We start from the raw sequence: 141,838 nt of genomic DNA, 5'->3' as shown, positions 1-141,838 counted from the left end.
ACATGTGAAAGAATACAAATGTGAGGGTGTGGAGTTGGAGAGGTTGAATTAGGCATAGGCTCCCAGCCTCTGTCTTGTAAACTGTGTGGAGGTTGAGTTACAGCTGTGATCTAGAGACAAATATCTGTCAGCTGTAACAGAACAATTTGAGGGTTGCTGCATTAGTGAGGTGAATGCTGTTTGCTTTGTTCCTGCCTGTTGACATTTTTCTCCTTAGGGTGATTCTGGTGGGCCACTGGTGCATGCGAACTCCAGAGGAATCTGGTATCTTGTGGGAATAGTGAGCTGGGGAGACGAATGTGGCAAGCCAAATAAACCAGGAGTGTACACACGAGTGACTTATTATCGAAACTGGATCCACTCCAAAACGGGCATCTGAAACCTGCAGCAGGTTAACTTTTGTGGGCTGTGTACAGCTATTCCTCTGACATGTTCTGCTCTGTGGTTACCCTCTAAACAGCTGCTGGCTTAGCTTGTGGTCATGTATCAAGTGCCAGCAAGCTCAGAGTAGTCTAGGACTTGAAATTGGTTTGGCCTACAGCCAGACAGAAATGGACTTGATCCATGTGACAGCTGTTTGCTCAGGAAGTAGTCTGTCAAAGGAACAACTGCCTTCATCTAGATGCAATATACTGACCCTTTTTTCTCTGTGGCCACGATACTCTGTGGCCAAATGTCTTGGCCCCAACTTACCCAGGCAAAGCGTTTGAGCCCAAATTATCATTTATCGGCATCCAAGACAAGTTATAACTAAAACATGGCCTGTCCATTTCCTGTGTGCTCCCAAGGCCCCATCTAGCTGTAGACCAGCTGCAACCCAGCCCCTGATTCCAGGGCTGCTGTGCTTCTGAATTCTTGAACTTTTTCCTGCATCCTTCCAGGGAGTGTACTCTAAAGAAGAATGGGGGATGACTTAGAGAAGTCCTGGTTCCTAATCATGTCGGACTGTTACTTAGATGAACGGAGAATTTTTTCTTGCTGTGTTTTCCTGAAAAAGGAATCAAGTGGATAACACTGGCTTGTGTCTGCCTTCTTTGGACAAGTGTATGTATGCTCACTCATCGCTCCATGTGAACGACCACTACCACAGCGTTTGCAGTAACAGTGATTGCTGGACTTAAGACCAAAAACCACTTTACATTCATACCAGTCTTTTGTCATATCAGAGTATTTGGCTGAATTAATTTCCATTTTTAACTTTCCGAATTGTATTGCTCTGAATAAAAGTCTTTGGCTTTTTGTGCAGGATGGAGGATTGTAACAATCTCAGTATGACCATTGCCAAAAATACCTTCTCAAACTGCTTATTCTTGTGAATGCTGTTCTCAAGTCTTTATAATTTAAGGGCACCTTCAGCTGCATCCTAAAAAAAATAAAAAAAGCTTTTGTGTTAGGGTGGAAATACCTGCCTCTTTCAGAGCAGGGCAGAGCTTCTGACTGACCCAGTGATCTTACGTAAAGATCTCTGTTCTGTCAGGTAATAAGAATTGTCTGTGTTTCATTGCTAGCCCATAGTTAACTCAAGCACACAAACTTCATATTCTCTCTGACTTTGTGTTTTCAGGAGCCAATGTTTCTGTCTTCCAGGTAGGTATCAAATACTACACCCCAGGAGCAGAACAGAACACACCTATTCCTGGTGAGGATGCTTTCCTTGGTGTGTCTGCAGACTCTTTCCAACACTTTGTGGATGCTGATCCTGACAATAGCAAGTGCTGTCGTCTTAGTTGCAAGATAATGAGCTACTCGGTTGCTCCTTTTGCCTCTATGGTCAGAAGAGAATGAACCCTGCAAAGGAGATACCAGCCACAGTGACAAGACTCAGAGCTGGTCTAGCATGGCAAGCAAGCAAAAATCTTATGCCAGGCTAAAAAAGTCAAGCCAGCAGTCTTTTGGCATGTTTATAGTTAGATCTGGGGGAAGCAGGCCCTCAGTGATTACAGTCTTAGGATCAGAGTATTGTCCAAATTGAGTACAAATCAGCTGACATAGGCAATGGCAGTTTAAGGATTCTTTTCTGGACTATGCAACTTGCTGCAAATGCTCCCAAACAGAGCAGCAGTCCATTGAGTGAGAAGTATTTTCATTATTCATCCTGTGATCTGGCTGCTTGCCAGGACAGAGAACCATGCTTTTCTAGAGCTTCACTGGAAGTACTGGAATATTTGGATGTCCAGAGAAGGTTTGCATGAAAGACAAGGGTCTGCAGCTGTTTTGAGTTCTGTACTTGTGTATATGTGGAAATCTGGCACTTAAAAAAATTTCCCTCAGGGAGCTTTTCTTGGTAAACATTGTGAGCTTCAGAAGCAAAACTTAGTGGCTTAATTTCTACATAGGGATTAAAAAGTGTCAAGACTGGTTCCGTAGGTTGGAGCTCAACAAATCTAATTTTAGTCCCTTAAGCCCAACATAGCCAAAATGAAGTATATGGCTTGTAGAGGAAGCTTAAAAATTATGTATGACAAGTATATATGAATTTTTTTTTCTTGCTGGTAGTGATTGTCTTACTAGGACAGTCAATAATATTTGATCTTCATGAAGAAAAGCATAATTACAAGATACCATGGATTTCCAATTCCCAAAGCACTTCAGACTTGGGTTTTCAAAGGGCATAATGGTTTCCCCATCCTGCTGGATTTAATTGTAAATTGGAAACTTTAGCATGTTCATAGTTAGATCTGGGGGATCTATTTTTAGGCTTGCAGATCTCAGCTATCTCACTGGTTCCACAAAACAGGTAAACAGATGTCCAAAAGAATTATTTTGCATCTGTGAACTTTCCAGTTGTGTTTATTTTGGGTACAAAATTAGAAATCCTTAAGCATGTTGCTCTGTATCAAGGGCTGCAGTAAATAATAATTCTCCAAAGTGGTGCACACAAGGCTAAAAAAGTGAACTGATCATTTGCTTAAGGAGCTACCAGTTCTGAGCATCTACTTGGAGAGATACAGTACTAGATCCACCTTAATGCTGAGTGCCAGCACAGTGTGGCCAGGAGGAGGGGGCTGAAGAGGGCTTGACATCTACATGATGTATGTTTTGGGAGCCTTTATTTTGAAGCCTTGTGTAGTTTTCCTGATAGCATCTGGAGCAAGTCTTCTGATTCTGTTTCTTCTGGAAGCAATGTAGCTTGCATTGAGGCCTCTTGGTGATGCAAAGCAGCATAAATGGGGACTGTCAAGAAGAGCACTCCCCTCATCCACTGGGAATATTGGTGTGGATGGATGTGATGGGTTTGAATCCCTTACTCATTGCAAAACTAGACTGATGTCAGCATTGTCTGGCTTTTCCTGAGGGAAGTTACTGAAACCTGAAGCAATGTAGGCAGCCAAAATATTTTGTTTTGTTTAGGTGGCTTAGCAGATCTGTATGTCTTTAGGTGAGACTGTAGCGTAGTTTGTGAAGCCACAAGCTTCATCTTCTCTCAGCCATGTTTTCAAAGGAGTTATCTCAAGGCAGAATGGGATGTATTGAACTATACAATCACACATTACACAGGAATTTAATTTATATGTAAATCTAATAAAACATGTTAAAAAATTGCCTTCTGTTTAATGTACTTGTTAATTTCCTGTGTCACAGTAAGAAACTGATGGGTACTTTGTTTTAGAATGTGTTACACTGATCCTATGCCATGTGTTTATGTACTGGCCTTCATGTAGTTGTAACCACTTGGTTTCATTGTCTTGTTAGAAGAACATAACTGGAAGAAGAGCATAATTGTTAGATGAGCAAAATGCCATCCAGCCTTGGACAGAATTTACCCACCCAGCCAGAGGTTACACAAATTTGTGTGCAGGCAAACAGGTCTTGTGTCAGCCACTAGAGGGTGAATCGTATTGTGTAAGAGCCTTTATCTTAGGGCTAAGTTTTATTTTTCATTTAACTCATTCTTAAATGATGCTTCCTTTGACAAATATTTTGTTTGCTATTCATTGCTGGTGGCTTTTTCTCAGACGTAAGTAAATTCTTTCCATAAAGACAGAGAAAAGGCTTTTGGGAACTTGTTATCCAAAAATGCAATTATTTTCTTTTATGTAAGCTTGAATAGGTCCAAGAAATAGGTGGCATGTCTCTGATTCTCTTGATTAGCTACTGCATTCCTTCCTTCCTCCCTCCAGTAAACCTGAAAGGTTGTACTTGCTATGGCTCCTGTGCTTTCCATCTTCCAGCTGTGCCACTGGGCAGTCCCTTCCTTGAGGAAGGACTTGCCATCAGCCTAGCATCCAGAGCTTGTTTTAGCCACAGGTCATTCTTTGTAAGTGAATAGTCAGCTGCCTGAAGTTATCACACATCTCTGACCTTCCCCAGAATCCTGGGATCACCTGTGGTTTGTAGCCTTTGGACTTGTGACCCAGACAATCTGGCACTGTTCTCCAGGCCGGCAGAAATGATTTGCATACCAAGGGGAGCTGTTACTGGCATCATCACTTTTCCAGTGGACAGATTAGATGGAGAGACTGTACTAGGAAATAGTGTCTCCCATGCTAGAGGGTGGTGAGAACATAAAAGCTTTTTTTACTGTGAGAGTGGTTAAACACTGAAAGGTCATCAGGAGAAGTTATGCAGTCTTCATCCTTGGAGATACGCAAAGCCCAGCCGAATGTGATCCTGACCACCCTGGTCTGGTTGCCCTTGTTTTGAGTAGGGATTTTGGGCTAGACCATCTCCAGAGTTCCCTTCCCACCTCAGCTACTCTCTGATGCTGTTCTCCCAAAGTGCCTAGCAGCTTCAGAGGAAGACCCATGGCCGTGGCTATGCAGTGGGTACTGGCTCAGATGAGCTGACGGCTTCTCAGCTGATTCGGTGACAGGTGCATGCTCTGGCAGACAGCCTAAGGAAGACTGACACGTGGTTGTCTTCATGCTTGACCCTTAGATGCAGTACCCAGTGCTGTTGTCCCAAGCATGCCTGGCACTGTTGCCATTGATTGAGTAATCAATGAAAATAGCAGGGCACGGAAGGGAAAACAATCCTTTCTGCGCCACCTAGGTGGGAAGCAGGTTACCCAAGAGTGAGCTCTGAGCTCAGCCAGAAGGTCTCACAGGGAAGCAGCGAACCAAGTGGGACCCTCGTTTGGTTCAGAGTAGTCCTGCCTGAAGCATGCTGCATTTTACTGTCAGAGTGACTTAGCTCCTGAACTGTGCCTGAAAGGACAGCCAGAGTTGAAACAGCTGCAGGGTGGGAGTCTTGGGCTTGATTTTCATAATGTCTAATTTAGTCTCTGAAGCCTTGAATGTTAACACTGGGTCTGATATATCAGGCTTACAAGAATCACATTTAGGATCTTGCGTGCTGCTGCAGAGCAAAGTGGAACAGATAATAGCTGTGGCAGAAAGCATCTCAAAGAGCCAAACTTCATTTGGCTTCCACCAGGCAAGTTAGCTGCTAACAAATGATATTAAATCAAACCCAAGGTAAGTGTTTTCTGGGGACACAGAGATGTAGGAAAGGTTTTGTTTTGAATGCGTTGTCTTCCGCAGAGCTTGCTGTTAATGCTCCCAGGATGTCTCTCTGTCACTTCTGATGTGCGAACATTGCTGCTGTTCTTTTGTTTAATTTGTACTGTGCCTGTAAAGGATTTATTTTTATCTTAATGTGCCTTATTTCTTTGTTGGCCTAGTCCAATTTACATAAAGATCTCCTGTCTCTGTAGAGATGCTGTGTATCTTGACTGGGAGCCAAGGGTTTGTGTAGTGGATGTAGAGAGTGGCTTGTTAGCCTGATTGCTGGGTAACACCTGGAAGAAAATGCAGGCTGGCCTGTTTAACTGTACCAAGTAGCAGCTCTGGCTGAACAGCTGCAGAGAACAGGTACATCTGTGCTACCTTTTTGCCTCGAATGGGGTGACGGGCTATGAATTCTTCTTTAATGACTCTGGCCAGTGGGGGACTTCTGTTGTCTAAGGGCGTTGTCAGTATTCTGGGCTGGCCTATCCGGCTGCAACTCGGGTGTAGCAGTTTCTGTTATAAGGGCCTGCAAAGAGGGACTATTTGGAAACCAACCAGGGCAGGATCTAGCATACTTCAGCTTGAGGCCATTGTTATTTTCTCCGAGAGCCTCTGCACATTCAGTATCTCAAAGCTGCAGGGGCATGTAATAAAATATGGCCCTGAGTGACTTTTTCAGGGCTCAAGATAGAGGACTTGGCTTCTCTCCCAGCCCTGACATTGGCTCTGGAGAACTGTTCTATCCTTTTAGTGGATTTTCTGGTTTTGTTTGTCTACTTATCAGTTATTAAGAGCCATGGCTGGGAATTTCATATGGCAAAGGAAAGCATGGGATAATAAACTAGTGACATTTTTTGTCAAAAGGGTGAAGTTGTATAACATCTCCACAGCTGAAGTTAAAAAGTGTGAAGAAATGCAGATCATCTAGAGCTTCCACTGAGTTTTGAAGGCCAAATGCAAGATGCTTTTGTGTTTTTCAGGACTGGGAAGCCTGAAGCCATAACTGACCTATCAAGGTGTGCTGATGGAAAGTGAGTGCACTTGTCCTAGAGAAGGATTTTGTCGCAGTATACCAGTTTGGTCTTATCAGATGCTCACAGAGTCACAGAGTAATTTAGATTGGAAGGGATGTACGGAGGTCATCTTATCAAACCCCTTGCTCAAAGCAGGTCTAATTAGTTCAGGTTGTTTAAGGCTGTGCTCTTTAACAGTGCTTCTGTCAGTTCTGTTAAATATCTTTGGCAAGAACATTGGCTTCTCAGTTTAAAAGTAATGACTGACTGCTGTGTTTGGTCTAAAATTTGTGGCCCAGGTTGGGCAACTGATAGACAATTATGTAAAACATCTTTGCTTGTAAATTCCAAAGATGTTATTGCTGTGGGGCTAGCCAATGGTCTTCTCTAAAGGTGTTCTTCATCTCTACAGCCAGGGAGCCTATGTAAGTATGCAAACATAAACCAAGGTAGCCTATTATTACCATTCTTAAGCAAGGAGTCTGTATGACCAGCTGGGCTGACTGCAGGGTTAAATGGAAAGAATGGTCATTACATCTTCTTACACTTTCTTTCACAAAATCCTGGGGACCCACGTTCTTGGATTTCCACCACACACTTTGATAGCTAGTTTCCATACTGCTTCCCTAGTGTTAAACAAAAAGATTAGTAACTGCCTTAGCTTACCGAATAACCCCGTAATACCAAGGACTTTGCAACTTGCTAATTTATTGTGTTGAAAATTGTTCCGTAATGATTGTCTTTTCTTGGCCTGTCTGTACCATTGTTCCTGGGGGACAGGTACGTGTAAACTGATTTTGCATAATCTGACACAGAGAAGTGTCATTTCCTTATTTTCCACTGTCTTCCAGGATAGTTCACTTCAATGGTTAACTAATTTGAAAACAAAAGCAACTTACTTCAATTTTTGTTAGGAGGATCACAAAAAAATCTTGATTGTAAGGAAATAAAATCATATTACTTCAGAGCATAAACAGAGATATTACAAAAACAACAGGAAGACCTGTCCTAGTGTGCTCTGAAAGTTACCAGAAGCTTGTTAGTTTACTGTCCAAGCCCCTTCCTTTAGTGCTACTTACTAAGACCCTTTGAAATCTTGTTATAGAGCCCAAGATCTCAGGTAACTTTTGTCTCAAACTCTAGCTGCCTGCTAAAACCTAATTCTGCTGGAATATGTTTTTTACCTGACCCAGGAGGGTAGAGCTGGCCTTTGAACTTCTGAGCACATCAGAGAAAATTCTGTACAACTTACAGGGTAAACACTTCAAGGGTTGCCTTTTCCCAGTGAGCTTGGCCTGGGTACTTAGGGCATCTGATTAGCAGTCTCTAATAACTAATGAAGAAGTTAATGTAGTAACCCACTAACAGTGCTGCCAACTTTTATCTCTGTGGGCAGACCACTATGCATAGCCTCAGCCTAACCATTATGGGCAGAAATGCTATGTCCTTCTTTGCATTACATCCCAAACTTAATTAAGCTTTTTCTATTCTAGGAGTGTGTTTTGTAAGGATGACAGATTTTGTGATCACAATATTAAAAACCAAATAAAAAAACTGAGGAATTCTAAGGTATTTCTTGACTCCTGGATTGAATTGGTTTGTAATCGATCTCCGGCACTGCATTGAGTGCTGGAGTTCCTGTGGGTGTGAGTGTGTTTCTGGGTGGAGCAGGGATTTCTGTTGTGCACAAACTTAATTTTGAGTTTTACTAATCTTGAAAAAGAAGATGACAGGGCTGAGGGGGGAAGGGGAGGGGGGTGCCCAGGGAGGATATTAGTACTCAAGAGGTAACTGTGTATTCAATCAGTAAACCCCCAGTAAGGCAGGTAACGGCAACAGAAGCCAAAAAAAAAAAAAAAAAAAAAAAAAAAAAGGCAGCAATTGACTTGATCAAAGCAAAGGAAGAAATCAATGTTAGAGAAATAGATGCCATGCAGCAGTGCTCAGCTTTTCCCACTGTCCTAACAATGGGATGTCCAGACACTTGCTTCTGTAATTGCATTGAAATGCCTGTGAATAGGCATCATTAGTGAGAGAAGGAAAAGGACTTGGTATAATTAGGTGAAATTTTCTTTTTGCTGTTTTTTGGGGTTTTTTTTTTTGGGGGGGGGTTGTTACCCTCTGTTGCTGAGGTTCTTTCTGGAAGATAACATGTGTTCCCATAAAGTTGTGAAATCTTGAGACTGCACTGGAAAACCAAATGCTTCAAACTTTTTGGCAAAAAAATCCAAGCATATCAAAGACTAGAGACCAGAAGTTTGGTTTCTGGTAATTTTCCTTTTTTGCCTTGGGTTTTGAGATGCAAGTACACAATTTCTCACTAGAGAATAGCCATTTTCCCCTTTTCAGTTGGCTCTGAAGAATCACGTTTGTGCTGGGAGAAGGGAATTCCAAGGAGGTTGGTGGCCCTTTTCACAGAGTAAGCATTTTCCACAGGCGGGGTTACGCTAGCCATTAAATGACTAACGTGTAATTAGGAGGCTGGATACTTATAGTTGTCATGTCCCTGATGCCAAGAGACTTCAGGACAGCTGTGGAGCAGTGAGCACCGAGGGAGATCAGGCTTGGCTGACCAAGCAATTTATATCTGTATTTGTTTTTGTGTTCGGCCTTTCTGTCAGCTATCTCGGGAGGCAAGCGACTTAGCATTGCGGACAGTGTGGTGCCTCTCCCATGTGAGTTTTACAGTAAGTGTATGGTAGAAGGTGCTGCTGCTGAGGAGAAGGCCTGCTGCAGGGATACAAGCTGGACAGAAAGGGAGTGCTGGAAAAGGGAAATCTCACGTACTTCCTGTTCTGCTGTGGTGAAGAACAAGTCTTCTTGCCTGTGCCAATTTATCTGCTCTGTCCATCTCTGCCTGGGGAGCTCTTTGATGCAGAGCTGATCCGACGGTTACGGTCTCCTTATCAACTCCATGCTTACCTCTGTTTGTTTTTATTCTGAAGTTCGCTCCCCCGTTTTGCAATAACCCACAGGGTGCTGGGTGTTGCGCCAGCTGTGCCTCAATGAAGGATCTTCATTCAACACCTTTCCCTTCCCGTCACACCAGTCAATGCAACTCCTGTGTTTTCCAGCAGCATTCACTACGCAGTCCAGACTTTAGTCAAGCCTTGGTTGGCGGTCAGAAAGGCTACCAGACCTACCGGGACCTACCATGGGATCTTCAAAAGTAGGTGGCATTTTTTAACTCTGTGAGTCTGATTTGGAGGTGTTATGGTAGTAAAGGATACTGTTTATGGGACAGTTTTAGGACTTCAAGGACATATGTAGATCCAGAAGAGAAATCTTCTCTTGCCTGACCTTGGACCCCATTGCTCTATCCCTGCTCTTTTTGTCCTTTTAAATCTAGGGTACATCATGGATCGGTCTGAAATGTGCAGCCTGAAAAGGGGCAATAGACAGGAGGGAAGTTGCAGGCTGAAAGGGAGGGTTTGGAGACTGTGGTCTGGATGAAAAGAATAACACGTGGCTTGAGTGAGAAATGCAGAAGGAAATCCTTTCCTAGCATGGCCAGGAGCACAAAGATTTTCTTTCTCTTTAGAAATGATATGATGTCTTAGGTTGACACCTTTCCTTCCTGTGATTGTCTTGTCCTGCCCCCAGCAGGCTTTTATTGCAGCAGTGGAGAATCCAGGAAGCTCTTTTGTGTCAAAATCAAATGTTAATAACACAATTTTTGTAAACCATGGATTTTAGTCAGGTCTAGTTGCAATATTATTTCCCCCAAACCCTGCAAAAAGTCCCAGTTAAATCGGTGATGGCAGCATAACTACGTAAGGAGAACACTACAGAGAAGCCATGATTCCTAGGGAGTAATGGCAAGATGTTTTGTGTCTGAAAGCATTTTTGTGCAGTCAGAGATGCTGAATATACTTAGCTTCGTTTTACTGTAACAGTATTTGAGATGGTGCTGCAAAGTTCAGGGTATTTTTACAAAAATAAGTCTCCTAGCTGCTGTGATAGTCTACTATATTCTCTTGAGTCAGAGCAGGGATCTGGTCATAAATGTACAGCAAGCCTCCTGGAATTTGTAATTTCTGTTTGATGCTCTGGCTCCTGGCTTCATGTGGCAATAAGAGATGCTCAGTCTTCCTTGAATGTGTTTTTTATCGTTGCCTCAGCAATTGATGAAGCTAAAAAGTAAGACCTCAGAAAAATCCAAAAGAATCTGAAATATTTTTTTTTAATACCCTAATGATTTGACTGGATGGCTAAATTTTTATGTGTAATTGCTAAATACTACAATCTTAGTCTCCTCTCTGGCATTGCTTTGGGTAGATGGCTGTGGATGATTGCAAGATATTACTTATTTTTTCCATCCTCAGTATTTCTAGAAGTTGGGTATTTTTTAATAATTGCTGGACATGCTGAAATAGAAACATTGTTTCTAAATTGATAAAACTTACTCTTTATTCCCACATTTCATGAGGACAATGTCATTTTTAGTCAATACAGTGTTGACTTTGTCAGGAGAAGACTGAGTTCAGTTTTTGGTTCTGTGCTTCTTTAGTGGTACCCTGTTCAATACCCGAAGAGTCTCTGCCCTGTTTAATATCCTTACCTTAAAAGCTACGCTGCTCTGTCAGGTGACGGATAAATCCCCATCAGTTGTGAATACCAGTTTGCATGTGTTACATAAAGAGGGAAAACTTAGTTTTTGAGAGTTCTCTGCCTAGCAGAATTGAAAAGCCATTCCTTTTTCTTCTTAGAGGTAAATCTAGTTAACACGTCTTGTTGATATCAATAGTGGTCTAAATAATAAGCGTGCTAGAGGATAGTTAAATAGCATCTGAGATGAGTTTAGTTGCCTTCTAGTTAGGAAAGGATTTAGTTGTTTAAATAGTTGTTTAGGTTATTATAAAATCTAAGGTACGTTAGGGGAAATCTGTGTTGGATAATTAAATATTTACACATTTCTGAAAGGATGGGGACTTCCTGGTCTTAATCAAAGGCCCTGCGTAACCTGTTAAATGTCCGGAGCTCTTTGCTGGGCAGGCATGTAGATCTGAACGTGGAGCTGTAAGCCTTGCTGTTTGAGCTCATCATGCTGTGCCTCAGTCTCTTGCAGGAGTGGGGCTTCAGTATTAGGTTTTTCCAGTTCTAGGATGCCTTTTTTCACAACATTTCAAGCTAAGTTGAAACTATGGAATGTGTGCTCCATAAAATCCTTCAGGAAGCAAAGCCGCTAAGGAAAACTGGGTGGAGTAGACAGCTTTGCTAGTCTTGTCCCTCCTCTGTTGTGCTGTGTCCTGCAGTCTGGGAAGCAAATGCAGTGTCCTACCCACAACTTCCTTGTGAAGATCTTGTGCCCTGGCAGGGTGGGCTACAGAGTAGCTGGTGGTGCATATGCGAGTCTAAAAGTGAATATGTAGGTGGAAATGCAGTGCCACTTGCACCAATTTGTCATGCGGTAGGTGGGCAAAATGAGTGTAGATTACAGACTGCTGAGGTGTATCAGGAAATGGATGCCAGCCCTGGTGCAAGGACACTCGTGTCCCATTGGCATTAGTGGGAGTTAACCTTCATTACTGCAGGAGGCAGATGTGGTTCCTGCATGGTACCAAACAGAAACCTGTTCTGCTCAGTTTGTCCCAGAGCAGATCCTGATTCCAGGAAACCCTAGTGAAATACTTTTGATTCTGGTATACACCACACCTCATTTGACTCGTATGGATTGGTACCATTTGTGTTTCCGTGTCACCTTCACTCAGTTTCTGACCATTTTAGACAGGAAAATCAGAATAAGAAAGGATCTCCTCCTAAGCCGTAAAATCTGGTTGTCTTCACTGACTGAGTGAGCTCCAGTGTAAACGCAGCAGCTTTTATGGACTTTGCTATCCTGTTGGATGGTGTTGCAGAAATGCCTGTCTTTATTATTCACAGACAGTTTTATGATTGGGCTTTTTGTGTCAGCTTAAGTTTTGAAAATCAAATAATTCTGTTTCCATCACGTACTCCTTCTATGTCTATATTTCTGGTTACTTAGAGGTCTTCATTCTGAATGAACAAAGCTTGGGATGGCTTAATTTTACATGCTTCTGATACAAGACAATCTGAAAACTTCATGTTTTAGTGGTAACGGGGAGACAGATTTTATACAGAAATTAAAATGGGAATTGTCCAGTTTCTCTGCCATTGGAAAATTGCCTGGGGTTTCAGAGTCTCAGCTGAACCTCTTGTCTGAGGAACCTTCTCTAATTTCAGCAGCATTTCTCCCATGAAGAAATTTGTCCATCGCTGTTCAGTGAAAATACATTGCTAGATTACAGCATCTCAATATTTATCTACCCAACCTAGCAACTGTTTATTATGTATAAAATACATAAAAACTTATTATCCAGCCAGAAATGTAAACTGCTAAGGCTGATAGTATTTTTTATCGATTTTTTTTCTCAAAGCACCTCAAGACAGAAGTACTGCATGCATTCTAAAATCATGGAAAAAAATTGTTTGTCTAAGCATGTCTCTGTTACAGGACTAAAAACATTTAATAATAATAAGGACATTTAATAGCCCACAAGAGATCATCTCTAGGTGACTGTTTTGGGTTTGGCTGTCATGCTGTCCTGTCAGCACCTTTCTTGACCAGACACTGTCAGTACGTGCATGCCAAAGCAGAGCCTGTGTTCTGTTTCATGGTTCATGCTGACTTAGCTACACACTGTCTGTGATATGAAGCTCAGTGCAGGTGATGGAAGAGTTCCCACAGGTGTCAGAGTGTGTTTTCTGCCCTGGTGAGGAAGACCTTTGAGGCTTTTCCTCTGAAGGTGGTGTGACTCGTAGAAGGCAGTTTTAATTCTGCTTCTTTGCAAGAAGTGAATCAAAATTCCAATAGGTAAAAGACACTCTTATTTATTTTGTAAACTAACAGTTTCAGGCTGCAGTGAGGCAAGTGCATGCATGATTTATTTAATGTGAAGTTTATGATCTGTTTATTGAATGGCACCCTTAAAAAAAAGTTTGGGTATTAGGTAAGATTTTTAATTTTTCTTTGAGACTGGCTTTTTTTCCCCCAGTGCTCCTCTGCTACTAAAAGCCAATAGACGTAACTAACCATGTCCTCCTTATTTCTACCTTGTAAAATGCTTAAGGGGAGGGATCTTTCTGGCTTTGTGTTTATTGATGTGAGCTGCTTCTTGAGGAATTGTTCCTGGCAGGCTTCTTTGTGCTCATGATGGAGGGGGGAACCCAAGTACAGAATGTAGGGCTCCAAATCACCTAGCACCACTCAGGAAAGGTCTCAGAGGGTATTTCTAGGAAAATTCCAGCTGAATGCCAATTGAAAAAGCAAAGACAGTGTTAGAAATTATTAGGAAAGAAAGAGAGGACAACCAAGTAAAATTGTTGTCAGTGTGGGCAATTTGTATCAGTTTTTGTCATTTCTCTTTGTCAGCAAATATTTCAGTCCTCTTCCTAATCAGACAAATCTTACTCTGGGACTTGACAGTCTTCTGTAGAAAGATGAAATCCAGTCCCTGATTGCAGTGTATTTAAAATTACTGCACAGGCATGGTTGTCTGGGAAAGAGCAGAGCCTCTGGGGTAGAGGGGAGGACCACTTAGGGTGTAGGCAGAAGGGACCCTGACAGAAAGCCCGCTGAAGTCAGTGGAAGGCTTTCAGCTAGTATTTTGTTCAGGCTTAAAATCTCCATTTCTGCTCTGGACGATTTCAGTGACCCTGTCACCTGGAGTGTTTTTAATCCTGCTATGCCTTTCTTGGTTACTCTCCCGGTTCCCTCTCTGTTGAGCAGATAGTTCCCAAGGAGTTTTAAGGGACTGCTGGACTCTTTTATCTGTGACAGTAAATTCCCACTGTTGAACTTGTATCAGCTCTCTGCAGAGTATTTCAGGCTCTGGTGGGTCATCATGTGGATCAAAGCTGTTTCAATTCTGGGATAGTTACTCCTCTTGTGTGTATTGAATCCCTGGAAGTACTGTCCAGCTTTACACAATGGGATGTGTTATTAGATGAAATAATTGATCTTTGAGGAATGAACCTTAGGAGACAGAGCAAAGCAGCAGCAAAGCTCAAAGTTAATGGGAATGGAAAAGGTTCAGCCCAGCAATCTGTGTTTTTATCTCACAGGTATTTTTGAAAACCTGGATTTGAAATGATCCTGGTGTGCTCAGTTTGCACATCTATTCAAATGGAGAAGTATCCAGGTGGAACAACCTAACCAAGGACATTTTACTCAAAAATACCTTATGTTTTTAAAACCAATTTTTGTTTTAAAAATTAATTAGGAGAGGAGAGTGAACCTTAACAGTCATTCTGTGCTATTATTTATAAGGAAGGGGGACAGTTATTCAGAAAAAACAGAAGGAAAAAAAAAAGACATCCCACGTCCCAAAACAGTCCCACCCCTCTCTCCTTAAGTGACTTTCTAACAGATACTTCTCAAACAGTTTATTGTCTGGGGAAATTCAGTTTAAAAGCTGATGTCTGCTTTGTACCTCTTTGAGACGATGCTTTCAAACAGGTTTCATGAATTAAGTGAAAGTCATGTGTGTGAGTAAAATTACATGTGTGAGTAACTATTGTGGACTGGGCGTTCTGTTTGCTAAATGGTAATATGAAACTTGAAAGAGAAGAAATAAAGAATAAGAATTATTAAAAAAATGTTATATACTATGTACAAAAGAATTCTGAAAAGGTTTCAGTTTATATGGTACTTTATATTTAACTGTATCCTGGCCACGTTACTTCTGATCTGAAACCGCTCTTTCACTGATATGATAGGTAGTAATTTCTTCACACTCACTGACTGCGGTGTAAAAGGTGGCATTCAGCCTTTCAAATGGGCTTCTCCGACCCAGCATTTTGGTCTCGGGCTGTGCCAGCCCAGGTTCATTATAGCTGAAAGACCTTCTAAGTGTTTTTCCTTCTGTGTAGATTAATTGAGACAACTGCTTTTTAAATGAGAGTATCTACAAGAATGAATGCGAGTAGGTTGTGTCAAGTTAAGTGTGTGTGTGTTTTGTTGGTTTTTCATGCAGCTTAGTCTCACTTCAAATGTAAGAGAAACATTTACAAAACGTACAAGACATGCAAAGGACTGCTAGTTGGAGTGGCAGAAAACCCACCCCAACAGACCCACATGACAAATTAAAGCTGAACTCGCCACTGACTTTATGGTTTCAGCTAACAGTTACTATTTAGAAATAGTCTTCTTAATGAGGCAGAGTCCTGACTCATTATAGCTGCATCTTTTTCATTTCTCCAGTTAAAGTTTTAAGGCAACTTCCTACAGTAGTCTCAGAAATAGCTTTGGAGCTGCTAACCTCTTAACAGGACTGTTTAATTCCTATCTTCTTCTTTTTTTTTTTTTTTTTTTTTTTCCCCTCCTCTTTCCTGCTGTGGATTCACAGATGCATTTTGAAGCAAACCAGAGGAGATGAGAGATTAATAGTTTAGAGGATAACAGGAGTGAAGGAGACACTAGCTAGGAGATCCAGTACAAGTCAGAACAGGTATGAGTGACAAATGAGTATTCCCATTTTCACTCAATCAAATGTCACGATATTTAGCCTGAGTCAGTTGTTTTCCAAGCTGAAATAATAAGGCCATAACTGTACGGCATTACAATGACATTAGAATGAAATATCAGAACCTGCTTCAATATTTATGTACTGTGCACAGTGTGCTTGCTGTCTTATTCCTGCACACAGCTGCAAATTATTTTAAACTTATTTTAATGTATTTAAACTTATGGCTCATGAGGTAGGTGTTCTGGAAGTGAGCTGTATGTACTTTGTTGTGAATGTGGGAACTCACTGAGATGCCTCATACCCTCAGGAGGAGATCCTGGGAACCTGCTTTGCTGGGGGAGGCTGTACCTTAACCTGAAGGTGTGCATATCTGCACAAATGAGATAGCTGGTTCTAGAATGAAAGACTCTTTGCCACAAATTCTGGCTTCCTGTTCTGTATTTTGTAATGGCTGATAACATAATAGAAAAGTGGCTTTGAGGATCTTCAGATGTCTTTGAGTGTATAGGTAGAGTTAGAATTTGCTGTGAGTAACGTTTTTCAGGCAGGTTTTTGTCTAACTATAAATACTGACCTGCAGACTACTGACTTTCCTTGAGTTAATGTGGATTAGCACCTGTGTAATTAAGAGCATGGCAGAGAGAAGTACTGGTGAGACTTCCTACTCATGTCCCCTGGTCCACTCACATGTCCTTGCCCTTGCCCTGTCATTTCATCCCTTCAGAAAATACTACTTAAAGCAGTGCTTGTCTTTTGCTTTTAGACTTAGCCTGAGTAAAACAGGAAGCATAGGCTGGCTGGCTGAAATCTGTTTCTTGTCCAGCTCTGGTTTGCAGACAGAAATGGATGGAGCAGCTTGGAAAATGTGTAGATATGTACTACACAAAGCATGGGATGCTTTTTCCCAATTTTATTGCACAAAGCATTTTTGGGAGCAAAGGTGCTAGAGTGTCTGTGATGACTGATTTTTTTAACCAATTGAAAACTGCCTGTGCTGCTGTATAAAAATTCACCCAGCTAAAAAATAAGTTTTATTCTTGCAGATTTCCAGTCAGAGGTCATGTAAGAAAGTGCATAGTGGGACTCCTACTTAATTTGGCATATCCCAACATCTATTTCAAAATAGTCTTGAGTCATGGTTTCATTTTCAAGGGTGTTGGGTGAGAAGTCAATTAATACAGCTGGGAAGAATCAGCTGATGTTGAGAGAGAAAACTTTAGCTTCATTTTTTGGGAGGGATAATTAGAAAAGTGTCTCTCATTAATCTTATCCCTTTGTTCTTCCTTTCCCCCAGAATTCATCAGCCAGCCATCAAAATAAGACATCTTGAGCCCTGGAAAATAGCTCTAATTGTTATTGGAACAGCAGCGGCAGCAGCTATCACCATCGGTCTCTTAGTTTATTTTCTGGCATATGGTAAGTTTCACATAACAAATCACTGTTCCTATGTTTAGTGTATTTTCTTTGTGCTTGTTGTGCTGCACAATGCTGGGAGTTTGCTTTTTATCAGTCCGTTTAAAGCTCTTTTGGGGAAAACCCACTGGCTTTTCTAGAGCTCTTTTGTTCCTCATTTAGCATCTTTGCTGATCTCTTAGCAACGTTTCCCGCAGGGAGGTTTATGGCTGTGGTTTCTGTTGGCTTTCACTTGCTTTCATTCCTTTCACATCTTCCTCATGATTTACATCTGTGATGAGGTCAACACAGCTTTCTGGTCTCCCTTACACGAGTGACAGAACCTTCTGCTTGTCTCGACTTGTGATGTTTCACTGTTCCCTTGCCTTGACCACCAGCAATCACCTGCCAGGGCTCGGCGTTGAGTGGGCACACAGGCCAGGAAGGAAGGTGGCTGACCAGTAGGATGCAGCTCGTGATCCTGTGCGAGCCCAAAGTGCTATTGGCCAGCATTGTAACTGTTGGGGAAACTGAGCTTTTTGTCACTACTTGGCTTAGATCACCTAACTCAATTGAGTTCTTGCTCCTGGGTTTCTAGCTTTTGGAAGCTGTATTTGAATGGGTTGGATACGGGTGAAGGATCATCCACCCCCTAGACATCTAGATATCAGTCAGCTCTAGGTGTATATCAAAAGTTCATTCGTCTTCGTGCTTTCAGTATTACCTGTTTCTCTTATTTCTCTTACAGATCAGAAGCTGTTCTATTACAGTGCCAACGTAAAAATCACCAACATCCAGTACAGTAATGAATTGTCCAGACAGTCCTCGGGAAGGTTTAGAGACCTGAGTGAGAGGGTTGAGAGACTGGTAAGTTTTGACCATTGTGCCTTGCTGTTAAGGATTGTGTGATAGAAGAGTCATTAATGTGAGCAGCACACTTTTAGACCACAGGTGACTGGTGTACCCTGATCCCCTATGGTTAGCAGACCTGGGAAATGGGGAGTCACGATCATACCTGGCAGATGTCTTGCACGTGCCAGTCTGCTTGTTCTAGCTTGTCACCTCTCTTTGTCCCTGCAGTGGCGAAGCAGACATCGACAATAATCTCAGCTTTCTCCTATATCACTAGTCAGTTGTGTGTGTCTTCTCTTTCCCTGCCCTGAGCCTGATTTTATGATTTATGCCCCACTGTCTCTAAGGAAAGCATTCTTGTACACCCTCTCGTTTATGGGGTGGGGAACTCTACCTGGCAGGCTGTTGCCGTGTGTTGACAAAACAATACACAAGCCCTTTTCCTGCACCTTTGGTATGTTTTGTTGGGAAACACTCCTACAAATAGCAGAGGCTGCTGAGTGGCTCTCAGTCATACAGTAGCTATGGAAATAAATAGACACACTGCAATTTCCTTTCTTGTTTTCTCTTTGAGACACTTCCCCACAGATGATAATTACAGAGTTCAGCTCTTTACAGCAATAAGCATGTGATTGTACTTGTATCTTTTTGTGCTTCATTCATCAGAGTTTGATGTGTATCTCTTACCTCCTGTTTAGCAACCTTGCACAGATACTCAGTTAATAGGACAATCAATGCTTTGCTCCCCACTGTGATTTAATTTAGGGCCGTGCCATTTGTCCACAACAAAATGTGAGCTGTGGTGAATATTGTTCTGGAGAAGCAGGGTGCTATATAGGGATTTGGCAGTGCTAGCATCTCTTTCTGGCTTCACTGCTGAGGACCTTGGAGATCTTAGTATTTTATTTTTTTTTTCTATACTTGTTTCCTTTCTGCCCTCTTTACCTACTGGGGACCTTACCATATTTCCCAAGATTTGCTCCTGGTGCATATCTGTATGTATAGAGTCTTACATAAGGTGCATTTACTTAGGTGCTACTACTTGACAACTATTACTTAATAATTGCAGGCTTTAAACCTTGTGATATAGGACCTTGGAGAGGGAATGTTCTACCTGACCAAGAAGACATTGTGTATTGCTGAGACAGGAGGAAGGCAAGGGCTGGGGAGAAGTCTGAGGTATAACGCTTCATTGAGTAAAGTTGTATCCCTTTCTTCCACTCGCTCCCTCTTCATTTTTTAAAAGTGTGGCTCCTTTGGCAAGAAATTTGGTTTTAGCTAAGAAGTTCTTTCAGACAGTGTCCAATGCTGTCAGATTTCCTCTGAGCATGGCTATTAATTTAGATGCTTGAACGGAAGCCAATGCTTTAGAAACCCTGTCTCCTCTATGGGTGCTAAGCACTTCTGACAGTAGTGACAGTAAATACCAGCGTTGGTTGAGCAGTGAGAACCATTATTTCGGAGCAGTTAATTGTACTTGATAAGTAACACCATAACAAACATACAGAGAACTGTGTTACCTTTCCTTTGTTCCTGTGACTTTTCTTAAAAGCTGTCTTTAATTCAGCCATTAACTGCTACCTCTCACTCAAATTTTGTGAGTTCTTTGCTGTAATTTTAAGTCAGCTGATATAAATGGTCCGTGCCATAAACTTTGACTTTCTGCGGGTTTAGTTCCAGGTGTTCCATCTCATAAGGATGTATGAGATTGAGAATTGTCCATAAGCTTATTTAAAGTGACTCTATACACTAATGACTAACAGTATGTTCTTTGTAAATCTGATTGTCTACAGGCAAAACTCAGCTTGTAGTGATAAAAATCAAAGCAATCTTTCTAGAGACAGAATTATCCTCTTGACTTCTTGACAGCTGTCTCAGAACATCTGCATTTTTATTTTTAGAGTTTTCACACCATCTCTTTTAATAGAGGAGAAAAGAGTTGAGTTTTTAATCACATTTTCTGCTTGGTCTGGATTTACCAAAATCCTCTGTAGTCTTTCCCCAGCTGTTGTATAGGGTTTTGGATGTCCAAGCCTTCCCATTGTCATAGTAGTAACAATACCTTAAGCTCATATTGTGAAACAGTGAGTCAGTGTCAGTGCAGATAAATGCAATGTCTTTCACAATACTTGGTGCAAAGTGAACAGAAGTGAATCATCTCTGATAATCAGAAGCATTCAAATTACTTGAGTTAGTGCAACTCCCTGCCAAGTGCTCCCTTCTCTGATCCCTCCCTGATGAAGCCTCCTTTGTTTCTCCCCAGAACAACCCTGAAAGGACCTCTTTTCAGAGCTGATGTTTCATCAGGAAAAAAGTTTTTGCTCCCACAGAGAAGTCATCTCATGTCCTCCTTAGAACTGGCAGAAGATGTCCTGATGTTTGCTTTGGTTTCAGAGTTGAGTAGTAACACCCATCTTGTGAACAACATTCCTGACTCTCTTATCTCATTGAAGGTGGGAGGGAATGCAGGGAGATCGTGCCAGAGAGCTGATGAAGCTGGTGCACCAGTCAACATCTCAGGGCTGACTGGAAAGTCTGGAAAATGTCTTGTGGGGTGGAGCTGGGGGGACTGAGATAGATGATGAAAGGTCTTTTCTCCTTGCCTTGCTTCCTGCGAGTGTCTGTGAGGGTTCCCTTTGTGCTCTCTTGAAAAAGCAGACCTGATTGAATGCCTCTGTGGAAAGAGATGTTCAGCTCACCAGAGCCCCCTCATTTTTCTGGCGAGACCCTGTTCTTCTCTTGTTCAACTAAAATGGACCATGCCAGGCTGTCCCCTCTTGCACTGGATTAAAAGGGCACAGTCACAGCCTTAATGGCTTCTTCTTCAGGGAGCCTCTCTTTTATAGTGGGTTCATATAATGCTTGGCTGATCTGCACAACTTTTACTGACTAGTTTTCTGCAACTCCTACACCAGACTTGATATTTTTTTTGTTTTGGTTGGGGTTTTTTTTCCCCCAAAAAATGTATTAATTCTTTTGGATTTCCCAGGAATCTTGGAGGCTCTAACTACCTTCTTACTACAGCATTCCAGGAAAGATTTCCAAGGCCTTGCTTTAAACTTTGCTTCTTCAGCCCCTCTGGCACCCCAAAGCGTGGAAGGAGCTGAGACAGCTGGGTCTAGATAGACCTGAGTGACTAAAATGATCTCAGTTGCCTGCTCTGGGCAGTAGCACTAATTGCCCTGTGTGCAGGAGGAGGGTGGAAGGGCTTTGTGTCTAGTGTGGAAAGTCATCTTTGACTTCAAGGGGAGGAGGTATGCATTCAAGAGAGCTTGAAATGAGTACTTCATCAAGTCCATCTTAAAGAGAATTGTCTCAGCTTCAAGGCTGGCAAGCGTCGAGCTGTGGGAATAGTGGATACCAAGTAGCTGCAGCATGTGACCCCTTCAGTACGTGTCTGGTTGCTCAACAGAAACAGACACCAGCCTTTACTCTGTCCACCAGTGATTTGCAAACGTACCTTTCTGCTCTTTTTACCACACCACAATAACTTTCTGATACTTTCTCCTACATGTTGCGAGCTTTCCCCTCTTCAAGGACAGCTTATGCCACCCTCCTCCTTTCCCAGGCACCTAGTATCTCCCTGTCTCCTCCTCTGGCCAGAGCTGTTCCCAGCCCTGCTCTTGGGCTGCTTCTCCCTGTCCTAGTCCACGTGTCTTTGTGGACTCTTGCGTTAGACACTGTACCCTCCTCTGCTTCTGGGGCTGTGCCCCATCCATTATCCCCTACTCTCTCCTGCTCCCGTGTGACGGTAAGCCAGGCTGTGGGTTGGGTGGATGGATGCTTCTCAGGTAATGAGTGTAGCATGGCTCCCTCCTTCGCTAATTGGGTGGCTGGGGGAGAGGCGAGATGTTTGTTTTCCCTCCATGGGTGTCTTGAGCCATGGAATGGACTGGGCATGGATTTCCCCTGTCATCTCACTATCTGCAAGGCATCTGGGCTCTCCCCCGTCCTTCCACCATCTGAAACCAACACAAAACTATCTGGCTGGATCTGGGCAGAGTGTTTGGGGGTTCTACTAAGAGGCTACCTGGGTACATCCCCTGGGTAACTACTGCCTATCCCAGTATTTCTATTGAAGAGATGGAATGTCATCAAGTAATCCTTGCCTCAGGACTCAGTACTGTGTGTCAAGACTTCTCTTTTAGAAACAGACATCTTGCTCCAGTGACTTTGAATAATAAGAGAATTTTCTGTGTCCTTAAGTACAGATGTTGGGGAAAGTTTTTAATGAATACAGCTCTTGAAGTCTTTCCTGTCTGATAGAATTGAATTAGTGTTGGTTTAATTTAGAAATAGTTTCTCTACTGAGTATTGCAGAAGCAGTTGTGATACCACAGGAAAATACTGCAGAATGGTTCTGATGACTGTTTCTGTTCTTAGTCAGTTTAAGGACTTATTGCTGAGTCCCTGTACTGGAGCTGTTAATGAAGTAGGCAGTTTTGTCCCTTGGGAGATGATGATTTTAAAGGTTGTTAACACATTTCTCTCACTGCGAGGGGGGAGAAGCAGAAAGGCAAGCAGGTGCCATGCATGTCCCTCCCCACACACACCTCCTGTTCTCTGTGCTGCTAAGGTAAGTGAGGGTCCCAAGGACTGTCAAGTGCAGTATTTGGCACTCAGTACTTCTCTGCAGCTCTGCACCGTCCCTGCCGCTTTGTGGCTCACCAACAGGGCTTGTTAGCTGTATCCAATGCCTCTGCTTAGGTGCCTTCTGTGCCACCACCTTGAAGGACACCAGTGGGGTGCAATGGGATCTCACTTTGCCCTGCATTCTCAGTGGTGCAGATTTGCAGCTGCTTCAGCACAATTCAGTTATGAACAAGGCGCCCTGCAGTTTCCCAGCTGCTGGGCGCTGGTGTCTCCTCTGTGCAGACAGGGAGCTGAGCTGGAGAGAGGTGAAAGGCCAAATCAATAAAGCCAATTTAGCAGCTAAAAAGAGATCCCTAGAGACAGGAAAGAATTTTTTAAGTGCCTGTGGTAATCAGGAAAGGACCCACTTAGTTCCTCTGGCACACTCAGGTTTTATCCATCCTCATCGCTTCAGTTACTTTGTGTTTGTTCTCTCTTAACGCTCATGTAGACACTTGTGCTTCCATGGGAAGCAGAGCTTTAACACCTGATAACCTTGTTTGGTGGATGAGTTAACCTTCAACAGGATGCTTGTAACTGAAGCACTGCTTTCTACCCAGTGATACGCTTGCAGTGATCCCTGTATCAGTAAGTACCTCGTATCATTTGAGTTGTGAATAGCTTACTGCCACATCTTCGAGGCCAAAGCGTGAAGTACTGGCTAAGGTTTCCATCTGAGCTGAACTCAAAGGAAGCCTAGCTGAAGACTGGCAGCAGTGAGTGAGTAGATGAGACCGCTGTTTTATGACACTTGGCCTCTTTAGGGTCAGACATGACTCAGGTCTTCCTGGGAAACAGAACTGTGCATGTGTGTGTTTGGGAGAGAGAGTGAGGTGAAATACAAAATCACTTCAGAGCAAAGAGCTATCTGCAAAGCTGGCTTGAACTATACATGAGGTATGTTTGTCGCACTTTCCATGTGGGTGTTAAGGTAAAACTCAGAAGCATGTGGCTTGCTTGATGAGTGCCTTATGGTCCTTGGGTCAGGAGGTTTGTTTTGTAGGAGAGGATCCCCAAGGCAGCAGGTTTTTGAAACACTCCTAAAGACTATTTTCTCTGGGAGACCAGACTGTGAGGACTAATTTAGAGATGAAAACTGAATATGCCCCAAGTAATGGGAGTGTGCTAAAGATCAAGGGTGTCTTATGTGACTTTTTTTTTTTTAAAGCAAGTTGAAAAGTACAAATATCTACAAGTATCATGTAGCTTCATTTACTGTATGTGTGCTGTTCCCTCCCACCCCCCATAAAATACCTCTTCTCTCAACCCCTGAAATAAAAGAAAATGGAAGATAAATTGGACAGATCACAGAAAGAAAAATTACAGTACCTGCAGCAGCCCAATATTTATTTCCAAGGACTTTTCAGAGTCTTGTAGCACCCAGACCAAACTGATGAAGAAAGTTCCTGGTTGTAATAAGCTTCAAGAGATATTTGGTAGTGTTTTCAGATACAGATACCAAAGTTTATAACCTAAGTCCTTGTTGTGGTTTAACCCCAGCCAGCAACTAAGCACCACACAGCTGCTTGCTCACTCCCCTGTGTCAGGACTGAGGATAGAATCAGAAGAAAATTCATGGGTTAGGACAAAGAAAGTATAATAATTAAAGCAAAAGCCATGTGCGCAAGCAAAGCAAACCAAGGAATTCATTCACCACTTCCTATCAGCAGGCAGGTGCTCAGACATCTCCGGGAAGGCAGGGCTCCATCATGCACAAGTTACTTGGGAAGACAAATGCTATCATTCTGAACGTCTCCCCCTTCCTCCTTCCCTCAGCTTTTTGTTGCTAAGTGTGACACCATATGTATATCCCTTTGGTCAGTTGGGGCCAGCTGTCCCAGCTGTGTCCCCTCCCAGGTTCTTGCGCACCCCCAGCCTGCTTGCTGCTGGGGTGAGAAGCAGAAAAGGCCTTGGCTCTGTGCAAGCGCTGCTCGGTAATACTGAAAACATCTCTGTACTATCAATGCTCTTTCCAGCACAAATCCAAAACATGGCCCCATACCAGCTACTATGAAGAAAATTAACACTGCCCTGGCCAAAACCAGCACAACCCTTATTTAAACCGGAGGATTCCTAGGCTCTGTATGTGCTCCCTCAAGTGCTTGCTCAGTACCGATATGAGGTGAAAGAGCAGAACTTTCATTGAAATTTTTTCTTGTTCTTTACTGAAGGCGGTTTTATTTATAATAGTACAAAAGCCAGAGAAATGAAGCCTTTTAAACAAAGATATTTAGAGACTTTTAAATAATATTCTCCCTTTTCTCTTGTTCTGCAAAATAATATTGTAAAATGAAAAAAAACCCCACATCTTTTATCAATGTAAAGAAAAGACTTTAGGATTAAGGAGCATTTTGAAAAAAAAATCCTCAAATAAGTGTAAGCATTTGACAACTTCTGCTTTAAAATCTTTGTTTTAAGGGAATGGTTCTCACGATAGGAAGCATTGTCTCTGGACGGGTATGGTACAATGAGGGTGCCCTCTATGGGTGACTGGGACTAGAAACAAAGCAGAAAGCATCTTTCCACGGTAATTCAGCCAACTGGGAAACAGGGCAGCGTAACAGTGGCCAAGATGACAGTGTGGTGACTTATTTGGCTCTGGAATTAGAGCTCGACAACGCGCTCGACAACGCACTCGACTGTCAGTATGTATATATACAGGTGTGGCCTTAAAGATATACGTGAAATGCTGTACACAGAGAGAGGAAATAATTGCAGAAAGCACTTGCATCGCACTTGTGATGCTTTTTTCAGAAATTCCTTTTGAAATCAAAAGAAGAAAAAGGCCACTGGCATAGTCATATACTGCATTGATTTAAAAACTGAGGTATGTTCTTGTTTTGACTTTTGTTTCCAGTTTTTTCCTGTTTCCACAAGTCACAGTAGCACAGGGAACTAAAAATATATTCAGGAGAATACAAAGTACTTCTAAATGCTAGTGCAAGTCGATGCATTGTAGTGCTGTCAGTGTGCTCTACCTAAATAGTATGCATTTCCAGGATGAAATTGTTAGTAATCAACAATGTGCCTAATATCTGACTTTTTTCTCTAACTTAAATTCAATGATCCTTCAACAACATTGATTCTTTGACTTATTAATTCAATGTAATTTTCTCAAGTATAAGCTGATGTTTCTTTTTTATTTTTTCTTGATTCATCATGGCAGAAGGTCTAATAAGCACATACAAAGCCAGAAAAATCATAAGATGACACAACCCCTACCCCCAAATAAGTGACTGTAATCCAGATCCAGTGTGTGGCAAGAAAAGCTATAAAATGTGCACAAAGAAAATGGATGCCTGAGCTGGAAAAAGGAATTCACAATGAAATAAAGGGCAGTTATAGATATCGTATGTGATTAAGGGTAGAATCTTATCTTAATTATAGACCCACAATCCAGAATTACTGCGTTGTTTACAGGTAGTTAAATCAATGAAGTGATTCAAGATGTGAACTGGTGTCACTGAGATCAAAATCTAGCTGGTCAAGAGAGTGGCTGTTTAAAACATGGTGTTGTCAAAAGGAAGAATCAAAATTCAGTACTGAACTTGTGTGGCTGATGGCATTTGGACACTTATAACCTGAATACATCACCATTGATCTTCCTTAGATTTCATAAAGCTATTCTTTTCTTAAGAGCTATTCTCTCCTGTATTTCAGCTCCTTACCTTTAAGTATTGCTTAAGAATAAGAAGCACAGAGTAATTTTCCTGGGAAAAGCATACTTTTTTTTTGGAAAATAAAATACACAAAAGCCTTTCTCTGGATATTAGCCCAGGTGATTTTTCTCTGTAAACTTGATTTTCTCTCCAAAAGTTAGAAAATCTCCCTAAGCAGACAAAATTTCAATGGTAGTGTGAAAGTTTTAGGAAGCTAATTATGGACAATTTAAAGCAGGGAGTAGGAATGGGAATACTTAGGTGACCTTAATTCCAGCTGTCACTATTACATGGCTATAATGAAACTCATGCCATTACATGTCTTTGAAATTGGTTGCACTAGGCATAAGTGTAGTACTTTAAATCCTGACATTATCCCATGTATTAGTCCTCTTAATTTCTTTTATGCGAAAGAGCAATCTTTTTAGGAACTACTGTACAAAGTCAGTTATTTCGCTTTTGCAGCCAGCACCTCCAAGAACCACCCAGCTGAGCTCCTTATGTTAGTGCAAAGTCAGATAGTGCTTACTCACCTCCCAGCTGTAGCAGTCCAGTTAGTTTAAACTCTGTGAAGTTTGTGATACCATTTGGGATCACACTGCTCTTGCCTGCTGTGACACATGCAGTCTTTGGGTATTTGTGGTTTCTGATGGGAAAGTTTCTGATCTTCTGGTTTGCTGGAGGCCCATGGATCATTACACTCACTTTTCTTCAGGTCCATTTTCTTCACCTTGGGCAAGCACCATGACTATAGGGCTCTTGCTGCTGTGAGTAATTGTTATCTCTGTTTCTAAGGGGAGCATGATGTTAACATCCTGGTTTGTGACCATGCCAGGTTCACTTTTTGTTGTCCCTGTCTTTATCCTGCCCTCTCTCCCTCTAACCCCTAACTAACCCCTCAGCTGAAACCTGGGGAGTAGATATCCCAGGTTCTCAAGGGAGCTGCTACTGGATTTGCATTATGGTCAGCTCTGGGAGTCTCAGCAGGTTGAGCTGCAAATTGGCCAGCAAGTTGGGTGCTAGGTACAGAATTAACACAATTCTGTTAGTAGTAATTCATTTGATACGATTACTGCAAAACTGGAGAGAGTTGCTAACCCAGGTGGCATGTTCCAACTAATATTTAGTCAAAAAGCTTTAAAAAATCACTAATGATAGGCTTTAGAGCCAAAGGAGCTAGTGAGGCAAGAAGAAGAATGTAGTATGAGGATAGCTGCTGAAGGACTAAACTGGCAGGAGTCAAAAGAGCAATAGTATTGAGCAACAAGAGGATTTGTGCTCCTAAACCTACTGAATGCTTTTGAACATCCCACGCAAGTAATGCAGTAAGTTCAGCAAATATTCCAGAAGAACATTCTGTCAAACTAGATTTAAGATAACCTTTTTGATAAATCGTGTTACCCTGCATGGAGTGGCAAAGCAGTGCATGGTGGGAGAAAGCAAGGGCTGACACAGGCAACCCAGCTACACATCTGGGCAAGCGTAGCTCATGTCAGCCCCATCCTACATCGGAGCAATGCACCTGTTGCATGTGACCTACTTCCAGAGCTTGGGGGTTTTTTGGGTCCCAGGGAAGCAAGGCATATTGGGTCATTCTGAAATTATGAATATTTTAGTAGGTTGTGTCACGGGTCATGTAGGAAGGCCAATGAGAAGACAAACAGTAAAAATATGAGACAGAACATTAATCTTTGAAAGTTATTATCTGAAGGCATCTTGCTACATCTTTTTCTCTTACATAAACTCCATATGAATATAAAGATTACTGGTAATAATCCAGGTTACCAAAGTCATTGTCGAAGGAAAGAGGAGATTTAGGACAGATTCATATCTACCAAACAAATTCATCAGCAGGTGAGAGATAGGGGCTGCAGTGCAGAAGTTTGCCTAGCAAGTCTTCACTGATAAGATACAGCAGATTACAAAAGTAAAAAATACTAGGTCAAGTTTGAAGGCATTAAAGGCCCTGCAAGGATCACAGGAAACAAAACCACTCTCCTGTTGTTGTTTTGTCTATTGATAATAGTAAGGCAGATAATAGTAAGTTATTGACAGCGTGCAACAGAAAGAGAAAAGTGGCTACTTTCTCATTCAGATATAAAATCCTGAAAGAGAATGGAAGACAGAAATCCAGTAGTTTTGGTATGATTTTAAATCATATGCTTACTGTTATCTCCATAAAAATAACTAACATCCCTTTTGGATCAAATTTTCTGAAAACAATTTCTTTTGCTGATAGTTCAGTTGCATTTGCACTCTTTAGATTATTTTTAAAAGAAGCATTGTGTTTTGTCAGATGACACTGGAAATACTTGTCTTTGCTGCAGCGTGTGGTGTTCTTTATCAGACTGTACAGAATATCTAAGAAGTGGTCCAGGGTGAGGAGAAAAGGAGAAAGCTGAACATGTTGGGAGTACAGACAAATAACCACATGAGCTGCTCAGGCTGTAGCAAAGACAGAAGAGAATGGGTGACAGAATTAAGGATCCCTGTATATGGTACAGAAATGCAGATGGAAAGTGTAGCAAAACCACTGGCAATCTCTGAGCTGAGACAGTGCAGATAGCTTGAAAACACAGCTGCTAGGAGGAGATAAAGGATTGACGAATGTCATATTAACCTAAGTCTCCCTTGCAAGGGATTGTGAATTCTTGCCCTCTTCAGTCCCAAACTTAAAGTCAGCTTGCTTTTGCTTTACTTCTTAGCAATGTAGAAGCTTGAGGTGTACCTCAGCCCAGCTCAAGGCTCTCTTTTATTTGCAAAGTACTCTGCAAAGAAGTCCCTGTCCCGAAGATCTCAAAAGTTCTCAGCGGCAGTGCAACGAAAGCCAGCACATGCCATTGCATGCCACAAATCTGGCAGTGCTGCTTAACTACATGCTTCTACTTACACAATCATCAGTGAAGCAGTTAACACTGTGACAAACTCTATGAGCAAACGTTACCATTAAAAAGAAAAACAAAAGAAACCCACCAAAGCCAAAAAACACCCAACTTTTTGTCTGAGGACAAATATTTCCAATAAACAAGGAAGGTGGTGGTGGAACAGGCTGCAGAGTTATAGGAAACAAAATGCTTTATTCCTGATTTCTAACTGTATGCCTTGTAAAATGCAGTGGTAGCAGCTGGCAATCTGCAAAGTGACAGGATAAAGCCCATTCTGCATATATACAGTAGCTTGTTGCAGTTGATATATTTCTATTCCATAGAATTTTGTCTGTTCCAAAGGCCTAAGTAATTCCAGGTAACTGCCAGTAACAGCAAGGTAAAATGCATCACCATTAAAACTTTTCTTTTTCCTTACTAATGTATGCTTAAAATAATAAAATGTGCAGTTCTCATCTTGAAATTATTTCTGTTTCAGTAACAATGGGTAATGACATGAGGCTTCACCTTATGACAGGCTGGAAAGAGGGGCTTTGTGTTCTTTGGGAGGAATCACCCCCAGATTTCATTCCTACATGTTTGCTTCTGTATCTGAAAGATTTCAATGTACTAGATGCTTGAGAATCTTTTTTTTTTTTTTTTTCTTTCCTTTGGAAGACAGAAAATCTGGAGACGGCTAAATCAGACAGCCTTTATGGACTGAAAACTGCAAAAAAAGGCAACTTGCAGGATTTTGTAGAGCATTTCTATGTAGTTTTTCCTGTCATGTGTTTGATGTTTACAGGATGCATTCATTTTACTAGGTCTTGCTGATAGGAGGAACTGCATAACTCACTAGTGAGTTTGCCATTTCTCAATACTTCAGTGATCCTGAGTGATTCCTGGCAGAATTTCATGCCATGTTATATCACACTGTGCTGTCTCAGACTCATCATGCAATCCTGAGACAACATTCAGCCTAAAGCAGGATGTGGTTAAGCAGGCATTAGCAAAGATGCCATTTGGGGATTGATTCCATATGAGTCCTAGATTTCTGATGAGAGTTGCTTGACAATTCCCTCAACACGTGGCAAATCACAAGGGTGTCTGAGGTGTTATAATTTGAAATCACTAGTAGTTTTGCTATAAATTTCTGTAGAACAAGGATAAGTGCCGTATCAGAAAGGACACTTAAAACAGGAGGTGCAGTGCAGTGCAGAGCACAGCACGCTATACCCTTTCTGTAGGCCATCTTTAGGAGGCTGTGCTTTGGAGGATTGCAGCAGTGTGTTTCAAGGATGCTTATAAATATCCCTCATTACACCTGGGAGTGGACAGGACAGCGCTATAGTGGCACACTGATGTAGTCATAGGACATTTAGAAAAATGAGTTAATTTTTTATGATGTGCCTTAGGCCAACTAGGAAACAGTTTAGGAGAGTTCTGTGGCAAATGTTATCCAGAGGCTGGGCTGGATTACATTTCTTGGCTCTGTAGCTGTGAGTTTATAACTGAATGCTTTTTTCTGAATGCTCCATCGAGCAATATATCAGTTTCCCTCCTTTTTTGTTGTTATCTTATATTTTTCTTTTTTCAACAGATCGACAAGACATTTTACAATTCCATTTTAAGGAAAAAATACATCCGTTCACGCTTAATCAGAGTGAGGTATGTGAGATTATAATAAATGCACACAGCTCAGATGAAATGTACACCAAGCCCAGCTAGAGCGCCATTTGATCTGATTCAGTAAAGTGTATTTTGTGTAAAACTGGAGCATAATCCCCACCTGACCATAATCTTATTGTGAACCATGACCTTCTTTGGATCTTGATGCAGAAGATAAACTTCAGTTAGCCCAAATTCTATACAAGTTTGCGTTCAGATCTGGAGCAAGCTTTAGCTAATAAAGCAGATATAATTTGAGTTATCTAAAAAAAAAAACACCCAACCTTTTTCAAAACTATTTCCTTCACTGTAATGCAGATGTCATTTTACTTCTAGTATTGCTACTGTGCTTGTAAAGTAAAACTGAATCATGGCTGTGCTCATTCAGAAGATCCCACTTGTCACTGTTGCACCTCTAAGAATGGGCACAAGTAGGTGCCTAGGGAACAGTAGCAGCACAAGAGATGTGTATGATAACTGCTTCTTGGTATGCTCCCTACCTCCAGCTGTTTACCACTTGGGATTTCCTGGAGCGGTTGCAGCAGCCTCCAGCGGAGTTATTTTCCAAGGACTTGTCCAGTCTCCCCTGGACTCCTGAAATTCATGCACCTCAGTCCTTTAGTGTAGGGAGTTACTTGTGAAGAGCCACCTTCTTTGGATTATTGAATGGACCCTAGTTCTTGTGCTGGAAGAGGTGGTGAAAAGTTGACCTCTATCCCTCCTTTGCATGCAATTAGAGGTGTCAGACACTCCCATCTTATCCCTTTTCTCTCCTGTACTGCATGAGTGCTGCTCTTTTTTTCAGTTGCAAGTCCCAGCCTGCTCAGGCATTCTTTGCAGAAACTTCCTTGTCACATTGTCACCCTGTTTCATGTCTCTTTTGGGTCTGTTGTCCTTGCTGTTTGAGATGAAGGGGTCAGACTTGTGGTTGGGATTATCATTGAGCAAATTTTTTCCCCTCTTTTATTCTCTGTTCATTTGCCAGTAATACTTAAAGTTTGATTTTTGACCACCATTGAGTGCTGAAAATTACTTTTTTTATAGAAGTGTCTGTTGTAACACTAAGGTCTTGTTCCTAAGTGACAGAGCCCATAGCGTTGTAAGTAAATCTTGAAAGTCTTAATAATCATGTGCTAAAGCTGCAAAACTAATGATAGCAACCTCAAGATCTTATTCTTGTGAATGTATTTCTTGTTCTTCTACAGTTTGTGACATCCTGCCTCCTGCTCTGCTTTAGCTTAATCCCATTTACAAGTAGTTATTTGAATGTAGCTTTAGGAATACTTTTTTTGATACTGACTGGAGCGTTGTAGGTGTAGATAAGGTGATTTAAGGATCTGAGGGGCCGATCATTACTTCTTGTTCCCAAGGACAGACTGAGGTATTTGCTGTGATGTTTGCAGCATTGAATGCAAGATTTGTATGCACCGAAGCTTGTTTGCTTTTTCAAATATACAAGTTTTATGCTTCTTTCAATGCTCAGGCTGCAAACTCTTTTAAGCAGGGTCGATGTTGTGAATTTGCTTGGAAAGTACTGTGCATATTTTTTGGCTCAATATAAACAATTATTTACTATTAATGCACTTGAATACATTAGTATTAATGCCCACTGCTTAATAAGAAAGACAAAACAAATCTCGACTAGAGTCTTTGGTTCTGGACCTTTTCTATATAGTGAGTGATTCAAGGTGGGCTGTACTTACCTGAGGGTTTCAAGAGGTGTGGTGTGCTTGCAAGAGTTGAGATGTTAATTCCAGTGTGGCACAGCACAGGAAGAGGAGTGGGGGGAGAGGTGAGGGAACACCTCAGAAATGCAGAGCAACACCCACAGATGGATCAGATAATATCTGGAAAATAAACAGAGTAGCAATCATGCTGAAGTTGGCACAGAGGGAAAAAACAGCCTGTTGGAAACTTTACGTCTAGCTACTCAGTCTTAATTATGAGATCCTTCAGGCAAGGAACGTGTCTTTCCGCTCAGCTACGAAACACTCAGCATGCCTTGGTGTGCTCATAACGCATGGCTTTTTATTTGCCCTCCACTGATGATAGCAGGAATGTCTCTTTCATACTGGTGCATGTCCCTTTCGAAGATCAGAGCCTGATGGCATGAGTCCTGTGTAAGCTACTTGCCTCCTATTTTTAATTTTCTTATTTTTCCTCTATATAATTAAAAAATTCCGAAGACAGTGAGATATAACTGGAAGATCTTCTCTTTTCCTTTCCTATCAGGATGATGCTTAAGACAGAGCAACCTGCTTTTATCTCCTCCCTGTATGAAGTAACTGTGATTCCAACTGTTGTGGGTTGTGCCAGTGTTTCTTGGCTCAGGTAGGAGGAGGCACAGGAGAGAAGGTTCTCAGTTCTCTTATCTTCCCTCTGTAATGACCAGGGATAAGCCATCTGCAAGCACAGAGCAAGATTTACTATGCCAGGTTAGCCACTTCTGTAGTTGTAGGTGTTTGCCATTTAGCATTCAGTCTCTTGCACTGTGATGCTTTCAGGAAAAATAAATACTACTACGTGTAACTTCAGCCTGTTAGAAGATTTTTCTTCCTTTTCTTTCCTCTGATCTTACATCAGAACTGTGGAATTTTATGTCCCAGACTGGCTGCTGCTTGTACTTTTCAGTGGGATGTTAAAGGCCCCTTTTGTGGTCCATCTCTTGGACTGTGATAAGTAGATTGTGGATATGCTGCCGAGTTTCATTTATTGTTGCATAATGTGAGGTTATTAGTCACATTCTCCCAAGAGGTTGCAGTGGTGGAATTGGGTTGTGTGGTCTCTCCCCTTTGCTCAAGTACCTTTTTGATGATGATTGGAATTTTTTATTCTTTGTATGTACAGGGCCCTGAAAAGGTCTCTATCTAGATCAGGGGTCCTCAAACGTTTTAAACAGGGGGCCGGCATGCGGATGAAGTGGCAGGCAGTCATCTGCGGCTGCTTGGTTTCCCTCCCCAGACCCCCGGCGGGGGGGGGGGCGGGGGGGTTCTGTAAATACCGGGGGCCGGATTGAGGACCCTGGGGGGCTGTATCCGGCCCGCGGGCCGTAGTTTGAGGACCCCTGCTCTAGATACCATTAACCATCTGCCTGTTTCTAAAGTGCTGTATATCTAGTTTTTCATTGCATTCAGAGCAGTTCATTCCCTCCTGTTCTTGTGTCCCAAGCATGTCATCAGTGACTGCTTTTTAGACTCCATTATAATACTGGTCTGCCCATTTGTTCACAGAAAGCACCATGCCTTCCTCTGGCCCAAGACGTGTTTAATCACTCAGCATTTGCTTGGATTTCTTTTGGCAATTCCTTCTCTCAAATATGTACAAAATGTTCAAAAATGTATCTAATCCTTTATGTTACATAGTCCTTGCTAGAGGAGCTAAGATAGAAACTAAGAAATGCAGAAATGGGCTGAAGGTAACCAGGCTGTTTCGTTGGTTTGTAGCCCAGATGCTGATGGTGTGATGGCAGAGGCTTTGCTCACATTCTGGTTCTCCTCCACGGATTCTAGAGAAGCATTGCGAGAAAGAATTGAAAGGATCTTACGGAGGGGCCTGAAAAAATACACAGGGCCCCTGCGAATAAATGTCAGATCTTCTGTCATCTCAAGTAAGTATATTACATCTCTCTTAAAGGTAGTTTTTGTCTTTTTCTGATTGATGGGACTTGGTTTTTCCCTTCTTATGATGGCTGTAACTGAATGATGGTCTCTCCTGCTCATTAAGTTAGAACAAAATCAGTGGCAATGTGTAAACCCCACCTAAGTCTTTTAAATATGTCTTAAGTATGGCTGAACAGGAGCAGTTGCTCTGTGGCCTCACAGTACAGCCTTAGCCTCCCTCCAAACTACAGTAGTAACCTTATGCTACTATCAGGATAAAGAGTAGGAGCCTCACTACAGTGATTCAATATACAGTGACACAAATATATTCCCTAGATGTTTGCTTCTCTGAGGAACCTGAAAGTACAGAAATGATGCTTGAATGACAGCGGGAAAACAGCCAATGCACTGAAAAAATAATATTTGGTGGGATGATCAAAATGCTTGAAAATTCCCCAGGGAAAAGGGGAAAGCAAGGGAAAAAGTTCTTACTTACGTGACTTCTCAGCTTGGGGTTCCAGCCCCTTCTTTGCAAAGCAGACCTGCATATGCAGGATATGAAAATTAACAGCACTATCTTTTTGATTTAGTGAATTACCAAACAGGCACTGAAAGGTGAATTTTCCTCCTTTTCTACGTTTGTGATCTGTTTAGAGAATTTTTGTGCAGGCTTAGGCTCTTGTCTCTGATTTGGCTTCAGTCATAGATATTCAGCATTTTGTCTGGGTGTCAGACTTTTCAAGAATGTTTTGCTAGTTGAAAGGAAGAGGCAGTTACTTGCTCTGTTTTGTTTTTTTTTTTTTGCAAACCTTCCGCTTACTCCTAAGCACAAGGGTGATGGTACAGCATATGGGTGGGTACTTGCTGGTTGCTGTTCCACACAACTACTCAAGCCAGCAGAGATCTGCAGAGGCCAGACAGCTGTGTTGAAAGAACAGGAAGCCTGGGCCAGATTCCATGCTGGATGGATCCAGACCTCATCCCACTCAGAAATGACCAGGAGCAACCTCTTGTTCTGCCTTGTGGTGCTTGAACTGGGCACACTGCATTGCAACAATGCAGTGAAACTCAAAATATGAGCTTTCACACACCCATTGTTTCTTGATGGGCCAACCAGTCTTCCCCATTGGAATGGCTCAGGGTGACAGGTGACATCCCTTTGGGCAAAGAATCACCATTGCTCGGTGGTGTTTTTCATATGCCAGTAGTTCCTGTTCAGCAAAGTGCATATGTCATTTTTTCCAGATGGAAATAGTATGTGGGCATCAACTAGAGAAATCCAAAGAATTTTGGGGGTTTCTTTTTAAAGACATTCAGGTCATGATTTAATGAATTTTGAAGCTTCAGTTTACTTTGGTGCCTTACATAAAGGATAAAATTGGAAGCCATATAAAAATGCTTGTTAGAAAAGGACTGTGATCTTCTCATTGAGTTACCTGATTAGCTGCTTTTATTTGGTCTGGTAAATGTATGGTAAAACTCTGTTTTAGTTGACCTTGAACTGCACCAGGACTGTTACTGTAATGCACTAGTTGCTAGCTTTAAAAAAAAAAAAAAAATAAAAAAATCAGTGATATAATTGGTCACAATTTTTTCATTAAATATTTGGTCTCAGTAAAAGATGACATCTCTGTGTTACTTTATCGAAGTTGCATGATAAACTTGGTGTTGCTTTCCTTGGCTCTCCCAGCCTAACCATAAAACACTGACTACACAGGTCTACTACTTACTACAGGACTAGCATTGTGCAACCATTAGAAGTGACACAAAGGAGCATAAACAATACCTTGCCATTTCTAGGAGACAACAATAAAAGGTTCCATTTAGATCTTTCTTTGCAAATAGGATTTCAGCAGTGCTATGATGCTTAGGCAAGCTCCCGTTGGTGCTGCTATTTAAGAAAACTAGGTTGACTCAAGTGAAGAGTGTAGAACAGAGCACTCCTGTGCTTTTAGAGGAGATGCTGGTCTCAATTTATAAAGCTCGTCTTCCTCACATCCAGGAGAAGTGACAATTTTCAACAGATCCTGGAAGTCCAGAGAAGTTTCTAGGTTTTGCATTTCCCACTTGTCTCTCGTACTGGAATAGCCTATCCAACATTAGTGTTTAAACCAAGGAAAGCTACGAAGCACTAGATTTTTCCCATGCTCTGCAGCACCTTTCTAAATCTTGCTTCATTGTAGCTTTGATGGTTTTGCCAGCTGGAAACCTTGTTTATCTGGAGGCAAACTGAGAACATTTTTATAATGGCTTGTAAAATCATTAACCTGTTCATTGTAATCACCTTATTGAAAGATTCTAATCTGGGGGCACTGTATAGCTTAGTTTAGCTAATAAGTAAGCATAGCTAACTAGTTGAACAAATCCAAGTCATGTGCTTACTTACATTTACTTATTTGCATGTTAGCAGGGTCTGATAAGGAGAATCTCCTTAAGTCTTCCTCCCTGGATGTAATCATCTTGTTCAACACCATGTCTCGGCTTGCACTTCACTCAAAAGTATTTGCTTTGAGGATCAGCTCCAACAAATTCCTGCAAATTGGGTGCAACACTTAGAATCTTCAGCTGCAGTTTAGGGCAGCAGTACAAAACCAAGTAGTCTGCCAGGTCAGGGGTAGAACTTGCTTTGCCTCTTCATTCTGAGGATAGGGGATAAAATATTAACTAACAATGTTTCATTGCTTCAATTTGTTTTTGGTTTTGGTGGTTGGTTTGTTTTTTTTTTTTTTCCCCAAAAAGAGAAGCTTGATCATACAGGTGTGAAAAAATAGCAAGTGTGCAAAACTCAAAGGAAAACAAAATAATACAGTCTTTGCTTTGTATCATTGCTAAACAGTAGATGTTCTTTACATAGGGCTGTAAAAATACATTTGTATCGGGGTATCTTCAGATGTGTTATTACTGAAGTCTCTGCTTTCTTATTTAGTTAGACTTCATAGTCCCCTGGTCAAGGACAGTGGAATCTTCAGGCATCTGCTATAGCTTTGATTGAAAATAGGAATGATAGAGGTCTCTGCACTTGTGTACAAATGCCACTGAAAGCCCAAATATTTTTTGTGGAGAATCAAGCAAACTAAGTCCTGTTTTCTCTGAACAGCAGTGCAAGGGCCAGCAAAATGAGATATCAAAGTTGTGTGACTTGGAAACACCCACGTTAGGACTTGCTCTTCTACTGGCACTGAAAGAAGAAGGTGTCACAGTTTGTCCTTTGTGTAGTTCTGGCACCGAAGAGATCTACAAGGCTGAATTTTTTTCCGCAGGGGTTCTTGGTTAGAAACACAGTCACCTCACAGCCTGGATCCCTATTAAGCAAAGTGTAGAGCAGCTTGCCAGACTATTTGCCTTTATCAGGTAAGTTGGAAGTTTCCCAAAATGTATTTTTGGGAATATACTTCTGCTGTCAGAAAGAAACTGGTTGCAAGATTACTGGCACTGTTCAAAGTGAGTAGGAAGTACTCCCACCTGTTGCACTGCCAAGGGTTTTGACCATGAGCAATGAGTCAACAAGTCAACTGTTACTGTTTCTATTTATCTGGCATCTGGGTCTTGCTAAAGCTCTTACAAGTACAAAGTACAGAACCTGGGAGACACATTCTTGTTTCTTTATCGAGTCTCCTGTGGGAGACTTGTAGATGAATGTCTGACCTGGATGACTGAGGAACGTTTCATCTGGAATAAATGTACTTAGCAGTCTGGGGTTTTTTGTACTTTACCAGCTACAACAGCAGCTTGGGGGAGTGGAACAGGACATGCATCTGTACATTGGGAAATACACTAGAGATCTGAGGTTCCTCCACTTTGAGGACATTAGTTTGGCACAAGATGGTACATTTCAGCATTTGCAACAGTCTAGAGAGCTGACTGAAATGGGAGGAACTGAAATGTATTTTTAAATTAATATTTTGCAAGGACATGCTTGTGACGAAGGAATTAAGCAGGAAATCATTCTGGCCTGACTTCTTAGATGACCCAGATAAGTTGATTTAATTAATTTCATCACTCAATTCTTGTTTTTCCCTTTCTCTGCCTTGTCTGCAGAGGCTGCAAGTGATTTGGGCTGCCCCTACTGTAGTAACACCTTGATTGCAGGTCATGAGTGTAGGTCAGGAGGAAAATAAAAACTGTGTCAGCTAGGATACATGCTGCACAACTGGTACATAGTTCCTCACACAGAGCCCTCTTTGGGCTGCAGGATGCCCAGATGGAGTTGCTGTAAGTATGCAGTGGAGTCTGCATCTCTGCCTGTCCTCATGGACAGAATTAAGATGTGGTTGATGGTGGAGGGTGAAGTCAGGGATGTGAGGACAGGTCCAGTGGACATAAGTAGGCAGGGAAGGGCTGGGCAACAGGGGCAATTAGAGGTACAAAGCCTTTGTCTTGTCTCTACCAGGTTACTCTCCCCTGCTGAAGGAATGAGAATTGCATCACCTGTATCTAAGCCATGTTTTGCTACTCCTTTCTACAAGGGTACATAACTCTAGGGAGGTAATTCCTGTTGGGAGAGCGGTGAGAATGTTGGAAGGTTAGTGGAGAGACATTTTGGGTTGTGTGTACTACATAACGACACAAGAGCATAACTTTCCTGCTGAGCCCAAAGCTCATGTTCTGCCATCTTTCAGGAAACTCCTGCATTTCCTTTTGGCTACAGTTTACGGAACATGACTGAGTCTGCTCTTTGCTGCTCTCATTCCCATATCACCCCAGTACCTCAGGCCTTCATGGTCTTTAATGTAATAAGAGTATCAGAGTAGAGCCGTTATCCCCACCTCTGCCTGCACTGCAGGACAGATACACTCTGTGACATTCCTCTCAGGTGTCCAGACTGGTGACCTACTGGAACTTGCCAGAGATCCTTGTTTTGCCTGCATGCATTGTTGTTACCCTAAATAACACTGAACTAGGTGAGCCCCCTGTTTTCTGATGCAGCTGAGAATTTTGTAATTCTCTCTCTTTTTGAGCAAGTTGTTATTAAAATGTTAAAAAAAGGCAGTGGGAAAAATGCTTCCTCTGCTCCCTGGTGCATTTCACAAAGCTGTGCTTCAAATGCATATCCAAGAATGTATTATTAATACTGAAGCACATACTTTTCCAATTTTTTTTAATGTTTAAATCATCTCCTCCCTTAATACCCCTTTTAAGATAATGTCTATTGTGCTTTCTCTCAGTGGAAAAAAAACCCTTATACAAGCATGCTGTGGGAACTTGATATAATAGAAGATAGAACATGCAGTTTGTTTTTGAAGCTAGCAGTTATATTATGACATATAGAAAATCAAGGGTGGAACCCTTTAGAGAAAATTGAGTTTCTTGTGGGAATCAACACCTGCAAAAAACTACGTAATTGGGTAAAGCTGTATCAGATTTTTAAAATGGATTTCTCATCGTTAATTTTTGCAGCCATCTCTGGCCCTTTCCACACTGAAAATGCATAATATCCCCTAATAATGCACTTGCTTGCTTTGCTTGTACTACTTCAATATGATGTCTGGTCCATTTATGTCACTGAGAGTTCTACCTGTTAATTTCTTTTTAATATACACACTGATCTCTGTGGCTAAAATGAAATGAGGTGGTGGATGCAAGATTAGTTCTTCTGATACAGTGGCACTGATATTATTTAGAGACATGGCAAAGCAAACACATTTTTTCTGTAGGAATCTCTGAATCCCTCAGAGGTAAGTGGTCACATTCACTCTGCAGTTAACTGTGAACCTACAAATGTTCAGATGGTTGCCAAATAGATCCATGGGCTTTGGGCACTGGACTCCCTTAGAAATCCTGGCCTTAACTGGCTCTTGCATATAAACAACTACCAAAACAGATGCTTTCCTGCTCTTGCTTACTCTTCCTTTCTTTCCACATTTCCTCAAACATGTGTTGAGGAGTAAAAAAATTTAGATAGATTGTCAATCTTAAATAGTAACTGCAAGTCACTATTCTCATTAGTCAGAAATTAAGACCCATGATTTAAGTATGTTTTAAGGATACTCCATTTTCCAAATATACAAAATAACTTTATTAGCAAAAATGCTTGTCCAGTTGGAGAACAGAGCCTTCTTCTGAAAGATGGAGTCCCTAAACCTCGATTGCTGTGATTTTAATTTAAATATTAGTTTTCTCTTTTAAGTTAGGTGAACTTCAATTAAATAGCAACTTTCATTTTACAGGTAGGCAACACATGTTCAAGTTGAACTTGTTCTTGTTTACAGTGGAAGCCTGAACACTGTTTTCCTAAATGTGGCACAAACAACTATTTTTGCAGCTGTATGTGGCTGGGACAAGATATGACAATTTAATTGTTACTAATTGATGCTTTTTCTTGGTAGTGCAAACAACTAGGGCAACTAGTAAATGAGCAGGGCAGCGAAATTGTCTCTCGTGCCTTTCAAGAGATTGCTTCAAGGCAGGGCTTGCAACATGTTGGCTGGCACAATGTGAACAGCTATGCTATTGACCAGGCCAAAATGTCAAGCTAGTAAGAAACGAAGGGAAGCCCCTAACGAGGTAAACCAGTAAGCAGCCTGATTTTCAGCAGTACCGTGTAACCCAAAGTGCTTCCTCTTTTTGATGGGATCTACTGTGGGCTCAGCTTATCTGAAAATAGTGTCAGTTAGTTCAGGTTTACAAACACGTGTGCTCTGGATTTGGGATCTTGGTTTTGAGTCCTGGTTATTGTGCACTTAATCTCACCTGTCTTGATCTGCATGATGGGTTCCCGGGTCTGTTGCCAGACAGACCTGCTTTCTGTTCTTAAAAATTCCCTTTATTTTGAAGTTTTCTCCATTGCTGTCATTTTTTTCTTTAGTACTTGTGTTTCAGCTCACAGTGTGGAACACATGGTCAGGGCACCGTATCTGGCAGATCTTAAAGCAAAGCAGTGCCCCTACCCTGGTGAATACAACACTGAATTTATTGACAGGTGTCACTGACCTTTTTCCTTCAGCAGTGGGTGGGTGGGAGAGTACATCGGCTGCATAGTCATGATATTTTATAAAATATGCTAAAATTCAAAGCTGTATAGACATACTATTGAGGACTTGCAGTGTGGGTGCAGAAGACTTGTTTCTCCATGTATATGCAGGTTGGTTCAACTGGAAGCAATGGATAAAATTTTGCCCACTTGGGGTTTGTACTTTTTTTCTAGGTGCCTTGTAAAAAGGCAAACAGAGATATAGACAGGTGCCTTGCAGAACAGCTGTGTGACTCACAGCAAAACTCAGTGCAGTGAGAACATGCCAACTGAATTGCTTCCGGCACTGTGCTTGAACAAGTTGGTTGCTCCTTTTGTCTTCTCAATGAGCTTTGCAACATAATGTAAGTGTTAATAATTGACTGCAGGCTTTATAATTAGGCATTATGAGGTAAATGTCTCTCCACCCAGAGAGGAGCTAAAAAAACATTATTATCAATATTGCACTTGAAGGCAAAAGGTGCTTTTTAATTGTTATTTATGTTTGTTGGTTTCTTACCAGTTTCCAGCTACAAAATGTTAGAGTGACTCCAATGGTGAGCTAGTTGTATGAAATTCTAGGAAAACATTGGATGCTCATCATAGTTGAAATAAACAAGCAGGGCCAGATTTTTCAAATACTTCTTGCCGATACAAAGATATAGGTAAAGAAGCCAAATTCTTAGCACAGCTCAGCACACATTTTTTTCCCCCTCCCTTCGTAACTTAGCAAACAGTGATGTTTACACCACCTCTGCTGGCCTAGCTTTTACTGTCTGGTATTACTACATTTTGATGTAAGGGATCTTGGCAGCAACCTGCTGTATTATCCATGGAAACTCACAGAATATAACTGACATTCCTCAAATGCAGAAGTACCTGTACTTTAGGGTTTTCCTCCTTCTTTCATAGGAATTGAGAAAGTACAAGTGAGCATTTTTACTGAAAGGAGACCTTGCAAGCTGTTCCTCAGCAGTAAAACGATTATCTTTATTATGTGAACAGTTCCTGTTTATAGCGAATAAGACTGTGTTGCTGTATAAATGTCCAACTATAACTCAGGTTTCATTCTTACAAAGTGATGCAGTGACTACAAGCACATACAGCAGCCCTAGCACTGCCTTTGCTCTGTACATCCCCTGAAGTCAAGCTGTACGTACACAGGAGTTCTGTTTGTTTCATTTTTCTGTCATAATCTGCTTAATATCATATTAAGAAAATGAATGAGTACATGTCTAGTAATAGTGGATTGCAAACATGCAATTCACCCTGCATACCAGGAGGAGTGTCAATCTCACAAGAAAAATGCAAGTGATACAAATACAACAGGTGACAAGGATGAGCCAGAGCCCTTCGCATTCAAGAGACTCCTCCTGTTTTAGTGTGGTTTTGATCCAAAACTAGGGTATTATTCTGTGTAGCTGCAAAGGGAAAAGAGAAATTAAATAAGTGGGTAAGGACAAGAGTCTGCTGAGAAAGGCTATGTAGCTGCAAAATGTGAAGTTGTGGATGCTGTACAAGAATCACTACATAATTTAAAAATTGTATTGAAAGTGTGATAATTATTTTTTGTGATTATTTTTTAGATTTTTTTTGACTGCTGGCAACTAAAATGATAGCTCTGGTGAAAATAGCATTCTGGAAGAAGGGGAACAGGCTTATACCATGAGCCAGTGCTTGCTACTGTCAGCATGAGCATACTGTATTGTCCATAAACATACAACATGCATATTAAAGGAGGGAATGTATTGCTGGAACCCGCTGTGCCGTGCAATAAATTGCTATTAACTATCTATTTTAGTATTTATAGTGTACGAGACACTCTGTTACTCAATAAGATAGAGTGAACCACGGTTATTCTAATCTGACATTGCTGCAGTAAAGTCTGTGCTTTCTGATCTGGAAGAGAGCACAGAGTGAGTACCAGATCTCACTCTGCTGTAAAATGTAGCCAGTTTATTGTTTACAAAAAAGGAACTTAAAAACTTTCCACTCTAAAATTTCCCCCCCAACAAAATTGTGGATGTTCAGTAATACAAGACTTGTTTTGTCTGTACTACCCTCCAGAAACATCAGGGTTCAGCAGCATGGAGGAGACCCTGTGCCTGGTCCTCGGAGGATATTGGCTGGCCGAAGAGCAATAAGCAGCATGGCAGAGAGGTGTGCAATAGCCAGCACAAGAACATGACCATGCATGAGCTACGCTGGTTTCTCTAGCAGGCCCCTCAGCCATACCTCCTGCAGTGCCCTGGGCTCAAATAGCTGTTGGGTGGGACAACCATGCAGATGGGAAACCTTTTGTCTCTCCTGGCCTTACCCTGACTGTTTGTTTGTTTCAGATATGGACACAAAAAGAGCAGAAGCCCTCTTCAATGACAGTAAGTGAAGGCTTTTTAAACCTAGGAAATCTCTGTTTGTTTTAATTAGCATTAATAGGCTCTGAGCACTTTTCCTGGCCCTTAGAAGCCTTTTTTCTCATCCTTCTGTCTAATGAATGTGACCTTGTACTTCACACAGATGAGCCACGTGTTTATGGAGATCCTGCTCAGTCACAAGGAAGCCTTTTTTGTTAGTGTCTTCTGGGATACTTGTGAAGACTAGCTTGAAAATAGCGGTAATGGGGTTAAAATCAGTTCTAGAAAAAGTCTACACCCACTACTGAGTTTCCCGTTCAGTTTTTTGCAGTGAGAAATTCCTTCTGTAAATTATTATTATTATTATTATTATTATTATTATTATCAGCAATTCTATGAGAAAGAAAGGAGCAAGTGCTGAGGGCTCTATAGAAATCCCTAGAGTTGGGCAGAGAGGAGACTCGCAGGTCCTGCTATGTAAGTGCCTATAGCGTGCTTCTGCCTCCAGCAGTCCTGGTGTGGAAGGTGGAGGGTGCATCTTAAATGTCGTCTAAGAAGCTGAGGACTTAGAGAGGGCAGAGCACTGTAGTGTTCAGGACACACTTACTTACTACCCTGATGGAGCTGCTGTTGGTACCAGTGGGAGCTTTTACACTGCATCAGCTTCATCGTGCATTTGGACATGCAGAGGCTAAGCCATTGTTTCTAGATGAAAGCTAAGACATTTCACGGGACTCCTAGGTGTACGTAGTAAAACTGAGTGAGCAAGGAGGAGTTCCAATAAATAAAGGAACTTAATTGCTTGGTCTAGTTGACTGCTAGTTGACCAGACAGCTAGCTGAAAGGTGTACTATAATGTGCTAAAGGCAGGAGAGTCCTTATCATGGATTTGAGTGCATTTTATATTTGAGCAGATTATAGATAGAAGAAATCTCTATTATAAATTGATTAAAACATATGCTTAAATAGAATATTCTGTCAAGTCTAATCCTGTCTGCACAGGGCAGACATCCTGTCCTCTGTATCCCTGTAGTGAAGCATTAGAACTGCATCTTGAAGCAGTGACTGCAGAATCTGTTTCATATATGCTTGTCTTGGACACTGGATTCTTGTACTTGGATATGTGCGGATGTGCAACAGTTCATCTCCACCTTGCTACCTGTTATTTTCCTATACACACGTTAAGTGATGAGATTTACACCTGAACATGCACCAGCATGTTATTCAACTGGTGCTTTAAGGCTGGCAGCCTAGCAGAGACCTGTAACACAGCCTGTGAGAAGTGTCCCAAAAGCTGGTAGAATTACGCACATGCAGAAGTTTGGAGTAATGTCTTTCTGTGTGCTCACAGACATTAGGAAGATGTCATTTTCCTCAGGATGCATTGGAAGGAAGGAAGGAAGGACCATAAGGAAATGCATAGATATCAGCCTGTGATTACAATGAAAATATTCTCGATTTTGGAATGGCTGGTAGCACAAAATTGTTCCTTCTGGAAATATAAGGCAATGTGATTAGTCTCCTCAAGGTATTGCTGTGGGGGTTAGGTTGAGGTAGTTTGGGTTAGAGATTTCCTCCTTTCAGAGGAGGAAGTCAGCTTATTTGGAGATTTAACAATCATTACAAAAATCTTTGCTTATGAGTTGGGTTTCTTTTAACTCTGGGAAGGTTTGGTCCATTCCTTAGCAGCAGGCCGTCAAGTAATAGAAGATTAAATATCATCAGGTTTTGGGTCCGTTTTAGGTGCTGATGTTCTGGGGCACTGATGGAACTGTGAGTTTTCCCCCAGTTTTGAACATTGACTGTTCAGGTGGTTGATAGGATTGTGCAATTTTAGGACCAGTAGTCGAGGATTACCAATAGCTTTCCAGAGGGAAACATACTAGTGCAGACAATATTATTAATTAGTGTATATTCTCCAGTTTTCCTTTCACACAGAAAGTTTTGGACAAGTAGATTTAGATTAGGCTGATTTCCATCATTGTGGCTTTAAATCTCAGAACAGGGCAGACTCTGCACTGAGCAATTGAGCTTCTCAATATTGTATGACTTTTTTTTGTCTTCTATTTTCAAATTTATGAACAGCTTTCAATCTGCTGTTATTGCTGCTGCTTTTGACTGTGAGGTACTGTTCACATAACCTTGTGCAGACCCCAGCAGAAAGGGGCAGAGGCTACACTGGGTGGCTCTAGTGTTTTGCATCTGAGGACTTCAAGGGCCCTGAGGCTGGCAGCTCTTCAGTGACATACTATTGATTTCTGCTTTGTCCCCCTCTGGGTCACTGTCTGTGTGAGACAGGCAGTGCAATGGTTTGGATTGTGTTGTCACTATGTAAATAATTTTTAGCTCTGTCTCTTTTTCAATGAATTGGGATAGTCCTGTCTCAACTTTCCTAATGTCTAGCTGAAATCAGGGCCTGGATGAAAACTAGTGGGTCTTGGTCCAGGTAAGATGGATTTGGTGCTGTTTGCATGAGAGAAGACAGCTGAAGCAGCTCTGTCCATTGAGGAAGCTTCTAAAGCTACAGGGGAGCTTCAGCTACTCTTGAATATCCTGAGTTTAGTGGCTGAAATCATGGATATTTTCATTTCTCTGGGGGGTTGGAGGATAATACTTTTTGTCATGGATGCTCACCATGCTGGAGTTATCCATGCCTTTGTCATTTCCAGCTTGGGTTAGTGTGATCTCTTTGCCTGAAGTTTCGCTCCAGGTTCACTTGCATTTGTACAACGCACAGTTGCCTGTTTTCAGGTGACATCTTGCTGATGTTACCTGCATGCATGCATGCATGGTAAAAACCCATGGCTTTGATCATTCCCATCTTAGATTTTGCCTTGTTTGTGTTTTTTCCTAATGACAAATTACCTGGGACATCAAAGTTGACAATCCCTGTATTAGGAAAATGTCCTGGGTGTGTGGTGAAGGTTTTGATTCCCAATTTGGGCTGATCACACAGCTAAACCTGAATGGCTGGCCATCATGGCTTTCCATAATAGTCAGTTGTTCATTCAGGCTTCTAACAGAATGGGTTGTGCATGAAGATCTCTGATTTGGGTGGCTGGTGGAAGGTATGATTTCTTATTGATGTTAATACTGTTAGAAAACTGATGTGGTGTGTAATTTTACATATGTTTTCCACAGCCATATTTACTAAACAGAAAACTAGCTAATACACTCTTTCTCCTTTGACAGTTTGTGGGTTACGGCAGAATAGATCAGTCAAGTCAATGGCGAAATCATCATCATTGCGAATAGTTGGTGGACTCTCTTCTGCAGAGACTGGGGACTGGCCGTGGCAAGCTAGTTTGCAATACAATAATGTCCATCGCTGTGGTGCAACACTCATCAGCAATACGTGGCTTGTATCTGCAGCTCACTGCTTCAGAGAGTAAGTTCTCATCTTAGAATCTGCAGCAGAATGTGTCTCATGTGTATCAAGTTATGTGGCTTTCCGGATTTGTATCGCTCCCCTGACTCTTTCCAGGGGAACAATTTTCTGCCTTGGAGGACAAAAGCCAGGGTTAAGCTGACCTGTCACTTGAATGTTTCAAAGAGAAATTAAAGACTGACTCTTTGCAGCAGAACAAGCAATTGTATGAGTGGAAATCAATAGTCATTTGGCATGTTGAGCAAAGAAGTGCAGAAAAGGTAATGTGACTGAAACGGCAGAGTATTTGTTTCCTGTTGCACTAAATGTTTCTAAAGGTGCTCCTTCATGTTACAATTAGGTTGCTGCCACTGCAGGCTGCTACCAGAAGCATAATCCCACATACCTACCGTTCCATTCAGCCATGCACTCCCAGCACTTTTTTATTTCAAGCATGGCAATTGTGAAGCTACAGGGCATGTAAGATGAAACAGCTGATTGAACAGATTATTAAAATGCAAAAAGACTAATGGAGATGATGAGTTTTCTAGCAGCGGAGCTTTTTGGTTTGATTACACTGTGGCCATACAATGGCCAGATCAGGGGCAAGGAGCAGGGGAGGAGTATGAGACCATGGTTGAGGAGGGAATGCAGCATTTCCCTCTTCTATCAGCAGCCCACAATTACATGGGACACAGTGTTATGGAAAGTGATGGATGCCTTAAGAATCTAATAGGGAGCTGGCTTGAAGGAGCTTTACAATAAAGGTGCTTACCAAGTTTAAAGTTTTGAACACTTATATTTACAGCTAAATACTTACAGCCCTCTTACCTGTTCCAGTATGAGTCACCCTCAGAAGTGGACTGCTACTTTTGGAGCTCTTTTGAAGCCACCAAGCTTGAAACGATCAGTCAAGACTATTATCATTCATGAAAAGTACCGGTACCCAGAACATGATTATGACATCGCACTTGTACAGCTCTCTAAACGAGTTGAGTTTACAAGTAGCATACACCGTGTTTGTCTGCCTGAGCCATCCGAGACTTTTCCGTACAATATTTATGCTGTCATCACTGGCTGGGGAGCACTTACCAATGATGGTGAGTCCTGAGTCTACCAGGTGACCTGTATGTTACATAAACAGTGGCTCTGATCTGCTACTGAATTGATATCACTTCTGTAGCCATATGTTGTATGGCAGCAAGCCTAATGCATTGTCTATAAGCAATAGGTCTGTTTAATCATAAGCAGCCATTTCTTGTTCTAAAATTAGACTGGACAGACAGAGCTACAATCCACTGAAGCAGAAAACAGGAAGACTGTTCCCTTTTTCCAGCCTTTTCATGTCATATTGTAAATTCTTAAGACAGACAGTCCAGCCATGCATGTGTTTATATAGCACCTAAAAAAATATTCTCCCAGCCCTAACCAGAAGCTACAGATAACTCTGTGGCCTTTCAGATAAATGTGCAGAGTGAGCTGCAGATGGTGACTTACCCAAGTTTGCACTCTTATCAGGCCATGCTAAGAGCAGATTTAGCAATGAACCAAGATGTCTTCATTTTGTATCATCTGCTCAAATGCTAGGTAATTTGTGTTCCACGGTATTATATGGAACATGTATAAAACATATGGGTTTACACTTAAGGCACTACATCCCATGCAATCGTTACTTCTGTCTTAATGGTACAGTTCCTAAGTGAGACTATGAGTACGTGTTTTCCTCAAGGGCCTAATCTAGACAGATCAATAAGAAAAAACCTCCACGTTAAACCAAGTCAAGCTGGTCCTCCATAAAGAGAACCTTAAATATTTTACCTGTATCCTATTTCTGTTGATACCCAAGCTGTATTTTCCCTCAGGTCCAACTCCAAATGCTCTTCAGGAAGCAACAGTGAAACTTATTGACTCAAACACTTGCAACAAAAAAGAAGTGTACGATGGGGACATAACACCCAGGATGTTGTGTGCTGGATACTTGGAAGGAGGAGTAGATGCTTGTCAGGTAACTGTAGCTGAAAATTAGAAAGGAAAACTTTATAATCTCCAGTATCTGATTGACCAGATCTTAACTGATGGTGTATTAGTCCTTAAACAGGCTCCATTCAAACAGGAATTATGTTGTAAAATGAAATAGCATTTAGTACATATAATTTAGCACATAAAACCCATACTAAGAGAGCTAAATTAGTATAATATTTAGAATTTAAATCTTTCATAGCATGAAATGACATTCTTATTCTATAACTCAGAATAGCCACTACAAGACCATTTGCTTCTCATGATTTCTTGTGTGTAAATCTTAACAATTTGCTTGCAAAGTGGTATGACAAGACATTGACAGAGATAATAAAAGCTGAAATAGTAAATATGAGATAAAAATTAAATGTCTCAAGTAGCCAAGACCAGACATTTGTGCAGTTGGGAAGGAAAAAGTTCAAGAATGTAGCAGTTAAGTTGCCAGCAAAAATGCACTATGACTCATTGAAATTAAGTTCTGGACTGGATCATCTCAGAACAGATCTGTTGTGATATGATCTTTGGTGATAGACTTGGATCAGTTGAAGGAAAACTGTCAGAAGAGAACTATAAGGAAGATAGCTGTAATTGGAATGGTAAGGATACCTGTGTTGTGCAGGTTTGCAAATGTTGCAAGGAAACGCTTGTGTTAAAAAAAAAAAATATTCCCATAATGATAACTTTTAAAAGGTAAATTCTGTTTATACTGTTTGCAAAGAATGTTCTCCTAAGTGCTGTTGTAAACGGACCCTTTCTAGAATTCCAGTCCTACAGATTTAGGCCCAAAGCAAAACTCTCTGCAGAGTAAGTTGCGGAGGCTCAATTTCTCTGTTCCTGTCTGGCTCAGCATTGACAGACCTGAAGACAAGGGTGCAACTGCTGTTTGTTTCAGTAAAGTATTTTGGCAGAAGATGGGGAATTTGTTCTGTTGTGTGAGGATTGCCTTTCAGCCTGTAAGGTTTCCAGTTTAACTGTTATTACTATGTCATACTACTAACAGTGTCTGAATTCAGCCTTTGAAAGTGGCTAACATCTTCAGGAGATAGCATCTAATTAGAAGTTCCTGATTAAATCCTTGTTGAAATGTTGTTGCTGCAAGTGACTAAAAATTTGTTGAAAGAATAGTGGTTACTCTAAAAAGAAAAAGTTCTTGTTGGGTCAGATTGCTGCATGTATTTGTGTTTCTCAACTTTGTACAAGGAGGAAGACGAGGCACTTGGGAAGCAGCATGTCACAAAACAGAAGTGTTTTGGGGATTTTTTTTGGGTTTGCTTGTTTGTTTTGTTTTTTAACTGTACAGCCACAGAGACAGGTCAGGAGGTCTCATGGCAGACAGGAAAAAGCCACAGACTTCAGACTCAAGTTTCAGGAACAACCTGGTTTCTGCACAAATGGCAGCTCTTGAAACACCACTTCTTTTCTTCTCTTATTGGACACACCCTCTTGTCTATGAAGAGAATTGTATTTTTCCCTTCTGATCCATGAAATCTTTTTTCTTTTTTTTTTTTTTTCTCCCTCTCCTCTTTCTCTAGGGGGACTCTGGGGGACCACTGGTTACTCCAGACTCTAGACTGATGTGGTACCTCGTGGGAATAGTGAGCTGGGGAGACGAATGTGCCAAACCAAATAAACCTGGAGTTTACACACGAGTGACTTATTTCCGTGACTGGATTACCTCAAAAACTGGCATCTAATTCCAAAATCAAAAATTGATTTAACTACATAAACTACACGTATCTCATATTTGTCTGTAATTCTGAAAGGTTATTTTTTTAGTATATATATTCCTATGTAGTTTTGATTGAAGCAACCTTCGCCTGCAGCAAGTGCTATCTTTGCAGTCAGAGATCCTAACCCCTTGTGAATTTATACTAAACACAGGAGATTGCTTGCCTCATCTTTGAGCCTTGAAACGTTCTCACTTATCAGGAATTATGAACTGACATAATTAAACTTAAAAATTTTAAAGCTACCAATTTACCTGGTTTATAAATACAAACATTTTCCAGGAAAGAAAAAAATAATAATTTTTTCTTCAGCCATGGCTGAGGTCTGAAGCTGAACCTTCTTCCTCCAGTGAAGCAAATGCTGTCACAGCTGTGTTTGTAACAAAGCGAACCCTTGATTATTATTCTTGTTAGAGACTGTCATCTGTACTGACCGCAGCCGAGACCCTGCATGCTCACCCGGCTCAGTAGCCTTGAGAGCTAACAGTGGGTCAGCCAGGACTGAGGGTAGGTCTTAGCTAAGGAAAAGGAGGATTTCTGTGCTTGCAGTAAGTCGGAAGGGAAATGAGAAAAGCCTGATCTTATTTCGAAGCACATTCGTAACAGGAATTTTTTTTTGTGGATTCTGTGAAGTTCAAGTTACTTGAAAGTGCTATTGTTGAAGTGCTTTATCACAATACTGTGCTGCTACCTCTGTACCAGTTGCCTTCTAGATCTGCTTTGCTCCGCTCACAATATACTTATGATATAGAAACACGAGCTTTGCTCGAATTTGTTTGTAAAATAAGTGTGTCCTCACAAACAACGTCCCTGGAAGAAAACCCAGCATTGAAATTTGTGCTAAAGGAAAAATAAATATTCACCACAAATAAACTGGGAATTACCTTCTTCATTCAAGAAATAGAGTGCTTTTCTAAGGTCATGCCAGCCAGTGGAAACCACCTCACTGCAAAGAAAGCGATTAGTGATACTGTCTTGCTTCACTGATGAATTTGTCTCTGCCATGAATGAATATGGTCCTGACTTATGAGGCTGAAGAGTAATTTCATATTAAATAACAGTCCCGATAAGAACTTCAGAGTAAATGCAATCCTTATACACCAACTGAGCACTTTACCTACCTCTGTGCATGACATCTCATGGAATGCTGATGGAAGGGAGTCCAGTGCAGTGACTACTACTGTTCCTTAGAGCCCAGGTCTTCAATATGAGGATCCAAAATGTCACTCCAGTACTGTCTCCTGCAGTCTTTGAACGGCCACTGGACTGCTTAGGCTGTGAATGCAGAACTCACAGGAGTCTGTATGAGACACGAAAGAAGCTGCAAGCCCCACAGCTGAACCTACTACAGCTGAAAATTTCTCTGAAGCATCCTGCCTGCCCTTCTGCTCAGAACTGGGTCCCTCCTCAGCCTTCCTACTGTGCAAGCTGTCCAATAATCAGCATCCCTGGGAATGAGATGCTCGGTATTTCTTGAAAACTCACACCCTCAATTACAAGTCTGCCTATGGATAGAAGCCTTGGTGGTGGAGGGGGTAGTCTTATTATTATGCTCCTTTCAGTCTTTCTATATATCTATGAATTTCAGTAAAAGACAAGATGCCTTATCTAAGAAATAAGTGTATTGAAGGTTTTAGATTAATTTTAATTTTGGAATAGTAGAAACTTTATTCTGATTGTCCATGTGCATTATAAAATGAAAAGGATCTTGGGACAGTTAGGAGGATAGTTAGGTGCAGCAAATCAGTTTCCTTAATTTATTGACGAAGTTTGTCATTTATGCACTATTGAGTTGCTGCTATTTTTCAACTAAGAATTTACTCTGGGCCAGGTTCAGTTACAAAATAGAAACTTCATGGAGTTTTGGATTAGGTCACCTGGAAACACTGTTTTCTTGTAGTGTCCAGGTCCCCCTTTTTTGAAGCCATCCTTTGGGAAAAAAAATACATCTAGTTTTTTGTGCCTCTTACTGCTTTGAAGGTGAAAACCATGACAAGTGTCCTTCGTTATAACCAGCTGATGAATTGCAATCAAAAGGAAACAGTAGTTTACTGTCATAGATAGCTAAGGCTTTGTTTTGCACTTATATCTGGTTTTTTTTTGCCTAGCAAATGGAGGGGCAATGATGAGGGGGTGAGGCCCGGATTAGATACAACCACTATAAACTGGTTCCTACCTCACACTGTAAGTGACATGTATATATACAATGCATTTAAAATGAGAAAGGCAGCCTTTATTTCAGATTTTCTTGTGAGAGGCCAAATACTAAGAGGTGTGTGGGAGAATGTCTACCTTACTCAGGGAGTCCTGAGCCAGCCAGAAGCACTTTTCACAAATTTTTTCGCAAACTGTCTGGCCTGGGTTTGTCTTATACTCCATGTCAGTGTTTTATTTATGAAGACTCTGTCTTCTGCCCTAGAATAAGAGAACATTGTATGATTAAATAAAAGATTTTTAGAAACATTTTATTATTGTTGATGATAAGATCTAGCAAGGGTTTAAACAATATAAAGGTAATATGTTTCAATACATTAAATGTATTTAAAAACAATTGCTCCTTTTTTGTCCTTTTTTTTGCATAATAATAACCAAGCTAAAAATTGTATATGATGCAAAATAGACTAATCTTCCTTTTTTGATATAAGACTATTCTAAAACTGCAGTGCTCTCTGTTTACTCCCCATCCTAGGAATTTTGCCTTTAACAATAGTTGGAGCTTTACAGATATTTCAGCAAAGACAAGGTAGGACATATTCTTTTTTAAAATACTCAAAGATTAATTTCAGTTAAGCTAGCACTATGCAAATTTGAGAATGGATCTGGAGCTTCATCCAAGAATCCAGCGCCTTGCTTCTGGCCTTGGAAAAACTTATCCTTGTAACATGGCATTCTTGGAAATTGGCTGTAGTGAGGTCTACTCAGCTGACCTATCTCTGAGATTTCTCTTGATATCTCCTGAGATTTCTCAAGCAGATTTAAAGCATCGAGAAACATCTTTTAGGCTTCTGGTTATTCAAATTGGGTTGTTTGAAGCTTGCCCAATGCTAATTTTCAGCCTGGAGCATAAATAGGAAAGAAATAAGAGGCTGATTGTACAAGGCCTGATCATATGAGGACATCTGATTGAATGACAGCAATCTGTCACCAGGATTCCTTATGTAAGTAAAGCTTGTAGAAACTCCAGTTCCCTATCTGCCGTTCCTGTTAACCAATTAGAAAGACCGAGAGCCAAAAGTTGTTATTTAACCCAATGAATATTTATCTGGCAACTCATAGCCTGTGTTAGAGATGCACGAGCACGGAAAAGCTGGCTCTTGCTTTTGGAAATGCATTCCTGCATGTCAGCGTGGATTCAGCTTGGGTAATTGGTGCCCTTGTTTATCTGGATTGGGATTTTAACAACATTATTAACATGGTTTCTAGGAAGCCGTTGCTTGCTAGAGCAGCCTTAAGTGATAAGATCCTTTGGCCCACCCCACTGGGAAGCTGGAGTCCTTTTAAACAAGCCAGCAAAGCACTCCTACACCGCATGTTGTGCCAGAAAGAGGAGACAAAGCCTTGCCAGCCAGCACCTCGCTCCCGTGAGAGCTGGTGGCAAGCCATAGCCCATGGCAGGATGTTTGGAAACCCACTGAAAGATGTCGGTGTGGATTTATGGTCATTTCTGCACTGGCCTGTGCGCTATGGAATTGTGTTGGTCTTAGTCTTTCAAATAACACATTTTTAGAGAGAAAACTACATAGAGTTTTGTCTGCTAAATTGCTTATTAACTAAATAGATCAGGGAAACAAATCCATCACATCCCTACTTTGTACCCCCCATTAAGAATGTGAAATTGTGTCTGGGAATCAGGAAATATAGAAGACTAAAAAGTGCAAGTGGTGGGGTATTCCCGGCAGATGGAAAGGAGATTTACAGCTCTATCAGCTTCAGCTCCTTTTGAGAATATTGGGTTTAAAGATGTATTCAATACCTGTGTGTGGAATGAATCTACAGTAGTGCACATAAACTGAAGTCAGAGATTTTGGGCATGGGTAGGCTCAAGTCCAGAGGTAGTGGTCTTCTCCTGACCACAGCCACATATCACTCATTGCTTCAGCAAGTCAGTAAACTGACAGCCTTGTGTCACAGCTTTTGCCAATCTCAAAAGCCATAGCTGACTTCAACATGGTACAAATATGGAGTTTGGATTTCATTTAAAATTAATTTATTTAACCAATTTTACTAAGATTCTACAGTTACGTATAAATTTTTAAAAGAGAAGTCTATGGGGAAAAAGAAAAGTCAAATGACTCCAAATGTTTCAAATTCTGCAGTCTTGGGAAATACGAGAGAAACCCATATATTTTTTTTATTTGGTACCAGCAACGTGGAAGGCTCCTGAGTACACCTACTAATTAATGCATTTGGGAACAAGGTTCTTTGGCTTCTGGGGTAAACAGAATCTGTCCATTTTTATTTGGCAATTTATCTTAGAATGCCCATATTCACAGTTTCACTGATGGTTAGTATTTGCTTAATTACTGCTAAACTGTTCTATGAGAATTAATCCAATCTTGCTGTTTCTCCATTTAGACAAAAGGCTTATCAGTGTTCACTATTACTATGCAAAATCTGTTTCATGTGAGATGACTGCATATCAAAGTGACTGGTATCCTAAAAAATGCAATGACCACAACAGAAAGATGGTAGGTAGCAGATTTTTTTATATATATATTTCACAACGCATTGACTGGTAAATTCTTAAAAATAAGAATTGTTAGTTTAACCTGTTTTTTAAAAAAAGGCTCATTTTTAAGGAAAGAAAAAACAAAATTAAAGGTAAAAATAACTGGCAGAACTAAAAACTAGCAAAGTGGCAAAACTGAAGCTGACATTTTTTGCTGTCTTTAAACTCTCCAGTTCCCCCACCCCCCCTTTATAGCTGGGACTCCTGTTAGTTCTGTTCATCGGGTACACACACTGCTCTTTGAAATGACTTTATTGAAATAATGGAAGTAATTTGAATTTTGCATTTTCTGATTTTTATGTATTACGTGAAAAAGCTACCAAGCGAATACCAGCCTTAAATGCCAACTCCTTTACTGGTAAGGATTGCTTTGGGCATCCTGAAGAACTGAACTGCTTTCTCTCTTTCTCCCTTCTCTCAGCCCAGCATTTCAGACGTCTAGTGGCCTCTAGTGGTTCTTTGAAATTTAACCACATCTTTCTGTGTGCGACAAAAGCTGTGGGGCAGAGAGGCACTCTCACCCTGACCCTGCCGAACTATAGCTCACGTTTGAACCAACGCAATGCTGTCCACCTACTTTTAGACTTTGTTACTAATTCCGTACAAAAGCTGCGTGTTGGACTGAGGTGTAAATCTTGAGGAAGACGTGGAGGGTTGCTCCATCGCTGTTAGAGATAAATGCTAAAATAATGCATTGGGTGTTCACGAAGAAGAAAAAACTTGGGTCCTCTTGCCCTTGCAAGTTCCCCAAACCCCGGTCAGGACAGAGAAAAGGCTTGCTTTTTCACCACTTCTTCCCAAATCTCTACTCCTCTACAGCTTTGAATGCTCTCTAGCATTTGGCAACTTCACTCTGTAGCCCCTTTTAATGAAATTTTGCCTATTTTTGAGGTAGGTGACATTTTGTTGGCACTCTCCTGGCAAGATGTGGAGACAAGTTACCTCAGGAGCTGGGCTCAGAAGTGGCCTTGAGCGTCTGAACGGGTAATGCTTGAACCCAACGGGGATTTATTTATTTATTTAGTAACGACAGGGTGTGTTACTACTTGGGCAGAAAGTTCTGGGTTTTTTAACGGCTTACTCGCCTCCCGCAGAGTACCGACGAAGGGCCGGCAGCCGCCACCACGCCGCCCCGCGGGAAGAGGCGGGCCGCGGCGGGCGGCCTTAGCCCGGCCCCTCGCGTCGGCGCAGGCGGGGAAGCGCCGCGGCACCGGCGCTGCCGTTTCCCACCCCCTTCCTGCCTCTTCCCCCGTCCCCGCCGGCCGCGCACAGGCCTCGCTCCAACGCCAGGCCGCCGCGGTGGTGAGGGCGGGCTGCCGCAGGGCCGGGGAGGGCGGGCGGCGGGTCCCGCGGTGGTAGGCCGGGCTGCCGGCTGGCCGCCCCCGGAGCACCCCTAGAGCCGCGGCGGCAAGGTGGGGAGCTGCAGCCGGTCTGGTTCTGCTGGGGCCGGTGGGGTTGGTGTCGGCGCCGGTCGGCTCTGTTTCGGCTCCCCGCTGTGGGTCCCAGGTGCCGGTTTCCCCCTCAGCCCGGCCGGGCAGTCAGCGGCGGGTCTCGGCGCCCTCTCTCTCCCTCCGCCGAGCCTGCGTCGACTGGGATCCGCCTCTGGAAACCCTGGGTCGGTGGGATGAATCCGGGCCTCCCTGCCATCCCGTCCTGCTGAACAGCAAGTAATTAATACTGCTTCAGCCTGTGCTGGCTCGGAGGTAAGAAACGCTGTGAAACCTGCCCACTGCTGCAGCTCCTGTGCCTTCGCTGCCCTTCAGAGCATCTCAGTCCTTCGTGGTGGTAACACGTCATTTCTCAGTTTATCCCTAGGTTATGTCCTACAAGCAGCTAAGGCTTTAGAAAATGAAGGATGTTACTTACACAGTTAAATAGAAGCCTGACATTAAAACTGGTGACATTGGCTTTTAAAAGGAAACAGGCAAGTGTATAAACGTCAAGCATCTGGCAAGAACTAGAACATAAATGTGGGAATGGCTTCTCCCCCCGCCCCCTCCCCCCGGTATTACTTGCCTTTCTTTGAGACAGATTCAATACTAATTGAACTAAAATGAGAAATACAGCTTGGATGCGGGAATACATTGACAAAACTTAGCCCTAGAGCCACTTGACAATAGTGTAGCACTAAGTACTCTTGGAAGGAGGTGTTTTGCTGTACCTGATGAGTGTGCTGGCAGCAGCTCAGCTGTAACGGAGAATGCAGGAGGAGAACAGGGAATTGATAAATATATTGGAAAGAACCATTGTCAAATGGGTCTGTGTGATACAGGTGGAGAGGGTTCTCCTGTGGGTTGATCACACATCCATGTTTACAAAAGGCTGTTTTGGAGAGCATGCTGATTTGAGATGGCTGTCAGCAACCACAGCAGAGAAAGCTGGGTGTTTTTATCCAGGAGTGAATCACCTTGCCTACCTTAGTACCACAATCTGTTTATGTTGGACAGTCCCAGAGTGTCTGTGCTGTTTGTGGAGGAATGGAACTGCTTGGGAATAGTTCAGGGCTGTTACGAGATGGCACTGGCTTGCTTTGAGGGGAACTTCCAGTCTTGCATCCCAGGTGATGGCTGAAATGAAGGATTTTACCTAAGCAGGGGACTGAAGCCCATGGCTCACAGCTGAGATGTGTTGCTCTCTGGCTTGAGATCTGGGTCCTATGATGATCTAATAACATAGGAATTGCTTGTCTTCAGCCCTTGTGTGAAGGCACAGGAGCTGCACTGAAGTGACTGATGGTGTAGATTGTGATGGAGGTGCCTCATGTTGATTGTCTTGTGTGCTAGTTTATGTGTAGGAGCTAGTATCCACACTGAGGAAGAGCTTAACTGGTGAGATTTGTGGCTTGTTTTCAGTGTAACTGTCCCTTTTTGTGCTACTTCACTTTCTAATTCAGCCTAAAAAATCAAAAGGACAAATTTCAGGTCAGAATGTTATAGTCTCCAAGTTATGACAGGCTGCAGGTGCCACTGTTCAGAAATGTTAAAATGTTTGCCAAAACCATCTGAACAGTAAATAGGGGTTAACCTTTTGGCAAGATTGCCTTGAAAGCTGTTTTAGGGTATATCAATGCTGTCAGAGAAAAGTCTTTAGTATGTCAGAGCCTTTACGTTTAAGTCTCTTAGGAGAAAGGGTTGTCACCTATGTCTGGTTTCCAAGGCAGTTTGTAGGGAGTTGAAATAAGAGATGCACCTTCCTAGTAGTAATGAGAACTGATGTTCTGGGTCAGACACGGAGTCTGTTTTGCTCATCCTGTATTTGGCTGCGGTCACCTGCCTGGTCCAGGATGCACCGGTTCCCAGCCTGCCTAACTAGAAACAAGGTGCCCAGTGGCAGTTTGTTCCTAATCCTAGTGCTTAGTTATCACTAAAGTAACTGAACAATGAAAAAGTCTTTGCTAATGATTTAAGGCCTTAATAGCATAAATTAGTTTTTTTCTTAAAATTCTATTGAACTGTTTAACTTTAACTTAGTTAAATGTTGCATTAATTTGGATCTTTGGGTATTGATTTCTTTGGTTAGCTAAAAGAGTAACTTGTCTCCTAAGGATTTTCAATTAACATGGAAATAATACAGTGTAAATAACCATTCCTAGTCATTCAGGGTTCTCCTGTCTTCTCTTCAAAAAAAAGCAGCAATCGGGTAGATGCAACTCAAACAGCTTGGAGCTGTTAATATAAAATGAAATTGTACTTTTAGCAAATCTAACTGTGGCAAATACAAAATTCTTGCTTCTCCTCCGCAGGGAAATTAGTATGTCTGTATTTTGAAAACATTTATTAAAGGTTTGGGGGTCCTTGTCTTCTGGTTCCTATGTGTTTTAATTACCTAGATGCTGTGGTGTTCTATAGGCTGCTTAATGTTCAAAGTGATTGCTGTGTGACATCACTTTTTCTGTTTTCCAGTTCTTCTGTTGAAGAGTTGAATGGGGTGGGCAGGGGGGGACAACTGTGAAATTACATACAATGTAACCAGATTATTTCTTTTTGTAGCCTTTCTAGTATAAACAAAACACATTGCACCATGGCGGCAGACTCTATGGAAATTGACGATGCTTTGTATAGGTAAGAATACCTGATTTTTAGGCATTGCTGGTTCGGTAAAGATGTGTGTACTTGCGCTGCTGTGACTCTCCTTTTGTAAGGCAAACCCCCCAAACTGTTCAGCAAGTGAAAGAGAACCCACAAAGTTAACAGTGACAACTGGTTGAATTGAAGATACAATCCGTCTTGCTGTAAAACTGTTACTTTATTGGTCTCAGAACAGGTATTTTCTGACCATGTTAGTATTACACCAGTAAAAAGCATAGACAAATACTATGGAGTTGTACAAAATTCCAGTAGTATCAATAATGTGTGCTTTCTTGGAAAAGAAGGATAATACTTCCTCGGTTTATAATATGGATTTCCTTTCTGCCTTTAGCTGGTTTCCCCTTTGACAAAGTATTTATTCCTCTCTTTCTTGCTCTTCCTCTTCTTTCACTGCCTTCTTTTTTGCCTTTCTTCTCAATATTATGTAATATATCTCCTTCATAATTTCATTTATTCCTCAGTCTTTGCCATACTTCTCTGTCCTCATGAACATCACCAGTATCTCTGTTATCCTACAGACTTCAAGGTGTTCGGGGGTTTGGTAGATTTTCTTTAAAAATATTTTTTTATTTTTTGGATTTTAATTTGTTAGTGGGAGTGGCTTGAAATCACTTGGCATGGCAATAATTCACAGAGGCTGTACTGGAACAAATAGTATAGTCCCTGGAAAAACGTGGTGGAGTGAAAAGCTTCTTTATATATTAAAAATAAATAAATCACCTGTTTGATAAACAAATAAAAGCCGCCTTTTTAATTCAGTGCAATGCTTCCTGTGTTGTATGTATCACTTTACTTTTTGGCACTAGTCTTATGAAAGTTGTACTTTTCCTTAGTGGAAAAGGTATTATTTAGAACGGTTTAATTGTATAGTTGGAAACAGAGTGTTTCAGAGCTCAAGATCTGACTACAAAAGCTGCTGCTCCCTCTGGTTTGAACATTTTTGATAACAATGAAATTCTTTGGCATGCTTCTGGTTTCAATAGTTAGTTCCAAAATTCCTAGTATCCTGAATAGGTTTTACACCGATTTAAAATTATTTCTCTTCTCTAAAACCTGGCACTTAAAAGGTCTGTACTAAATGCGTTTCACTATGGATTGTAAATGCAAGTATTACATTCAATGGATATTTATTTCCTAAAGTGCTGTGCAGTTCAGATACATGAATGTTATGTCCTCAGTTGTTTGTTGAATGGGGGGCTGGTAAATATAACTGTGCATATTTAACGAGACACACACTCACCTGCAGGACGTGGTATTGAGGATTAGAAACTGATTGGGTTGAAAGAATAACTGAAAATATGTTAACTTTTTTGGAAATAATGGAATTTTTCAGTTGCTTTTATATGTATCTTGTTTTGATTGGGATTTACCTTTACTATAGCCGCCAGAGGTATGTTCTTGGAGACACAGCAATGCAGAAGATGGCTCAGTCCCACGTATTCCTGAGTGGTATGGGTGGTCTTGGTGTGGAGATTGGTAAGTTAGGTAATTTATTTAAGCAGGCACAAGTGTGTATAAACATACTGTCCCAGAATACTTTTAAAGCTTATTTTAGATGTGATAAGCATGTCCGAAGTATCTGAGTGAATTTGTATTTGTATGATGTGTATGAGTAACATCACAGGTACAGAAAATATCCTGGACTTTTGTTAGTAAGCTTTTTACTAGAACAACATTTCAAATTTTACTTTAAAATGTGCTTCCATGGGCCAGATTGCTTCTTAGGTGAAGGCTGAGGGTGGATAATCAAAGGTATTCCTTTAGGCATCAGAATCAACGTAATATAGGAACAGCTATAGCCTGAATTATCCCGATGTAGGAAATGGGGGAGGGACGGGTAGAAAACATGCATCTTCCACTCAATTGCACAACTGCCCTGGTGCAAGACACTCCTTAACAATTCCCCTTACTCTGCGAGCAAGGCTTGTGCTGGCTGGTTCTTACCTGGGGTGTTACCCTTTCAGTTGGTTTTAATGGTACTCTGCACCAGATCCCACAACAGAGTCATGGGGTTTTGCAGTTTATTGTCATTAGTGTCTCTGTAATCACAGTTGTGAGTTGAACAGCTGACAAACGTAGGGAGCCTTTTTAACCTTGCTCATGTTACTCTGCTTTCAGTGGTGCTGTAGAATGCTTGAGCCAAATGTAAGAGAACAAACCCTTAAGCTGGGAAGTTCTTAGCAATGACATACTGTTCTTGTCCGCCCACATAACTATTCAATTACAGATTTGCAAGAAACCTGCAACGGTCCCTCTCTCTTTATGTTTTGTTTTGTTTTTCAGCCAAAAATATAATTCTGGCTGGGGTTAAGGTATGTAAAACAGTTCTGTTGTTGGGTATTCTTGGGTGAGCAGGAGAAAAAGGGACAACGCTACTAGATAGCTAATCTAAAGTTTCTTAAGCTGTCTTTCAGCAGAAGGATCACAAAGCATTTGAGGACCTGGGGGTGAAAACTCTTAATAATCTGGGTGTTCTAGTGATATGGTTGGAGTCTCACGTTAATGTCCACTGCACTCTGAAATACCTCATGTAATATTTTAGCCAGCTGCTGATCAGACATTGAATCCTTTTGTGCAAAGTGGGCTCTCCTAAGTGAAGTGGTATAAACTCAAAAGCCAAACTATTCAAAATATGTTATCGTAATCTGTCATTCATCAGAATCCTTTTGTGTAGACATTGGAATGGTTGACTGTTTTAATCCTTGTGCTGCTAGGATTAATTCTACTGGGGAGAAATATTTAAAAACTCTTTTCTTCCCATTAGAAAAACCTTTGTTTATAATTTCGGGAGTGCATTAATTTACAGTTCACAATTGTCCCTTAATCGCAGTGTGGCAAAAGTCATCCTCTCATCACTGCAAGATGGGAGGAAAATGCTTAATGAAATGTATATGGCAGATGCTTTTCTATCTCTCAAGCAGTAAAAGTTTTCTTGGAAAGGGGGTTGGAGGAACTTGTTCTTTTATGTGGTACAACTAAATCTTCTGCGGTCCTCCAGCATTTTATGTGGGGCTTAGTCTGTATTTTTGTGTGCTATGACCATGTACACTTTTTCCAGTAACAAGTTTTTTGCTGAACTTTCTTAGGCTCTTACAGTTCATGACACCAAGCAGTGCACGAAATGGGATTTGGGTATCAACTTCTTCATCCACGAAGATGATATTACCAGTCAAAGGAACAGGTTGGTGAAGTCTTTGTGGAAAGGGAGAACTGTACTTGACTAGGAGTAACAGTTTCACCAGCAGCAAAAATAACAGTTCATTGTTCAAGAGCTGCTAATACATCTCAAATAGTTGTTAAACCCTTTCTCTGGAATTATTTGCTTTGAGTGCAATGCCCAGATAGTATTAGGGGAAGTCTAGGTTTGGACTGGAGTTCTGAGTCAAACATCTGACTTCTTGCAGCTGGGGGCTTGTAATATAAATTTAATAGTGGTGGCCAGGGTGCCTTTCTTCCTTGGGTTTTTTCAGCCATCTGTGTGAGACTAGAAAACAGTCCTGACACCAGACTATCAGTAAGTCCTGTTGTGTATTGGACAGAGCTTTTTTCCTCAGACCTGCTTGAATTTAAGTGTGAATAAATGAGTTGGTGGTTGTTGCCGGGAGACTTCCTGAGGGACTTTTGTAGGGCATGTGTGAAATTCTGTATTGAAAATACAATTTTGTAGATGCATAAAAAAACTTGCAAGTTGTTGTTCTTTCAGGGCTGAGGCCACACTTCATCGTATTGCAGAACTCAATCCATATGTCCATGTAGCAGCATCAACTGTGCCGCTGGATGAAACCACAGATCTATCTTTTCTAAAGCAGTACCAGGTATGTCACTCTTAAAGCAGTTGTATGTGGTATTTTGCTCAGAGTAAACAACTTGAATTATTATTTTTTTTAAATATAAGTAAATAAATTGAAAACAAACGTTACAGTACATTTTGAGATGATGTAAAGAAGGAAGTAGGTCTTGTGTTTGGACTAATGAAATGGTGCTTGCTTTTTTCAAGACTGAAATGGTGGTTTTGTGTTCCTAGCACTTTCGTATGAGATTTACTATGGAATTTACTATGACAATAAATAGCTAAGTGAGGTTGCTATACAATTTTTTTATTTGTTTGTTTGAAGATGAACCTGTCACTTTTTGTTGCAGCTACATACCACATATGTTCTACATGTATTTTGTGTGCAGTATTCCAGGCAGTAGAAACTCGGGCTATATGATTAGAAACATCATTTCTGTATGTATCTAATGAAACATAAACTCCTCTGTGGTGAAATGAGGATGTTTTGAGTTGTTCAGTCATCTGTCTGCTGCCTGTGTGCATGGCTCAGTCTGAATTGGGAACTTTTACTGTGGGGTATCGGTTATACCCAAGCTCACCAAGTTTCTGAATGCCTCAGGTATAACAAGCCATGTATAACTGAATGGCATACAGTGCATATGCTTTATAACCCAATACTATCCTAAACTTTAAAAGAATGCTTGCAGAAATTTTATGCCTTCAATTTGCTGAGCACCAGTACTTAAGACTTGTGCAGACTTCTTTGTGCACACTGATGAGTATCATTTGTATTTGTTTTGTTAACTTGAATCTTAGAATTAATGATCCACATTTTCTCTGAGATTATCCATAACTATTTTCATAAGTATATTCCAATTAGGTTTTGAGTTTCACAGCTGCAGTTAAAAAAAAAAAAAGTGAGAATTTGCTGTTCCTGCTCTTGTTCATCTTGTTTCCAGAACCTGTGAAACGGTAACCCATCTGTTCTAATGTGTAATGAGAAAACTGACTCAAAACACATCTGTGATGTGTGTCAGAAAGGAATCGGGACACCTGAGTAACTTACTGTTAGTACTACTTTTTCCATCTCCTGAAGATGTTGATTGCTTTGAGTGTCTTAAATTTATTTCTGTTCTTGTTCACAGTGTGTCATATTGACAGAAGTAAGTCTGTTGCTGCAGAAGAAGATTAACGACTTCTGTCATACTCAGCAGCCACCTATTAAGGTAACAGAAAAAATTAAACACTTGATTAATTCGTACAGTGAACGTTTGGACCTACATGTTCTATCTGGAAATGGAGAAAGCTGGTTGAGGTTTATAGTTCTATGCAGACAGCATGTTGATGGAGCAGTGTGAGTTTTGGAAGTATGATGCTGCTAGTCTGTACCTGTGTCTGGTGTTTTCTGGATACCAGCCCAGATAACCATAGATTGGTTTTAAAAATAATCTGTTAAAGAAATAGTTTTCACTGTTAACTCATAATTGTTCTGAAAAAAACATACTTGGACTGAATGTAACAGTAGTAGGAATGGCAGTATTTCACTGTGTACTGGGGTGATCCCTGGTTTTTGTGTTGGGTTTCAGAAATGCTTATGTGGGTTCAAAGCCTGTCATGAGTGCTGTGCTATATAGTCAGTGGCCTGGGTGCACATGGCAGGTTTCCACCATAGAAGTTAAACCTGCTAGCCTTGAACAAGGTTGAATGTCAGAGATCATTCCTTTGGCTTGTGCTGTTTTAGGGATACTTATAACTTTTACTTTCTTCTGTAGTTCATCAGTGCAGATGTATATGGAATATGCTCACGTTTGTTTTGTGACTTTGGTGATGAATTTGAAGTGCTGGATACAACAGGAGAAGAACCAAAGGAGATCTTCATTTCAAATATAACACAAGTAAGGGATAGAAGTTGTTGTGCTGCTTAAACTTTTCTTTTTTTTTTTTCTTTATAATGAGTTGTTATTGAGTATGTGACCAAACAGAGTGTTTCACTTCAGCAGCCTGCTAAGCCGTTGCAAATTGGCAGTACAGCAGAGGCAAATAGAGTTACTTTGTTCTGATGTCTCCATCAAAACCAGTCAGTGATGACTGATGCCTCCAGGTCATTACTTATAATGTAACGTCATAACATTGAGATGTAGGGGAGAAGAGGACATAGCCTTGGTGTGGGAATCGGTAAGTCTTCTAAGGAAACCCCAAAATGGGCATGAAAATAGCCCTTTTTTATGAGAAACTGCAACACATATAGAGGAGGACTACAAGGATCAAGGGGATCGAGAGCCTGTTTTGAAAAGAAAATTTAAGGGTTTGTTTTAACCTACCAAAGCAGAGGCTACAAGAAGAGGATATTATTGCTAATATTTCCAGTGCAGAATGTTAGAAAAGATGTCCATTTGATTTTATTATTGTTTTATAAATGAAAACAACTTTAGCTTCTCCTCTCAACTCTGGAAGTCCAGACTATAACCTCACTCATCCAGTAGCAATTTTTTTGTCATACCTCCAGTCTAGATGTAATAGTAACCAAACTTTCTAGCTGGAGGGTTTGTATAGCAGATTGGGTTTGAGGTGAATTAAAACTCATGATACGATGATTTGGGTAGCCTGTCCTTTGGTATCTTTAAAAGGGAATGGGTGACTTGATTGTTCTCATTAATTACATAAAGAGTACACAGTTATGTTTCATGACTTGTGCTGACTGTCTGCCAAGTCAAGGGATGAATATATATCTGTATATATCTCCTGTGATTCATAATCTGGTACTTGAGTTGTATCTTGTTTCCACTCTCTGAAGTGTAAAACTGATTGGAATTACAACTCAATACTAAAACCACCATCAAATGGCTGTTCTTGTCCTGTGGACAGGGTTGAGGTGGCCTTCTGTCTTTAAATCAGAGAAGAATTTTCTCTGGTCAACTCATTTGAATTGTCTATGCCACAGATAATGTAGTCCACTCTAAGTTTTATGCTACTTTACTGAAATCTTTCTAATACTGGGAGCTCAGGAAGGGATGGCAGTAGATTTTACAGGCCAAGCTTGCTTGCAAATCCACTATGTTACAACCTGAGCTGCACCACAAGGTGTTAATGAGTTGTCCACAGACAGCAGAGGGGTCTCTGTGCATGGGAGGTTGGCAAGATGTCCTGTAACAGGATGAGATGTTGTCTGAGATTCTTGGAATTTCAAGCTTGTTTGTTTGTGAATCCACTTGAGGCTGTGGTTTTACTGTATTTAAGGATGTCCAACTTTGTAAGCTTCCTAACTTTCAAGAATGAGTTTGGGGTGTCTTTTTTTAAGGAGATCAGTTGGAAAGGAAGCATGGAGTAATACGGGCCATTTGCAAGATTTAATTCCTTAACGTCTGTGAAAATTTCTTTGTACATATAATCTATTTTTGCTTTGGAATAAGGAGATAAATTTGTTACTACTTCAGAACAGAACAATGAATTCGACTGCTAAGAACTAACAAATAGAGTTTACTAATGTGCTGAAAACTGTAAAAGGTAAAAACGAGAAAGCCTGTGTTATGAGAACACTGATAAACTGAAAATAACAGGACTGGAAAAATTAACACAGACAACTCCCTTGTTATGGCAGAACTGAGGTGCTAGAAGTGTTAGAGGCTGCAGTTTCAATAGGCGGAAAGTCATGCTATTGTAGACACATAGCTTCTTCACAGAAGATACTTTCCTCCTTGCTAACTTGGCCGTTTTTGCTTTCAGTCAAATCCTGGTATTGTCACTTGCCTCGAAAATCATCCACACAGGCTTGAAACGGGACAGTTCTTAACCTTTCGGGAAGTTAATGGAATGTCATGCTTAAATGGATCCACACACCAAGTAACAGGTAAACTGTTGTTGACTCATTTGTAAGGTGTTTATTTTTTGTCCTGTTTTAGTTCACTGTACTGTTAGTTACTGTAACCATAGGAGTACTGGGCTGTGCAGACCTCCCGTGAGCTCGCACCAAAAAAATTGTGTTCTGGTCCAGAGGTCATCCTAGTGTTGTCTTGACTCCAATTCCATTTAGTAAAGTCTTTCCAAACTCATCTTGCTGCTTAAGGTGCAGTAGAAACGCTTCAGCTAGTAGAAAGGAGCTGACAACCTCTGAGGTTACTGTCATTAGTTTGCTGACAAAACTGTTCCGTTTTTTGGAGGGTCCCTGTGCTTTTGTCAAAGTTTTGGACTAAATTAACACCACATGGTGTGTCACTGTTTGCCTTGTAGTTTTTTGGGTAACAGTGTAAGTGCAGGGATGCACTGACATCACTAAGCATGCTTTTGAAGTGATTCTTATGATTCATGTTTACCCGGCTTTGGTCTGCATCATGCATGTCTCAAGGCATCCTACTTGGTTCCTTTTGTATACCAGGAACTTGCCCAATTCCCAGGTCTGACTGCCTGTTTGGAGCAGAAGAGTGGGTGAGTGTGGGTGGTTTGACTAATTTTGTGGTCTAAGACAAAAACAGTACCCTTGAAACATGATTCCTCTGGACCCTTTTGCTAGTGCTGATACTGTGTTCAGTATCTTAATCACGGCTCAGCTTTTGGATTGAGTTTTCAATGAATTAACAACTTCTGTGTCATCTTGATTTATCTGAATGATACACCAAGTGGTATGAGAGGAAATGCGACTTATATACTCCAGCTACCCTTTCTGACTGCCTGTTGTTCTAGTCATGGGGCTAAAATCCTGCCCGGAGCAGTATACTGGACATGGTTGTGCACTGTCTAAATAAAACTGAGAGTGACTTCATTTTTGTTAAAGCTGCAGTCATCAGAATTCTTGTTAAATCTGCTGCCACTTCAAAAATATTTCATAACAAATACTGTGAAACTAATACTTTAGCTCAGAAACTGACAGAGGGGGACAATCCTGTTAGTAGGAGAATCCGCTGTGTTTATGCAAGGTTGCACACTAGTAAATTACAGCATAAAAGGCATTAGCAAAACCCCTATTTATTGCATACGGAATTGTAGTATCCTGTGACGCTTCTAATTATCAGTTACTGTTTATTGTCTTCTCTTTTCAGTGGTGTCACCTTATTCCTTCAGCATTGGTGATACATCAGATATGGAGCCTTACTTACATGGAGGCATAGCTGTCCAAGTGAAGACACCCAAGATGTTTTATTTTGTAAGTGTGTGCTTGACATAACCAGGTTCTTGATGTTAGTGGTCTGAGCACTCGAAGCAGAATTCAGCAGATACGTTATTTGTTTACCTGTGATTTGGATTTACACTCATCTTATTCAATAAGATTAATGATACTGATTTACTAAACTGTAGAAAACAGGAAATACTTCAAAGTCACCTGCCAATACGGAGAAAAATCTATGGGCAGCCTATATCCCTGTACTGCTGGGGAGTTCATGAACATCTGCAAATATGCACTTTCTTGGGGGGCCTTCTGAGAATAAGAGACAGTTGGATGAGTTTGTATAAGAGGGATTGCAAGCTACATGATGCTGTGTACGTTTTTGGGTCTGCAGAAAGTAGATCCTGACTGTCCTCAAACTTTCTTCCAAAAAGCTGGGAGCAAGGACTAGCTGCTTCTGATATGAGAGTGCACAGCTCAGTATTGTCTCTGTGAAGCAGTAGCTTCCTGTTCTTCCTGAGTGGGGAAGTTCTACAAGCAAGCAGCCAGTTGCCTATAAAATCTCTGGTAGCTGACCTCAGAGCAGTTAAGAGATGGGTCTCGCCACTATGATGTGAAACATCTCCTGGACCAGTTTTGATTGTCAAAACTTGCAGTAGATGGTTATTTTATGCATCTTTTGTGGCATTGATAATGGAGAGTGTATTAGCAATGCTAGTAAGAAAGGGTATTTGGTTCTTAGTCTCTCCAGGAAGATTATTGTTTTGTCAAGTAGCAGTGACTGTCATGTCCTTAACTGGGTGTGTTGTTTTCATGAAATCTGTTTTTCCAGGAACGTTTGGAGAAGCAGATAACAAATCCATTATGCCTTGTGGCAGATTTTAGCAAGCCTGAGGTAATTAGCATGTGGGGATTTGGGCGTAAGTGCTTTAATGGTTACACTGCATTGAATGTAATCTGCAGCTTTATGTGTAGAACAGTATGATTTCCTAACTATTCTGTAGTAGTTAAATATGAGTTTAAAGTATGAAGTGAGAGTGAGGTATCACTTTGTGTGGTCACACAGAATATACATTATGGTTTAGATCACTTTAGAGGCTTGTTATCCATGATATGCACCAAGTATATTGTAAATGCATAGCTCGGCCACCTCTGCTGTTTAAAATACCTGGTTTTGCTAAGTCTTTAATTCACAGGAGTGTAAATTTTGTAAGTGACACAAGGATTTTTCCTGTATTCAATGATACTTGATTGATAAAAATCACACTGACATCACAGCTGGAATAGTAATAAAAAGGTGCTCATAGGTTGGAAAACCCGAGTTAAGAGTTTTTCTTTGAAAAAAATTTTCAGAGGTATTTTTAAAATCTGAGAGGAAGCTAGCAGTATTTGCCTCAACACAGTTTTAGGTAAATATTATGGACAAGTGAGGCATGTAAGCCTCAGGCTCAGTAAAATCTTAAAACTTAAAAAAAGTCACTAAATGAAAAATTTTATTTGTTTTATAACGTAAGGTAATTTTCTACTTGTGACCCTTAGTGCTGGGCTTCAGGATGTTTGGCAAAATGCAAGGCATTCTAATCTCTAGTTAAAAGAAGATTATTGCATTTTCCAATTTCGGCATTAAATTCTTGTGGAGTCTCTTCAGTTGGACTTCATTGAAGTGGGTGCTGAATATGTGTGAAGGGTATTATTACTGAGTAATACTTCAGTGTTTCTACAAACTGGAATTGTGAAGTATTTCGAATTCACTTTTTAACGCTATTTAAATTTTTTTCTTGAGTGGTATTGTTAAGAGTCAAGGAAGTGAAATGAAAACAGAAGAGTTCAAATAGTTGCTTTTGTGTTCTTCAGTTTTCTCATGTTTGTAACTGCTCAACAGCTATTGCTGTCTTAACAGGCCCCTTTGCAGATCCATATTGCCATGCTTGCCTTGAACCACTTCCAGGAGAACTTTGGTCGCGGACCCAACATCGGGTAATGCAGCAGTCTTGTGTTTGCTAAGCCTTGAATCAGACAGATCTCTCCTTTTATTGTAGTTGCTGGTTTGATTGCAGCAGGGTACTTTGTCTGTCTGGTACTTAATAGATGACATAGAAATTAAAAGTTGAAATCTAGATGAAAAACGTTACCTAATGCATGTCTGGGTTTGTAACAGGGCTTTCCCAATACAGCAATGGCACTTTCTGGGCCCAGATAGATAGAAAATGCTTCTGGAGGAAGTTCTTCTCTGTTCCATTTTTTTTTCACATTGTGGGGTTAATAGGGGAAAGTTGTTTCAGTGGTTCCTGAATTATCCTGTAGTTTATGGATTTAAAAAAAAAAATTCTGAAGGATTTGTTTTTCACTTCCAGTATTTTTTTTCAGCTGTAGTTCTTCATGTCCATAATTTTGAGTTAAACAAGACAAAACTACTACAAAATATAAATCTTAGGACTGGACTTGCACATGGGCTGTTTCACTGGGACTCCTGCTCTTGAGCTAACTAACATTTAGAAATGCATCTTTAATGCTCAGTGTTAAAGCCAATATAAATTTCTAAACTCTTCCTACTGTATCCAGTGCTTTTTCTCCTGTTGATTGTGTTTCTAGAAGGACTCTGAAATGTTTAAGTGATCAATATTGTTTCTACCCTGGTGTCTAGATGCCTTCAAGATGCTGAGGAAATGCTGAAAATAGCCATGTCCATAAGTGAAACACTGGAAAACAAGGTAAGTAAGGAATTATTGTCATTATGAGTCATTTTTGATGCACTAGTTTACTTGCCTAAAGGTCACGCATTAGTTGTTGGTCCTTGTTCTGGTCTTTGTATCCACCTTTAGATGGATCAGCTAGCTTTCTGAAGGCCATGTGAGGAAACAGAATGGTGTTTCAGCATGGGTGCAACCAAACGTTCACCTGACACAAAGGCTGAATCCTGTGGCTATGTGAACCCACTTTTTAGATAAATGAATATTAGAAGTACAGGTTATACAGTGGCTCTGTTTTGGCTGGAAACCTTTTTGCTAGTCAGAGTGAAATAATTTGTCTTTTATTGAAGAACAATAATCTATGAACCTGTCAAGCACTGACTTCATGATTGAAAGGATAAATCTGTTGTTATTATGTCTTATTTTTCAGCCTCAGGTGAATGGAGATATAGTGAAATGGCTGTCCAGGACTGCTCAGGGATTTCTAGCTCCTCTGGCTGCAGCAGTGGGTGGTGTTGCTAGCCAAGAAGTCTTGAAAGCAGTAACAGGAAAATTTTCTCCATTGCAACAGTGGGTAAGGGTGACTTTGGTTTTGGGTATTTGACAGTGATGTTAGGAATGTATGGTTGTGTGTAAATGCTGTATGATCAAAATAGCCTGAGCAACTTCCACAACGGAGGAGGAGGGAAGACTTGAGACTGAATTTTAAAAAAAATATGGTTTTGTGTGTACAATAGAAATGCAGCCAGTTTTATTTAAAATTTCCCCTATTTGGGGTTCAGACATCGCATTTTTTTCCCACAAGCAAGGAGAGCGTTGGCCTTTCAGAGCATGGCTGCAAAGGTGTGATATATATAGTCCAGGTGCCGGTGTAAGCTACTGTACATAAGAGCAGTGCTTTCAGACTCTCAGGATCAATGGCAGAAGAAAGTTAGATTTAAAAACTTCACCGCCTAATTTGGAGTGGTAACATGCCTGTTAGAAATAAAAAGCTTGCGGCACATGTTTCAGTGAGCTTTTTTCCCCCCAGTGTCCAGGTGCTTTTTCCTGTCCACTAAAATGCTGAACTGTAGGGAACTGAATGCTGTATAATCTTCCACTGACAGTAAAAATTTAGTGCTTCTAAATTTCTATGCTCTGTTGTACGTAAAAATATTTACTTTGTTTTTTAAATGAAAATAACATTAATTTTTTCCACAGCTTTTAATTGTGTGGTTTTCGGTTTTGTGTTTTTTTTTTTGTTCTTGTTTTTGTTTTTTTTACAGCTTTATATAGATATGTTAGACATTGTAACACCTCTAGAAAAAATGGGCTCTGAAGAATTTCTCCCACGGTAAATATAACTACAATCTGCTCTTTTATGTACTGTTCACATCTGAGTCTCAAGCAGACACAGAAGATATCTTTTGAAGTTAGTTCAGTGCTGTTTGCTGGAGGGACACGTTTGGAGTTGAGAATGTGTGTCCTATCTGAGAATGGGAGGAATGGGAATTGTTGGGGACTTGGTCTGATTTTTTTTAGTGCATGTCAAAGTGCAGTTTGGCATCAGTGATACTACGATGATAAATGGTAACTTACTAGTCTTCTGTTTTTGTGTCCTATGCCTGCATAGGGGAGATCGGTATGATGCCTTGAGGGCTTGTATTGGAGACTCTTTGTGCCAGAAACTGCATGATTTGAATGTTTTTTTGGTGAGTATGACTGACACTGTTACACTTTTCAAATGTTTTGTCGATACAGCTAACATCCGCTGTCTTCAAAATAATGATAGCAGCCCTGATGCCACTGCAGAGTAAATGGTCCAGAATTGTAATGGGACTTGTCTATTATAACTGTCTTCCTGGTTTTCACTTACATTTCTGACTAAAAATATCATTTTCTTTAGGTTGGCTGTGGAGCGATAGGCTGTGAAATGCTAAAAAACTTTGCACTTCTTGGTGTTGGCACTGGGCGAAACAAAGGATTGGTAAGTCACCTGTTAACCTCACTTTGCTTATCAAAAAGTAATGTGAGAAGGAATATTGCAATAGACTGCTTAAAAATGTTAAAAGTCTAAGCCTTATTTCAGGTTGATCTTTGCACAGAGGGTAAAATGGCCTCAGCATAGAGTGGAAGTAGAGTGCAATTAGCAGCAGAACATGTTTGGAGCAGTCTTGCTGTATTTTGATTTTCAAACAAAATTTCATCAGACAGTATAGGCAGAGCTGTTAGCCACAGTGGATGCTAACAGGAGTGCTTTGTTTTGACAAGTTTCTGTAGAGATTTCATCAAGATTATTGCTCAGTGCTATACTTGAATTGTAACTCCAGCTGTTGCTTTTGCCCCTTCTGACTTAGGTTACAATTACAGATCCAGACTTGATAGAGAAGTCAAACCTGAACAGACAGTTTCTTTTTCGACCTCATCACATACAGGTAGACTTCCTTGTTCATTAAACTTCTTGTTCTGTATCCTGTGTCTCTACCAATAGCTGAACTTGTGTGTGTATGTAGTTCTGTCCAGAAAAGACTGAAAGTCTGTAATGAAATCCAGAATATTCGAAAAATGAAATATTTCTTAAAACAATACCTAGAACTACATTGGCATCCCACTTATCACTAGTATCAGTTGAGTACAATTGGATGGTCTGATCTTGATTTATGCTGGTGTCTTTGACTAATGGAATCTCTGGAACTTGAGAATTGGATGAGGAATGCTATGTTGTATAAGAAGCTGCCATGGGTTAATATGCCAGAAATGCATTACTATACTATTGAAATTTGGGAAGAGCAAAACAAAACAACAAAAAATGGACAGCAGTAGCAGAAGTGTTCTCAACAGAAGTGCCACTGCTAATAGAACTTGACCAAAGTTGCCGTCTTCTGACTTAATTCAGTCTTCATTAAGCTGGTAAATAGCTTGGCAAAAAACCCGTACATTCAGTAATGCGTTGTACATAAACTGTTAATTCCTTAGCAGCAGAGAGAATATTCCTGTACTTGCAAACGCAGCATAAAATAAATAGATGTGGTTCAGATCTTGACAGCAGTGGGGAAAAGGGAATCCCCTGCCCAAAAAGCAGCAGCTGAATTTTCTGCCTCATGTTTATGTCTAGCAAATCTGGGAACAGATTACATTTTGGATGGATAGATAAATGGAAGGTGAACTCTGCAAGCTTTCAGAAGCCACAGTCTTCAGTTCTGCTGATCTAAGTGCTGATCCCTAGATAATTGAATGTAGTATGGCTAGAAGTGTCAGGTAGGTTAAGAACTCTATTTCAGTTCAGCTTCTGAAATTGGCTTTGTGTGGAATGCCTTGCAGTAATGTGATTATTCACAGGTGCTTGCCTATGCTGCATAGATATAGTCACAGTAACTTATGGGCTTATCCTCTGACAGTCATGAACTGCTCCTCTCTTACATCATTTTGAGAGCATGACAGGCAGTACATGGCATTGGTTTCAGTTAACTCGATACACTTCTGACCATTTAAGCACTTTCATCTTGTGGTTTCTGAGGCACTACTTTAAGTAAAATAAAAAATAAAACTAGATTAATAAGATATTTAATTAGTGAGGGAGGTATATGATTAAAGAAATTCCTTTATTTTATGTTTTGCTTACTAACATTTCTGTCAGTGAATTGTTGTCTGATCAGCAAATGAAGTCAATACTTGTGTCCCAGATGTTCTTTATCTAAATATTGTTGAGATATCTATCTATATGTATTTATACTTTCAGAAACCTAAGAGCTATACTGCAGCAGAAGCAACCCTGAACATCAATCCTTACTTAAAGATTGACTCATACATTAATAAAGTTTGTCCAGCCACTGAGAACACTTACAGCGATGAATTCTATACCAAGCAAGATGTAATTGTGACCGCTTTGGACAATGTTGAGGCGAGGAGATACATTGATAGGTAGGTTGTGGAAATGAAGCAAGAGCTGCTTTTCATGTTTGTATGTAAACTCTGTTTTTCTATTCATAATCTTCCTCATCTGCAACTGCTTACAAGATCTGATAGCCAGCTGCTCAGATTTATCTTGCTCCTTTATAGGAATGCTGGCTGGGTGGATGAAGGGGTTAGTATTTGTGGTGGAAACCAACTCTTGTTGTGTGGCTGCTACTGTTCACGTGGCAGAAATTCTGCCTTGGAGCAAGTTCTTGGAAATTAATAGCTGTCAACTGTCAAAGTATGAGGGGGAGAATACTGTGGCAGTCTTAAGGTTGAATTGTTGAGTAGGAATATGTATGTAAATTAGTAAGTAGGAATGTTTACATTTAAAAGAATTACTGATGCCCCTAATCCAGGTAGGTTCAGGTTTATGGTATCCTGATATAACCTGAAATAGCTCTTCTTATTTAATCTTTTCCCGAGTTTGGTGTAAGTGTTCCACTCTTCTGAAAAAGCCTAGAGTCAGTTCTGGTTACACACTGGTAATGTCTGCAAGGCCAGAATGTAGGGATTATGCTGTATTCTGATAGTCTGTGTCTTTTTCCATGTCAGTCGTTGTGTAGCAAACCTGCGTCCTCTTATAGACTCTGGAACTATGGGAACAAAAGGACACACGGAAGTTATTGTGCCCCATCTGACAGAGTCCTATAACAGTCACGTAAGTGTTTTAAGACCAATGCTTACCTTCTGAAGTTAGTCTCAAAATGCCCTCTACATATCTAAAATAAGTGGTCTATTTGAGTTGAAGAACAGTACTACTAGGAAATAATTACTTCCTTGGTTTCTCAAGAAAAGCTCACAGGAAATAAAATTTGAGCAGACTGGAGATACCATGTTTGTTGCCTAGGTATAATCATCAGATAGGTAACTACTGCATGAATCGTGAAACATAAACTTTGGAAAAAGTCCTAATTCTAAAGCATTTCCAAGGGACTGACTTTTTTGTTCCTTGAAAACTCCCTTTAAGTAAGAAACTAGTCCCCCAATAGCATTGCAAACTGGTTTTCTACTTGTGGGTTTCTTTCATGGAACTGCATTCTGCTTGCTCATTCTGTTCGTGGTGACTATCACCTCCACAGGCAAGTAGGAGAAACACAAGCCTCTGTGATAGGAATTAGTCTGCCAGTTTCTACAAGCATACATAACAGTTATGTTTAAATGGGGATGGAGGAAATGAACCTTCAAACTCTTGCAGTATCCTTCTTGTTTAAGTTCTTGTGAAACTGCCTTTACAAGGTAGAAACTCAGTGGTTGAGAACACCATGAAATGGTCATGTGGACACAGACAGGATTTTGAGCATCCTAACAGCCTTGCTAGGGTCCACAAAGAATCTTTCTGGCCTTGAGTGAAAGGGCATATTTCATGTTGAGAGTGTATGTGAATGCGAACTGCACATCTTGAAAAAGCTGGCTGGCAACTTTTTCTGTTGTTTCAGAGTTCAGTTTTGCTTTCCGGTGTTGAGTTTAGACTATTCTTCATAAACAGGAAGTTACATGTTAGTGTTCATAAAACAAATTCTGTTCTAAGCATAAATAAGCCGCTTTGTATTTTAAAACAGTGGAGTTTTAAACTTGTAGAGTCTAGAAATTCTTGGTACTATTATTAGCAATAAACCTTAATAAGCCTGCATTTATATGCAAGTCTCCTTAATTACAGCGGGATCCACCAGAAGAAGAAATACCTTTTTGCACCTTGAAGTCTTTCCCAGCTGCCATTGAGCATACGATACAGTGGGCAAGAGATAAGGTAAGGGAATAAGCTTACTGGTGTTCAGCATAACTTAATGTGTATTTGGAAGGGTCAGGGATCTGATATACTTCTTGCAAAATGCCATATTTGTTCTTTTTATTTTCTAGTTTGAAAGTTCATTTTCTCACAAGCCTTCACTGTTTAACAAATTCTGGCAAACCTATCCGTCTGCAGAAGAAGTTTTACAGGTAGGGGAATGTTGCCAGGGTAATATGCAGGATTTAAACTAATGCTTTATGGATTTTGTTTCTATTTAATTTCAGTGAGATTTGGGTTATTTTCTGACATTATTCAGAAAGCCTGAAGACTTATTTCGCCAGGTCATTAGTTGGTCTTGCATAAGAACAGTATTTCTGGTGTGTCTCATAATTTAAGAGCCAAAGCCTCATGCGTGCGCTGCTTTTTCTAGCTCATGCGTGCTCTGTACATAATATAAAAATATCAGAAATACTGAGGCAGTGCTAGCAAGGGTATAGTAGATGTTACACTGATGTGCGACCAGCTGGAAAAAATGAAGGGAAGATGTAGTTTCAAGTGAATTCAACTATGTAATAAATAAGACTAAATTGCTTAATACTTTTTCTTGTGAGTCTATAATTGCCTATGTCTATAGGGCTGGGTGGAAGTAAATCAAGCAGACCACAGCACCTGGGGGAAAACCCGGTAGACAGGGTCACATAAAGGATAGTATTTTACAAAGTGACCTTCTTTTTCCTTTTGCCTTTAATTTACTAAAAACATATTTACTATTTGACAGGATTGGGAGGAGTCTTGTCTGTTTTAACTTTTTTGTATTTACTTCTCTGTCTAGAGAATAAAATCAGGGGAGAGCTTAGAAGGCTGTTTTCATGTTATTAAAACGCTCAGTAGGAGACCCCGAAGCTGGACTCAATGTGTGGAACTAGCAAGAGTAAAATTTGAGAAGTATTTTAGCCATAAGGTAGGTAAGACCTGGAAATGTGATGGTGCTAGACTGATGAGGATTTTAGAAAATCCTAAATGCCAAAAGTTTTTGGTAGCCCTATGAACTAGGTGTCCAGGTCTTTTCACTCACTTCCATCTCTTTAAAATAATGAACTGTACTTGAAACTTTAAAATGTTGCAACTCACTCTTGGTAGCTCTGTTAGTAGTCTCCACGCAGTTTTCTTGGCATTTTTCCAGCTAACTAGGTATTGTGTTTTTTTCAGAGCAGCAGGATTATCAGATATCTTTCCTAAAGGACAGTGGCTTTTTGTTTCTCCAACTAAACTTTTGTCACTGAACTCATCTTCATATCCCTGATTTTCTCAAAGATGTCACGGAAAGGCTGGCTGAAATAAAAGCCAGTCATTCTGAGATATAGTCCACAGTGTTGCTTAAAGTGTGTGTGTAATTTTATGGGAAAGATTTGATCACGATGATGTGTATTAGTGAACATAAATCTGCGTGTATGGAAGCCCTGATGGTAGTTGTCACATTGAGAAAACATTGTGTTCCCAATTGTGAATCAGTATGCAAGAATCCTAAAGTGACAACAGGGTGGGGGGAACGGTTCGCTTGTTGCATTAAGTATCTTGCTTGGACTTTGGACAGATGAGGTGACATTGTCATCTTTGTCTTGTGAATAAATGGACAAGTCACTCTTGTCTAGCAGTACTTGTGTCTTTATGCTCTCCATCGTGATGTAGTGTGGTGGGTTGACCCTGGCTGAATGCCAGATGCCCACCAAAGCTGCTTTATCATTCCCTTTCTCAACTGGGCAGGGAAGAGAAAATGTAACGAAAGACTTGTGGGTCGAGATGAGGGCAGGGAGATCACTGAGCAATTACCATCATGGGCAAAGTAGATTCAACTTGGGGAAATTAGTTTAATACTATGCAAATTGGAAAAAAACACCTCCCCAGCCGTCCCTTCTTCTCAGGCTTAACTTGATTTCCAGTTTCTCTGCCTCCTCCCCACAAGTGGCACAGGGATACAACGTAAGATCAGTCCATCACACATTATCTGTGCTGCTCCTTCCTCTACAGAGGCAGAACTCCTCACACTCTTCCCCTGCTCCAGTGTGGGTTCCCTCCCACAGGAGACAGTTCTCCATTAACTTCTCCAATGTGAGTCCTTCCCACGGGCTGCAGTTCTTCACAAACTGCTCCAGTGTGGATACCTTCCACGGGGTGCAGCCCTTCAGGAGCAGACTGCTCCAGCCTGGGTCCCCTGCGGGGTCACAAGTCCTGCCAGCAAACCTGCTCCAGTGTGTCGTCTTCTATGGGGCTGCAGGTGGGTGTCTGCTCCACCATTAAGCTCCATGGGCTGCAGGGGACAGCCTGCCTCACCATGGTCTTCACCACGGGCTGCAGGGGAATCTGCTCCGGTGCCTGGGGCACCTCCTCCCCCTCCCTGTTCATTAACCTGGGTGTCTGCAGACTTGTTGCTCTCTCATACTCTCACTCCTCTCTTCTGCAGATACTTTTTTTCCTCCTTCTTAATGTGCTATCACAGAGGTGCTACTACTGTTACTGATTAGCTCTGCCTTGGCCAGCAGCAGGTCTGTGGCTTCTGGCATCTTTTTACAGAAGCCACCCCTGTAGCCTCCCTGCTACCAAAACCTTGCCACGCAAACCCACTATACACAGGCATCTTAGATTTTTCCAACTCCAGGTTACTTCAACTACATATCTAAGTGTTTTAAAAACTGTATCAAAACATCACAAATCATTACTAAAAAGAAGGCTTGATTTAGTGTGGTCATGTCAATCCGAATATGACAAATTACTAAAGCTACTCTGGCTTTTCCTCTAGGCTCTTCAGCTCCTTCATTCATTTCCTCTTGATACACGATTAAAAGACGGAAGTAAGTACAAATGCCCCTTTGTGCCTGTTGTGAATTCATGGTGTACGTCATGTGTTGCTGTTCCTGATTCCTTGGGATTTCATCTTAAGTCTGTCTTCTTACCAGGTTTGTTTTGGCAGTCACCAAAGAGGCCACCTTTCCCAGTGAAGTTTGAATTTAACGATCCTTTGTAAGTATGGTACTGCCACTGATGCCTTTTCTAGTGTCCTATAAAACTCACCCTACAGCAGAAAGTGCAAGGCAATGGCTTTATAGCCCTGGAAGCTGGACTGGTACTTGATAGGTACTAGTGCATAGTCTTACACTGTGGTAAATTCAGTGAGCTGTCTCATGCTTCCACTGCAGGTTATTTAACTTTCACTGATGTGGGATTGGAGGGTGGCTTGAAACAACCCATTTCATTTATTGTGTGATTACAGAATTACTGAGTTGTTGCTGTCATACACCCTGCCCCCATCAGCCCACATCATGAAATGCAGGATGTGCCAGATTAAATTGACTACCTAAAATAACCTAGTGGAGGGACTCCCTTTTCTTCTTCATCACAATTTGGGTCTGATCTAGATGGCTTTGGTATTACAGATAATTTAAAAAATGTATGTGGTTGAAGGATTGAAAAGCCTTTATCTGCTGCATATCTACATCTGCTTTGAGAAACTGTTTGGATTGCTGTTTTTAGTTTGGATGAAAACTGAGATCATGATAAATATCAAAACATTTCTGAGGTGGAGCTTTTTATTATCATATTGATGTCATGTGTTTGTAGTTGTTTTCTTGACTGCAGAAGTTGAGAAAATATGGTTTTCGTTAAATAAATTCACTCAACAAATTTTGCTTAGTTTTGAGGAGGGCTTCTGAGTCACTCAAAATCTGTCATCTGTTTTGTGCTGTGTGCGCTGAAGGGTGGAAATTCTGTTTCTCTGTGTTTTCATGATCTCTTTGGATATGATTACAAACCTTTGGGCGACTGAAGTAAGAGAACAACTAAACAAAAATAATTATCTTCCTCTTTCTTCAGGCATTACAGTTTCATTGTGAGTGCAGCAAAACTCTTTGCAACGGTGTACTGTGTTCCTTTCACAGAAAAGGTAATCCATACTGCAGCAGTGTTCCTATCACATAACTTGATTTATGTGTTCAGTTTTGGCCTGATGTTCAGTTGACAATTCTTTCCAAGAACGGATTAAAATGATTCTTAAAGCAATAAATCCTTCAGTGCTGGTTATTCAGCAGCTGCTTACATTTAGTCTTCCTTATTTAAATCCCTAACCCAGTCTTTTTATGGGGGCCTTTATAAGTTGATGTGAATTTAAATTGTTTTTCTTGAAAACTGTAACAGGATTTGTCAGAGGAAACTATTTTGAAGATTATTTCTGCTGTGAAGGTACCAGAGTTCAGACCTTCAAACAAAGTAAGTGTGGTACTCAGTTTAAAGAGAAAAAATAATCCGCAAGCAGTGTCCCACATCTCCAACTAATTCTTGCATTGATGCTGATGAGTAATAAACACAAATTAAAATGTGTTTTGGGGAAACAAGAGTGTGGCATCCAGGACTGTTTTAACTTGATAATAGCAAAGGTATCTATGTACCAGATGCTAAATGCAAGATGTGGGGATTTTTTGCCTTTTGCAGATGATTTTCCATGCATGAGTGTGACTGTAAGTCTGCAAGCTTTTTTTAAAATTTATTAATCTATACTATTTTAATAAAAAAATATTTTACTCATCATCAACTTTAAAGTAATCCAAGACTAGTGTCTATTTGTTATTCCTTTCTAGGTGATATACAGGAAGTGTCATTATTATGTTTAGTTTAAAAGTGTAACCTTCAAAAGTTAAGTGAAGTGTTACTGTGCAGCGGCTAGTATTTGTCAGTGTTTAAAATTAACAAATATTCCAGGGTGTTTTCATATCTTCTTCCCCAGGGTTAGCACTTGTCTCATGAATGCTTGACTTGTGAGACAAAACTAATATTTTAACTCGGAATCACAGAATGGTTGAGGTTGGAAGAGACCTCTGGAGACCGCCTAGTCCAATCCCCTTGCTCAAGCAGGGGCAAGGACTGTGTCCAATCAGGTTTTTAATATCTCTGAGGATGGAGACCCCACAGCTTCTCTCTGCTACCTGTGCCAGTGTTCAGCCATCCTCACAGTTTTGGTTAGGGTTTTTGTTTGTTTTTTCTTTAAAGTATTTTTGTATGTTTCTTATGGAGTTTTATGTGCTTCAGTTTGTGCCCATACCCCCTTGTTCTGTCACTGGAAACCAGTGAAAAGAATCTTCCTCTGCCTTCTGTACTTTCTCCCCATGAGATATTTATATGCATGGGTAAGATCCCACTGAGCCTTCTCTTCTCCCTGCTGAACCATCCCAGCTCTCCCAGCTTCTTCTCATACGAGAGATGCTCCAGTCCTTTAATGATTTTGTGGCCCTTGGCTGGACTTGCTTGAGTAAGTCTATGTCTCTCTTGAACTGGGGAGGAATGAGTGCAAGGAAGACAGGAAATCTAATGCACTTCACACTTGTGCTGTACAAAGTTCGTTTATTTTATTGCTCAAGCATTGCACACACTTGCAGGTTGTACAGACTGATGAAACTGCAAGAAAACCTGATCATATTCCAGTCAGCAGTGAGGACGAAAGGAATGCTATTTTCCAGCTGGAGAAGTCTATACTATCCAATGAAGCTCTGGAAAGTGAGTAGTGCAAACTAGCTTCATAGCTTAGTAACATTTTGCAATAGCGCTGCCAGTACTGTAGCATTCAGGTCTTTGGGTAAAGCGGTTCTGCAATTCTGCAAGAAGCAGATGGCTGATATCTAAAGCTATCTGAAATGCCATGCAGATAACTGTCCTTATTGCCTGACATTACCCTATGCTTCTGTATTTCTGAGATTCCTGCAAGTTCTAGGGTTTTCTGTTACACTTGCATGTAAGTACAACCTTGATGACGGTGAGCTGGCAGCAGGGCACTGAACTCTTAAGGGAAAGGGTGCTGGCTACATCCCAGATGGAGTTAAAATGATTCTCGTATAAGAAGGTTGAGAGTTTATCCGTGTTTCAGCCGGAATAGTGAATTTTTCCTCCTAGTAGCTGGTAATGTGCTGTGTTTTGGATTTAGTGTGAGGGAATGTGGAAAACGCACTGATGTTTTAGTTGTTGCGAAGTAGTACTTACCCAAGTCAAGGACTGTTCAGTTTCCCGTGCTCAGTCAGCGAGGAGGTGCACAAGAAGCTGGGAGGGAGCAGAGTCAGGACAGCTGACCCAAACTGGCCAAAGGGATATTCTGTACCATAGGACATCACGCTGAGTATATAAACTGGGGGGAGTTGGCTGGGGGCCACCAATCGCTGCTGGGGACTGGCTGGACACCGGTCGGTGGGTGGTGAGCAATTGTATTGTGCATCACTTGTTTTTCTTCAGTTTTATTTTTCTCTCTCTTTTTGTAATCTCCCTTTTCATTACAATTATTATATTTTACTTTAATTATTAAACTGTTCTTATCTCAACCCATGGGTTTTACTTTTTGCCAATTCTCCTCCCCATCCCCTCAGCTGAGGGAGGGAGTGAGTGAGCAGCTGTGTGGTACTTGGTTGCCGGCTGGGGTTAAACCATGACAGAGTTCTACTTACAGGAATCAATCTGAAATTATCCTAAATTGTGAAGGCTATTAGAATCTTCTTCAGTATCTTTTAGATATGTTAAAATGAGGGTGATCAAATCCCATTTTTGTGCCTGGCCACATGGAGAGGTCATTGGGCAACAACTACATGTACGCATTTTTAGCCCATGAACACAGGAGAGAAAGATGAGTTTAGCTCTAATCCATCCCATGGAGTGTCAGCCCTAACCTCTGTCTCCCATGCTAATGAGCCCCTAGTGAAATGACTACAGATAAAGCTCATGGAGGGGATTCTCACAGGACAGAGCTAGAGCAAGGTGGGGTAAGAAACATCTACGGGACTGTTCAAAATCTATTCCTGGTGTTGCAAGGAAGGTAAAGTTAAGGAGCTCAGTTGATATTTCCTTACTTTAACAACTGGTATTGATAGGAGCATTTCTGCTTCTAGCATGGGAAAACAAGTTGTAAGTAAGGCACCAAGCTCCAGAATGTGAAATTTTTAATTTAAGTTTCTAGTTCCTAATAGCTTATGTGTAGGACATCTTAAATTTTCTAATAATAATTTTTGCTATTTTTTTTTTCTTTATGAGCAGGTGACTTGCAAATGAAGCCCATCTCCTTTGAAAAAGATGATGATAGTAATGGGCATATAGATTTCGTAACAGCAGCATCAAACTTGAGAGCCAAGATGTACAACATCGAGCCAGCAGATCGGTTCAAAACAAAGCGCATTGCTGGAAAGATTATTCCTGCAATTGCAACAGCTACTGCTGCAGTATCAGGCCTGGTGAGTATGCTTTTAAAGATGCTTAAAATTCATATTTCTTTCTCTTACAGTTCCTTGCCTAAAACCACTGTTGTCTAGATACTGATTAACACTACCCTGACAGAGCCTTGTTAAACAAATGGGTTTATTTCAAACTTAATAATCTTTTCTTCTCAGGTACTAGTGCAAAAGTTTGCTCTTGGTTCTAGATGTCGTAAGCCCTTGCTGCTTTTATTCCTCATTTGCTGACCAGAAAGAGGAGTTAGAAAGATAAACATTTTGGTTTGTTTTCTGCAATTAATAATGACTTCTGTCAGAGTGCCCTGCCAACAGTGCAAAGGATCTGTTCTGTATTAGTTCACATCCATGCATCTCAACAATACTGCATGCTTTGTGGAGGTTTCTTGAATTAAACAATATTGGAAGAGTCCTACATTAGGAACACTTTTGAGTTTTTTAAATATTCCCATTAGCAGCAACAGAATTTATTTCTGTGGCATATTGGCTTATTTCTGTGGCATATTGGCTTGCATTTCCAGCTGTGATTTACTCTGCCAATTGGACAAAGGCTGATCTCATTAATGAGATACTCTCTAGCTGCTGGTCTCTTAACTAAATGAGTGTTGATAGCATAGTACCTAAAACCTGTGTTTGGTCTCATGGAAGTGTGGGTATCTTATTTACTGCAGGTTGCACTAGAACTCATCAAAGTTGTGGGTGGTTACCCAGCTGAGGCGTACAAGAACTGTTTTCTGAACCTAGCCATTCCCATAATGGTCTTTACAGAAACTGCTGAAGTAAGAAGAACGGAAATCAGGTAGGAAGGACAATAGCAGAAGGGCAGTACTTGGAAATCAGAACTTGGTGAGCCATTACAAGAAGTGTGAAGTCTGTACAGTTACTAAATCCAGATAACCAGATGAAGGCCTTGTGTGCTTGCGTAGCAGAACTATGATGGAAACACAGTTCATGGTTGTACTCCAATTAAACGTTACAGATTTTCGAGGTTGTTTTTTCTTTTTGTTCTTTAAACTTGGAAGATCATGAGTCGCTTAATGCTTGTTATCAAACTGTATTATCTATTTACTATGTACTGCTAAAGATGTAAGTGATATTCTTACTACTGCCAAGGGTGTCCCATAATGCATTGCTCAAGAACTTCCTGTTTGGAGAATGCAGCACATACTTTTCTGTCCTAATTTTAAAAATAGTGGTTTTAAGGGCTTGCTTTTGTTTTCAGTGGAAGCTGTTGCTAGGGAGACTTTAAAAATCTAGATGTTAGATGTGCAGCATGGTTATTAATAAACATCCTGTCAGCACGGACTGGAGACACTTCTGCATCTTAGTCAATACAGAGCTATTTTTCAGCAGGTCTGAAAACTCAGTAAGTTCACTGCCAGATACCGTGTTTGCTCACAGTTCTTCCTGTGTTGTGTGCTTAGCCAGGTCAGAGGGCTGGGGAAATGGCAGCAGAGAGGAAAGAGATTTTTGCTCAAGGTGAACCAGCAAATTGCTATGAGACATAGTAGTTCTCCAGTACATGTTTAAAGGAAGTGTCTGAGTTCACATTCTAAAGTAACAAACAACCTTTCTTTATTTAAAACAGAAATGGGATATCATTTACAATCTGGGACAGATGGACAATTTATGGGAAAGAGGATTTTACTCTGTTGGACTTCATAAATGCTGTCAGAGTAAGTTATCTGCTGTACTGGGTTAATACAAGATGAGAGGAAAGGTTTTTATTGGTTTGGGTTGTTGGTTTGGGGCTTTGTTAATCAAGTTATTGCTCAAACCAGAGTAATTCTAGAAAGAATTAGTGTCAATGGGAATGTCTCTACGTAAACGTGTCCAAGCCTATTTTCAAACTGTTAATTCAATTAACTCAAATGTATTGTAATAAAATAAAATTCTGCCAATGTCCATGCATTAGCAATTTTTTTGGTTGGAATCCTGTGGTTTTGAATAATTATTTGTAGTATTAGGAGCAACTGCTCGCTTGTGCAGCTGTCCTAGTTGTTTAGTAAGTTTTAATTTGTGAATTCTAGGAGAAATATGGAATTGAACCAACTATGGTTGTACAGGGAGTCAAAATGCTGTATGTTCCTGTGATGCCTGGCCATATTAAAAGACTAAAGCTGACGTAAGTATAACTGGAAAATGGACAGAGGCAAGTGCGTGTATGAATGATGTTCACAGGTTGTGGCATAAGGTCGTGTGTCTGACAGCAGTGTTCTCTTTTGAAGTGGTTGCTAGCCATTAATATTTGGGAAAGAAAAAAGGCAATATCTTCCTTTGGGGGGACGGGGTGTGGGGGGACAAAGTGAATTAACTTCTGTGGTGAGGACAGGAGACTTGCAAAATGCTGCTCTCACTGATGAATGCCAGAATGAGAAACCCAAAGAGGTCTGACAGTAAGTTTTTTTGGGGGGGGAAAGAATGTACCGTGGTTCAAGCAGAACAAGGCTAATCGAACCTTTTTAATCTGGTTTAAGACTAATGGTGATATTTAGCAACTTAGCTCTGAAAGAATGAGAACACTTACTTGGGAAGGACTTAATGTATTGGTTGCAGATTGAGATTTCTGGAAGTCTGTTTAGTTCATAGTAATTCCTTGAGATTCTAGCTCACTTTAGCCCTTTTAGAAATGACATTCACAAGGCTTTGCAGTAGTGCTTTGTGACAGGAGGTTGGGGTATAACAAAGTGGAAGTGTGGGAGGGTGTAGGGGCGGGCAGGGCATTGGTTTTTGACTGATGGGCCTTTGCAAAGTAACAGTCAGGTCTCGTGTGGTTTAATTCTACCTTATATGTTGATTGAACTCCTTTAACTCAAAATTTGTTCCTCACAGCTCCGATGAAGTATATGCTGGTCAGTGCTCACAGGCTTTGCTAGAGCAAGTAGATGCATTTGATCAGTACTCTTTCAAGGATCTGCCAGTAGGTGATGTCAGGCAAAGTAGTTTATGTTGTGGGCAAGCTACTTCAAACTTCCAGGGAGAGAAGAGCCTCTTAAGTTGGTACTGCGTTGTGAGTGTCTGGCATACTAAGATGTGAATTTACAGCCTGTCTCAGAATAAGTTGTTTACGTTCCTTCTCTTACAGCTCTATAAATAATTTTCAATGAGTAGGGTGTGTAATGAAGTCAAAGACATGGTGTGAAGCTGCCTTCTTGAGAATATCAGGTTTTCGTATTACCCTGAGACTCAGTTCAAGCTTTCCATGTAATTACAGCAACTTGGGGTTCTGTTACAGACAGTTCCAAAAGCTTTACAAGATACTTGCGCAGCAAACTCTGGTCCTGCTTTTGTGGTTTTTCTTAAGGTTTTAAAATTCTTTCTCTTGCTGTAATATGACAAAAATTGCAAGACTCTTCATTTCAGAATTACAGCATTGACTGGTAACATACTCCTTTAAAGCAAGTTTTAGAGACATATTTATCTGCCTTCCTCTGTACCTTGGGGCTTCCTTATGCAAATGGGTATGACCTCAGTATCTCTACTGAGAAGAGGCTATGCTTTGTATTCTTCCAAGGGAACAAGTACTTTGGGGAAGGCGGCTTTTAGAGGAGAATTTCCCTTCTGGCTGAGTGATCTGTGAGGAATAGAAATGAGGGACTGTCCCCCAGCCTCCTAGCTTTTGAGCTAGCTTCATGAACTAGGGCTCAGAGCTGGCAAGAAAATAATTTTGATATTCAAAGATACGTAATTAAAGTGAAGTTGCTTGACCTTCTACTTCAGTAATTTATTGTGCAACTTCCAGCAATAGCTGTAGCTTTTGAGGCTGTGGAGAGCAAAGGTGAGGAAGTTGCACTAAGACATGACATGCTTACCTAGTTTAAATTTACTTTGTGGTCATGAAGGAAGAAGTCCCGGACCCTGGCTGTTTTTCCCCCCTTATTGCTATTCGCCTTTGAAATTCAAGAACTCAACAAGTCTTAACTCCAGTAGAACTACTTTCCATCAGAACTGTGTATCTAGTGTCTGCACTGGAGTGGTTCTCCCTAATAATATATTAAAGCCAGATGTTATTGGTAGACTGAGAACTTACTCTACCTCATGGACCAAAATTCTGCATAGAAAGGTAACTTTGCCTTGTACCTCAGTAGGATGCCAAAAAGAAATTACATCATTGAGGAATCCCATCAAAAACTGGTCATTTTCTCTTCTTTTTTGTACCGAGCACTGGTTAATGAACAATGTAATACCTCACTAATGGGCTAAGACTATCAAGAAAAGGACATACCATTTGCTGTATGGTTGAAGAACAGCTTTTGTGTCAAAATTAAAAGGTGGCTTATTCTCCATGCTGGTTTCTAGTATGTTGGGCTTCATTGCTGGCAGTGAAGCTCATCCTACTCTGGCCCTGAATTCTCACTGCCAACTCTCCTTCTGGTACGTTAACAAACTGTTCTTCATTTTCTTGTAGGATGCAAAAGCTTGTGAAACCATCAGCTGATAAGAAGTATGTGGATTTGACAGTATCGTTTGCTCCAGAAACAGATGGAGAGGAAGATTTGCCAGGGCCGCCAGTGAGATACTACTTTGTTCAGGAAGACAATTGATGGTAGAGACACAAAAGTCGCTCCCGGACCATTTGTTCTGAAAGGAGTGTGCTAATTTTCAGCTATTAAAGATGGTACTATATATTTCTTTTTGGTGAAGCCTTAATTAAAACAAATGGTGAGAATCAGTGGCTTTGCACTGAAGACAAACTGGATTTGTGTTTCATCTGCTCCTGTTTTCTTCAAAGCTGTTTGCTCAAAGGAGGGTGGTCACTCCATGAGATGGAATGTCCAGTACAGTCCTTACCTTAAAGACTAGATTAGTATTGATTTGTGGGAAACTGAAGAAAGCAAGAAGAATGGTGGACCTAACAAATGGTCACTATGTGCAAATTAGGCGCTGCTTATAGAAGAGTGCAAAAAATGGGGCAATTGCCATTTTATTGTACTCCTGGTGTTCTAAGAACATCTCAGATCCATTTCATATGTTACTTAATTCTCAAAAATGAATTTCATACTTGCTATCTACATGTGAGATTTAATCCATCTAAAAGGTTTAAACTCCCACTTAAAAGCAGACGAGCTGCTTTATTGTGGGGTTGGTGCTGTCTTCTAAACAGTGGTGCTGATGTGTCAGAGCAGCTATCTTACATCAGTTTCAACATGGAAGCATAGGGGGGCAGGTCTTGACTAGGTGTGTTGTCACAGCTCCCTCGAAGTCAAGAGAGCTGGAATTGGTTATCTGCACTAAGACTGTTCTTTGGGAAATACTGCAATATGGAGAAAGTGGAAAACCTATCAGAGAGCTGAGTTAACACTTTCAACAATAAAAGTTTGTCTTCATGAGAGAGATGATGTTTGGTGTGGTTGAGCCTTTCTGCCCTCACCAAATTATAAACACTGTAGCAAATGATGACTTTCAAAGAGGAAAAAGCAAATGGCTCTGGAGGTTTGTCACAGCAAACACTGTTTCTTCAGCTGCTCCTTTTGGTACTTCCTAACGCTATTTCCTTACAGTGGATGGTTGTGCTGTGTACACCTTTCCACAGCACAAGTTGGGAGTTGCACTGAACACTGAGGTTTTTGTTATCATCAGTCAGTCACTAGGATATCTAAGTATAAAGCATTTGCTTGATCAGAAATAATTAGGGACTAGCTTTGCTGCTGTGGTGAGTCAGAGGTATGTTACAGAAACAGCCATGACACCACCTTATTTTCTCTGTCATTTAAGCACTGGATAGTTGAGTTGGTAGTTCTTTTTCTCCCGATGATGATGGTAGAGTGAAGTGAGGTTTGAATAAAAACCTGTGAACTGGAAAACTTTTAATGTGTTTAAGCTTTAGAAATTGCACATTATCTCCTGCAGCTGTTGTGAAAACTATTGGCTACTTAGTTGTTTATCCTCTATCATAATTTATTAAGCTTTAGGGTTATCTTCATATGTAATGAATATTATTGGTCAGGAATTTCACCTCCCTTTTTTACCTTCTTAGTTGTAGTCAGGACTAACAGCTGTTAGGCTGGGAACTTGATCACCAAGATGTATGGAACAGATAGCTGGAATCAACACAATTATTCCAATATTTGGGATTTAGTTGTACATGTGGGATATCTTCTGCAAGGTGTATATAATTTTACAGTCTAGTTTATAGATATAATTTTTGAGATAAATAACACTGCTTTTTAAACTATCTAACTTATTTCATTTTTTTAAGAACTTTTAGAGAAACTTTTTGAAACGTGAGAAAAGCTGACTGCATTTAGAGTGCAGATAAGGCACAAGCAGACAGTAAGTTTCCACTTGTAAATAACAACTAAAATGTATTTCACTGTGGCAATATTAGAATCTGAACTCTCAACTGAAATCATGAATTAGTGCTAAGGATCACTTAGAGGTTTAGGTCAAATCAAAAGCACCGTCACCTCTCACAGCTGGAGGCTGGGAAACAAATGAAACTTTCAGTAAGTACACTCTGGCACGTTGGCATGGTGTTAACATGATGCTTATGCTTTCAAAGTAAGTAGCATATAAAAATAGTAAAGTCTCAGTATTTTGCTAGAATGCCATCTGACAGTCCTCAGGGTTTAAAGTAAATTTTTAGATATAATTAATGGAATGGCTTTTATTAATGACAATGCATACAGCTTTGTGAGACCTTGTCAGAAAAGTCCAGGTTGAGGTTGTCGGGGATTGCAGCCAGAATTTACAGACATGGCTGAATTCCCGTACTGCTGTTATTGTGTGTGCCTGTTGGATGGATGTCTGTTCTATGGCTAGGTTCTGCTCAGTTAAATAGTTGCTGATAGAAAAATGGAAAATGTACAGTGGCTCCTAGATAGTAACAAACCTTTAACATTTTCTGGATAAAAGTTAACCTAGGTAAAATCTTCCAAGTACTAACCTAAAGGAGGACTTTATATGGAAGAACTGTGCATGTCAAGAGGCTCATTAAAATTGTTTTTCGTGGTTTTAAAACTTTCTGAATTGCCGATATGGAGAATTAATGTATTTATATTGATAGTTGTGCAGAGTGGAGAGCTGATTCAGTGTGAATTTGTGTTTGATACAGCCCATTTCTCAATCTGTTGCTGCTTTTTTATTTAAAGTCTCAGGAAGTGCTTAGCATGATCACACTAAAAGGGCTCAGTCTAACCATGCAAGTGAATTTCAGGATGCTGGTCTTCCAGATCTCCAGCGTTGTCACTTCCAGTGCTAGCAGTGCAGAGGCTTGTAACACTACCTGGAATCTGAGAACTGCTTTTTTTCTTTTTTTTTAAATTATTGCAATGAAAGCCTGTGTGTCTAGGACTGTTGGATACTCTATTCCTGTGGAGCAGCTAAAGCTAGCTATCTCTCTGCAGCAGTGAAGAATTATCTTCCCACTAGAACACTTTGAATAGCTTTCGTTCAAAATGTATTCTTCCAAAGAGCAGCTGACTTGCAGAGATGAAGTTTTACATCAGTATTAAAGACCTTTTCTCACTCAACTGCTTTCTCACAGTTTGCTCGTATTTACCTACCATTCCCTTAATTTCTCGCATTCTTGATAGTTGCGTGCAAAACAAGGCATTTAGCAGCTCAGCAGTTCTCTGTGGTTAATCTCCTTGTTCCTGTAATGCAGGGGTCCTCGAACTACGGCCCGCGGGCTGGATACAGCCCCCCAGGGTCCTCAATCCGGCCCCCGGTATTTACAGACCCCCCTGCCCTGCCGGGGGTTGGGGGGAAACCAAGCAGCCGCAGATGGCTTCCTGCCACTTCACCCGCACGCTGGGCCCCTGGTTAAAAAGTTTGAGGACCCCTGCTTTAATGCTAGGAGTGGTGAGGATTCTGTGTGAAGATCATGCTACTGTTAACAAGACTGTTTTGGCAGATCTGATGTATTTAGGGCTTTACCTATACAAGGAGTAGAAAGTACACATTTCCAACTCTTTCCCCACCCTTTTCCTATGTATGGTGAATATGTGAATGTTTATTTTTTAAAAAAAAGTGCTATTCAAGAAGAATGACTACGTAGAAAGAACAACTTGGGCACCATCTAGGCCTTTGTGAATGCAGAAATCCTGTCACATCACATCATCTCATGTCCTGAAATATCATGGTTTTGAACTAGGCAGAGAGTTTGTCTGTCTGTCTGTCTGTCTTGCATCAGACATAAGTGAAGACTTCAGATGTTGATGTTCTTAATGTTTCCTTGTGTCTTTGAAACAGTGTGGCTATAGACCAGTTGCATGAAGAAAAGAATTGAATTTCAGTCAAATGCAACTGGCTTATTAGCGTGAAAGGTTTATCAATCCCTGTTAATTATCTCCTGTTTGGCAGTTACAGAAAGCATACTCTGCTGCAGTGCAGTGCAGCACTCTAAACCTTTGGCCAAAGGTTGGTAAGTTTTGACCAGATAGATAGCTTTTAGTTTAGTAAACGTGTCTTTTGGTATCCTTTGTGGGATTGATGAAGTAGCTAGCATGGGTGTTTATCTGTGCTGCAGAAAGCTTATTGAGGCTCATGCTTAAAGGTGTCATGAGTTACAGCACTGATAACACCAGCAGAACTGTCTTGCTTCATCTTTGCATGGCAAAGTGAGATACAGTGAAGAACTATTAAGTACCCACTTCTCAAAGCAACACACAAGTTTCAATTTCAGACCGAGGAAAAGCTGTAGCTCTAACCTGATGCATCATCACAAAGTGAAGCAGCACCATCTTCACAGAGTGATCTTAAGTATTTTCATGGAAAGATATGCTAGTATCTCCTGTTATGTTGTACTTTCATAAATACAGTGCGTGTGCCTTCATATGGTCACACATAATCTATTATTTGGAAACACATGGGCATTCTTTTAAAAATAACCTTCCCAAGCCTTGACTGACTTCCATAATACTTGAAACAAGTAGTAATTAATTTGTGATTCCCAGCTGGTACCAAAGGAATATGACGATCAATCTTGGTGCGGAAATAAGAGCAACTCTACATAGAGCGCTTTCTGTTTGTGTAGAGAAGGCGCTAGCTGCTTCAGTACCTAGATCATAGTTGTCTCCAGCTGAATTTTGTGCATGCTTCTCCACCACTGTCAGAGAAGAGGTGTGGTTTAATTGGTTGGGATTTTTTTAAAGAAATAAGTCAGGCTCTGGAGCTAGTCACCTACAGGAGCGGGCTGGAAATTAGGACCATGCGTGGCAATCGGTTAGCTGAGGGGAATGTGCTCGAGCTTGTAGGTCACGAACCCTGGGAGGACAAGGAGTGTCTATTCAGACACAGCAATTAACATGATGAGTCATGCTGAGAGAGGATAGGGGAGTGGGGGATGGATGGCGGCAAGGATGGCGAGGTAACACCTTGCTGTTAATTGCTGGTACTTAACCACCAATCAGGGATTGCCTAGTATGCAATGCTTAGCTTCAAGAACCAGTCTGTTTAAAATGCGCAGCTTCTGAAAGTATATATAAACTCGTGCTTCTGTACAATAAATTGACATTTGTTTGCATCAAACAGCGTCCAGTCTCTCATCGCCAGTCATCTGCGCTAACTATGAAGGAGCATAGCTCGGCAGTGGGTACCCATCCTATAAACTCTTAATTCAATCCAGCTGCCTGGCTGAACTTGGAGGCTAAAAATATTAAATTTGGATCCTACTGCTGATGACTTAGCTGGCTTGTTTTGAAGGCCAGATCCCCAGTTTCCAAGAAAATGGATGCTGTGCCTAAGGTTTGGTGGGGTTCCCCAGCTGTTTGGTATGATCAGCGGGGCTCTTGGTGCCCTGCTGTCTTCCCTCCTTACTAGCTGTGCAGTTTTGTCCTCCTTTTGCACTCGCTGGGGCTTGTCCCAGCCCATGGAGAAGGTAGTTCAGATAGCTTGACCAACAAGGGCACTAACTTATTTTTGTTAGTTTCCTGAAGTAGTTCATGGCAGGGTTTGATGAACATCCCTGCTGGTGTGTAGAAGGGGTGGGAATGTTCAGCTGGGGAGGAGATACCTCAATTTGCTTGAATTTATGCCCTTTGTCAGTTGCATAACATGGGGAATGCCCCAGCTGCCTTACTTGGGACGTTCCAGGTCCTGTAAGTGTTGCATGACCTTGCAGAGAACCAGGAACCTCCGGTTTAAGCTACCCAGACTTGTATTTTCTGCTTTTTGGTCTGTATTGCAACTCTCTGGCAGTGCTCAAAGCCCCAGCAGAGGTGAGGCATCCCTGCTGTCTCTGTGGGATGTCACAAAGGGCACCGATACTGTTACAAGTGAATAGACAAGAAATGGGGTTTTTAATGCAAAGAATTTATTGCACTGCGAGCCAGTGACAGAATTGAGCGCACAAACACTGTCTGGCTATTTTCAATATAATATTTCCCCATTGCATTTTGCAGGGGCAATGTCTCCTCTTTTCCCACTCTTTTTTTTTCTTTTTCCACATTTAATCTAGAGGAATTGGGGTTATTTGCCCTCCCCAAATCTCAGAAGTTTCCCTGGGAGAAGCTGTATCACATTCTTGGTTTAGGGCCAACAGAGCTGTTCTAGAAATTCAGAAAGAGTAGCTTGGGGAATGCCTTCTGTTTATCTCCAATGGTGTGGAATTCCTGTGCTGCTTCTTGTGCCCCTTATATTTCTTTTTTTTTTAGCAGGGCCGTTCCTGTGTGCACCTTCAGCAACCAGCTTGCTTTCATAACACTGGGTCCTCTGCAGTGTGCATCTGTATGACAAATGGCTTCAGGTTCCCTTGGGTTTGGGTCACAAAGTAATTGACAACATCCTGAAGGCTTGGGAGTGTCACCTGTTCCCCAAGGCAAACAAAAAAACACCAAATGAAAAACCCCATCAAATAAAATATGCTACATGTGTTGAGAATACATTTTCAAAACCATGCTGGCAGGCTGGGATAGCTAGGCAAAGTTTCCCAAACAACTGATACTGTATTTACATCCAGCATTTGGATGCAGTGAGGTCTAGGGCAGCCCTCTGCAATCTATGGTCACATTTTGACCCTTCCTTCCCTTCTATCAAGTGAGTAAACAAACCAAAAGAGAGATTACTTTCTGCGCTCTTCAATGACTGCTGGTGCTCATTCGGCAGATGCTTTTTCAAACCAATAGGATGTTTCTTGGGCCACGAGTTAAGCATGTCCAAGAAAAGTGGAAGAGAACAGTTTTAAACCAAATAACAGGGTCCATACAGCCTTGATTACACTTCAATTCAGTTAATTTTATTTCTCAGAGTTTTCAGACTTAGTACTGAAGCTTGAATTTTTTTAAAAAAATAATTAAGCAATCTTGGGTGTTTGTGAGTGGTTTCACTTTAATTTTGTTAGGGAGAAGATACTGATGTGTGTGTAGGGTGCCCTACTTTTCTAGATCTTAAAAGGTAACTTGCTTTTTGAGATTTAGGTTAGACAAACGAGAGGTGAACTCGCTGCATGCTTTACTTTGACTTACAAGTGATAGTTAGGAATTTACTAAAGCTTTTCTAATTTTCTGCAAAGTAGTACTTCTTATATCTGCTTAAGATTCTTCAACAAGGGAATTGCTCGCTTACCTGTCTTTCCAATTCGACAAAGTAACTTGTTCCTTTGGAAATCACTTTGTAGTGCTTTAAGTGTGGCGCCCTGAAAGAAAATTAAAGTTGATATGCTGCTTAAAATACTTCTTGATGTATTGTAATTATAAACTCCTTTGCAGGAGCAATCAGTGTACTTTGTAATATTCCCAGAGCTTATTGATGGTGTGTGGCAGGGTTTCTTTTTTCCTATTTTAGATTAGAAACACTAAGAATTGCAAATGTCATTCCTGGTGTCTCAGGCACCTCTTGTTCTGAAGCTCTGCAAAAGTTAAATCATGGCAATTCAGTTGAAGTATAGTGTGTTTTCAGACTAAGCTACTGTTTGAAAATACTTGTCTCATTTTTCCTTCTTCATTTGGCAAAGGGGTACAGATTGTTCTGTTTTCATTCTGCGTGATGATTTCTTAAACTGAATAGGGTTTTATGGCAAACAGGGGAAGCCCATTTACTCAAGGAAATGGGCTTTTGCTGGCTGTTCTTTATTGCTTTTTTGTTTAATCTAACTGGCTTTGAAGGAGAGAACCAAGAAATCAGTCTCAGGCCTGCCCCTGATGCCTCTTTTTTTTTCTTTTTCAAAATGCCTTGCCTTCAGGCTAAATGTTTCACATGTCAACTCTGGGTATTAAGAATTCAGCTTTTAATACAGTGCATACTAGTCAAGAATGGGATAATGTATTGTGGAATCAACCTACTCCAGCTCACGTCGGATAGTGATTGCGTAGTTCTTGCTGTCGCTGCTGGGACGCAGGATCAAATTCCCACATGAAGGATTCTTTTCTAACATCTCTATTGCTTCTTGCCGAGATACTGCATAGAAGCACCTGCATAGAAGGGAGAGAGAAATAGCATGAACGTGCATTTTGCTGGCATGGCCATATCATTCCGAGCTGTGTGAAGAGACACAGTCTACCAGGCTAGCACCTCTTCGCAATCCTAGGCTTACCCAGGGTAAGTAGCCATAGCTGCCAAGAGGCGTGGCATCTGAAGGACTTGCAGATTTATGCTTCTATAGGACCATAATTCAGGATAGTAGTGCCTTGGCCTTCTTGGAGAGAAAGTGAAGCTTTCGTACAGCTGTGACACTTTCTGCACCCTTGGAAAAAAATGCAGGAGTAACCTGGACTTACCCTGGATTTCATCATGGTAGTCAGTATTTTCTCAGAAGGGCAGCCCAACTTGTGGCTTTCCAAAAAGATTTTTTTAACCATAGCAATATGCTGCACTCAGCCTTTTAAAAATAAAAGGCATTGTTGGAAAGCTGCAGGAGTAATTTTTCTCTTAGGAAATATCTATAAAGGCCTTAAGGTAGATTTTGTTCCTGAAATATTATACAACCCTTGTACAACAGCTGAATTTTGAACATCTGCATGGAAATAATACTTTGAAAGAGGAAGGGAAGACTCTTTAGTCAGGTTGGCATTTGCATAGTTCAGTGAGAACTTACGCTGGTATAGTGGTCAGTGAACAGCTGGGAGGGCTTTTTCTGTTCGAGGATGTGCTGGGACAGTTGTTAAGCATAATCCTTCTTTTCTTTTCCTTCTGTAGCACTTCATGCATTCTTCCAAGTTGCCCAGGTAGTAATGACTCATCTGGTGGAACTGACAGCTGAAAACAAACAGTGCAATTGAAAAGAAAATGAAAGAGTGGACAAACATTGTGAGCAATTGTTTCTGTGTGCACATCATAGCTGATTTCTGAGTGCAGCTGCTGTGCAGAAACGTTTCTTTCCTGCTTGGTTTAAGCAGCTGTGATAATGTGGAAGGTTTGGATGCGCCTCTGCTTTGAATAAAATGCTGCACATGTTTTTCTTAGAGTAGTGAAATAAGGATATCCACGGTGCTGATTTAGAAGTGTGCATTGACAGAAGTGAGAATGATGTAACAATCCACAATGATTATTTTACATTTGCTACTACCAAAGGCTGTGTAAATGTAATTTAACTTATTTCAGTCATCCTTAGCTTTTTAAGTGATTCAGCTAGGCCAACGTAAAGTCATTTTTGAACAAACCATTTATTTTTCCACTGGTCATTATCAAAGAGGGTCTTGCTATTTCCAAAGTGCATTTAACTAAGAAGAGTAGTAGAATAAAATAAAGATCTGAGAGAATCTCTCAGGTGTGCAGTTTGGCCACTTCTTCGGTTATGTCTTTATCCCATGATAAAGACCTAGAGAGTTGTCTCTCTCAGAGCAGGCTCCCTTTTTCATAGCTGCAGGGGATGGACTTGTGCTAGAAGTCTTTTCCTTCCTTTAGAACTGTGTCTGACTAGATGATATGACAGAGTGTGTATTGCAGATAAGCTGGGATTAAATCAGCCTGAATTTTTCTCTCCTAGGCAAAAAAACACCCAAACCCCTCCAACAGTTCAGTGTGTGCGAGCACCCTCAAAGTGAGGCTTTGTGCCTGTGGAAGCCAACTTCTGGCATGCACGAGGACAAAACCTCCTTATAGAAACTTCTGCCATGAAGTAAGATATAAAACTCCTCCATACCCTTGTTACAGTGAGAATAAAACCCTTCCATTCTTTTCCATGTTCACAGTCATTAGCCTGAGAAAACAGAAAACGGCACTGTAAGAACAACTACAATCAAAAAAAAAAAAAAAAGAAAGAAAAAGAAAAAACGTGGTATGTCATGTGGAAGCCTCAAATAACTCTCACCCTTTTAGAAGTACCATGCCTGGAAATGAGCTCCCTGCCAAGCTACATCACACCCCGAAACCCTGCACTTCCCCAGTGCTCCACGTCCAATTAGAGGGAGAGGGCGGAGGTGTGAAGGTAAAAGATCATATACTCTGTGGGATCTTTTCGTTTTAGATCATAAAGGAGAAGGTTATGCTGAGGAGACAGGTGAGTCTTGAGTAGAAAACCTAGCCAGTCCCTGAGAACTACAGCCTGTACGGCTTCTGCATGGTGGGCTGGTCAGTTTTTTATCCCCTTGGTTTTACAGGTGACATGGGCCTGTCAGTGTCATACTTCCTGGTTTCTCTTGTATATTTTCTCGTTCAGTTCTTTCCTAATTTCATATTCTCAGATACTCCTGAGAAAATGTTCTAATGCCTCGAGGAGGGGTTTCCCTGGTGTTGGGTTCTTCTGCCCTGCCTCCCTCTATGACTGCCTTTTGGTGCTGCCTGGCTGCAGGCTGCACGCTTAGGGTCAGGAAGGCAGCTCTTACTGTCACACCAAAATGGAGCTCTGAACGGCTGTGGGAGACGGAGTAGAGTACTGAGTGGCTTACAAATCACAGCTTTCCTCTTTTTACCTTCAGTTCTAGTTCCCCATTTGACAGCATCAGGATGAACTGTGCAGAGCCGTTTTCATCTGGAGAAACGTTGGTTGCCGAGATCAAAGCTGATATATCTAATTTCTGTGAGTACTAAGGAGGGGGGAAAAGAGAAACAGCACAAGCTGTAATTTTCAACAAAAAATCTAGCAGCTCTCCAAAGGAATTTGTTTAGAAGAAAATATATTGAAACTTTTTTTTTTTGCTAGAACTTGGGTTAAGTTTAACTGACAAATGTGCCAAAGCTCAGTCCTTTGCTTCTGCTTACAGAAACTCTTCTCACCAACAGTGTACCTTCTGGATTTTTCTCATCTTCATAATCACAAATAGATTAATTCCATGAGACCTCCCTGAGTAATTGCTTTGTGATTCCGACTAAACCCTCAACCAGAGTACACCATAATAATATGAAGCACTTTTTCCTCAGCTGCATAAAGGAAAGTTGTGTTACACACAATAATTTTACCCTTGTGCACAGCTGAGGGAAGACCACTCACTGAATTATGGAGCAATGTGGATACATTTCGAGCTCAGGTGCCAAAAAATACTCCTTTTTTGTTTTTATGAGGCAAATTAATATGCTATGGCTTGTTTTATTCTGTCTTTTTTTAATCTCAGACTTTGTTACAATGTTCAGTACTATTTGTTTGGGCTGTACAGATGAGAGAGGAAAGGGTGCTGAGAGGTGTCGAGACTACATAAGGATTACCTGATGTAAATAACTGATGCAGTTAATCAGATGTGTAGTTATAAAGATAGCACATTACTCACTGTTGGGGCTTTCTTATCATCATAAAAGAAGAGCATGGTTCCTCTGAGTTCTGTCCAATACATTCTAAATTCCTGTTGGAAAGGAGGAAGTGTTAGTCTGTGAAGATGATCTTTTCGCTTCACTCAAGATTCTGAAAGTGAAAGAACTGCTAAGAAAAAAACTATCATCATATGTTAGTTTTCAGTGTTTTAAAGATCATTAAAGAGCAAGTATTTATTTTGCAGGCAGTATATGCAAAAAAAAAGTTCAGTAAACAATTCTTTACAGGTAGAAAAATATATAGGCTCTAGACTTTGTTTTCTGGTGTCCTAATTGGGCATGGAACTAGAAAAATTTACTTATTTAAATGTTTTACACATTTGCCAATTCGTCAAACAATTTAAAGGGGATACGTAATGGAAGGAAAATATATTTTAAATGCCACTTTGAAATCTTGGTCTCCTTGAAAATCATACTAGTGGAAAATAGTGTGAGATGAACATGTGTAAAGACTGATCTTCTGAATGCCGTTCTCTTGAAGTGCCTATTGGCAATGAATTTTGATCCTGGCAGTTTACTTGCTATAGGGAGATGATCATGGAACTTGACAGTAGTCTGACCTATTAACTGGACTTCTTGCATTTGAAGTGGTATTCTGCGTTCTTTAAATTATGTGTAGTTGTGTTTGTAAACCAACGGCGTGCCAAGGTAAATATGTTTGAGACTTCTAACTGTTCCCTAATGCAGTCATGCCAGAGTGATGGGAAAGGTTTTTCTGTTGTCATGTGCCCTTGATAACCTGAAAACTACAGCTGTTATGTGACAGGAAGGCAACTTCTGTAAACCAGCAACTGATCTAGTTTTCAGCATGTTCATTGTTTGCTTTTGGGGTGGCTTTTTTTTTTTTCTTTTTTTTTTTTTTTTGGCAGGGTTTAAAAGACACAAAAACTGAGAAAAGAAAAGAACTTGTATAGTCTGATAAGTCATACAAATTAGGGTGAACAACATTCCCTAGAGTATCCTGCAGGTGATCCTTGCTCTTTACCCTGCTAGCTCCTCCTAACTCTTCTTTCTGGTGGTTTCTGTCAAATTACTAGTGTAAAACCTCTATAGCGTTCAGCCTCTGTCCCTAACCTCTGAGCACTGCAGCGTTGTGTTGAGGTAAATGTCCTCATCAAACCACCTGTCACCGATAAGTTAATGAGGGTTGCGAATGCTTGCTGTGGTATGGGGCTTGGATGTCATGGGAAATTTTTTAACTGCACCTTTTGAAGTGGGCTTTCTGCTCTATGGAAATGTAGTAAGAGTAGTTGCCCAGGAGCACTTTTTATGTTTTCAAAGCCATGAATAAGTTTTTCTCTTGGGCCAGCTGGTCTGTCAAAAGTGATAATACACCTCATCAGTCCCACGTAAGTCTCTTCAGATCAGCTGCATATTACTGCTCAGCCCTGTTAGTTTTTGTTATTCCAGTATGGTAGTTACTGCATTTCAGAAGGAGGGATTGTTCAGGGGGGAAAAAAGGTTTTACATAAAAGGATATTAGTAAAGGAATGTAAGAGGGAGCTTTATTAAACTTGCAGGTGTTCTGCTAGTTACAGAAAAGCCATGTGTTGAATAATTTCTAGTGCTGCAGAAGAATTAATAGTAAGATTATTAGTCTGTTTTTTGTTTCTTGGGATTTCCTGTTTTCTGTGATACATAGTTGCACCTCTGTGAACCACCACGCTATTTTTGTCGTTTGATTATATGTACCTTTAGAACTGCGTGACTCATTTTCTCTACTCCGTGCTTCTGCACCTACAGAGATGTGAGTGTAGGTAGGGTAAAAATGACTTTGTAACTCTTAAGTACAGAGACCGTTGTCATCAAGTTGATTACACTTTTTCAGTGTTTGATCAGGGACATGCTCTGAATGTACATGCTGTTGTAAACACCTACATGCTTGTGTATGTTACGGATTTGCATCTTAAATAGTTATCTTCAATCAAAAAAATCTTATTTTTTCCAGGTCATCCACATACGTTAAATCATCAGCCCTTACTACAAAAAAATGTAGAGAATCTCACATACACTTCAGGTGGCAGGTACCTAAGTATCTATCTTCAGGATAGATACTGTTCTGCAGCAAATAAAGGATACATCAGAGCAATATAACGATGTCAAACTTTGCTCTGGGTATTAAAAATGTTGCATTAGCTTTTCACCATGTGGTAGCAATGAAATCAGTCAAATTCAATCCATGTTTCAGTAGGTAATAGTAAATTATAATGGGATCCTGGAAATATGGATGGTCACCTTACATAATTTATTTTACTTCCCCCGTGTAATATGAACAGACATAACTAGATAGCATGATTTCAGTGCAACCACTTGTGTCAGCCAGTGCAGAGAAACATTCCCACACCACCACCTCCCCCCCTCCTCCAACCTGTAGCTCCCAGCAATAAATACAGTTTTGAAGAAATATTTCAACACATCCACTTCCCGAGACTGCGTGACTTACCTGGCATCTTGAGTGCCTGACAGACAGGTAGCCTTGGAAGTACAGAGGCAGACCAGTGATCCTCTGCCTCTCCTGGAAGATTTGCCGAGGGGCTGGCTGAGGAGTTTCCTTGGGCTGTTCCCTAATGCTTCTCAGCATCCTTTGGGTATCTCAGCAGGATTTCTGGATATCCTCTGTTGCTGTGCTCTTTTTTCACCTCTGCTCCCGTTGTTCTCGGTCTGCTCTGTACCAGCCTCAGCCAGAGAACTCGCCTGGTGAGAGGTGGGGAAAAGCAGCACCTCGAAGAGGAAGTCTCTGTACTTGCTTTTAGGTCAGTGCACACCACTGACCTTTTGCTTGGCGTATGATCATGGGGGAAACAAAACCAAAGGGATTCCAAGGATCTTTGCCTTTAGAGCGTGCTTCTCGGGTTTACTCCAGAGGAGGCATTCAATGGATGAGCATGCTGGTGCAAAAGTGCATCATTACTGTGATGGGTGTCACCTGGAGGTCATGGCAGAAAAGCTGGGGTTTATGGCTTACAACACCCGGCTTCTCATGGGCTGCTGCCAGCGGGGAGCCTGCTCTCAGCTGCCTCTGAAATAGTGCTGAAATTCTTCCTTGGGAATGTGGATTAATTTTGAGACTATCAGAGTTGAACTTTTCTTTAGCGAATGGCTAGGGGGATTACAGGACATTAAAAGTAACATTGGAAAGCAATCTATCTGTCGTTGTTTATAACTGGCAAGGATGAATCAGCTTTGCAACAAGCATGTAGGAAGAAGACTCTTAATTGTGAAAGAACTAATATACCAAAGCCTTTAAAGAAATTGTGAGGGGAGATGGTAGTTCAGGAACCAAAATGTTGGTCCTAATGAAATAAGGGGTGAAATTTCCATCAATTTCACAGAACCACGATGTTTAACTCAAGTTTCTGGCCTTCCCCTTAGCGGTCAGAAAAAATAGGGATGACCCAACTTGGTGTTTTGATGCTGGTTGGTACTAAATGCGAAGCAAAGATTATTAAAAAAAAAAAAAAAAAGGAGGGGGGGGGAAGTTGTTCTTGAATGTCTTCATGGCTTTTTCTGTTCCACAGCTGTGCTTGTGTGGGTAATGAGCACGCAAGGAGCTGGTAAGGTGATCTGTGGTGGATCAGACAGCTGCTAGCAATGCTAGCAGAAGAGGGGTTCAGCCTTAACATATGAAAGTTCTCCACGTCATCGCTAAACATGGCTGGGAATAGGTACATGTCCTCAGATTTTTGCAGATTTTTTTGTACATGTTCTCTGTTGATTGCATTTAAATGGCAGAATTCGACTTAGCTGCTGAACGCTGCAGGAGAGCTGACAAACGTGGGTGCCTGCACCTTCGCCCCGGCAAGGCCGGCGAAGCTGAGCCAGCACTTTGTTCCGCGCTTGCCGGTGTGTGATAAAAAGCAGCATTAAAATTGTATCGGGTCTGACTTTTGCAGGTACTGTAAGGCACTGCGGCTGCTGCAGCGTTATGTTCTCCAGCGGTTGTTTTTGCTCGTTGTTGAGTTCTTCACTAATGTTTCAAAAGAAAAAATTGCAACGCCCAGCGGCGGCTGGAGATGCCTTGCAGCGTTCAGGAACCTGACGACGCGAACTGCCGTTTCCCGGGCGGGGAGTAGGGCTGTGCACCGCCGCCCGCCCGCTCAGCCCGGGAGCACCGCGGCGGGGCGGGGCGGGGCGGGGGCGCCGGCTACTGCGCAGGCGCCACAACGGCCCGCGAGGATCTGGGCGCGCGCGCCGGCCGCCGACCAATGGGGTGGGCGGGAGGGGGCGTGGCCCTCGCGCGGCAGGAAGACGGTCGACGCCGGAAGGTGGCGGGGGCGTGGGCGCGCCGGCTCGGCTCGGCAGGCTTAGTGCTCGTCCCGGCGGCCTGGGATGGCGGACGCCCTGGTGAGAGAGCGTGGACGGGGGCTGGCGGCAGCGGCCGTTCCCTTCCGACCAGCCGTGGCGGGGACCTCTCCTGGCCGCGTTCCGGGCGGGCGGGCGGGCGGGCGGGGCCGTCCTTCCGTGCGGGCTGGGCGTCCCGCGCCTTCCCCCGGGGAAAGCGGGCCCGCTGTCGTTCTCGGTGCTGCCTTCTGGCCCCGGCTGGTGGCAGAAACCCGTCCGCTGTGTGGGCTTGTCTGTCCGAGCCGCCTGCAGCCGCGCCTGGCGCTGGTGTCCGGAGCTCCCCGCGCGTTACCCTCGAAGCAACCGGTGGGTGACTGGCCGGGCGGGCTGGGGACGGACCCATCCTCCTCCCGCCGCCCTCTGCCAGAGGCGCGTGGGGAGCTCCAGTTTTAAAAGCCGTTTATGTATAGTGAGGTGTGAACGTAACAAGAAATAAACTCTTAAAAGCTCTTTTGGACCCGTTACAGGAATTTTTCATTTTCTTATGTGGAAGGTTGCTTGCCAGTTGGTTATACTGCACTCTGCCGCAGGGGGAAGGAGTGTAAGCCCAAGTGACCGATTTGCTGTGGAATATGGTTCTGCACTGTTTATGAAGTGATGACTTCTGGTTAGTCGTTTAATCTGATCTTAAAAATTTGCGGTGGAATAGATCTTCATGTGTATTTTAGTTATTTTTGTTACTAGAAGTAATTTCCAAAGAGGAATCACGAAGAAGTGCAAAGTACTTTTCCTAGTGGAAAAGGGCCTCAGGGTTACTGGTGGACAGCCGGCTGAACCTGAGCCAGCAGTGTGCCCGGGTGGCCAAGAAGGCCAACAGCATCCTGGCTTGTACTGGGTATAGTGTGGCCAGCAGGACCAGGGAAGCGATTGTCCCCCTGTACCCAGCACCGGTGAGGCTGCACCTCAAATCCCGTGTTCAACGTCGGGCCGCTCGCTGCAGGACGGACACTGAGGTGCTGCAGCGTGTCCAGAGACTGGCGACAAAAGCTGGTGAAGGGTCTATAGAGCAAGTCCTGCGAAGGGTGGCTGAGGGAACTGGAGCTGTTTAGTCTGGAAGAGACTCAGGGAGGATCTTATCATTCTTTGCAACTACCTTGAAAAGAGGCTGTAGGCAGGTGGGGGTGAGTCGCTTCTCCCAAGTAACAAACAATAGGACAAGAGGAAATAGCCTCAGGTTGCACTAGTGGAGGTTTAGACTGGATTTTAGGAAAAACTTCTTCACAGAAAGGATGGTCAAGCACTGGACCAGGCTGTCCAGGGAGGTGGTTGGGTCACCGTCCCTGGAGGTGTTTAAAAAACATCTAGATGTGGTGCTTAGGGACAAGGCTTAGTGGTGGACTTGGTGGTTCTGGGTTAATGGTTGGACTTGATGATCCCAAAGGTCTTTCCCAACCGAAACGATTCTCTGATTCTATGAATGTCATTGTGGCAAACTTAGGAAAAATGTGCTGAATTCTGTTGTATTAGGACTAGGTAATCTCCAGATGGCATATGTGCTCTGTTCCAGTTTACACAAATGAACAACCAGTCATAGTTGTTTTTCAGCTAAATGTTTAGAATTTTTTTGAGATGTTTTGTTGTCATGCTGGTGAAAACCTGCCTCCAGCTCTTCAGTTTTTCTTGACTTACCCTTCTGTCCTGTTTTTATCTTCTACAGTCTGCCTGTTTCCAGCTCAGTAGGCTTTACTTAATTTGTTGGCGTAAAAAGTAGCACCTGTCATTTGAATGGTTACTTTAGTTGCAGTAATGGATGACTGGAGTCATGTGTACTACTCAAATAACTTTAAACTCAGGGTTTAAGTACATGAAGAAGTGCTGAGAATTAGTAGAAACTTTAGTTCTGCCATGGAACAGCTGATGTGCTCTCACTGCCTGTCAACGTGGTCTTTCCTGTGATAAACACAGGGTAAGAATCTCCATGTGAGCACTTCTCACAGAGCAGTGGATATGTTGTAAGGCTATGTGCTAGCTTGCTTTTTAGTAGTTCATTCCTTTTCCTCACTTATAAGATTATTTCTGTAGTTGTCATAGTGTTAACCAAATCCTTAGATTCTCAGTGATTTCTGTCATGTAAGTCTCCTGTGAGTCTCTCTGACTTAAACACAACAGATGCTTGATGGTTCTTGAGGACAGCTGAATTTCTGGCAGTAGTTACAGGGGTTGTAGCTACTATGGCATTCTAAGAAAAGTAGGGCTGCAGTAAATTCTGCTAGTTTCAGATGGATCAGGAATCCTTGAGACTCGTTTACATGGGAAACAGGTCAGTCGCTGGTTTGTTTTTCTGTCAAGTGTCACCATGCTTAATAAAAATTGATTTTTATTTCTTCACAGAATAATTTTAAGAAAGACTACAGAGCAAGATTCTGCCATGGAGGAGGGTAATTTACATTTAAATTTTTATTCCTAGATACAACTGTTTGGAAGACTTATTTTGATTTTGTCTGAGAGCTTAATGTGAAAACTATTTGATGTATTTTATCAAACTGATCCTATGATGTTTCCCAAATTTCTTGTATTTCTTAGTGGTGGGAGGAGCAAATTATGCTGGGGGACAAAGCACCAAGCATTTCCTTTATATTCCTCTGCTGAAGCAGCAGGCTAGGCTGCCTGAGCATGGAAGCAGTAGTCTGTGCAAGTGTTTTGCCTTTCAAGAGGTAGAGAAATGAAGCCCACACAGAGTTCTAGCTTATTTGGCTCTCGCTGGTAAATGTTAGATATGAGTTTGAGTATTTAGTTTCTTTAAAGTCATGTCAGAAGTCTGTGAGCTTTCTGTTAACTGGAATCCATTTTTAGATACGCCTTTCATGAGCTTACCAAATCTACCAAATTACCTGTTTTTAAAGGCATGTAATAATCATTATGAGAGAAATGCTCCATGGCTTTTTTCTTGTCATTTTGGTTTTGCTCAGCGTGGTCTGGCTTGTGGATCACTTCTGCCATTTTCAGTTTTGCTGGGGAGGTTTGAAATAGTAATCCAAGCAGCTGACCTGTTCGCTTGCGTATGACTTACCTCAAGCCAATTCTTGGTGCTGAAACTTCTGTACAAGTACAGGATAACTGTGGGTAAGTGGTAGAAAGAGAAGCAGAGAGTGACTCGCATGATGGGATAGATGTGCAGCCTACACATTTCATATCTGGGTTTGCTGAGACTGGATCACTGCTTGATCCAGCAACACTACTTGAGGACTGATTTTTTTAAAAATTTATTTCACACAAGAATCTCTCATCATCCCAAAGGCCTTTTACCTGAGTGCTGTTGCGGTAGTTTTCTTTTAATTCCCATCATAGTCTGTGGCAGCAGGACTTTTTCTCCTGGAATCCTTATTTAGACAAGTTCCTTTGCAGACAGCTGTGCAAGGAAGCGGTAGGGAAAATCTATTAAAGTTGGGACTAGTGGAAATAATAATTAAAATATTAAGTAGTAAGAACTTCACTACTTTTGTATTGCTGGGATAGGAACATTTTGTATTTTTGACTGAAAATATTTTTTTTTTCTCTTCTTTCTAGAAATAAGGTTGATGTACAGCCAGGTCAAAGCATACTGAAATTCATAAAGGACTGCTTTGAAAGTAAGCTTTTATTTGGTGTTTTGCTTAATTTGCTGGTTAAAGAAAAAATTAATTTCTTCCTAGTATTACATTTAGTGGCAAATAAATAGAAATTAAAGATAGAGATAAAATGGATACAAATAAAGTCTTTCTCACAGTTTTTAAAAGTATCCCCTTTGCAGTCACTTAAAACTGTCTTAGCTGTCTTACAAAGGTAATCTTTTCCCTGAGCAGCTGGTTTCTTTCATGTTTGGATTTACGTGATCTTAACGAGCCTTAGCAAAAATAACTGAAACCTGGACAATTCCAAGAATCCCTTACAAACTGTTTTTTCTGTATAGGTTGTGACAATCTTGCAAAAAGCTCTCCCAGTGCAACTCGTTGTTCAACTCCTGGTGTCAGAAATAGGAAGAGGAAACAGAGCGAAAAGGTAAGTTAGTTACGGCAGTGTCACAATGTAGCGTTGGATACAGTTTCACTTGGGTACAAGTTTGGTTCTGTAGGGTTTAGTTCTGTATGAATGTTGACTGAATAAGTTCAATATGTCACTTGTGTTAGAATATAAGGCATGATTTAACCTTCTGCAATAGTTGTTGATAATGTTTTCTTCTCAGTTTGTTGTGCTGTAATAGTAAATATTCTGTAACTAGATTTCTTTAATAGCTTAATTTTTTGGATTTTTGTTAATGAAAGCTTTTTGGTGAGGGTAGTTAAATTTCTCAAGGTCTCAGGCTGAAGCATGCTGCCTTATAACTGGTGGGTGGGGATGGCTGTTTGGGTTGGTTTCGGTCACTTTGCCAGATATATGGACACAGTTCTTAGGTATTCAATGGACAGTAACATTGAAAGATGATTCTTTTATAAAAGCAGCTTGTCAACTTCTGATAAACATTTATCTGTACAATAACTTTGCATATCTGTAACTTTGTTGAAGAGTGGCAATAAATTGAAGGGCTTAAGAGTGTATTGTCTGAGAGGCTGATGCCAATAATCTGGTTTTGTATTTAGTTTTAATATTTTGATTCTAGTAGTTTTTTGTAAAAGTAGGATATTCTATTAATGGCGGCGCTCAGAACAGTCATCCTTCACAATGATGTTTGTTTATTTTAGTTTGATGTTAGAATACCATATAATGTCAAAGTAATACTTGCAAAACCTTAGCCTGACTTCATAAAGGGGAACTAAATTGTTTAAATTATTTCACTCTAATGAAAAGGGTAAATAGTTTGCCTGTAGTCTAGCAGGATGTCTGTTCAAAGCTGCAAATTGATTTTCACTGTACAGAATTTTTACAGCTAGTTTTAAAAAGTCTTACATGATAGAAAATTGAAGTGTTTAGTTAAAATTGAACTGTGCTTCAAATAAGTAAGATTTAAAGGAAAGAAATTATATAGTGTTCTGTAGATATATTCCTGTCAAAATACTGTTGCTTTATCAAATATTTTACTTTGTCTCATTATTCATTATCGGCTATGACAGCCAGAGACAGGATTAACTAACTCCGTGAAAAGAGCCTGTAATTCTACAGAGTCCTTACCTCCATCGCCACCAAAAATTGTCAGCAGCAGAGGTTGGTAGCACGGTTATTGAATTAAGTTTTTTGGGGTAACTGTTTCTTGGGATTTTGTAAGATTTTGAGTAGAAGAATTAAAGCTATTCTTTATATGGCAGGATGGTCAGATGAAGCACCCCTGAAGCCTGCAATACATCATGATGTAGCTGATTCTAAAGAAGCAAAGTCTCCTGTGTCTAAAAGAGAAACAAATAATATATTAGAAGATGTTAAAGCAACATGCAAAAGTCCTTACTTATTTTTGGACTCTGAGGATGATCATGAGTCTGTTGGATCACCTCTTGCGGAGGAAATGGAAGTTTCTCCTATATGTGTGTAAGTAAAGCTGAATGTGGTGGTGGTGTCATGTGTCCATCCATGTTGTCCCATCCATCCACCCGCCTCCCCCTGTCTTGGTGTAGATTAACATGGTAGGTTCACTCATTTATGAATTTGGATTGTGAACTCATAAAAATAATTCCAAGCTTTTTAGAAAATTTCTGTATGTGGGTTTAGAAAGGGCAGAATTGTTTTTTATGAAATATTCTGGTGATAAGGGTTAATTCCCAAAAGTGCAGTACCCAAGTGCATGGAGCCTGTCAGAATAGATCTGAACTCCTTTTTTTGCAGGGAACTACCCAAAATTATCAGCTTCTCAGATAGTCTAGGCTTTTTCAGTGAATCTTGATGACAGTATTGTCCTTAACATTTAACAAAAAAAATTGTTAAAGCAGAGATGAGCAGTCATCGTTCCTCTTGCTCTGAATATACACATGTTTTGTACAAAGTAGAACAACTTCACTTGTGAGCGTTATGCGCTTTTTGGAAAATTTGAAGCCCAGCAGCAATAGTGGCCAGTGGTCCCAGTCACAGTGCTACTTTCCTGGAGGACTGAATCTCTGGGGTAGATCATAGAGAGGGACTGGCTGATCCCATTGACCCCTATTGATGGAGTAAGATTGGTAAGAGAGTGCACCTACAGTCTAGGAAACCTGACAATTTCTGAAGCACATTCTCCTAAAATGAGGAGTTTGTCTTGCTGAGCAGCCCTCACTTTGATCAAGAGTCACAAGCTGACCACATGTTCCCTCATGGCTTTGGACACTTGCTGCCATGCTGGGAAGCAATACTGCTGGCTTGTGTTCCAGCAATTTACCAAGTGGAAGCTCATTCGTAAGAAGTGAGACTGTGTCAGCAGGAAAAAATGAGAGCACCTGTCCATCCACACAGTACTTTAATATGTACTGATGGTTTATAGGATCGTACCTGAATGCTGTTTCTCATACAACAGGTCATGTTTTGATGACCAAAATGCTTCTGCTGCAGTGGAGAGCCACGGGGAAGCTGAGACTTTGAAAGAACCTCAGACTGGGAGAGATGAGCAGGTTGTTCACAAGCAAGGAACAGAACGTACTGTTGTGTCTTCTGTACAGGAAAAGAAGTCTTTCTCTTTGGTCACCTTAGCATCTGTAAGAACAGGAACACTTGGAAAAAGGTTTGTTTAGAGGCTTAATATGGAACATAATTTGCAAGTAAAATAACCGAGTCCTGAGTACTGCAGCAGTGGGCTTCTATCTATAAACGTAGCCCTGGAGAATGTTTTGGGATAGTCCAACATTACTGAAAAATGCCATTTGAGAAAAGGTTTGAAGGGTTGTTTCAAAATTTTCAGCTGTTAGGATTTAACAGCGCTGTTGCTTTTGTCTGCCAATAAAATGGTATGTAGCTGTTGACTAGTGTTTCAGATCAGGCCTGAGATGTTTTGATAGGTAGGCTGGAGGATTCAGCAAAAGCTTATGTGATTCTGAAGTCAGCAGTGGTCAAGCAGTCTTTTTTTCAGAGTTATTATGGTTCTGACTGGTTAGATAGGAAGTTGACTATCCAGCATCTGAGAAGTAATGAGGTATGAATATGAGGCCAAAGCAAGGAGAAGCAGGCCTTGTGCTCTTTTTGGAAGCTAAAGGGCAGTGAGTGATGAACTTTATAATAATTCTTTCGAGGACTGTTATGTGGCATGTTTAGGCTAGAGTCACCACTAGGTTTGCAAGATGGAAAGTCAATTTTTTTCCTCCCAAATGACGTGAACACTTTATCCTTCCTGTCTTTAGGTATGCAGCCTCAATACTACCACCACCATCATCTCCTGTGAAAGATACAGTAATAGAAAATGAATGTGAATTTTTAATTGATGAGTCAGATGATAAATCTTTTGATTCTTGGTTTTCAATACCCCATAAGAACAAAAAATCAAAAAAAGATGGCTCTGAAACTTATGTTTCTAAATCTCAGTCCTCTGAAAAGGAGAAGGCACAGAGGAAGAAAGGCAAGAACAGAGTACAGGTTGAAGGACTTACTAAACAGAAAATGGATGATTTGGATGTTGGAGTACCTGACTTGGAAGGAATGTCAGAATCTGATCCAGTGTCAGATACTGAAGGAAAGGTGCCTAAATCTCAAAGGCAAATAAGTACTCCTGTGGGTAAGTTATTTGACAGGTTTTCAGACTTCTTCCAGGTCATATTACTGGATGTTTTTGTGGTGGTTTATTGGGAACTAAAGATAAAGTAGATGAGAGACATTAATGGATACCTAATTGATGTTTCAGTTGCACAGTTAGGTTTGGGTGTATGTGAGGCACTGAGACAGATGCGTCTTCACTCTCCCTCCCCCCCGCCTTTTTTTTTTTTTTCCCCCTTCCCCCCCCAGCCCTTCTTGTTAGGACATTAAAAATGTTAGCAGTATTGCTTTTTCTTATGAGCAGAAGACAAAGAAGGTAGGTACCCACAAGCTTTTGCTTCTTTCCATAGAAAGGAGGTTAAAATATGTGGTTTGAACTGGAGTGGATTGGTTTTTAGGAGTTAAGAAAGGTTTTGTAGCAGGAAGCGCTGAAAACTGGAAAGCAGATTGACTGTAACATTTCTGACCTTTTTTTCTGCTAGGAAATACTGGAAGTACACCGAAAATTCTGTTTTGAATTTTTCATGTTTAGATAAAGCTTTCTGTTAACCATCAGGGAAAAAAATCTGGTTTTGTGATACTTTTTTCGGTTTTGATTCTTTGGTTTATTTTTGTATATGAAGATGTCAAAATGTATCTTCATATAATGAGAAAAGATACTAATGTCTAAGTGTTTTGTGTATTGATAGGAAAGACTAAAAAGGCTGCACATAGGCAAAGCTCTTCAAAGCAGAAAAAGGGCACGTCCTGGAAACCAGAAGCCAAGGAGCGGATGTTACAGTCTGGATTGGAAACAAAAGCATCTGATGCGGAACAGTGTAAAACAAGGGTGATGGCAAGTGAGGATTTGCCTATGCCCTTAGCTGGGCATCAGCAAGAGCAGACTGTGTCTCCAAAAAAGAATCTCAAGTCTTCTGAGTATCTGCAGTCAGCTTCAAAAGCTTCTCAGCGTTTAGTTCACAAGAAACCAACTGCTAAGCAAAAAGTTCCAAAAGATAGAGTAGCTAAGACACTGGCAGAAAGTCCAAGGAAGAAGCTTAAAAAATCTAGCCAAAAAAGGAGTAAAAAAAAGCCACAGTTACAAAGGGAGGAGACTTCTGACAGCAAACCTGGTGAAGAAGAGCTTCAAAGAGAGCCTGTAAATTTGACTGAAGTGTCTACCTCACCCCTGCGTCAGAAATTACAGACTTCTGTGATTCAGAATTTGGCTAAGTCTAAAAAGCCTAAAAAGCCTAAAAATGTATTGCATACATTGGAGTCACATAGTGGTGCAAATAACAAAACTCCTGTAAAAACATTACAGCATCTCACAGGCAGTGTGAAGAAATCTAAAAAGAAACAAGTATCAGCCAAAAAGATTCATTGCAGAACCAGTAAAGATGTTTGCCCAGACCCTGAGGACACTGAGTCTCAAACAGATTCGGACGACTCTTCTATACAGGACTTGGCAAGAAAAAAAGGGAAGTTACCAGATGTGAAAATAAAAAAGAACGTGAGAAAATGTAACATGCAACGTAGACTACAGTAAGCTTTTAATCTAATTCCTTACAAGTGTGGTATAACTTGGTAGTTAATTAAACACATCTTGTTAACGTTTAAGCAGCAATGGCCCAGTTGAGCTGTGTGACAGTTTCAGACGGGTTGAATAGCTAATAGAGAAATCAAATTGGGTAGTCAACATCGTATTCTTAAAGGTGGGTGCCAGATCTAGTGTCTCCTACATAAGAAAACTGGCGCTGGAATTTTTGAAGTGTTCTTTTGAGACTTGAGTAGCAGATTCAGTTTAAAAACAAACAAACAAAAAAGACAAAAAAAGACACACGTGTGCACAACCCCACCACCCATAGAATAACTTTACTGTCAGGTTTGTTACTTTTTGTATAAATTAGGAAAATATAGTGTGTAATTGTTCATATATATTTATTTTTGTGGAAGTAACTTTACTAATGATTGGTAATCAAAAGAGGAAGTTTCATTCCAATTGAGTTTTTAATCACTGTTGTTTGCATTGCTTCTTAAATTTTTTTAAAAAATCTTTTTATAGTTCTGTGCAGTACGTAAAATTATTGACCTGCAGATTTCTTTCAGTAAGTGAAATTGTCTTAACAGTAAATGTAGTAATAATAATGATAATTTTTTCTCTTCTAGAGATTCATTTGCAGATGAGAAGGTTATAGGTCATGAAAGGTAATTTCCCAAGTTGTCTGTGAAACTTGCATTTAATCCCACTTCAGCCCCACTGGGACAGAACAGCTGTTTGGTACTACTACTGCATTCTGTGTTCTAGTAGCGAAGAACCTAGTAGAAAGGGGATTGTGATTCAAGCCTGAGGTATTTAAATACCATGCTAATACAGTTAATAAACAAAAAATCCTTCTTCCTGCCATTAGTATGGGGTCCTAGTAAGTTTCTTGCCATTGGGGATGCTTTTTTCCTTTGAGGCTTGCTTCCATGTTAGTGTGTGATCTTTGAACAGAAATACCAGTGTTCCTAGAACTAATAACAACCGTACTAATAAAGTTCCTGTTAAGTAGGGTGTAGAACTGTATCTACAATCCAAACTTCTGTTTGCACATGCAGATATGGACATTTCTTCTTCATGGGATGGGAACTTATTAACAAAGCAAACAGGAATGGCTGTCTGTGTATTTATTAAATTCTTATGTTGTAATTTTACTGAAATTTTTTTATTTTTTTATTGTAAGTGACACCACTGCAGACTTAATTGACAAATCTGTGGTGTAGGTTTGCTCATCTAGCATTGAAATGCATCTTTTGGAGTTTAGGTGGATCACAGCTGAACTTCATTGGTATGGTAAAAGCAGTGAAGCACAGCCATAGATGGGGGAAGGAGCAAAGGTTGGGGGTACTGGTGGTAAGGCTGGAAGAGAAGTGCTGTTAAGGATTTGATTGCTAGAGAATCTCTGGTGAATTACATACATGTTAATTATTGTCATTTTATGGGGAAGATTTTATAACAGAATACATACTGTAAATTACAATTTCAAACTGTTTTACTGTCCTTCTGTAACAGTGTACAAAACATTTCTTTAAAGCATTTGTATAATCGTGGTCTATGGAAAATTGTTTAAAAGGTAATGCTAAAGAGGAGAGGAGAAGGTCTTTCTTCTAAAAGGGAGGAAAAAAAAAAAAGTTACAAGATACTTGGGAAACCTGTTTGGAGAGGAAGTGTGAGCACTAGTTGATCTGCCTGATGACCTGAGTAGAGGAGCAGTTGCTGAATTTCAGACCTGTGATTAGCAGGTCTAGCAGAGTAGCAGTCATTGGCTTCAGTGTCTAATTGGTACAGACATGTTTAGAAGGACCCCTTCCCCCCCAACCCCACCCCCCCACCCCCCCCCATGATTTGGGAAAAACCTGAAAGTTGCTATTCTTGGTAGTGCTGTAATGTTCCTTTGATGTTTAAGATATTCAAGCAGGTATGTTTTGGTTTTTTTCTTTTAAGTGGGGCTGTTCTAGAACATTGTGATAAATGCTCTTCCAGAAGTGAGTCTTATGAACCGGAATATACATCTTCAGGTAATGTTTAAAGTTGGTGTTTTCTTGCATTGTATGTATAATTTTCTTATAAGCTGTAGTTGATGATACAGCAATTTCTGTTATATTCTGCTTGTCCAGAGTAAGAAATGCAGATTGTATTGGCTGTGGTTACATTTCTGCCAGCGGTACAGTATGCCAGCTTTATGTAGTGTAGCTTTGGAAGGACAAGCACTACGTGGTTTGGTGTGAGGCTTAGCAGGCTTACCTTTCCAAAATACTTTGAATGAGTTTTTTAGACTCACGGGTTTGGTGTGTTGCCATGTGATTGTAGTATATACGATCACGTCAGGCTGCCCTGGACCAAATTGTACAGCCTTATGGAATCATGGCCTGTTTGCCTTGAAATATTTTGGTTTTCTTTTAAGTTTCCCTACACAAGTAGCACATGTTGTAGTGAATATGAGCCCTGGGGACAGAAAGTCTTTTTGTTAGTATTAGAGCCAGTTGTGAATGTTACTAGTTCATGCAGCGCTTCAGAAACCTAGATTTGTGTGTGTTCCAGTAAGAAGTTTGTTACAAAGTTAGGCTTGAGTGGTATAAAGCTAAACGTCCTTACACTTTGATCCATAAAATTATAAGTGTAGTTATATTTACTAATGTTTGTTTTTCAGAGGGATGAATCTGAGGAATATTTACTTGAATATATATAGTTTTCATGGCATTTTCAAGCTTATACTGTTTAAACCCTTATTACATATACTGTTTATTTACATTGGGTTTCATATATGTTTAAAGAAAATAGTGTTAGTGGGAACAGCAACTGGGACTTCTGCTTGTATTACCTTTGGTTGCTTCTAGTGGGTGTAGTCAGGAATTGAGTAAGTTAGGAATAGTAAATGCCTATAGTGGTGGTTTTTTTTAATGTATTTTCAGATAATTCTGAAGACTTGAATTGTCAAATAAGACATCTGTTGTCAGATGAGATAGCAAGGCATAAAATAGGTAAGATTATTTTAAAATATCTTTATGTAAGTGCATAAATACAAATACATGTCCAACTTGAAGGAGACAGGAAAACACCTGGAAATGTGTTCATGTGTTAATCGGTGTTTACAGCTAAGGCTTGTTAGTTCAGGATCTATAACCCTGCTCTGATTTTTAAGTTACTTTTAAAAATGGAATATTACTATGTTCAACAACTACCTTTTTGCCTGTCATGTTTACATTTTTCATGTAATATTGAGTCAAGATAAACTCTTACGGTTTAGTGAAAACGGTAGAGCTCGAATTAGTTTTACACAGTGTATCTGAGGGTGCAAATAACTTGCCTTCTGTGGCGATGTAAGTCCGGATAGGATGGAACAATGGGCACGCAGTCAATTGTGGTCCATACTAGTCTGTTTTTCATTCCCTTAAGTATTATTTTATGCACAATGCTATAGTTGTTTGCCTTCAAAAACTACTTCAGCAGGTTTTTTTTATTTACCATTTTCTTTAGCATTCAAGTATTCTTGACTAATTTGCTCTCCAAGGGGCTTTTATTCTTACAAACACTAAAATACTGAATCACTGTATTCATATATGGCAGCTTAGACAAATTTAATGTTGAGACTATGTAATAAGGAAGTCTGAAGGGAAGTATCTGAGAGGATCTTGGAAATGTGTGGGGTTTCTGTTGGCAAAAGTGCTGCTCTTCTGGATCTTGGAGATGGGACTTAGAATTTGGAAGAGGAGGGGCTGCTTATGCAGTCTCTTGTTATTTTCCTCTTGCGATAACCAAGGCAGTTCCTTCTTACTGGTGCTGATGAAATCCCTCAGTCAGGTAGGGTTCCTAGTCTTTGTCAAGAGCTTTGTCTTCACAGTTGTAGCGTGTTTGCCGCACCTTGTGCTTGGGCTCCTAATGTTCATATCTCAGTGATTCACTGAGATACACAGAATGAAATCTGGTGCAAAGCCAGCATGGTGACCGTTTGAAGAAAAAGGAGAGTGAAATGCTGATGTATGCAGAAGACTGCTTTTGGCAATACATGATTCCCTTTCCCTGTCACGACAGCAATGTGATATAAATATCAGCTGGGAAGTGCTGACCCCCTGGTAACAAAACAACAGGAAAGGATATAGAATGTTTCCCATTTCTGAATTTTTCTTTCAAACTTAATGTGAATTATTTCGTCTTTTAAATTAGTAATGCCTTCCAACACACCTCATGTTCGTCGGACAAAAAGGATACGACTAAGACCTCTGGAATATTGGCGAGGCGAGCGTGTAAACTATGCAATGAGGCCTTCAGGTATTAGTTCCAAAATACCTATTTGCTTTCTCCTGATAGGGCAGTAAAGAGAAATCTGTGGGTTGATATTGTGCCGTGAAAGCTTTGAGACACTTAGTATTTGGTATTTTTTTAAAAAAAGTAGAATATTTATGGTCTCCATCTGTTTAGTCATCTTTCCATGTAGTCTTTTTCTCTCCTGATACTCCTGTGTCAGCTAGAAGTAGTATCAGCAGAGCATGTTGACTACCCTTGCCGTAACTGTTTAGGGAAGAACAAAACAGTTTCTCTGTACTAGTAGGTTTATTACATCAAAGACTCTGTATGATAGCAGAAAAAAGGACAATCTACTAAATCGTTCACTGGAGCATTTATCTTTGTGTGGGGATTGTTCTCCAAAGCAGATATTGTAATATTTTATCCAGTCTCATTGCTAAGTTCCCTGTGTGATAGCATATATCTTGTTCTCAGGGATTTCTTCTGAAAATTCATCCTAATTTGGTGCTTTTCTAATTAATTAGTCTGCTTGAAAATAGTATTTCTTTGTGTCCCTAAAACTGATATTTTGTCTTAAAAATTTACTCTTGCGCCATGGCTTTCTGAAATGTTCTTTCCCTGAAATATGATCAAATTCTGTTTAAAAGTAGAATTGTATTGCAATCCAAAATAATTGATGTTGAAAAGCTTTATGGTTTGTTCTGGCTTTCTAAAACTATCTGAAATGTTCAGCATCAAGCAGATATATTCTCAACTGAAATGCTTGTTGGTTGTTCAAGTCTACATTCTTGTAGAATCATTATGAATTAGTGAACTTTGTTTAACTTCCTTTTGTTTCAGGAAGCCTTGTGATTAGTGGAATAGTGCGTCCAGAAACAGAACCTCACAGGAAGATTAAACAGAAGGACAACGGTCACAAGCAGAAAAGACATAAAAGAAGTATGAACACAGACTTTTTTTTTTCTTTCGATACTTAAAAAAAAATAGCTCAAGATTTTTCTCCAGTAAAAGCTTGATTCTCTTTCTGTGCGAAAGTAATTTTATAATTAAATATGTTAATGTGATCTGATGTGGAAAAACTTGTTCTTATTTTATCTATAGCAATGCTGTATAATCTTGTAAAAACTTTAACTTCTCGGCATTAGAAAGGAAGAGATACAGGACATATCCAGAAGTATTGTGGTGCCTTTAAAGCAGGGGTTGGAGAAAATAAGCTGTGCTTCTGCCCTTGTTCAACTCATTGATTAATGATGCTAATGTTTTAAGTTTCATAATGCACAGCTAAGGTGTAAAAACTTCTGGTCATTTTACTGATACCTGTAATATCACATCTGATAAGGCAGCATGCAGTGTCAATAGTTTTAAGCTATTGTAGGTTAAATACAAAATCATAGCTAGGCAGGTGAAGAGAGAGCTTTAAGAGTGCATGAAACAGAAGTGGGCAATAAATCTTTGTTTAAACGAACAGTAACAACAAGCTTTGCTAGAGCCTCTATGGCCAGTGGATAATAAATATGTAGGCAGTGCTCAGAAAAGGGAGATAGAGTCAAAGTCCAAAAGCTAAATTATTTTTGCTGTGCTGTCTGTGGAAGATGTTTTGATGCTAAAGAACCTTTCTTCACGGGGACTGTCTAGAGCTGTTGGTTAAAACTGAAACATTTCCGTGTGAAATTATAGAACAAATAAATGCTAACGCACATGGAAAATGCCATATGGCACCGACACAGTTCTGAAACAAATCAGGGCTGAAGGTAATCATTAGAGAAATAAGGAAGTAAACAGTCAATGTTGGTACAAATTTGTGTTTTTTGAGTGTGTTGCATGTAAATTTTATTCCTTACCTCAGAAAGAAAGTTGTAGGACTAGGGAAGGTTCAGAGAAAGCTTGTCGAAATCATGGGAGGTCTTCTGTACAAGAAGCAGCTACATGATGAAGGCTCCTCAGCTTTGAAGAGAGTACTGCGGAGGCGTGAGAGAGACCTGTAAAATCATAAGTGGCGTGGAGAAGGGGAATAGAAATAAGCTGTCGTTTGTTTTGTTGGTTTGTTTGTTTTCAAACATTAGAACTACAAGGCATGGAAGGAAGATGATGAGAGCTGGGTTTTTCAAAGAAAATAAGGTGGCTCATGCCACTACTCCCTCCCTGCCCAGAATTCTGTGGATCAAAATATTTATGTAGATGCAGGGCAAGAACTAGGTAAATTCACAGAACACTTAATTCTGATAGCTCTAAGTAAAGTGTCTGAGCTCCTTGTTGGAGGTGGAAAGTATTCCATGGAAGTGCCGTTACTCTGTTACAGCTTTTTGGGGGATGGAAGGGGTGCCTGCTTTTGGCAGTTGATGGGATACAGGATCCTGATCTAGATCAACCTTTGATCTAAGTGCAGTTTATGGTTTAATATAAATCATTTGCAGTCCATGTAAACTTGAACTGGTAGTAGCTTTCATACTGTATCTTACAAGAATTATTGATTGCTTTAGGTGCATTTGAACTGTCTTCCAGAAGTGATGGATTTTCTCTTTAAAAGACACTCATCTTCAGAGATAGGCTTTTGCTGCATCCTTGAGTCTGAAGTGATACACAGAGGGACCATCAGCTGAACAGAATTTCTAGAACAAATTCCTAAATTGTATTGATACAATAAAAAATCTGTGTTTATAGCTATAGACTTGCACCTGTTGCTGCTTCTTTTTATAGAGATACGGTTAGATTGTAACAAAGCTATTTCAAACACAGTAGCATTCTTCCTACCCCTGGCTGTCTTGGTGTAAGAGTATACAAGCAGCCATGAGTGCCTGTAAAGTACTATAGCTTGCCTTTAACGTCCTTGTTCTGACTGCATTTAAACAAAATTTTTGTGCACTGTGGAGCTGAAGTGGTCTGCTTAAGAGAGTTCTGCAAGAGAGCTTTGGAATATTTATGCTGTTGTGAACATTCTTCAGCATCTCTCTTCTATCTGAAAAGCGTAAGGTTGTCATCAACTCTTAGGCTATTTCCTTCTCTGGAAAAATCCTTTTTATTATCGAAATAGTGCTCTGATTTACAACTTACAGTGAGATTCTTGTAATGGTATTTCTTGAGGAAAGGAAATGTGCTTATTCTTTTTAATACTGTATCTCTTAAGTCTCCTGATGCCCATCAGCAGTAGGTAAAAGGAAAAAACTTGTTCTTCATACTTCATCGCATATTTTATATCCTCTCAGCATCTGTTGCTAGAAAAGCACTTCTCTTAAAATACAGATACTTTTGAGTAAATACTGTTATTAATATCATAGGACGAATAGTTGGCATTCCCCTGGAAAATTCTTTAGGATTTAGAGACTCTTTATCTATTACATGCAGAAATAATTCCAATGTAAATTATATTTTCAAAGAATTGTTATGGGTGGCTTCCTTTTGTTTGAAGAAAGTGTATACAGTCTGTTTAGTCACTTAATAAAACAAGTTTAGGTACTTACATGAGAACGATAAGATTGTGGAAAAGTTGTGGTTAAATAATTATTTAAAATGTAGAATGATTATTTTTCTGGTTTTGTTTTTTTTTGTATCCTCAGGAAGTGAGGCACCTGCAAATCTGAAGCACACCCTAGCTGATACTTCTAAGCCAACCGTTGTACTGGACCCAGTAACAAATAAGGAAGTACTTCTAGGTGAGTTGAGGGAATGTGACCAGAGGCACCTCTGAATTATGTAGTAAGTGTTTAGACTTAACAAGAAAAAAAATACGTTCATGCCACATTAGGCATAAAAAGGTGAGCTTTTGAAATATTCACTGCTCTTCTGGAGAAAATTCTGAGGAAGACACAAAAAGTGTCCTGATTTTTCAGCTAAATACTGAGTCTAGCTCCTGGGGGTGTTGCACTGAAACAATATGTAAAGCATATGATTTAGTAAGTAGTTACTGAGCAAGTAACAATACTAATTATGCATTAGCATTAATGTTAATCTCCTGGACTTTTTTTGTAGAATGTGTTAACACTGAAAACAGTCACTCATGCTTCTACAAAGATGAATCGGTAGAAATATATAAAAACTTGAATACATCTGCTTTTGCCACTGGTAGATTGATTTTGAAACCATTTAAAGAAAAGGGACACCAGTTTGTCCATGTGGATACAATAGTAAGTATGCTTTTTTCTTATTTTTATAAAATGGACTAGTAAACAGAAAATCTTAGAGTGGTTAGAAGTAGCATACAAAGTTAACAGGTTTTTCAGGGTTTTAATGAAGCATTTCAGTTGTGGAATCTGTTATAACCAAAGAAACTTGCTAGAGGTACTTTGCACATTGTTCTGCTTTGCTTCACATTAAATCTATATGTCCACGTATGCTTACTGTCTGGATATTGCAGGCAAGATAAAAGTATCAAATAAATGAAATTCGCCCCTGTCCCCCTTTTGTGTATCTTATTTTTCAGCAGGGTGGGGAAAAAGGGACTGCAGCCCTGCTAGCTTATTTGGAGTTTGATGTTTGTTACATGTCTGCAAAACAAATTGTGTGTTGTCTGGGATAACTTTCTGAAACGTGGCTAATCTTAGAACCCTTTGGCTTTCATTAAGGCTTTCCATGTTATCCATGGCAAAATTATTGTTACCTTACATAAGACATCATATTATCTGACTACAGGGGACTACTTCTATGTTCCAGCAGGTAAGTACATGCATGTATTTAAAACCAACTTGTTGGAGACGGATGGGACTTAATCAGCATGCTAGGAAGCAAAACTGAACTGATGGGAAAAGATAAGTTTGAGTGGGAAAGTAGAGGGTAATGAAGAAAGGAATGTGACCCAATACTGGGTGTAGGTTGGTGACCGAACCTTTGAGTGCAATGATACAAACATTGCTTATTTATGTGCGTTGGCCTCAAAGTTTTGATGACACTACCAAGTTCCAAGAGTGAGTTTCCTTGGTATTCTGTCTCTGTCCCTACTATGATGTTGGGGAAACTCAACAGACAGCTTAATACAATGATAGTTAATGTAATTGTTTTGGTCACTATCTGCTGGCTGGTTTTTCTGCATGAAATTATGAAAATCCATTTGGATCAGTTCACCATAGTTTATGCTTTCTGCTTGATGTATAGAAGGTGCAGAATGTCTTTTGGAATGGTTTGTAACTTTCATGTGAGTTGTTGAGAATTTAGACAGCTCTGATTTTGCCCTTCTGAAAGTGGAATGAATTCCATTTGGGAAGCTGCCCCTGGGTGGGTAAGACACTGGTCAGGAGAGTTTGTAGGAGTTGTAAAGCAGACTGTTGATGAAGCTGTAGAGAGCTTTTGTGCAGCTTTCATGTGAAGAGTCTATGTTAGAAAATGACAAGCTACCGCTTGTTTTTCCATTAACTGTTCACCATGACATCCTGACTGAACAATCATTGTTCAATTAATGCTTGATGCTCTGAAGCTTTTTTTGTGTGTTTGTTTTAATCTTAAAAGTTTAGGACTCTGCAGAGGCAATCGTGTAGTTTGCTTTTTGGGAAAGCAGGTTATTTAAACTGCTGAAAGTTCTGTATGGCCATAAGGTTCTATACTTCATTTCCATACTTCCCTGCTTCTTGATAGCTTGTATCTCAGTATGCCTGGATGGGCAATGCAATGGTTGTGGCCAGTGATGTCTTTGTAATTCATCAAGTGTAGCTGAATGTGAATGTTAGGATGCTGCTTGTTCCTGACATTCAGTGGCTTTTAGATGTTTCTGAATTTGTAGTCATGTTAGTATGCAAATCCCAAGTGAAGATATGCAGGTAAGTTTCCTTGTGCAGTTTTTATTGGGATATTCTATAGGAAATTCAAGTAAATTTGGTCAAGTTTTCTTGTGGGTTTTGAGAGCTGAGAGCTCAAGCCCATTACATTCTTTTCAGTAAAAGTCTTCTTGGCAAAGATGTACTTTTAATTTACCCTGTGGTAAGAATAATTACACTAGCTGCACTCTTTGTTATGTCTTTGAAATGCAATGACATGCCTGTGGAAATGGCATTCTAGATTAGGGGTTAATATTCCTTCTGTTAAAGTAAATGAAATAAAAATACACTTGACTGAAGACAGGACTGCAAAAATTGCTAGTGGCTTCTAAAGAAAGCTTTCATTTTTTGTTTGTAGGAAATGGTTATAACATACGTAATCTTCTGAATGAAGAAAGTGTTCTTCTCTTCACACAACTCAAACACAGGTGAAGAACTTTCTGTAGAAATGTTTGCTGAAACACTTTTCAAGTTTTTGTATGTTTTGAAGTTCTTTTTATATACAAAAATTGTTTGAGTATGCCCAGCTTAACGTTACAAATTAATGTGGAGCAGCTGCAATCAACATAAGAATTAAGAACCAAAAGAACCTCAGTGGTTTGCTATCAAAATGAAATGATATACTGAAGGGCCTTAACTCTGCATCAGTTAGTGTTCTTTTGTCATCCAAAGGTAGGTGTGTAAAATTTGTGGGTAAAGCACATTGTTGTTCCACATTGTATTTCTATGCCTAATCTCCCTTAAAGATGTTAGCACTTGAAAAAAATTGACATCTTCAGCTAACATCTGATAGTCTTAACATCTGACTGGTATAAATTGCTTAGAATAATCTCTATTTAAATGTAGGACCATGCTGTTTGCATTCCAGTAATTGTTGTCTGGGAGATGGGCTGCTGGAATGCTTGCCTGCTGGGGTCCAGCCTTCTTCTAATGTGTTGATGACAGGCCTTTCTTCCTTGTCTAGCAGATGTATGATTAGTGTCGCAAATTGGAATTGTAAAATGGGAGCTCTTAAGAAGGAGCTTATTGACTATAGCTTTTGTGTGGAAGCTACAGCTTGATTAGTTCTGAACGTTGTGGATAGCTTTATTTTGTGGAACAGCGATAGGTCATTGCCAAATATTACTTCACTATCTCCTTTTGTTTTACTTGCTGTGTTCCTGAATAATAACAAAGACCTTTGGGGAAACTGTAATTATACTGTATACTCCAGAAGCCAAGTCTAGACAGCAGATGGTATACGTAGCATTTGTCTCCCAAACTCTTCAAAGTTCCTTCTGGCTGAAGATAAGGATTAAACTACAGCTATTCTGGTAGGGTGCTTTCTCTTTGTGGTCACTGCTATTCTAGAAGAGGAGATAAGGAAAATTGAATTTGAATCATAAACTTTAAGGACTTGAGGATTGAGTATTGACCTTGTAAACAGTCTTGGCCATGATCTTTATGGTAAATCTAGCGTATACGTTAGAATAGGAAAGATGAATTTGCTTCAGTGTTTCCCTTAAGCTTTCAGCTGCCTGTGGAAGGGTTTGGACACCAAGATTACCATGCCTCTGTGAAAGACCCTTTAGACTGGGGAATTGGAGATAATATATTTTTTATTATTCTCTTCCAAGCAGTAGTTCCTATTATTAGTGCGTATATAGACTGACATCGGAAGTACTTACTGGAAGTTATGTGGCAACTTTGCATTCATGCCTAGGCCATGCTTATTTCTGAGAAGGTGAAACAGAGGAACATGCCTATTGCCACTTAGTTCTTCCTCTGTCTTGATACAAAATATTTGTGAATGTTCTGCATAAAGGACTTTTTTTCCTTGTTATCCCAGGCTCAACTCTAGTAAGCAGTTTAAGAGTTAAAAAAGTCTTTAAGTTATGACCAGTAATAATTTGATGTTGGCAGCTTTTCCAGATTTTGGGCTTGGGATGATCTCTTCAAGGTCAGCAAGATTCAAATATTGTCCCTGCTGTGTTGGAGCCATACCACCGACCCCATGGGCATGCATGCTGTCCCTGCTGCTTGAGGGGATTCCACCCACTAAAACGTTTAGTTTGTAAGTCTTTCAACTCCTTAGGCCTGCAGAGGGCTGGAAATTTGCCACTTGGAAAACAGTAAAGGGCTAGCATTAGACCGAAGATCCTCTGCTCTTCACCCAAGTGTGTCGCCCGGTGGTCAGGGCGTGGATGTGGTGGTCTCTGAGTTTAACAGCTCATAGGTTCCAGCTGAAAGTCAGAACAAGACCACCTTTCAGTTGTTAAAGGCCTGGGAGTTCAGAAGAAAGATACCCTGCAAATTTTCTTCTGCATTACGTGTCTGCAGATTGGGTAGCAAAGGGATAAGGGGTTGTTGAACTTGTATGGACTACGGAGCTCATGGCTGTTAAGGAAAGTGTGAATATAGGTTGTGATGGAGCTTGCTGCTTTCCAGCCATGTGATCCAGTTTGGTGACTCACATGAGTGATACATTGCCCTTGTTGTGTCAGGCCACTGATCTCTCTTCCACCTCTGCTCTATACTGCAACTTGACAGCAAGGTTTTGAGAGGATTTTCTTTTGGGTCATGAGTAAATGATGAGAAATACGTCCTTCAGGATGTTTTCTCAAGCAGAAGTAACGTGTGCAGACCTTTTCCTGACACAGGCTGGAAAGTGGCAGATGTTCAAGTGTAGGTTTGAGGTCAGCATGCCGTGAATGCATATTTGTGTTTTCCTAATTCTGTGGCAGGGAGCGTCAACAGAATAGGGTGAGTTTGGTAAAGTTTGTAAATTTTTTTTAGGCTGGATGGTTTTGTTACTTCTTGGCTAATCAGTTTCTTGGGAGAAATGTCCTGTGTAGTTTGCAGAGAACATTTTGTATTTGGACTATTGTCTCAAAATGTTTTATTTTTTGGGGTATTTTTTTTTAGTAGCAAAATCAATTGTGCCAAGCATGGTGATGTACCTAGGATGTTGCTTTAGTTAAGCAGCAGTTCCACTATTAGTCACTAGACGGGGCTTCAGGCACGTATCTTTGTCCTTGGCTGGCATCTAGGTTCAGTGGTGGTTGATTTTTGAAAGGGAGGAACAAAAGTATGTGTTACAGATGGAGATAACATCAGTTGAATTCTGTTGCAAGGAGATTTAAATCAGTTGCCATTAACATTATGACTTGGCACTGAACCTTGCTGAGTTCATTCTGTTAGCAAGTACATTGTACTAGCTGCACCTACTTGCTCGAAGTTGTTTTAAAACTTCAGTCCACAGCAGGAGTTGAGTTGAGCTAGGTTGGTCACTGTTTGCCTGGACTGCATTTTAAATTGTTTTTCTTCAGCTCGACACTTATAAAAAAAACTTGCTTCCATGTCATTAGCCTGAATATAGTGGAAGGAGGTGCAGGAGAATATTCTGAGTTCCATGACTGCTGTGGGTGCAGAGTTTTGCAGTGTGGCAAACGAGAATTGGTCATTAGTCAGAAGAAGCATCTGGTATTTCAGCTCTACCTGGTCTTGCTTTGGCTTCCACTTCCTACATTTTTGTGTACATCAGGCTACTAGTAGTCTTGGGTAACCTTTGGTGGTCTTAATTTTTTCTGTTACCAAATGAGATATTGCAAAGAAAGACAAAGCCGCCTCTGAAAGACGAGAAGATAACATTCTTCTCCCTGCATTAATATGATTCTTTTTTTTATCAACATATTTTCTGCTCTGTTGAGTAATCTAACTTCCACTGACTACTGTGGTGATTTCAAATAGATAAGTGGCAAAGTTATTTAGACTTGGAAGAATGTTACAGTAATAGTCTGCACAGAGCATGTTGTGGACTGTAGCTTAAACGTATGTTCCTAGAGTTTCTATAATGTTATTTGCCTGTTGTAGCTTTTAAAACACCTTTTAAATTATTTCATAGACTATGATGACTTATACATTCAGCTGAGATGATACAGCTTTTTACTTTTTAGAGTACAGAGCATTATCACCTCTTAATAGTAATAGAGATCTGAGCCAGTTTTGTGCTAAGCTAGGCCAAAGCTGGCTGGCCGGTATTACCTGCTGTGGTGTGAAGCTGGGATTGTTGTCCTGAAAGAGATACAGCCTTTGCTGTTGCCTGTGCGGTACACACGCTGTTCCTGGAGGATACCACTGGTTTAGTGTATGAACTCATGGTTCCTGTCAACAGTAACTGAGAGAGCTGGAAACAAAATGAAGAGTTACATATTTCATCAGCTTCATGTTAGTAGGTACATGTGTTCTATGGTAGGTATTGCGGTAACAACTAGAGGCTTCTTTTAAGGATATTAACTGACTGCTATTTGTTAGGTTCTTTTAAAATCTTTTTGTAGTTTCATTTGGTTAGAAAGCTGTTTGAAGCTTTTTTGCAGTTTAAAATGGCAGAAGAAGGGTTGCAAAGCTGTCAGGTATGTGTGCATATCCATATTTATACAACTTTGTAAACATAAAATAGGCAAGTATGAGCATTACAGAAAAATACACAGTGCCAATAAAACAAACTGTTGAGGCACATACACAGTTTCTTCTATTTTTCAAGTACACAGCAAAATTGGTTATCTGCAGATGGTTTTAAATTAACATTTGGGGAATACAATAAACCTAGAGAGCAGTTTCCTGATTTCATAACAGCTGAAAAGGCATTTCAGTATGAAAGAATATTTCTTATATTTCTACTGATGTATAGACTCTGTTGCATGATGTCATTTGTAATATAGGATTTACTTCACGTGGTGATTGATTGCAGATAATACATCTAACTGAAGAGTATGGAATATGCCTCATTAGGGGTATTGACAGCTGTTGTAACTGAGTGTCTTAGTCTTTCCAAGCTGCTGCGTTTCCTCCTCAGAATATTCCGTCACTTCATGAATGTTCACAAATGTAGTCAGAAGAGGTCTTGAAGCCAAACGTTTCTCAGGTTGCATGGAAAAGCTTCATTTAGATTTTGACAGCCAAATATCTATAGGGAATGAATACATTAAAAGGAGTGCATGCAGAGCTGCTCTGAGTTCTTCAGCCCACCCACAAAGCTCTTGTTCTGGTTTGCTTCATTTGAACTCCTGTGCCCAAGTAAAAGCACACAATAAAGGTTTTAAAACCACATTTACTTTGCACTTCTGCAGTCTTTTCTTGTTTGGAGCACAAGACAGGCAATAATTGAAACAAGGAGCTGAAAGAAACAAGTGTTTACTTTCTCACTCTCGCTGTTCAGTTGAGATGCAAATCTGGAAGTGTTCACAGAAAAACATATTCATATCCTGAGTAAGATTTTTAACTTTGCCGCTCGATGGGTAAGGACTTTTAGATTTGAAAGTGAAGAATTGCAGTACTCCTGACAACTGTTTAGGAAATTTATTAGATGGGTACAATAGCTGTTAATACACATTATTTAGCTTATTACGTTCTTTCATGGTCATGGTGTTTGAAGTTGCCTTTTCCTGTGTTTTCAGTAACAGTAGCTGAAATAAGAATTAAGATGGCAGACGCATGATAACACTGTGTGTGTTCTGGAATCAATGTGCTATAAAGAGGGAGAGGAAAGGAGTGACATGAGATTTGTAGATGTAATGAAGAGCTATAGTGGTGTCCAAAGGTGTTGCAGACTGGCTTGTCTAGGTTGTGCAAAGGGTTTTCAATGAAATTCAGTAGCGCTTGGAAGAGCAGAACATGAGTCTTGACTGGTAAAGGAAAACTTACTGGTGTCAGTGCCGTGAGAACACAGCTGTCTGTGCTGGTAACCTGCACTTGTGGTTTGAGATTCTAGTAGTGCTATGATCACTTGTGTTTAAGAGCATTAAGTCATCTTATCTAAAACTGCAGAATTCTGTTAATGAACACGATGTATAATCCACTGAAGAAGAGGCCTGAACTTACTGAATTTTATCCTTTCTTTTTGTTATCGTCACTTTTGTGTTGTCATACAGAGGGGGCAATTACAAGAAATGGAAGTTAATTACAAAGAAGTTTTTTTCAAGTACAATCTGAATGTGGAAATTTTACTGCTGACAAAGAGGGGGCTCCCCCAGGATGCAGTAGCCTGTACGCTGAAGAAACTAAGCACTTGTCCTATGTTTCAGTTAGTGCCAAGTCAGCTCTGAGGCTAATTAATCAAAACAAATTTACAGTTAAGCCCAGGAAGGAAGACTCATTAAGTAGCCAGTTAAGAAAAAGTGCTGAAGGAGGGAGCAACCTTAAGGGGAAAGTATGAAACTCCCAGTATTGGCCCATGAAGGACAATTAAGTGATAATTGCAGAGGCCTTTTTGCATCCAGCGAATGCCCTCTCACTTTTATTATGGCTAATTTTCTTCATATTAGTAGAAGCAGACATTTACTTGTTGAGCAACTAAGCTTTACTGTGCACTCTTAAGATAATTCATAGGTAAAGCACAGAGGTCGCTGCAGGAATAAATTACAACACAGCTGCCAGACTTGGACAGTATTTTAGCTAGTGAAAAGGCTCCACTGTATTTTAAAGACAAAGTAACTCTAAATGTTTGCTTTATTTGCTGCTTCGTTTTGCGGCATACCAAGTCCATCTTAGCATCCTGTTTAACCTTTCAAACAAATTACATTGTGTGAATTATCTTATCAGAATTTAGAATAGCTTCATTTTGTCAGTTGCTGACCCCACTTAAGTTCACAGAAATCATTACCTTTGTCATGAATTGGCCTTCGTTGCTTACATCCTGCATCCATGCTGCATTAAATACTTGTGTTTCCTGATGGAAAAAAAAATGAGGGGGGAAACTATACATAGAAACATTTAGATTGGGAAAGACCTTTGAGATCAAGTCCAACCGTTAACTCAGGACTGTCAAGTCCAACACTAAACCATATCACTAAACACACATCACTGTGTTTTTTAAACACTTCCAGGAATGGTGAGTCCACCGTCTCCCTGGGCAGCCTGTTCCAATGCTTGGCAACCCTTTCTGTGAAGAGATTTTTCCTAAGGTCCAATCTAAACCTCCTCTGGTATAACCTGAGGCAGTTTCCTCTGTCCTATTGCTTTTTACCTAGGATAAGAGACCGAACCCCCACCTGCCTACAGCCTCCTTTCAGGGAGTTGTAGAGAGATAAGATCCCCCTTTCATTTTCCTCTTCTCCAGGCTAAACGACTCCATTCCCTCAGCTGCTCCTCACAGGGCTTGTTCTCTAGATCCTTCACCAGCCTCATTGCCCTTCTCTGGACATGCTCCAGCACCTCAGTGTCCCTCTTGCAGTGAGGGGCCTGAAACTGAACACAGGATTTGAGCGGCAGGTTACTAACTGTTTCCTCCTGGGCTGTGGGGATTTCATTCTGCTCCTCGTCTCTGCCTTCCAGCTCAGGGGGCTGAGTACCCAGAGGGTACTTGCTGGTCTTGCTGTTAAAGACTGAGGCAAAGAAAGCATTAAGTACCTCAGCCTTTTCCTGGTGGTAATGTTCCCCCCCCACCCCCAGCATCCAGGAAAGGATGCATGTTATCCTTGGCCCTCCTTTTGTTTCTAATGTATTTGTAAAAACATTTTTCGTTACCTTTTATGGCAGCAACCAGCCCAGGTTCTAGCTGGCCTTTCACCTCTGATCTTTGCCCTGCATAAGCTTGTGACATCCTTACAGTCCTCCGGAGCTGCCTGCCCCTTCTGCCAAAGGTGCCAGACTCTCCTTCTTCCCCTGAGTTCCAGCCAGAGCTCTCTGTTCAGCCAGGCCAGTCTTCCCCGCCGGCTCATCCTTCTGCACATGGGGACGACCTGCTGCTGTGCCTGTAAGACTTCCTTGGAGAACGTGCAGCCTTCCTGGTGCCCTCGGCCCTTCAGGGCTGCCTCCCAAGGGACGGTCAACCAGGCTCCTAAACAGGCCAGAGTTGCCCCCCGGAAGCCCAAGGTGGTGGTTCTGCTGAGCCCCCTCCTTACTTCTCTGAGAGTCAAAAACTCTCTCATCTCATGATCACTGTGCCCAAGGCATCCTCTGACCGCCACATCACCCACCCACCAGTCCTTCCCTCCCTGTTTGTAGACAGCATCTCCTGAGGGGCATCTCCCCTGGGAGGCTCCCTGACCAGCTGTGTTGGGAAGTGTCTTCAACACACTCCAGGAACCTCCTGGGCTGATCCCTGTCCGCTGTGTTGTGTGTCCAGCAGGCATCCATAGGCTGTGGTTCCCCACGAGAACAAGGGCTGGCAATCATGAGACTTCTCCCCACTGCTTGTGGAATGTTTCACCTGCCTCCTCATCCTGGCTGGGTGGTCTGTAACACACTCCCACCAGGATATCTGCCTTATTGGCCCTCCCCTGGATTCTTAGCATTATCCTGGTTTCAGCTGAGATAGAGTTAATTTTCTTCTTGGTGGCTAGTGCAGTGCTGGATTTGGATTTTAGTAGGAACAGTGTTGATAGCACACTGGAGATGTTGGTTGTTGCTGGGTAATGTTTGCACTGGGTCGGGGACATTTTGGTTTCTCGGGCCTTGCCAGTGGGCGGGCTGGAGGGGCACAGGGAATTGGGAGGGGACTCAGCCAGGACAGCTGACCCAAACTGGCCAAAGGGGTGTTCCATACCATGGGATGTCATGCTCGCTAAAGAATGCTTGGGAGCAGGGTGGATCACTGCTCAGGGACTGGCCGGGCATCAGTCAGTTGGTGGTGAGCAGTTGTGTTGTCTGTCACTTCGTCTTCTTTTCTCCCTTCCCCTTGGATTTCATTTTTCTCCCCTTCTCCTTCCTTTTTGTTATAACTGTTATTATTATTGTTGTTCTTTTAATTTTATCTCAATTATTAAACTACTCTAATCTCAACCCTTGAGTTCCATGTTCCTTTCAGATTCTCTTCCCCACCCCGCTGGGTGAGGGGGGAGCGAGTGAGTGGCTGCGTGGGACTTAATTACCAGCTGGGATTAAATCATGACACCCATAAACACTCAACCCTACTCTCGCCATCATCCAGCTCTAGGCAGTTGAAACTTCCTCACATACAGAGCTAGCCCAGTGCCTCTCCTTCCTTGCCTGTTCCTTCTGAAGGGTTTGTAGCCACCCATTGCAGCACTCCAGTCACATGAGTTATCCCGCTGTGTTTCTGTGATGGTAGCTATGTCACATAGTCTTCCTGCTGCACGATGGCTTCCAGTTCCTCCTGTTTGCTCCATGCTTCGGGCATTGGCACAGGTGCATTTCAGTTGAGCTATTCATCTTGCTTCCAACCCTGTCATGCTGCCCCAGGCTCATCTCTAGTGAGCTTGGGTTTATTCCCTTCCCCTTTTGAATCTAGTTTAAAGCTCTCTCAAGGAACCCTGCTAAATCCTGGCCCAAGATCCTTTTCCCTGTGAGACAGGTGAACCCATCTGTTGCCAGCAGGCCTCGTGCTGTGTCAACTGAACTATGATTAAAAAACCAAAATTCAGCTGTTGACACCAGGCCCAGAGCCAGGTATTGATCTGCATCATCTTCTGATTACATGCCCCATCATTCCCCGCAACTGGCACTGCAGAAGCAAACACTGCCTGTGCTCCTGATCCCTCAGCCAGTCGCCCCAAGGCCCTGAGGTCTCTCCTGGTCGCCCTCAGACTTCTTGTCGTTTGGATGTCAGCACTGGCCGCTTGGGAGAGCAGCAATGGGCAGCAATCACAGGCCGCACCAGACAAGGGATGTTTCTAGTAACATCCCTGACCCGGGCCCCAGGGAGGCAGCCGGCTTCCCTATGGGCTGGGTCCAGTCAGCATATTGCGCCCTCCATTCCTCTCAGTGTGGAGTCACTTGTGACAACCACCTTTCATTTGTTCCCAGCAGAGCTGGTCTGGATGTGTGGGGTTGACCGACCCTCCCTAGGCAACTCCTCCAACCTGGATGGGCCTTCATCCACATCACCATTTTCTGGGCCTTCAGGTTCCAGAGCCCCGTACCTCTTGCACTGCGTAGGGCCCCTGGGAAGGGGCAGCAGGCCTGCCTGGGCTGGGGAAGTGACTCAGGAGGGGAGGTGGTTCGCCTGCTGCCCTGAGCAGGGGCCTGTTCCCATTCCTCCCATTCCTCCCAGTCGCTTAGGGCCCCTCCATCTGCCTGGGGGTGAGCAGGCAGGGGAGCCTCCTGTTCTCATGATGTGTCTGTGCCGTGCATTTGTCTCAGCGATGGCAGAGCGCGGCCCCACCAGTCTGTCTCCCTCTCACACTCCCTGACACTCCTTAACCTTTCTGCTGGCCCTTCCAGCTCTGCCCCCGGGCTGAGCAGATCGCCCACCAGGCCGCACCTCACCGCCATGTTTTCTCTGCCGCCCTGCGGTAGCAGTGACACTGGGCACTCCCTGCAGCCCGAACAGCTGCATGTTTCCGTGGGAGCTCTGTCTGGGTACCATTGTGCCTTCTGGTGCCGGTTTTTGGCCTGGGGAAACCATGGCCAGGTTCCTTCTGGGGGGACAATGACCACTGCTGGAGCCGGCCTCTTCGGGCTGGCAGGGGGACGGAGCCCGGCCTGCGCGTGTGGCCGTGCTGGGCTCCTGGTCACTTGCGCTGCTGGGGGCTGCGGTTGTACCTGTGGGGGTTTGGCCCTGCACACGCCGAGCCAGCGCTGCTGCTCTCAGGGTCTTGGTGGTCCCCGCTCTGGGGGAGCTGGGGCACCCCCTCTCTCCCCCTCTGCCCTCGCTTCTCAGTTTTACCACTTCACAGCCAATCCCTTCTGCCAGTCCATTGGCACAATCCTCTGCCTCGGAGCACCTCTGCCAGAGTAGCACGCATCGGAGCCTTTGCTGAAATAGTAATAGTGGTTTTACTAAAAATAATTTAGCTCCTCTTCTGAAGGACTTTTTAAGGTTGTAAAGCTTATCTTTGGTGAGATGCTGAGGGTTGCAGCTGAATTGCATGTCCCAGTCCTCCTGTGCCCCTCCTTGCTCATTTCCATGGGACTGTGACGCTGTGCAAAACCTGTCTTAATTAATTGGACATGTGCGTGGGCTAAGAATTTGTTTCAATGTCTGCCTTTTTTTTTTTTGTGTGTGTGTGCACTTATCTCTATTTTGAATTATTCAGAATTGACAATTCAGAAACAACAAAGGCGTCTCCTTGTATTAATAGAAGTTTTGGTAATAATTTCCTTGTGTTCATGAAATTCCATGTGCACATGCTGCCAGTGTGATGCACTGCGTCCTGCAAGCTGGCAGTTGTGTCCTTGAAGTATCTGTCAAAGGTGTGCTTTGTCCATCCGTGTCCATTCATCTGTGTCTGTGCCCCCTCCCCCTCCTCTTTTTTTTTTTCTCTCCTTCCCTCCCCTTGGAGCGGGCTGCAGGATGAGGAGTTCACCTGCCACTATTCCGGCTCAGCTGCTGTATCGTGTTTCAATCTGCTGCTTCATTTTTTGTCTTGCTGCCTAAAGTAATTGCTTACCTTTTTTGGATGCGTTTCCCTTACCAAAGGTTTCTTTTTTTTCTGTCTTTCTGCCACTTACAAGCATTCTATCATTTTTCTAACTCGGATCCAGGTATTTGAATCAGAGGTCTTCTTATGCCTGAAGGTTCCTTTGCTACTTCTCCTTCAAGCTTTGTACAGGGCCTGACAAAGCTGATTTTCTCATTCAGAGAAATGATGCAAAGCTTCCTTTGGTCTCCATTCTTTGAAGGACTTCTGTGTAGTTTTAATCCCAAGAAAGTTGGCTTAGGGTGTCACTGGCAAGACATTTATCGTCGTCACTTGCCATTTTCTGGACTGCAGAAGCAGAACTGAGACCACTTCAGGCCTGCATGGCTGCCCATGAGCCTCATCCATCTGTTAAGTCTGGCTCTGCAGTGGCAAAAAAGTCCATCTCGGCACCATTTTTCTGGTCAGACTTATCCCAGAGCATCGTAGCATTGTGCTTTTTGCTTCTCTTGTAGGACTGATTCAGCATGCTGGTGCCTTCCTTTGCCTTGGCACAATCTCGCCATGGCTCTGCCATCACTTAGGCACCATGCCATACCCTGATTTTGTGTTGGCAGGCTAGTCCAGGCATTCACCTGCTCTTACATCTTCATTCCTCTTGCCAGTGGGAATGCTGTTTGGCACCAGCTGGTTTTGGCACAGAGGTCTAGCACGGCAGTGTGTGCCCATTGCTGCAAATATGGATGTGGACACATTATGCCCTCTCACATCTGTTGCTGCCTGACTTTTCTGGTAAATGCCAGGAGAAAGTAATCTTCCTGGTTTTTGACGTTTGGTGGTGTCTGAGGAGGAGCCTGGACTGAATAAGCTAGAAGAGCTGGGTGGCCCTTCAGGATCACCTTCATATGTTTCTCTTAGAGGCAGAGCTGAGACCTGACCAAGCTCATTAGACATATCCTTCCATGTGGAAGAGCTCTGTCCACACAGTTCAGAACTTGCCATCTCGGTTCTATCCTACTTATTGCCCGTGGGTGGGAGTGTGTATTTGCAAAGTACGTTAGTGTTTTGTGTACACGCTTGGCATCCTCATTCTTATCGCTGTGGTAGCTGTGGAGAGGTCAAGAGTTACAGAAGACATCAGGACACAGAAGCTCATAGGTGGGGAAAGAACTTATCTGAATCCAGGGCAACTGGCTTGAGGTGGTCTTGCTTGAGCAGGAAGGTTGGACTTCCCGAGTCCCTTCCAACCTCAACCATTCTGTGAAATTGGAGATTCCCATGCTATGGAAGCTGCTGTTCTGTAAGTTTAGTTCACGTGTGTTGGGTGTGTTGGGAGGACCCTTAGGTCATACGCCTCAAGTGGAGGGCCTTTTCCATGTCACATGACAGGCCATGATACACCAAGCTGAAGAGTTTGGGGTGTGCCAGAGGGCTCGGCCGCTGGTGAACAGCCACTATTTTCCCTTTCTCTGTAGTAAAAGACAAAATGTGTGTACGGTTGTGTTACAACTGTCAGCTTTAACTTTCCCCTTCTGGTCTTTGCTCTGAGGTGTCCCTCTAAGGAAGACACGTACCTGGGTTTGATGAGAAGTTCACTGGTCAGTTTTGGGGAAATAGCTAACAATTTTCTGCAGTTATACCCTGAAACATTTAAGTATAGGATGCTTTGATAGTGGGCTCTTATTTTAATTTGCCAGCCTTAACAGCAGTCATCTTTCTGTATGCAGGCTTTAAACCAGCTTGAAAATTTGGAATTTTGCGTAGTCCAGGCAATTAAGTGGCTGCTTTTTGCATGTAACTCTACATCTGGAGTAATAGTCCTCAGCTGTCAATCGATGTGGGGAGTTGCATCAGACATCATTCTCTCAGTTGGCAACAGTTTTAATTCTTGGACATTTCCCTACTGTCAACACCTTTGTGTGGCCTTTGGGGCTGTAAATCGTAGACTGTGGGCCATTTGTCTAAAAGTGAGCTTAAGTGAAATAAAATACACACAAGACTTTTATAAAAACAGCATAAAACTTACATGCGTATTAACTACTAAGGCCTCTCGGTCCGGCACAAAATACATTTCATGTTAAGAGATAACATGAGAAAATAAATGCAGAACAAGTGGATGTCACAAGCAGGTGTGGCTTTGACAACTCCAGACTGCACAGAGGAACACATTTGTTAGAGACCACTATTAGTTAAATTAAATTAGGCTAATGTGCTCTTTTGAGCATAATTGAAATTATAGTAATATTTTTATTGATTTGCCACTGGAATAGGTGAATGCTTTAATGTCCTTTCTGCTGTGAGTACAATTTGCAGTTGTTCCACTTTACTGTCTGGTAACTCCCTAATATTATGGCTCAGTCAGATAGACCTTTTTTTAAACTCTGTTAATTTGAACTGATTTCTGTTCTTTTTACAATTTAGACTGAAAGAAGGAACTGTGATGTTGGAGACCTCTTCTGCATAACTTTGCCTGCAAATTGAAGATCATGTAATGCAAAGGAATTCTAGAGAACACTGTAACTACAATCCAGCTGGAAATACAACCCAGTTTTAGGGGTACATTCGTTCATTGATCTTGAAAGATCTTTCTTAAGTGTAAATGGTAAATACATGGTTTGTTACAAATTATTTTTTCTTTTGTATCAATAAATATTAAATAATGAAAATCGGTTTTGATGTCTTTGATTTCTAAGTCATTTAAGATTTATTTTTCTAGTAGTACATTTGGTTTTGTAAATGCAGGTAATTGCATGAGTTTGACTTGTAAATATTTATAAATAATGTGAGTTACCTTGAGTGGCTTCAAGGATGTCGCCAACGGTGAAATCTTTCAGCTGTTCCATTGGAGTTATTAAAACTCTTAAGAGGAGTTTGAAGGTAAAATATTTTCATGGAATCGTTTATGTTGGGAAAGACCTTTAGGACCATTGAGTCCAACCATTAACCCAGGACTGCCAAGTCCGCCACTAGACAGTCACCAAGTGCTGCATTTACACATCTTTTAAACACCTCCAGGGATGGTGACTCAACCACTTCCCTGGGCAGCCTGTTCCAGTGCTTGGCAACCCTTTCAGGGAATTTCCTAAGATCCAATGTAGACCTCCCCTGGTGCAACTTGAGGCCATTTCCTCTTGTTCTATCACTTGTTACTTGGGAGAAGAGACCAACCCCCACCTCGCTACAGCCTCCTTTCAGGGAGTTGAAGATAGCAATAAGGTCCCCCCTGAGCCTCCTTTTCTCCAGACTAAACAACCCCAGTTCCCTCAGCCACCCTTCATAGGACTTGTGCTCCAGACCCCTCACCAGCCTCGTTGCCCTTCTCTGGACACGCTGCAGCACCTCAGTGTCCCTCTTGCAGTGAGTGGCCTGAAACTGGACACAGGATTTGAGGTGCGGCCTCACCAGTGCCGGGTACATGCTGGCCACCCTGTTTTGGATACAAGCCAGGATGCTGTTGGCCTTCTTGGCCACCTGGGCACACTGCTGGCTCATGTTCAGCCGGCTGTCAGCCAGCACCCCCAGGTCCTTTTCCCCCGGGCAGCTTTCCAGCCGCTCTGCCCCAAGCCTGTAGCGCTGTGTGGGGTTGGTGTGACCCAAGTGCAGGACCTGGCACTCAGCCATGTTGAATCTCGGGTGCCGATAGGGTTCACCTTTGAAAAAACAATGTTCTTAGTTGAAGTGGCTTTTGTTCCGATTTAAATCTCTGCTGTTCTTGCTGTACTTACACAGAAACTCAGGGTTGAAATGTTGCATATAATTCTTTCAGTTTTCAGATAAATCCTGAGCAGAGCTACGTTCAGCTGCAGTGTCGGGATCGTTCAGTGAACATCAGGTTTGGTATGTGATGACTTACACTGTCCTCCACGTTCTCTATGTTATTTTCAAAGTGTTTCCGTTCAGCTGGAGGTGGTGCTTGCTCAGAGTTACCTATTACAGCAGGTCTTGCATAGTCATCAGAGTGAAATAAAATGAAAGCACCTCCCATCCCTTTGGGAAAGTGTGGTCCATTAGTTTTTCATTTGCCAGGGGCATCAGTTTTTAATATTTTTCCCTTTCCCTTTATCTCCTGGGAATATCAGTCTGCATAGATCTATTATTAATTCCACACCAATGAACTCATTTTCTCAAAGGCAGTAAAAGTAGGTCTCCCTAGGAGTGTTTTAAAATCCAAATTGGACTCAAGTATGCTATGCATAGTGTTGAGTTTGTTGTTGGGTTTCCCTTTGGTGGTGGTGGGTTGGTTGGTTGGTTGGGTTTTTTTTAAATATCTTTGCCTCGTTTGAACTTACTGTTTTTGTTATAAACTAAATGGTGTAGAGTTCGCCAGCACTTAAAACTTGGGAGTCTGGATCAGTATTGAAACAGTTCTGGAACCAAAACAATTTTTGGAGGTGAGAATGTGAGGAAAAAATATTTTCCCGAACAACAATGTACTATGCTATGACTGAGAGTGTATCAAGTTATTTAAATATTGCGGAGAAGGGAGCAAGACAGGTTTTCCACTCCTGGTAGGTTCTGTAAGCTCCATTTACAACGTTCATTCCCATCAACCTTGGCCAAGCAGCACTTTTAGCGTTTTGCTGGTGAGAGCCTTGCTGAAGTGCAGGCTTTCGACCTGCTAGCTCGTGGTTCTTGAAGCCCTGTCTCAATTCCAGTAGAGTATTTACCATCAACTAAAGCAGAGGAGACTGGCTCCACCACTCAGCGTTTGCTGCCTCTTCTACGTGCCTGGGTAAGCGCCCGTGTCCACACTGCTTGTGCCCCTGGGCTGTGCAAAAGGGGAAGGGGAGAGGGGCGCTGCCTTCTTGCAGAGGGCCCAGAACTGATGTGACTTGAGCGCTCTTCTGTTCTGGTCAGCTGCTGCGTAGGTTGCTTTGTAGGATCCCTTGAGCAAGATGTGGATCTGGGGACTCTTTCCTCATCCTGACTGTTCAGGTGGGGTCGTGTTCTCTTGTGGTCATGGGCTGACATGAGGAACCGTTACCGCTTTTCTTCCCTGCAGTGTTTCTGAGCAGCTTTCATCCAGAACAGTCCATCACAGTTTTTTTGTTAAGTGGAACAAATCAATGCATTGGACAGAAACAGCCGTAACCGCATATATTGTGAACTATATTTTGATAAACAAGAAGATTGGTTTTACATCTTTTTCTTTTACCTGCCTTGACCTGGAAGAATCAGAACATGTGCTATTCCTATGCCAATTAGATTCAATCTTAACTTCACAGAAGGAGGGCAGTTCCAGTAAGATCTGTACAGTGACCAAATATTATCTTTCAAGAAGCAAGGAGCTTCTTTGTCTTGTATCTTTGTACTGTGTTTTTTTGGTTTGGGTTCGTTGGTTTGGGGTTTTTTTGGCACTCTGCACCCCTTCTCTGCTCAGGAGGTACCTGCTTGCTGTTGGTGTGCATAGTTCTGCTGGGGGCAGTGTTTGCTTTTTAGCTGGCTGGTTTTGAGAGCTGTGCTCTGTTCAACTGACGACATGCTCTTTTATTTTATCCATTATCTCCGCACTGAGCCTCCTGCCCTCCCTTGACTTAACTTTTCAGAGCTTTGTTCCTGTCATCCTGCTTAGTGCTTTCTTTTGATTATGTTTTGTATTTTTAATTACTTGAGGAGAGTTGTGGTCTTGTTTATAACCATGGAAACTGGAGCCATGGGTTTTGAATCACTAAATCTATACCTAAGCAGAACTGCTATCACAATCACTGTCTGCTTCATACAGGTTTATGTTTTCATTTTGAGAGCCCGTGTTTACAGAAGAGAGCCACTGAACCAGTTATTTCAGTCTACTTTATAGCCAGACTGGTGTGGCCTGAGCACTACAAGGGTTTACGCTGAGGGGAGCACACACAATGGCTTGGAGCTTCTAACCCCAGTGTAGACAAACTTAGTGCCTCTGCAGGTGAAATTTTATTTCTTTTATGGCAAACAGTTAAGAGGCACACCTGAATGGGAGCAGATGTAGAAAAGAACTAATACTTAGTATTACTCATACTTAGTATCTTCCCAGAATGATAGCAATACCAAGACTGTGTATGTAGCTAATGCAGAATAATTGTCCTTTTCAGTTGCATGCCTTGCTTTCCTGTGTCAGGTACATCTTCAGACTCTGTAAGGGGAGTGGTGTATTTCCCCCTGTGCTCTGTGAAAGTTTTGTCGTCTCAAGACATAGCTTCTGTTTTCCACTAGAGGCCAATAAAGTGTAGGACAAGGCTGTTGCAAGGCTTTCAGCAGAAAGCCCCATCTTTTTTTCCCTTTCAGACCTGTTGCTCAACTGCTGTATTTCCATCTTGATGTTTATTTCTTCTTTTAGAAATGATTCTCCCTCTAATGAAGTGGAATTCAATTGCTAAGTCTTCCTTCCAGTGTTTATTTTTCCCAAAACCTTCAAGAAGTTGAAGAATTGTCCTCTTGATTTGCTCATACATATTCCTTCCATATTGTCAATTCCTAGCTCTTAATTCTGTAGCAGCCTCCATGGAATAAAGGCCACCTCAAAAAGGTGATGGAAACAGTGGGTAATACCACAGTGCTTTGGTCTTGTGAGAGTTTCATGAAATGGTATGCCTTTAGCTACTGCATTTTACTGGGGATCTTCCTAAATTTCGTGCTTGCCAGTGACATCCAATTCCAGCTGAGGGGCAGGGTCCTGTCCACACTCTGCCATCAATCTGCCCAAACGCCTTTGCCTCCTGACTCCTCAGGTCGTATCTCAGTCCTCGGTAGTAGCACTGCTCTGTTGCACAGTTTTTAGGAGGGCTGGGACAGCAAAAGTCCTCAGATACGAGGAATCGTGGTGCCAGCTCTGTGTCACAGACAGGAGAAGCTGTCTGGGACAACGCTTGTTGGCCTGGGAACTACCCCATGTTTCCTGCCTCAAATCAGTGAGGAATAACTCTGCCTAACGTGTTGGTTAAAGCCAGAAATGTTTACAGCAAGATGAAGGTGCTGCCCAGTGCATTAGCTTGGAAGATTGTTTAAGATTTTGTTGCTGCCTGGCAGGGGTCTTGTGTGAGTGGTATGTATGTGTAAGCTCCCCCTTTTGCCATGCTGCTGGGCCTGGTTACAGCACTGTGCTTTAGCTGGTCCTCCCAAACCTGAGAGATTTCTCCGGGGGTTGTGGGGAACATGACTTTAGAGGGAGTTGGGCTTCTCCTTGTGCAGGAGATGCTGTATGGTAGGAAGC

General features: G+C 41.2%; 5 protein-coding genes across 8 annotated transcripts in view; 4 read left to right on the top strand and 1 right to left on the bottom strand.

The window, feature by feature from the left end:
• LOC101924174 (transmembrane protease serine 11E-like) overlaps positions 1-3,542 on the top strand; it is a 19,217-nt gene extending 15,675 nt beyond the window's left edge. Inside the window, exon 10 of the mRNA XM_027787725.2 lies at positions 218-3,542. Within this exon, the coding sequence (XP_027643526.1) occupies positions 218-379 (162 nt within the window). The 3' untranslated portion in view covers positions 380-3,542. The remainder of the gene's footprint in view (positions 1-217) is intronic.
• Positions 3,543-9,468: 5,926 nt separating this feature from the next.
• LOC101915513 (transmembrane protease serine 11E-like) lies at positions 9,469-51,208 on the top strand. Its single transcript, XM_005238066.3, has 10 exons — positions 9,469-9,632; positions 17,246-17,367; positions 18,092-18,210; positions 30,951-31,018; positions 34,462-34,625; positions 43,906-43,944; positions 47,113-47,308; positions 48,128-48,387; positions 49,150-49,292; positions 50,839-51,208. Exons 1-10 carry the CDS (start codon positions 9,469-9,471, stop codon positions 50,998-51,000), a joined length of 1,437 nt encoding a protein of 478 aa, XP_005238123.2. The 3' UTR covers positions 51,001-51,208.
• A 5,773-nt stretch (positions 51,209-56,981) lies between these two features.
• UBA6 (ubiquitin like modifier activating enzyme 6) lies at positions 56,982-92,285 on the top strand. 2 transcript variants are annotated; one of them, XM_027787715.2, is made up of 34 exons: positions 56,982-57,465; positions 57,567-57,686; positions 59,752-59,823; positions 61,232-61,326; positions 62,134-62,162; positions 62,937-63,031; positions 63,554-63,665; positions 64,768-64,848; positions 65,395-65,517; positions 67,346-67,469; positions 68,656-68,759; positions 69,553-69,615; positions 70,621-70,697; positions 71,365-71,431; positions 71,841-71,984; positions 72,676-72,743; positions 73,023-73,101; positions 73,296-73,376; positions 73,747-73,824; positions 75,129-75,310; positions 75,899-76,004; positions 77,004-77,093; positions 77,204-77,284; positions 77,908-78,036; positions 79,873-79,924; positions 80,030-80,093; positions 80,943-81,012; positions 81,264-81,335; positions 82,499-82,616; positions 84,135-84,328; positions 84,997-85,124; positions 85,914-86,001; positions 86,356-86,450; positions 88,734-92,285. In XM_027787715.2, exons 3-34 carry the CDS (start codon positions 59,783-59,785, stop codon positions 88,867-88,869), a joined length of 3,066 nt encoding a protein of 1,021 aa, XP_027643516.2. In that variant the 5' UTR covers positions 56,982-57,465; positions 57,567-57,686; positions 59,752-59,782; the 3' UTR covers positions 88,870-92,285. The 2 variants fall into 2 exon arrangements, with proteins under 2 accessions (XP_027643516.2, XP_005238085.2); XM_005238028.4 differs by lacking the exon at positions 57,567-57,686.
• A 2,273-nt stretch (positions 92,286-94,558) lies between these two features.
• Positions 94,559-102,882, bottom strand: STAP1 (signal transducing adaptor family member 1). Of its 2 annotated transcripts, XM_055797984.1 has the most exons (9): positions 102,390-102,882; positions 99,907-99,978; positions 99,115-99,228; positions 98,346-98,402; positions 97,299-97,459; positions 96,798-96,947; positions 96,547-96,675; positions 95,831-95,900; positions 94,559-95,072 (listed from the first exon to the last, which is right to left on the bottom strand). In XM_055797984.1, exons 1-9 carry the CDS (start codon positions 102,525-102,527, stop codon positions 94,962-94,964), a joined length of 1,002 nt encoding a protein of 333 aa, XP_055653959.1. In that variant the 5' UTR covers positions 102,528-102,882; the 3' UTR covers positions 94,559-94,961. The 2 variants fall into 2 exon arrangements, with proteins under 2 accessions (XP_055653959.1, XP_005238122.1); XM_005238065.3 differs by lacking the exon at positions 96,798-96,947 and having other exon boundaries at positions 102,390-102,678.
• Positions 102,883-104,161: 1,279 nt separating this feature from the next.
• CENPC (centromere protein C) lies at positions 104,162-137,320 on the top strand. Of its 2 annotated transcripts, XM_055795435.1 has the most exons (19): positions 104,162-104,290; positions 106,619-106,665; positions 107,795-107,856; positions 108,177-108,265; positions 109,315-109,405; positions 109,507-109,723; positions 110,679-110,882; positions 111,496-111,866; positions 112,534-113,368; positions 113,993-114,031; positions 115,311-115,384; positions 116,279-116,347; positions 117,531-117,635; positions 118,452-118,550; positions 121,166-121,261; positions 121,578-121,732; positions 122,171-122,261; positions 123,711-123,780; positions 137,074-137,320. In XM_055795435.1, exons 1-19 carry the CDS (start codon positions 104,276-104,278, stop codon positions 137,114-137,116), a joined length of 2,772 nt encoding a protein of 923 aa, XP_055651410.1. In that variant the 5' UTR covers positions 104,162-104,275; the 3' UTR covers positions 137,117-137,320. The 2 variants fall into 2 exon arrangements, with proteins under 2 accessions (XP_055651410.1, XP_055651411.1); XM_055795436.1 differs by lacking the exons at positions 122,171-122,261; positions 123,711-123,780.
• The last annotated feature ends 4,518 nt before the right edge of the window (positions 137,321-141,838 follow it).

This window comes from Falco peregrinus, chromosome 2, assembly GCF_023634155.1.
Source record: "Falco peregrinus isolate bFalPer1 chromosome 2, bFalPer1.pri, whole genome shotgun sequence".
NCBI classification, from domain to species: Eukaryota; Metazoa; Chordata; class Aves; order Falconiformes; family Falconidae; genus Falco; species Falco peregrinus.
Note: the sequence above shows the minus strand (reverse complement) of the source record. Positions and strands in the feature narration are given on the sequence as shown.

Excerpts from the sequence above, each read along its gene's own strand:
- LOC101915513 (XM_005238066.3), top strand. The coding sequence starts at position 9,469 with ATGAAGGATCTTCATTCAACACCTTTCCCTTCCCGTCACACCAGTCAA. Across the intron at positions 48,388-49,149 it reads GGGAGCACTTACCAATGATG|GTCCAACTCCAAATGCTCTT; the intron begins GTGAGTCCTGAG and ends ATTTTCCCTCAG. Across the intron at positions 49,293-50,838 it reads GAGGAGTAGATGCTTGTCAG|GGGGACTCTGGGGGACCACT; the intron begins GTAACTGTAGCT and ends CTCTTTCTCTAG.
- UBA6 (XM_005238028.4), top strand. The coding sequence starts at position 59,783 with ATGGCGGCAGACTCTATGGAAATTGACGATGCTTTGTATAG. Across the intron at positions 86,002-86,355 it reads ACTTCATAAATGCTGTCAGA|GAGAAATATGGAATTGAACC; the intron begins GTAAGTTATCTG and ends TGTGAATTCTAG. Across the intron at positions 86,451-88,733 it reads ATTAAAAGACTAAAGCTGAC|GATGCAAAAGCTTGTGAAAC; the intron begins GTAAGTATAACT and ends ATTTTCTTGTAG.
- STAP1 (XM_055797984.1), bottom strand. The coding sequence starts at position 102,527 with ATGCTGAGAAGCATTAGGGAACAGCCCAAGGAAACTCCTCAGCCAGCC. Across the intron at positions 99,979-102,389 it reads TCAGGCACTCAAGATGCCAG|GAATTTAGAATGTATTGGAC; the intron begins GTAAGTCACGCA and ends CCTTTCCAACAG. Across the intron at positions 98,403-99,114 it reads ATGGGGAACTAGAACTGAAG|GCTAATGACTGTGAACATGG; the intron begins GTAAAAAGAGGA and ends CTGTTTTCTCAG.
- CENPC (XM_055795435.1), top strand. Across the intron at positions 108,266-109,314 it reads AGAGGAAACAGAGCGAAAAG|CCAGAGACAGGATTAACTAA; the intron begins GTAAGTTAGTTA and ends CGGCTATGACAG. Across the intron at positions 123,781-137,073 it reads TTCACACAACTCAAACACAG|ACTGAAAGAAGGAACTGTGA; the intron begins GTGAAGAACTTT and ends TTTACAATTTAG.